Source organism: Aplidium turbinatum, chromosome 6 (genome assembly GCF_918807975.1).
Source record: "Aplidium turbinatum chromosome 6, kaAplTurb1.1, whole genome shotgun sequence".
In the NCBI taxonomy this organism is placed as follows: domain Eukaryota; kingdom Metazoa; phylum Chordata; class Ascidiacea; order Aplousobranchia; family Polyclinidae; genus Aplidium; species Aplidium turbinatum.
The window spans coordinates 26,849,690-26,993,868 of record NC_137477.1 but is presented as its reverse complement, the minus strand read 5'-3'; the positions used below and the strand labels follow the sequence as shown (position 1 = coordinate 26,993,868).

The following is a 144,179-nucleotide window of genomic DNA, read 5'->3' as shown; positions in this document are numbered from 1 at the left end:
GGTTGTCATTGAGTGTTCATCATGACACCCGAAACAAGAACCTGGTAAATCTCCTTCATGCACAAAACTATTGTGTATCGTACAACCGAATCCTGCTTTTGGAAACCTTACTTGCCAATCCTGTTGTGGAGAACACCAGGAAGTTCAATGGGCTGTATGTACCACATTTCCTCAAGAAAGGACAGTTTCTCTTCTTTGCCGTTAACACATACTTTGCGAACGACACAATCAAAGGGAAAGGCACCACACATGAAACAATCACTGCAGTATATCAGAAAGCAAATGTTCCAGGAGAACTAGCCGCACCAAAGCTCGAACTTACTGCAGCTAAGTTATCAATCCTTCCATATCATGTGCCCATTAAGCCATGTGCCAAGCTATAACCAGAACCTGACAACAGAGCTCGGAGGTTTGAGGCCAACACAACAGGTGTTACTCAGTCATATGAACTGACCCAGTTAGGGTGGGTCATAGCATCTACTTTGTCCAGAGCAAGAGAGAATACAATTTGGGTAGAGAGGTAACTCTTTTAAACCATAAACAGACATAACTCAGCAACAACACTACATTTAACATTATAAAAACAAAAAACAAAAAGCGAACGTTTTCGGCTAGTCATATAGCCCTTTTCAAGCCTATAAGAAAATACATTATTAAAAGAAATGCTAAAGAATCATATAGTATCACAGCAAAAATATGGTCAAAGCTAAAACATTTGAGAAACTGCCTCGCTCACACAAAATGATAACTGAAAATTACACAGCACAACGGGTCAAGTATTTCAGAGGTAAAATTAATTGATTGTTCAGACAAGGACTCAGGCAGATACGCAAGAAAGACAGAAGCACAAGAGATAGTGGCACAAAACAAAGTAAATGCGAGAAACACAAGACGTGATAATTCAATCAAAAAACTGCTAAAAAGTAAGAAGCTCCGCAAGCAAATAATTGCCTGTTGAGCCCTGGGTTTAAAGATTTGATGATCAATGCCTCGTGAATCTTGGTGTCGAATTCGGACAAACACTTACGAACAATTTTGAAAGACTGCAAAGACGGTTTATTGTTAGAGCACGATTGGCAGTTTCTAATATGGTCTTTAATTGCACTGTTTTTATTAAAATTAGCTAAATTCAAATGCTCTCCCACTCTCGTCACCAAATGTCGTGTGGTCATACCAACGTATGACGATCTCGCATCATGCGAGCAAGTGAACTTATACACGACGTTAGAACATAAGCGGAAAGGAGTTTTAGACTTCAACTGAAAATAATAACCAGCTTTAAATGTTTTATAAACGGGAAAAATCTTAACGTTAAACTTTAATGCAATAAATCTGGACAAACTTGTGGCAAAACGTTTGGATTCCTTGCCAACAAACGGGATTGTTAGAAAGTTTTTGAAATCAGGTTCCTCAACTGGAGACGTAGTGGAAACCGAATTCAAAAATCCTCTAAGAACCTTGTTAAAAAACCAAGTCGGATAATGATTAGCACCAAAGTATGAGCGTAATTTATTAATTTCATTGTTGAAACAGTCATTGTTCGAGCAAATGTCGCGAGCTCGCGAGATAAGGCACTTGATCAAAGCAGATTTGTAATTAGACGGGCAAACAGCGCTGAAATTAAGGAAAAGATTAGTGTTTGTAGCGATCGATCGCAAGAGAGAATGGTGAACAGAGCAAGATCTCCGGATCGGCAAGATACAAGTCACTCATCTCATCTTGCCAACCACTCACCCAAGTTGGTGCACTGCCTCTGCTACCAGAAGTTGGTCACGAGTGGCCTATTATGCTGACTGTAATTCTACAAGCATCCCGGTTGAAGACGTTAGTCGTTGGTTAGGGGTAACCCAACTGTGATAACCGACATGGTCATCTACGAAAAGGCAGTGCAGTTGCTAGACGCATGGGTCGACCTGAAAAGAAAAATTGTTCCCTGACTGGGTTAACTGCATGGTGTGATGGCTGCACTAAGAGCTCTCGGAAGTTCCGTAGAGAGCTCTGGGATTGATGATGCCTGGATCGAATCTGTTGTGTATGGATTTGCACCACCTATCACCACAAAGATTCTATCTGCACCACAAGCCATCATTCAGCTAGTCCAATGCCAATGTAAAACCAACAACTCAACCCAGATATGTTTGTGTCGAAGGAACAGCTTGACCTGCACCGACTTGTGTTTGGGTGGGACAGACTGCGAAAATGACGTTGACTGTAATGCTGGAAATGAGACTCAAGACTCCGGCTCAAGACAGTGATGACGAAATGTGAAATAACAACTGTTCAGTGTGGTAGTGTTTGTACGCGTGTAGTGACGCACATTGGTAGTGGTATGTTGAAAATGATCCTCGCTATCAGACTATGCGGATATTGTAAATAACAACAGCTGATAGAAAATTGAATTGTTTTTCTTTTGTCTTTAAAATATGACAGTGGTGTGCAGGCTTGCTTTTAATGAATTCCTTAATTAACACAACTTAGCACTAGCTTGTTGAATGAAGTTTATATCTCAACTAGTAAGTAGTAATATAATGAAACATAATTTCGGCGGCCATTTTAAAAACCAATATGGCGGATAATTGGAAATTGGTTAACGCTAGGCATCTAGGTATGCTTATAATGGGTTCCTTGACCCTTAAAACATAGGGTTAGCATGTTTGATAAAGTTTCTAAGTTCATCAAGAGCCGAGATAGAGCAAAATATATACTTTGGGGCGGCCATGCGGACATCTCTGCAAATGTAATCAACGTTTTTCGGACTCCTCATGGTCTATGCTTTCCGAAAATGTATAGGTTTGCTAATCTCCCAAAAATTTGAACAAAACTCTTTATATTGACATAGTGAACCTGACTATAATGCGTTTGTTTTTATTTCTGACCATTACAACGAAAAGCAATGTGTGCCAAACATAGCAGTGTTACGGACAATTTTCAAATCAAACGTCACATAGAACCGTTGTCTACTGAACCTGACGTATACGTCATGGACTGTTGCTAGAAATAAGCAAAGATTGCACCACTTTGTCACACCTGTGAAACATTACATAATTGTTAAATCTTGAATTACGAGATATGGTGTAAGCCAAATTGAACAGGTGTTTGAATAGCTTCATAATGCTTATCATTATTACGTCACAGAAGCTGCTTACGGGCGTTTGAAATATTGCAATCTATTCTCGTCATTTTAAAATTGTTGCTTGAAAAGTTGGTCGCATATTTAACTGTTTTGCTTAGTGCTTGCCAGCTGGACGAAATTTCCGTCTTTATCTCAGTAATTTGTATTGTAGTGACAAGTTTTAGTGGCGTACGGAATTGCATCCCAATTTCGACAGCCTTGAGGTTATTTTTACAGAAATACAATTCTTGAATAGACGTTTTCAGAAGAGTGTTTCTTTCGGTCATTGCATACTTTATAATCGATCGATACTTTATAATCTGTTTATATTATATCGATACTTTATGATCGATATAATCTAACTCACTTTATAATCTCTGCTTGCGACTCAAAAAGTGATTTTCAGCTAGTAAAAAAGATACGATACATAACACGTCAACAAATTAGCAAACCAAAACAATTAATTGTTTTTTGCTTTTGCATATAGTGTCGATCTCTGGTTTAAATTCAGATGTTGACAGACGTAAGCAGGCATCCAGGGTTTCATTCAATTGTATTCCGCCGCCCTCCAGCACATAAAGCCAGGTAAAGCCCCGGGCCCTGACCACCTATGCCCGGAGTTGATACTCCATGCTGCTGCCTCCTTAAAGTCCTGGTTAAAAGACTTCCTTTCCTGCTGTTTGCGCCACCTGAGAATTCCCAGAATCTGGAGAAGAGCCCTTGTGGTTGCAGTCCCTAAGCCGAAGAAGCCCCCAGGGGACCCGAAGAGTTACCGTCCAATCTCACTGCTCTGCATCCCCTTCAAGATCCTCGAGAGACTCATCTACGCCCGTGTCGAACCAATAATAGATCCGCAGCTCCCCCGTGAACAAGCTGGTTTCCGACACGGACGATCAACCGTAGATCAGGTCACACTTATGACCCAAGACATTGAGGACAGCTTCTCGGCTAAGAAGAAGGCTGGCGCCGTGTTTGTTGATCTCACGGCTGCCTATGACACCGTATGGCATAGCGGCCTTACCTGCAAGTTACTCCGTCTGCTCCCTGACAGACACATGGTCCATATGATGATGGAACTTGTGCAAAACCGCAGTTTTACCCTCACAACCGGTAGCGGTCGTCGAAGCAGACTACGCCGACTTAAAAACGGCGTCCCACAGGGCTCAGTTTTGGCTCCTCTCCTGTTCAACATATACACCTACGACTTGCCCCCCACCACCTCCAGGAAGTATGCTTACGCAGACGACCTGGCACTCCTGCACTCAGCAGGAAACTGGCAGTCAGTGGAGAGGAACCTCAGTCAAGACATGCAAACACTATCAGCATACCTCCAGAAATGGAAGCTACAGCTCAGCAAGCCAAAGACAGTGTCGGCGGCCTTCCACCTTAACAACCGGGAGGCACAGCGTGAGATAAACATCAAGATTGATGGGGAACGCCTGCCCTACTGTGCCGAACCTACATACCTCGGCATAACCTTGGACAGGTCACTCACGTACCGCCGGCACTTGAAGTCACTGCGCAAAAAACTATCTACACACGTCGCACTTTTGAGGCGATTGGCGGGTTCCGGCTGGGGAGCTGGTGCTAAAACTCTTCGTACAGCTACCCTAGCCCTTGTTCATTCCACCGCTGAGTACTGCGCGCCGGTCTGGTGTCGTAGTTCTCACACCCACCAGATTGATACCGCCATTAACGACGCACTGCGTACTGTGACTGGATGCCTGCGTCCCACTCCAACGGACTGCCTACCCATCCTAGCAGGCATCCAACCCGCTGAGCTACGCCGTAAAGGAGCCACGATTTCTCTCGCTCGCCGCGCTTTGGACCCCGACCATCTCCTCCATGCAACACTCAAGAGACCACCACCTATAAAGCAGCGCTTGAAATCAAGACGCCCCTTTGTGCCTGCCGCACAACAACTCCTTAAGAACGCAGAAGAACTTAGTTTAAGTGCGGCACACTGGACGAACCACATGTGGAACACGGAGTGGCAAAATCACACCTCCACGCTCCGTGACTTCATACCCAACGCCGATCCCCGTCCACCAGGGATGTCCCTCGCAAGGCTTGCGTGGGTCAGGCTTAACCGCCTGCGAACTGGCGTCGGCCGCTTTCGTTCGGACATGCACAAATGGGGCCTGGCTCCTTCATCAGAATGCGAGTGTGGTGCCACGGAACAGACCGCAGACCATGTCATCCACCACTGCCTAACCCACCGGCCTCCACACGGTGCGCATGGTCTGAGAATCTTGGACGACGAGACTGCCGAGTGGCTGAAGATTTCCTGCCCTCCAATCTAGCCTGGAAAGATCGCTCATACGCCATCATCATCATCATCCATTCTGTTCCGTGTGTCGCTTTTTAATCGCTTCGTGACTTAGAAAGTGCCTTCATAACGGAGAAAGTGCTAGCAACAAAAGCAAAACATCAACGCACGTTTGTGTCGTCACAAACCGACATTGTTCCCTCTTAGTTACCTATTGACCCGATTATGCGCCACTTATTTAGGGTTGTGTTGTGGCGAATGTAATGTATTTATAAAACGTAGGGGTATTTTTAAATCTTGGATTTAGCACAGATAATTCCGGCATGCACAAAGTGTTCGCGGGCCGCATAAAAGCTTCACGCGGGCCGCGTGCCAGGGTTTGGACCATCCTGAGTTAGGGTATTCAACAGGGTTATAGAAAGTGCTAGGCCCTAGGACAGGGGTCACCAAACTTTTTTCTCTGAGGGACGGATTGCTGCGAGCCGGATGCAAATTGCGAAAAGATATACAACTATTTAGAACAGTGGTTCCCAACCTTTTTGTCTTGGTGACCCCCTTTAAACAAATTCGTAGATACCGCGACCCCCACTTATATTCTTTCCTAAATGCAAGTATACTATTAACAAATACCTTTGCTCCTTCTTCAAATGTTGTGTATAAATTTAGTTGTTTGCGTGACGCAAACCAGACATACATTGGTATGTCAACCAGACATTTGTTGGCAAGGGCCGGGGAGCACTCAAATCCAAACCTAACAACTAAAAGTGCAATTAAAGAGCACATCGCCTCTTGTGAAACGTGCACTGACAATGTCTCGATCGACCAATTTAAAATCATCTCTCGAGGCAGATCTGATTTTCAGACTAAGATCATGGAAGCCTTAAGAATCAAACGTAACAATCCATCTCTCAACCGGCAGTTATTCGCCTGTGGCTCATCGTTCCTTTTGTGTGTGTTCTAAATGTTTTGTCCAATGCCTGTAGTCTACACCTCACGTGATCTGTTTCCCACCGCATAATTTACTCGCAATCATTCCCCTATCATTTGTTCAGTTTGTGCTTTCAGTCCAGAGTGTCGTTATAGTTACAGTGCATAGTCAGATTTATCTTACGATTTTTCATTTTATGTATTGCAGATTTAATTCCTGATGAGGACACACGTACGTGTCGAAAACGTTTGAGTTTATTTTATTTAATTGTGTTATATTTTGTTTGAAATAAAGTATGCTAAACCCGCTAAAGTTACTATGTTTTATTTCTCTATTAACAAATAATACAACAAAAGGCAGCACTAAAAACATTTTTCTTGCATTTATTGACAAATCAATGCGATGGATGACCTTGTATGTCTGCAGCTAATCGTGAAATTCGAGGTTGCGCGCTAATATAATGTTGTCTAATATACAAGGCTACTTCGTTAATAGAGTTTCAATTTACACTTTTACTGCGAATAGTCCTACACAGTAGGCTATGCGTCCACTGTGATGTAATAAACGTGACTGTAGGACATACAGTCACGCTTACTACATCACAGTGGACGCATACTGATGCAATAATATTGTGCAACAAGCAATCCGAATAAAATGGCTAGCGGACCGATACCTCGTCCTACTTACATTCACTTTTGTTGTTGCATGAGCAACAGCTTCGTGACCCCCTATAAAATGCTCTGCGACCCCCTTGGGGGTCGCGACCCCCAGGTTGGGAACCACTGATTTAGAATCTCCATTGACTTGAATTCTTCTTCTTCTTCTTTCGTATGAGAGGTTGTTTTTGGACTACACTTCATTGGGGTCAATGTCCGGGCATTCTTCGAGCAGCCACTTGATCGTAGAGTCCTCCAGCGTTGACAGGCCAACTGCCCTTGGAGGAGTAAACGTCGGGCAGTGGTATAGGATGTGATCTGCTGTCTGTTCCTCTGCACCACAGTTGCATGCCGCAGATGTTGATAGGCCCCATTTGTGCATCAAGTAAGCGAAGCGCCCAACACCCGTGCGCAGGCGATTCAACCGTACCCAGGCAGGTCGGCTAAGCTCCTTTCCTGGTGGCATGGGTCCAGTGTCGGGAACAAAGGTGTGGAGTCTGGAGGTGTTGTCTGTCCACTCCTCTTGCCAGGTATTGGCGATCCAGGATAAGGCACTGGTGTTGTGCTCCAGCAAGGATTGTGCTTGAGCGACAAAGGGGCTTCTCGATTTGAGGCGTTTCTTTATTACCGATCTGGTGATGTAGCTGTGGAGCGCGTGGTGTGGCTCCAGTGACCGGCGAGCCAGGGAGAGTGTGGCAGCTTTGCGGCGAAGATCAACAGGGGCGATGCCTGAAAGAACTGGTAAAAATTCAGTAGGTGTAGGTTTCAGGCATCCTGATACAATACGCAAGGCGTCGTTGATGGTTTTGTCGAGCAAGTGAGTATGAGCACTACGACACCATACAGGGGCGCAGTACTCCGCGGTGGAATGGACAAAAGCCAGGGTAGTGGTGCGCCGAGTTGTTGCTTTCGCACCCCAGCTCGTACCTGCCAGTCGACTAATAAGGGCAACGCGTGATGTTACTTTCTTGCGAAGTGATTCCAAGTGGTGTCGGTACGTGAGAGTCCTGTCCAAACTAACACCAAGATAGACTGGAGTGGGGTTGAAGGGCAGAATGTTTCCATCGATGTTGATGGTCAGCTCACGCTTTGCTTCCTTATTGTTTAGATGGAAAGCAGTCGACACTGTTTTAGATTTACTGAGCTTGAGTCTCCACTTGTGGAGGTAGTCGGACATCTTAGCCATATCTTGAGTTAGGGTCCTTTTCAGTGGAGACCATTCCGAAGCGTTATGCACCATAGCCAGGTCGTCAGCATGGGCATACAGCTTAGATGTTGTTGGTGGAAGGTCATGGATGTAAACATTAAAAAGGAGTGGAGCCAGGACAGATCCCTGGGGAACACCGTTCTTGAGGCGTCTTGGCCTGCTTCTTCGTCCGCGTCCGGTGGTGAGGGTGAAACTGCGGTTGTAGACAAGCTCCATAATCATTCTGACCATGTGCCGGTCGGGAAGAAGGTGAAGAAGTTTGCAGGCGAGGCCGCGGTGCCACACTGTGTCATATGCTGCAGTGAGATCAATGAACACGGCACCAGCCTTTTTCTTTTCCTCAAAACAATTCTCTATGTCTTGGCTCATGCGAGTGACCTGTTCTACAGTTGATCGACCACGGCGAAAACCTGCTTGCTCTGGTGGTAAGAGTGGGTCGATGATTGGATCGACTCGGGTGTGGATGAGCCTTTCGAGGATTTTATAGGGGATGCATAGGAGTGAGATAGGACGGTAGCTCCTAGCATCATCCAGGGGCTTGTTGGGCTTTGGAATGGCTATGACGTCAGCTCGTTTCCAAGTTTTGGGCATTTTTAGGTGGTGCAGGCAGGAAGAGAGGAAATCGTGCAGCCAAGATTTTAGTGCTTTGCCGGCGTGGATGATGAACTCTGGGCATATATGGTCTGGGCCCGGTGCTTTACCTGGCTTTAGGAGGTTTAAAGCATGCTGGAATTCTTCGAGGGTGAAGTCTCGGGATATATTTTGCTCAGGTGGTGTTGGAATCTTCCACAGTTCAGACACTTCCTTAGCCACTTGGCGAGCCGTGCTTTTATCCCTTAAGGGGTATACCCCATTATTCACAAGTTGTGATGCAATAGAGTTGGCTGTAATGGGGCGTTCTCCAAGCGGTTGTCTGGACCTGCCAGTTAGCTTGTTTATCGTGGACCATGCTTTACGGCTTGAGTGGGTGAAGTCGATGTTTTGGACCGTCTCTTCCCATCGTTCTCGTCTGTTGTTATCAAGCCTTGTGATCAGCTTGCTGGCCGCTAAGTCTGATGCGTTGCCAGTGGAGGCTTGTGTGGTGAGGAAGAGTGTTTCACATTCATTATCCCAGCACGGTATGTAGAATTTTCTGCAGCCACGAGGAATGCACTTTTTTGCAGCGTAGATGGTTAGGTCGCAGAAGTCCTGGTAGGCTTTGTCCGCGTTAGTAGCGTCTGGAGAAGGAAGCTCCTTAGCAAACTGGTTGGTAATTGTGCCGTATCGCTTCCAGTCAGCCTTGCGAAAGTTCCATCGCTTTACTGGCTTGCTCGTTGTTGGTGTTACATGTCGAGTGGAGGTTATAAGAGAGGGTCGATGTTGTGACCGTGGGAACTTTCCTAGTACTTGTCTGTCAGGGAGTTGGCAGTTATTGTTGGTTCTCGCAAATGCTAAATCTGGGTTGGTACCAGTGTTCCATCGTCCTGAAAGGAAAGTTGGTGAGCCTTTTAGATCTTGAAGGAGGATCAGGTCGTTGTTAGAAGCCCAGGTTGCTAAGCATTCTCCATTCGCACTGGTGTTACTGTACCCCCAGTCAGTATGCTGACAGTTGAAATCTCCAGCATAGATGCAAGGGGCGGGGAACACAGGTAGTGATGTAACAGACATTTGCGAGAGAAGGGGTTTATAGATGTTAATGATGTTGTGCCCCTCTACATTGAGGCAGTGCCACTCTATCTCGGAATTCTCCGGAGAGGAATCTGGTGTTTTCCAAGACATGTTTCTTCTGACAAAAGATGCGAGGCCATGTTTCCTGCTAAGAGTGTATCTGGCTAGCGAAAAGTTGTTGATTGCTAGCTTTCCCACTGTTGTACAGTGAGTTTCCTGTAGGAGAACAGTGGTTGCATTGTGCTCGTGGGCCAGCCGCTCCACAATGTCAAGCTTGCTGGTCGTGAGCCCTTCGACGTTCAGCTGGAGGATTCGGAAAGACCCCTGCCGAATCCTCCTCACTCCGGCCTTTGTCCCAGCTGGGACGACCGTATGCCCTGAAAAGGGCTGTTTTCGCTGTGAAACGTCGTGAATGTAGTCATTTTCTCTGATTTTTTGATGAGCTTCGTTTCGCCTTTTCATTTGTAATTGAACTCGGCTACTCACAGGAGGGACCACGTGAAGGTGCTCATCATCCCATCCCGACTTGAATAGAATTGAGCACGACTTGAATTGAGCACAATAAATAACAAAGTCAGCGGTGGAATAGCAAAGTTGTGATGAAAATCGAAAGGTTGCTGGAAAAGTTATCCCCTGCTGTGATACACTACATCAGGGCATCGTGCTCTTGAAAAAACATCACATCTTTCCAAATTTTGCCTAGGCTGTCCCCATTTGTGGTGGCCTAATGATAAACGGCAACGTCAGTCCTTTACAAAAAGTTTGGTAACTTTTTTCCTTCTCTATGGTTCAACAAAGCGAACTCCCTACCAAAGCTTTTTCCTTAACAGTTGTAGTGCAGCTGTTATTTCCGCAGCACGTGGTGGGCTGGATGAAATCAGTTCGCGGGCCGGTGCCGGCCCGCGGGCCGTAGTTTGGTGACCCCTGCCCTAAGACATCTCAAAATCACTTGAACCGTGTATGCAATGGCTAGGCTAGTCAAAAATAAGCTCAATACTAGTAAAGTTTGTCTCCAAAGCAATACTGTTAGTTTTTTTTTAATACAGCTTAGGAATAACTTACATCAACTTTTCAACAAAGTTTGAATGCATTTTTCAAAATTTGGGATAAAAGCATGCTCAGAACGCATCAAATTTAATGCGATTTTTCAAATTTTCCTGGGAAGAGACCCCCGCGAAATCGTTTGCAGCCCCACTGCTTACAAACAGCACCAGCCGCCACTGAGTAGCGGTAGCAACACTCTTGTTCCTTATTGCAGCAGTAGCGATAAACAGCTACTCTCAAAGCAGCGGATGCCCACTTCTGAATCTGAGTCATTCTAGTTGACGCTGTACACTTTCAATCACTCTACTTCTTTACACATAATAAGAGAGGAATGAAAAATTCCACAATCAGCGAAGGGAGGAATGTATCAAAGCACGTTGGAAACTATTGGGTTAGCATTTACGCTTTCAATTAAAATAGATATTGTCTGTCCTTCTAGTTATTGATTGTAATAGTAAAACCAATAGAGAACGCGTTTCTTTTCATTGCGTGCAATATTTGTAGATTAGATCGCATATATAGTTTACATTGCATTGCCAACTTAATCAACAAATTTACAAAAATATTTAACGAAAAGGGCAATGCAAAACTTACTTTGCCATTTCGTAGCTCTGATAATTAGCACAATTACAAGCCTATCTTTTGTGATTTGTTATAGGTCTATTTTTGTTTTTGCCGTGAAGTAAATGTAAGTCAGGTTACCATAGTTGAACATGGTTCATACAATTGTTTTCTTGACCTCCCATCCCCATGAAAATGTTGATTGATTGATTGATTGATTGAATTTTTATCCTCGGACTGGGAAAGCTTCTTGCAGAGCTTAATCCTGGCAGTTTCACATACTTGTAGAGGCTTTGAATCACTGACGCAGGCCCGATCACCGAGATTGACAGAGTGAAGTTTCCGATTGTTGAAGTCTTTTTGCCGGGGAACTATTCCATCCATTAGATGCCGCTGAATGGAGAACAGTCCTTAACGTGCGTTGCTCAAGCGCACACCCCGAGAGTCGAACCAGCGCCGCTTGATCTTGAAGCTTCTTCGTTCCAGAAGTGACGCGCTAACCAATGAGCTATCGGGGCGGACGGGGCATGTTCTGCGTACGCAACTACTTACAACATGAAGACGCTGATGTTTTGGCATGTTCTGGTGCCTTGCAAATCCGTTCCTTTTTTCTCATTTTTTGTGCACGTGTCGTATAAAAACTGAAAACGCGGTCTGTTTTTCATCAAAGTGGAATTAACCTGAAGATGTTTATAGCAAAAACATTGCAATGAGCTTCAGAACAATAATTTTGCATTATTTATTTTAAAGTATTTTGTTTTAGAAACTTCGGCAACACGATAAAAGATGTAAAAACTTAAAAATGTAGTCTGTGAAGTTATACCATGGAGGCTATTCTAAGATTGGCCAATTGGCCATCAAACAACCGTTTTGAGATAAGTAGGCTAGATGCTCAAATACAATTTACAGTGTACTTCCCTGCTACAGTGAAATAACAAAGTTGAAGTACTTTGAAAGTCCCAGGCTATTTGAAACTAAACGAAGTAGTGTTAGTTTGTGCTACTATTAATTTTGCAATTCTTTGTTCTAACTTTAGTTTCAGTAAACTAAAGCTTAGCGTAAAGTACTAGTGACTTTTGTCAATAACAGTAAAAACGTTAACTCCTAAGAACTACAAATAGACTACTTAAAGCAATATGATTTCAAAAAAGTTTTATCACCAAATCAGTGAATTTACAGACAATTTGCATCGAAATAGTGCGACGCAGACTGGCATGACGAAGCAGCGCGCCAAAGGAGCAAACGGTAAAAGTCGTCTATTTTTCACTTGTTTTTATTGCACAAACAAAATACAAACTGTACTCAAGAAAACAAGACTTCATTAAAACTATTTAAAATTTATTTGGAAAGCAAATCCTCAGTGATTAATTGGCTGTTATTGAAAACATATGGTGTAAGTTATTTCTTGTAGGCCTATTTCCATGTGCTATGCGGTTTCTGCAATCATGTTGTGTGGTTAGTGTTCTGTTTTTATACGTGTACTTCAGCTATAGCCCATCCGCGGCCCATTTAAAGGATTAGACCGGTCCAGCTGATTGCCCGGTACTTTCTCGCAGGAAGTCTTATAACGTTTAAAAATAAATGTTAAAACCGGTAGATTAAATTTTAATAACACTTTCATTATACGCTATTCACGCATTCTGTTGAAACTATCGTAGAGCTTCGTAGTAAAAGATGTAGTTTAAAATCAGTTGGGAGAAAGTTTAGCCTAGCCTCAAAGTCTACATTTTTTTGCGAAAACAAACAAAAGATTTAAAATAATTAGGACCTGTCTTTTTTCAGAACAACGTTTTTTAATTAGCATATCTGTTATTGGCCAGTAGCGTAAAAAAGCTGTTATTGGCCAGTTTTAAATTGACGTCATGAATGTTAGGCCTATGCATTTTTGGATTTGTGCCATGATATTACAATCTTTGCAAGCTCCAATCTGGGGAAGAGAGATACAAAGAAAAGGTTTGAAAAGAAAAAGATGTAAGAAGAATGAAAATCCAGAAACTACGGATTGCTCAAAGAAGAAAACACGTCATCGTCTGAATAACCAGAAGTTTTTTTTCGTTCAACGCAGCAAAGACCAGATTGGTCTTCCCAATGTTTCATCGGCCATTCAAGGAAACAAAAGTAGTTTGGTCTGCCCTCATTGCGACCGTCTCCACTGTCAATTTAATGAAAATAGTCTGAACTGTGCAGGAGGAATTGTCCTTGGTGTTTGTGACTGTTGTCCGTATTGTGCAAAGCAAGCAGGAGAAGACTGCGGCGGAAAAGACAATTATCTTGGAAAGTGTGATAAGAATTTAGTTTGTAAGACTGTATCTTCACCAGTCCACAGACTAATGATTTCGGGAACAGTATTAACTTCAGTGCACAGCGAATCATCTTCTGTTGGTAATTGGAAAGGAAGATGTGAGACAAGTGAGTAAATATCTTACACTTATCTTTGTTCACAACCTTTCAATCAGTTTGATAAATGAAATGGAATTTATAACCTTTTTTACAACCACAAAGGTGTTTGATGTTAAACATTGTTTTGAAAGTTGGGAGAAAACGTTTCTCCCACGTTTCTGTGCAACTTGTAGCAGGCTACATTTATTGTCGATATTTCACGTTTATTTAAGAATTGTGCTGGGGTGAAAGCATTTACTGGTAAAACTTCATGCTGCAAACCTTGCGGTGACTAAAACGTTGATTCAATGCATAAACAAGATATTTTTTTTATCTGTGAAGCACAACCGCAGAGTTATCTATAGGGAGGAAAAACCTTGCAGTAAACTGGCAAACATGTTTGTGGTTAAGAACATCTTGTACTTTTTAATGAACTTGTTTTTTAATCCAGACTATACTATAAGACAAAGAATTTTCTTAATCCAAAACTAATATAATTAATTCCAAACCAGTGCAAATGAATCATTATAACTTCTTTTATCCACAATGCTGTACCCACGCTGCCAATAAATCCCTTAGTTACAGTTTAGTAGCTGCGGTGTAAAGAGGCTTAATTTGAGTCATGACGTTTTATCAGTGATAATGAAGCTTCCGTATTGCGTGTTCTTAAGCGTGGGAAAATGAAAGCTAAAATATAAAACGACAGAGAAAGCATCACCTTAATAACTTCACTTTTATTATAAACTTATCCTTTTAGTCATTTCTTTTGTTGCTTTTTCAACTGTATTCTTCCTTCGATTAATCATTGTGAAAACTATTGAAAATTTTTATGACCTTGTCACTTAAACAAACTTTTTCAAGGCTTCCCTGGCAATGTTTGTCTTTACTTGCTTTGAAATAACAAATCTACCACTACCGACCCAGACTTAGCTAGTTGCTAGTGTGATCATCATTCTCCAAGTACAGTATCTTAAAGTTGAATGGCGAAATTAAAAACGTTTCGTTACATCAGGAGTCACCAACTGGCGGCCCGCGGGCAGCATGCGGCCCGCTACGCTGTATCGCTGCGGCCCGCGAAAGGTATCAGCGTACAAGTATAACCAAAAATACTTTTCTTGAGGAGTTAAAGAGCACGAAGGCAAAAAATACTTTCCGGGAAGCATATTTTCGTTTTGCATACGATTCCACCGACCGACCAATCAGATCCAGTGGTTGATTAAAACGTCTGTTTTTGAATTTCGAATTTGTCTGTGAGCATAGGGTTGCTTATTTTAAGTTTGCAAATGTGATGTAAACACTAGTGTGCGTTTCACCGTTATTGTGTTTTACGAGCAGTGTTCTCTTTATGCAAGTTTTTGTTGGCAAAATAGGTCGGTGTGCCAACTCAATTTATAATAAATTGGCAAAATATTATATATAAATTTAAAGACTTTTTCTGATTGTATTATGAAACTATTTAGGTTAGTAGGCCTACTGCAAAATGTTTTTTTTTTTAAAGAAATATGCAACGCTTCACGATTTAGCGTGTCATCCTTGCGCAGGGGCCGTGCTAATTTTCTCTGTATCGTTCCAATTTTAGTATATGTTCTGCCGAAGCAAGTCCTGCAAAATGTTGTTAATCAACAATTCTTGCCATGCTGATAAGCACCGCAAGTGACAGTTGTCTAATAGTCAAAGAAAGACGGTTTTGTAGACTCTCACAAAAGGAATGAAAAACCAACTCATTGCTTTTTTAGAGGGAAGACTGTTCGTGAATTGATAGAATTACGATTTTTCGGTGATTTCCACAAGCGTTTGTTTCATGGTGCCTGGTTTCTTTTTCCCTGTTATTGGAGCCTATTTTTCGCTGATATGTTTGCAGGTCACTATTGTATGCAGCCTGATGAAACCGCGGCTCGTCTCTCTATAAGTGCGCAAAACAAGTGGCCTCGTTTATTAGGCATTGTTAAAAAGTCAAAAGTGTTGTAAAAGGAGCTTGGCCTGCCAGTAGCGTCGTTCGATTAATTTTGTTCCTGCGGTATTCTAACATATTAAATATGAACAACATGTAACGCTGAATACTGGGTACGAAATGCGTTCTTTTCTAGCATAAGAGTCAACCTACCTAACATTTTATTAGTGCGGCCCGCCACAGCTCTCCTTAGTGCCAAAGTGGCCCGCACGCAAAAAAGGTTGGTGATCCCTGCGTTACATGATGCATAGCCACCTAAAGATCTTCAGGTGGCCATCTTCAGGTGGCCATGCATGATGTAGGCCTAATACAGTAACTATGGTATAATCATGCGCAGAAGATAAAAAATCGGCACTAACTTGCATGACAACATTACTATGCTTTGCAAGCAATATAATTTTATAAGTGTTTATTTAGGCCTGTTACAGAAAAGCCTTTAAAGTTTTGAAATTTTTAATCTTTTGAAAATGTGCCCTTCCAAAAGATGCCGCTTGTGCAGGTCCAAGAGACTATTTCAGCAGAGATGATTTTACTCAATAGCATGTTTGCATTTTTAATCTGAAAAAAAAACGTTAGAAAAAAAAACAAACACTAGAACAGTAATGCTACACTAACACTAAAAGAATTACAACAGAGAAATTTATTTAATTGTACGGTAATTGCCTAAACTAGAACTTAGTGAATTCCCTGCCAAAAATGGATATCCATTAATTTTTATTGATTTTATTTAACACTTTGGAGTTTTGCACTTTGGCCTACTAAAGTTATTTTTAGGTTTTTCTACTCGTCAATTTAAACGTACCTTGTGTCCACACGTTTTTTGCCACTTTTTTGCAGCAAAAAAAATGTAGGTAAATATCACCCGCCTCAAAGAAACAGCCAGAAAAATTTTACCATGAAAAAAATCACCCCGGAAAAAGTCTACCCTGATAAACCCATTTAATAATTTCTTACTCCAGATAAAATCTCTCTGGAAAATATTGTCCCTTTGTAAACAAATTAAAATATTTATTGGAGGATATTTTCAGGGTGGATTTTTTTCTGGTGTTTTTTTTCGAGAGGGTATTTACTGATTGGCGTTGTAACTACGTCATTTTTTTACCTTTCATGCAATGAAAAACCATTCGAAAAAACTTTTGTAATTAATGACAAAAACTAAAAACGCTTAAATTTTCATTTAAATATAAAATGGAAATCGTCTGTGGCCAAAGTTGTGAATGAAAATTTTTAAACGTAGGCTAGTGGCAAGGCACCTACGTTTGTAGGTCAAGTCATTTTTCTACGCATGGTTTGCGACTTTTGCTTTGAACTTGACATTACTGATCTTGAAGCGCAAAATATTGTCACGGCTACATATGCGAAACATGTCGCCCACACCTCTTTGTCATGACCTTGGCATTTTTGAAATTTAACTATTTCTGAAATGGAAACGTTTTTGACCGACCTAGACTTATTTGTCACGTGTCTTTCCTAAACCGGCATGACTGAAGCCTCATACCTCATCAAAGGTTAGCCAAATTTTGGAAAGTCACTGCAAAAAAAAAACTACAATTCAGACAAGGAGAAAATCTTTATTTGAGGCAAGTAAAAGCGAATATCAGTAATAATAGGCTACCGTGTCTTATTTGTGAATTAGCTATAATCGATCACGCTTTGCATTTGCCGTAGCTTTGACAAGAGGGTCCAATCGGGTACTTTTGAACCGAAATCAAAATTGTTTTAGAGACCAGGAAACGAAAAAAACACCGCGTATTTTTTTAATTCCTATTGGTCAGCGAGTCCAAATATGTTCTCAACGTTCTGGCTGATGGCTGTAGGTTATCTGGGTTTCAAATTAGGTTTTAAAACAGTTTTTTTTTTTTGGTATATTTAGACCACTCTATGGCTTGTTAATGAAAAAATTTACTGATTTGGTCTTAAGAATGTAAAAATTTTCAAACATCTAAACTTTTTTTTCAAAACGGGTATGTTTTCGTTGTCTAGGTTGTAGGCCATTTAAGTTAGCTTCGTAAATTTTGTATCTGAAGAACGGCATAGCTTACTTTAATTTTAATAGCGTGTGCTCACACAGATTTGAAAACGGAACATCGTTATTAATATTAATTTGAATATTTTTGGACATGTTTTGTTTTTTGTGACATGCAATACATTTTTAGTGTTTAATTATTATTAGCCTATTAGTTGTGTAATTGTTTACAGAGTAAACTAAAAGTTGTGACTCTGTCAAGCCATTAGTTGTCCGGAATTGATGCTACTGGTTAATGCTACTCTCACTACCCCACTGTTCAAAAGAATGTATTTTTTACAGCGGGGATTGAAGAGCCGGTGGCATGCAAGCCAGATTGCACACCCGAATATTGTTTGCTGCGTAAGTCTGCCATTTGCTCAGCAAGGTAAGCGTCAGGTTGGCAAATCGATGACCCTGGGAAACACTGTGTTTTATTTTTTTTGCTGCATTATCTTTTTTAATTGATTGTTGATAGTTTTTCGCACTGATTCCCAATCTGAAGTCGATTTTTGTTTACATGCTTTCTTTTTATGCAATTTAAAAATTCTGGTTTTCATAAAAACCGATTTGTGATTTGAATGCTTATGAAAGTACGGTACGACAAGCTCATGAACATGAACAATGACGCGTAGCATCAAACTCTCAATACGAAACAACATAATGATGATGATTATATTGTTATAGCCTACGTGGGTAATCTATCCTTGGTCTCGAAGTCACGAATAACGCAGCGCGCCACCTCACAGTCACAAACGGTTAACTAACTTCTGTCCTCTGAACAGATTATAACATATTTTCCAGCAGATTACTCCAGAGTGTCAATATGATGGTATATTTGTAAGGCCGAGCAGCAAACTACGCTGAACAATATCTGAGAAGAGCACTGAGTGTGTAGCCTACGCCTACGGTCTTGCAAAGCTACTGGAATAGCCTACTAAAAAGCCAAAGAAGCGTTCGTTCGGCTGTACCAGTGGGTTGTAGTTCCCATTAGTAAATCTGTGCATTTGAAAGAAACGTATGATGACATAAAGAGGTTATCAATTCAGTCAAAAATCACCAGCACAGCAGCTATATCATTTGTGTAGACCTCACATGGTCAGCTATCTCGTTGGCCAACAGAAATTTTTTCCATAGTATCACTGCAACACTTGAATGTGTGACAACCGAGATCGTCCAAAACACTCGACAAGAAAGGAGTTGGACTATATCCTTGAAACTTTGGAGGCAAGCATGTCAAACATTATGCACTACCCAATTGTAATCCAAAAGAAAATGGTGTTTTCTTCGATTCAGATAAAACTTGGATTGATGAAATAGTTTGCACAGACATTCGAACTACGATTGTTAATGTTTTTAGTAGGCTACATAGGCTACATTCTGCATTTTCTAAGTTGTCGTTTGCCAAAATCAGGGCAGGTGTCTCCGATGATCTTCAGATTTGCACTCTTGTAGGCCTACGTATTGAATGAGGAAAATGTCAAAAACATGAACAGCAAGAAGAAAGCGGCATGTTTTTTTTTTTTGTAGCAGTTACAAAAAAATTAAACAAATTACTACCTTATACCAAGTTCTGATTACTATAATGCTGTTAGCTTTTCGTGACCTTAGCTACAACATGAGCATCAAACTACAAAGCGAGCGATTTCATCAAGACCTCATGACCATGGAGCACCGCTGCCAAGGGTTAGGGTTGATTGAAATTACGAAACTGGCAACTTTAATCGTGACGCCACTCGTTGAATGTAGCCTATTTTAATATCAATTTTTTCATAACGTGTTTTTCAACCCGAAAACAATATCACATCTCCCAGTCCTACTACTCTTCAAAATTTTATAAAAAATTTTTTTCTGCATATCGTAAGTCAACTGTGTTCAAGAGCAAGTGGCATGCAGCACTGTTCCAGCGCATTGAATCTCACACGCGTTTGCTCTGACCATACTTGTCAATCACCGATATTTGAAGTTGAATGAAAGATTTTGTGACACTGTTCACAACACACCCACACCCTGTTGTTTACTAAGCTTGAGTATTTCACTTCGCGTCATTTAACTTATTCACATGGGTCAATTAAAAGAGCTACAACAAAGCTTGGAAAATATCACATTTCTGCAGCTTCAAATACAAATATGGAAGAAATTGTGCTTCTGGACAATGAGAAAAGGTTGGAGTAAAATTATGTCAAGTTGATTGACTGTTTCATGTATTATATTGAGAAAAGGCTTCATTAGTTTACTGACACTATGGTCTATGGAACAACGGATAAGGTTTGTTGAGAGCGGTCGTAAGACTTGTATAACATGAATTCTTTCGTGCGATATTGATAACCCAGCCTCATGGGCGAAACATGCATCTACAACTGTAACTGTCCATTCTTGTTACACTCGACTGCCGACTGTCGAGAAACGACCAGTTGATAATTACGGAACCGAATCATCTGCTCTGTCCCAAGTTCCAGACTTCACTTATTTTTTCTGCAGTTGAATTCAACACTATAAAATCATCTTTACCGCGGCACAACGAAAACTTCTTAATTTCGTTTCTTGTGTGAATGGTCTGATCCTACTAGGCTACATTCAATGTGAAATCAACATGTACCACCATAACAATACACTCAATAAACTGAAAAAAGCGAAATACTATAATAGTCATTGAGTCAGCTGCTTCCTATGCCAATAATTGAGAAATATCCATGGGTGTGGAGTACACTTTGAATTTTGGAATATACACCAGAACTATACCTTGCACGATACATTTTCACTTGTAAAGATAGGGTATATCTACGACATATTTGAAGCACTTGCAGTTGAAAAACAGTTTGACATCGCACGATATTATTATTATTATTTTTTAACAAAGATTAACATTTGCAGAAGCAACTTTGCCACACCCAGGGATTGTCAACAGCCGTGCTACCACACGTCATGCAGAGCGTGTTTTCACGCAGACGTTCCAAGATGTAAGAGTTGCAATAAAGACAATTTTAAGTGCATGAAATCTTATGCAAAATGCGTAAAAAGATCTCGCTATTGCCGGAATGAGAAGCAATGCAAGAAAAAGGTGAGAATAACTTAGAAGCTTTCTTGACTTGCTGTTTCAGTTGAAGTTTTGAGATTAATAATCTCGCTCATGTTGGCAAGCATTTTTTACGCAACAAACCAACTTAAGTTCTTTATAATTTTTAGCGGTAAAAATGTTGAAACACTTGTTTGACACAAATATATTTTAGCTGTTATTGACAATATTATTGAAAGGATAATAAAACATATTGATAAAGTTTTTTAGCGATAAAATTGTTGGTTATATTTCAGCTTTTATTGTTAAAACACAGGGAAATAGGCTATCACGGAATAGACAGCAAAGGATATTATAAATTTCACTAAATTCACTATATTGTAGCAAAACATATAAGCTTCACTATTGTATGGAAATCTATTGCAAACCCAACGTTTCCAATTAAAATAGTTCAAATATATTTCCAGCAGGAATGTTTTGTTTCAGAGAAAAGCTACAAATCGTTTCCGTTGTTGGGTTCCAGAATGTTCACAATGAAGACAACGATTGTCAAGATGTCGCTGCAAAGTTCTTCTTTTGTTGGACATTTGCTCTTATCTGTTCTAGATAAAACATAAAAAAAATCACAGAAGGCCCAAATCGTGGAAGGCAATGGTGAAATCTTAAATGATTAAAACAATAAGCTGACACCAATGGAATACGCCTCCAATTTGGAAATGTTTATTTGAAGATGATGCTACATTACGTTCAGGAAGCTTGCTTTCAATGATGTTGCAAAAAGAAAAATCTAAAGTTTTGAAGAACAAATTGATGGTGGAGTCTTCAAAAACGACAGAGATCATTGCGATGGTATTACCAAGATCAAAGACCATAATCTAAAAAACACTCCAAATTCTATAAGTTCTAACGTTTTTTTTTTAACTTGAAGATGCTTACGGGAAGAATTCTTTACTGAACCATGATAAACGTTAAGTGGTTGCTTCTTATGCTTTTGGCGTTTCAAACGCACTTGTATTCTAAAACGAAAATGACTTTTGAAGATGTGTTTTTTTATTATGTAAAAATTTAATTTATCGCAAAGTTCGAGTGGACCCAAAACAGAAAATTATTGTGGAGTCAGCGAAGCATCAACAAATTTATATTTAAAAAATCAAAATAACATCTTTCAATAAAAGTAAAAATAAAAATAAACAGCAATAATAATAAAAAAAATTGTGTAAATTGTAAGAGTAGTTCGGTATTACATGAAGAGTTTTAACTTTTGTATGCAAACAAAAGCTATACAACAACATGCTACATCTGATTTACTGAGTAAGGTTTTCACGCATCAAGAATGCCGGTTGGTCCTAGCACTGGAGATCCAACGTAGTTTAATTTGAACCCTTCAAACCAGGTAATTGAGCTCAAGATCATGTAGCAGTTACAAAATCAAAACTGAGAAAGCTTTTAACTCATAATTTTCCATCGTAAGTCATTCATTCATAGCTTGTCACTTCAGTGCTCTCATCCGGCCCCGACTTTGGCGTGACAAGCTATGAATGAACGAGTTACGATGGAAAATTATGCAGGCTAAGTAGCCTAATATACCGAAGTACCAAACTAACAAAAAATTTACGAGTTTGATACTTAGGGCGTAGTTTTTGGAAGCCTGAGCGCTTGTATGAAGTAACTCTAAATAATAATATAAACAGAAATGCCGATCTATTTGACAAATGTTTATGAAACAAATTTCTACAAAATTAACACAACTTTAAAAGTCTCCTTGTAAAAACCTTCTGCTACTTTGGCACACCTTAATAATAATACTTGACACTCACAAGCGATGTTCACACTCCATGCTGCATTTTGCATATAAAAACATTTGAAGGAAAACCATTACAATTTTTGCAATTGCTTTGTCGTTTAACCATGCAAAATCTACATAAATGTGAGGCTAAACTTTATCTTGTTTTGATGACATGGAACAACTTATTGAACAGGCTATCACATAAACGTTTTTTAATTTTCAATTCATTGTTTTATGTTGATGAGACACATCGCAAAAAATGGTTTTGTAAAAACATAAACCGTGACTTTTATAAAACTGCGCAGAATAAGTTGCTTTAGTCTCAAGGCCATCAATTACTGTATTTTAAAGTTCTTTCTGAATTGAGACATTTCTGTGTTGACGACAAAACAATTTGTGAAATAATAATTTTTCCGTTAGATGGCAACAGCAATTTATTAAAGTCCACAAACTGGGAACAGGTGAAATTGACTTGAATCTGCTTGACTAACACAACATACGTCACAACAAAATGTTGGTGATTGCGTTTATTTTAAAACAACACTTGAAACAAGTAGGCTACGGTAGTGAACAAATGCGATATTACAGTAGAATTCGCCTATAGTGACTTTGGCTATAGTGACACTTCACCTATAGTGACACCATGGCGGCCAATGGCCATCTAAAGATATGGCCTGACTTGTCACATATTGCAAAAATTTCCAGATTTTTCTAACTTTGGGAGAACGTTTAAATAAATTTTTCTAAAAATTAGATTTTTACGCTTTTTTTATTCTTTTCCCCAGATGACACAATAGGTTTTAACATCCTCACATGTTAAAAAACAAAGAAAATTTGATTTCGAAGATTTTAGTCAGACTGTTAATTTTCAATAACAGTCTGATTTTGCGTTTTTCAACTTACTTTTTCTCATTTGCTACTGCTTCCCCAAGACAACAAAAAAGTTTTATGTCATTAGGAAACCGCAAAAAGTAAAAACATCTCAAAAAATGTCAGTCAAGCACTAGCAGTATCTGTAATCAAAATCTGCAAAATGTGACAAATCAGGCCGCATCTCGAGGTGGCCATGGTGACACCTGTTGCAAAGTCCCGTTTGCATACGCAACAGTTGAGTAGAATTCGGCTATGGTGACACTTTTTCTGCGGTCCCTTCAGGTGTCACTATAGGCGAATTTTACTGTATCTGCAATCAACGCGACATAGCAAATAACTATGTTGCTACTAGAATCAGTTGCTGTGACTTTTTGTGACTAACTTGTAACACCGTAGGTTAATTTGTAATACCGTACCAAACTTTTGCATAAAATCTTTACGCAAATAATTTTCAACCTTTTACAAGAGAGCTTAAAGTTAACTAAATAATTCAATTTGTAAATATGATTATTAGGGTGGCTCATTTTCCTTGATGTTCTTTAAAATTTTTGTCAGTTTGGAATAATGTTCCATTTTGCTCACTGATATTTGTAAACCAAAAATTTTTGTTGGGTTTTGACCTTTGATCCTGGTTCACCCAAGGAGAAATTCTGAATTTTTCTGAAAAATTAGTAAATTTCGAAGTGGTTTAGCAGTATCTGAAGAGGGGATTTCTCAAAATTTGACCACGTAATTTTGACGTCACTTCCTCTGTTAACTTCCACGTGGAACATCTTCACCCTACTCCAAGTCTGAGAGTCACTAATAGTGCATGCTTTTAGTGTCATTTTAGTTGATTTTACAGCCTTTTCGCAGTCAGTGAATTTATAACATAGACCAACAAAAAAAATTTGGCACAGAAGATGAGAGTCATTATAGAGTATTTCAGGGCCCCTGATTCCGAAAATGCACTTAGTTTTTTCGAATTGGCTCTAGTTTTCGAGATATTCGACAATGAAAATATTTTTGAAATCGTTTCTCAAAAGCTTCCATTAGCAAATCACTTATTTTCAGCCCTGTTTACCATTATGATGTCATAATTGCACTTGTCTAGTTCAATTGGTTCATAATGCACAAAAGTTCAAAACGCAAGCAAAGGTTGAAATGAATTGTGTTTAACATAATGGAGACATAAATATTCAATGAAAACAGTTGTGAATCAGTAGGCCTACCTCACAAGAAAAATACCCCGAAAGTCATGTGTTTATGAATGCAGCTTTATATTGAATAGGTAGGCCTACTGAAATGGATACTGTACAAATGAAATTTTATTCTAAGCCTTTGCTAAGGCCAAGTCTTTGCTGCAAGAAGTTTTTTTTTCTGGTCTATAGGCTAAATAAATGGCATATAGGCTAATAAAATATGCCTTTCACAAGTAAGATGCTGTACAAACAACCCAGATATATTTTGCTGCATGAGGCAACGCAGAGGAGCAACGCATTTTGCGATAGATACAGTGCTATATAAAAACAAGCATTATTGTTATTATTACTTTGACATGAAGCTGGGTGATCAAGATAAGTCCTGGGTTCCTCCTATAAAGTATGCAAACATTGCACGCAAACCCGTTTCTGGGCTCATAGCTAAGAAGTTCAGAGTGCCATGGCATAAAGAAAGCCGTGGCATCACCATGAAAATTGATACTTCTGCACGGTTGAGGATGTTCGAAGGAAGTTGGAACATTATGTTTACATGGAGTGTGCAAGGCAGTCATTGCATGGACGTTGCTATTTCTGTTTTTTGTTTGCCCTCTCTAGTTTCAAGTGGTGATTTGCTTGAAACAACAGGAAAACGGGCATGACTGAGAGTAACCTCAATACCTTCAGTAGTGTTTTGGAGCAAGGTCAAGTTTTTTTTCTCAAAACCATTTCTACCACCTACTGTAGTAGGAGATTTAGTTATCAAAAGTGGTAGCTGGAATCTTGGCTCTTCATCTCGATCAACATGGCATTCTTGACTCCAAGGCCAAGATTACGTTCTTCCGCAGCAAGGATAAAATTCTAAGCAGCTACTTTACTGAATAACATAACTTTGTTTTCTGTAATTATATAAATGGCCTTCATACCTTGATGGGGTGTTGCTCAGTAGGCCAATCATAATAAAGAGTTGCGTTTGTTCATCGACAGCTTTGTTTTGCTTATTTGTCTAGTTTGTTAAGCAAAACAATGTATGCATTTTGTTTGTACTTAGTAGCTCACTTAGTAAGTCTGATACTGTTGAAGTCAACAAATATATTAATGCAAAACGCAAGTTATAGGCCTATATTCTACATCTTGTATCCTCAGGCTTACTTCACATCATATTTTGATTGTTACTAGGCCAGTAAACGTTAAATAGCTGTTTGTTTGGGTTGTAATCAACGTGATTGGTTCCAAATAGCGTTTATACAACTCAGAAATGTGTCTAGGATTACTTCCAGTTTTGTCTATGTAGTAAACGACACGACGTTAAATCTATAGGGTCTCAAAAATTGCGAAAAAAATATTATTGTTGTAACTCAAAAACTAGAGCCAATTCGAGAAAATTTAGTGCATTTTCAGAATAAGGGGCCTCGAAATACCTTAAAATGACCTTAAAATAACTGCCTTTATATAAAAAAAAGTTTTGTTGGCCTGTGAAAATCGATAAACATCGTCAAATGATTCAAGAAACTGAAAGCAGTAGATATTTACTACGGTGAAGGGTGCACAAAGAAAATCATGTCTGAAATGTGGTAGAATTCGACATTTTGAGAGTAATAGGCTACACGTGTCAGTGTTCATGGAGTTGCTAATTAAACCACTTTGCTTGCTACAAGTTTGTGTTACTGCCTCTTATTGTGTCCATTAAGATGCTAGAGTGCGTTAGAAGATAGCGGGTGAGCAGTTTCAGGGATAAGCGAAAATTCGATATTTTTAAAAAATTCAAACCAGGTGAACCAGGGTCAAACGTTAGTATTTTTTTGTGAAATTTGGTGTAGGAGATACATTTACCAAAAGGAATAATATTCCAAACTGACGAAAAGTTTAAAAGAAAAAAATTTTTTTTTCGAGATTTTGCGCCAGCCTAGTGCACACCGTTTCGGCCTTCCGGCCTCATCAGTGTAGTAGGTAAGCTACACTGATATGGCCGTGGGTATATAGGCTATACCTCCATATAATATTTTTCCATCTGTGGAACATAAGCTCCAAAAATGGTACTATTGCCAACCTTGCCAAAGTGCTCAAACTGCAAGCAGTGAGCTTTGCGCAATGCATAGCAAGGTGCCTCCAGTAGGCTAAAATGCTCAATCGACGTAAGCCAAGAGTTGCCTTTGTGCTTGGTGCTTCTGAAAGCCTAACCGGCAGGGGACTGGCAGCGTAAAGTTTACTAAAGCGCTGTTTAGCTAGTTGTTAAACTTGTTTATTTTCCGCCCCGTTAGCTCAGTGGTTAAGAGCCTGACTAAAAATCACGCGGCGCTGACTCGACTCTCGGGGTGTGCTCTTGAGCAACACATTTCAGACTGTTCTCCATTCAGCAGCACTTAGTGGATGGAATAATTCCCCGCCAACAACATTTCAACGGCAATCGCAAAAACTTCACTCTGCATCCGGCCCGCGTCAGAAAGCCTCTGATTCAAAAACTAAACCAATTGTCGGTCCGCGAGGCTATTTTCATATCAAAACCGGTCCGTGAGTGAAAAAAGGTCGGGGACCGTTGATCTACACCAGAGGTGACGAACCTGCGGCCCGCGGGCCGCATGTGGCCCGTCAAAGAATTTTGTGCGGCCCGCAAAACAATTTGACAATCGCTCATGCATTAAAGACATCTCAAAGCTGTTTTATGCCTTCACTGGTATACCTTTCCTTTGCTACAGGTCGTTACAGGTCGAGGCTGATAGATGAAAATCTTGGTAGGCACTTTAACGTATTACACTGCCCAAAAAGGTAACTGCAACCATGCGTGACCATCGAAAAACGTACACGCAAATCATCTGACTTCAGTCATGTGACTCAACACGTGATTATCTGGTCGTCTTTATCGAAAGAGTTTGATACAAAGAACTTTAACTGAATGCATCCCCACAACCTGCGTGGCCGAATGGGTTAGGGCAAATACTATTTCTGCTAATACTATTTTTTCTTCTGCAACTGAACTGAGTGCAAGAAGAATCTTAATGACTGCAATCAATGGAGTTAATAAGGAAAATTGTGACTGAAATGTCAGTGATGTCATATAGGTCACGCACGATTGCGTTATGGAATTCGGACAGTGTACTACGTAAAAGTGCCTACCGAAAATCTTAGTGTGCAGTTGAGAGTTGCCACATCGTCTGGTCGACCTAATATTGAACGCTTAGTCAAGCAAAAAACTTTCCAAAAATCCCACTAAGCAAAAAAAATCCAATGCTTCAATGCTGCATTAGATAGCTTCAGCTGTATGATTCGCATGAGTTTTTGTTTGTTGTTTGAAAAAGAAATTGCATTATATGATTTGTTGTTTAGGAGCATAATGGTCGAAGCATTTCGTCAACTTGAGCAAATAGGATAGAGCCAAAAAAAGAAGAAATCATACTCATATGAAAGCAAACGCTTAAACTGGAAAATTAAACTGTCTTCAGTGCAAGTACTGTTGCTCTATCCTTTCTGCTCAAGTTGATTTGTTTTTATTTTTACTGTTGTATGTTTCGATTCTGCGTAAGATAATTTCAACTGTGTGGGTTTTATTACTTTCATTTGCCGTTTGTTACTTTTCATGAATAATATCTTGAGTCGCTTCTAAAACATTTCATAGAAGGTTACGATTAGAAAGTTGTGTGGCCCGATAACTCATGTGTAATCGACAAAGTGGCCCGCGACCGCAAAAAGGTTCGTCACCCCTGATCTACACCAATAGATGATTACTAGGGCAACCAATTTTTTGACCTAAAAACTTGAAATTTTGGCTTTATAATTTACAAATTTTGACCTAATTTTGACCAATAACTTTTTGCGTTTGCAACTCAAATGCGAAATACAAAGCACATTAGAAATCAAACCGTAAGGTACTAAGGATATCTCCTTTTTCTAATGAAATATGAGAAAAATGTGGAAGACTCAACGACACCACAGGTAATGAAAGTCACTTGAAAAACTGCAGAAGATAAATATGGAGTGTCTTTAAATATCCCGAAATTACTGGGAGGGTTCTGCAGTATTATACTTTAACATCAAGTAATGTTTCACATTATCGCCTTTGAAGTTCCTGTCTCTCGCCAAAATTTTTCCTATAATAGAGAAGCTTCTCTCTACTGATACAGAAGTTGCTTGGGAGTTCCTCAGCAGGCTATATAAATGTGGTGAAATATCATCTCGTTCCATTTTCACAATGCACTTGATGTCATTCCTTGAGATTCTTGCTTGAATATATTTTTCAATTTGGCAGCCATCAACACCAAAGTTAAAGGACCTCATTTTCTGGTAAGCTTCTTGAATGATGTAACGGCTGTCTTTCATCTTCTGAATTATATCAAACAGTGCACTGTACTGCTCCACTATTTCTACAAGGTGAGTAGCTACTAGCTAAATTAGTAGTTTGTACAGTATCTTGAGCACGCCGCAGCAAGACACCACCATCATGGAAGCCTTCCACAACATTTCTTACTTCTGGTAGACTTCTTGAATAAATAGTAAGCAGCTTTTAACCAAGTGCCCCATCTAGTTACACTTGGCTGTTGGAGGTTGGCCAATGGAAGTAAAGCTAGCTCTTCTTGACATGTTTTTAATGGTCACTGCTTTAACCTTGACAACCAACTCATTAACAGCAAGGCAGTTGGCTAATGTTTAATCGTCATTAGTGGGCGAAACAAGATTATTATCCCAGAAATTGCAACAAATCAATTATTACGTCAAAATAGCAACAGAAATTGCAACAAAAAATCAGTATTTGTGTAGCTTTAATAAAATATCAAAAGAAAGAAGAAAAACTATGTTAAAAGAAAATTTTGACCTAACCATAAAACTTGACTTTTTCTTACACATTGAAACCTCTCTTCGTGTCAGCCTGAAATTTAGTTTGTGGACGTTTTATAAACTTTGAACAAGGCAGAAAATTTTTGACGTGATTGACTTTTGGTTGCCCTAATGATAACAATCAAAGCAATGTAGCTTTTCAAAGCAAAAGTTAAAAAATGACAAGCAAACTTTTTTTTTATCAGCCAGCAATAAAATTTACGATGCTCTCCAACACTTGACGTTTACGTGTTTACGTTTTAATATTAAACGATGGAATTTCTTAAGTTTGAAAAAAAGGTTTTGTGTCAATACTGCTTTGTGTGCGTTGTGACCTTATCGTATTTGATCTTAATCTTGAGGCTAAGCCACGCAGACCGTGTGGAAAAAGTTTTTGCGGTTTAAAGGCTCTTTGAAACGTTATAGCTCAAAGCAGAGAAAACCAAAAGTTTTAAAAAGTGATTAATGACAATGACGTCTGGTTACGTTGATTCAACAACCCAGTTAGAAAGCGTTTCTAAAAGCAGCCTTGCTTACGAATGGAAGAAAACTGTCTCTAGTCTGGGTCATATTTCGTTGCAACAGAACTTTTTTATGCAGAGCCTTTTTTGTGTTGCAGTCTGACGTGGTCCTCAACTCATTGCTCAGACAAAAGGAATCGAAACTATGGGCAGGTGATTTTCGGGTCAAAGCCAAACAAATATTTTTTGTTAAAAAAGAAAGGATAAAAGTTGGCAGGTGAAGCAGCTGGCTCATTTTTCGCAGAAGTGAAGTAAATTCTCACCAACACAATTGCTGATCTGTTTAGTATTTTGCACTTGCTTGCCTGCGTTTGGTACCATATTAATTCATCTTACTAAGGCTTTCGAAATAGTTTCAATTGTTTTGTTTTTTTGTGAAAAGTGGTAACAATAAGTCAGCGTATGAATGGTACGCATAGCACATATGATATTCTCATGAAAAGGTGCAGACGCTGAAGGAGTTAGCAGTTGCGGAGCGCTAACATTGAGTGAGAATTGAAAATTCAGTCAATCAAAAAAATAAGAGGATTTGTGATTGCATTGGTTTAAAACTTTTAATAATTAATAATTTAAAACAATCATGGTTAACCACTCAAATTCATATATTTAAAAGTAACTTTGCAAACTCTTGTTTGTAGTTACTGCGATGAACCGTTTTGTTTGGTTCAACAACAGACGACTACAAAATAATTGACACGGCTAGAAGGGCACAATAACCATAGCCATGTCAGAGACTGTGATAATTTGTCGAGAACTGTCAGTGGTTATAGTTTTATTCATTAGTATCAGACAAGAATGCTCATATTCGAATCACAAAATAAAGTTGGGAACCGCTTTTGTGAATCAGTCGATATACCACAAAATCTATGTAAAAAGCTACAAAATTATTAAGGCAAGTAGCCTAATAAGCTATGGAATGTGCTATTGTGCTCTATTAGAGCAAGGTACTACCTTTAACAATGCGCTGTAGGTTTCGCATTGAACTTCAAAAAATATTTATTGTTTCGTTAAATAAAGTTTTGTAAAGCAACAAAACTACCAAATTTTTAACGTTATTTTTTAGTTTCTTAACGTCTAACGACGATTTTTCACGAAAATATCCGGTGCGATGTGATTGCCTGAAAAGAAGCGTTGGTTTCCAGATCGCAGTGGATGTTGTTTTTCGTTGAGTAAATGCCGAGAGGCGAGGATTAACTTTAGCTTAAGTCGACTAGACTGAAGTATGTTTTCAAGCTATTTTACCGATTCTAAAAGCTGTACCAAACGAGGCAAAAGCGTGTTTAAATATGGCAGCTATGATGCAACAATTTATCCAAGTCTCAAAAATTGTTTAGTTTAAGATTTTTGTTTAGCTTAACTTATTGTACAGTGGTTTTAGACATTTTTGTCCAAACAAGGGTCACAGGGTGTTGAGGTTGCATCTGAATTCTGATTAAGTTAAAGGTTTTAAATCTAGACAAGCTTTTGTGTACTTCGGTTACTTTATGACGCTATGCAGTCCAGATTGGCGCGTGAATTAATAGCACTGCATCATGACATTCGACATAATAACCATGTGCTCTTTTTCTATGGCCTAGTGCTGTATCCATCGCAGATATGCTTTGCTTTCAACGCTTTACAGGGCAGGCAGTTTCAGTACAGTTGAAGAGTAGGCCTGCCTTGTTACTATAAATTTATTCCTTCAGTGCAGAGTGCAAACGGTAAGAAAAATTTGGTTAAGAAAAACATTTTTGTAAATTTTGTTTGACCCAACTGGTTACCGAACCCACGTCTACCGATCCAGTGGCGGACGTTCTGTACACAAAGTCATTAAGCCAATAAGAAGCTGACAAATATTTCTAAATTGCAAACGATAAAGTGTCGAGCCGAATCACAAGAAACAATTCTCACAGTTAAATATAAGAAACATACAAACTGTGGTTCAGTTTGTTGCGATTTTGACTATCACAAAGAAAGCAATAGCCAACAGCAGCCTACTTATCCTATAGTAATAACAAAGTAGAAGCTAACACATAAATGTAATTAATACTGCTTTAAAATTGTTTAAAAGCACGTGAATAATGGTTTATCTCACGGTTTCTATACTATTAAAACGCCTTGTTAGGGCTGCGTGGGCTACAAGTTAAGCCTATACTGGACAACTGTCATTTACAATCAGTTAACCTAACTTTTCCTAGGTATCATACACTATATGTGCTTTTTCAACTTGTTTAGTATCAACAGCAAAAACTAATTTTTAACCTTAAATTAACCACTGTAGAAAATCTGCTACAGACTTTTTCAGTTAGTTTGTGACTGCGTACCAGCATTGAATACTTTTCCTTATTACTTAATGCAACTGATATGTCACACATTGGAGTGGGGAGTCAATCACCCATCAACGAAATTAACTGGTGGAAATTGCTCATTGTGTAGCCTACCTATTGCTAAACTTTTCTTAAGGAAAATATTTCTTATTGAAATATAAATTTATCTGGTTAATAGAGCGCAGAAAATATTAATATACCACCGTAAAATCATTAACTCAGTTGTATCTTACGTTGTAGCGAAGACTTTCATTTCATAGTAAACTATGTGGTTAGAAGATTTTTAAACTTGAAGATTTGCTGAGAAGAGTAGTTACATTTTATCCAATTCATATGATGATGAAACTTTCAACTTACAAACTTTGAAGTAAATTCTTTGATATTGGAGAATCTGCTATAGGCTAAGCTGATCAACAATGTTGGCCATACCTCTCGCTGGTTGTATCGTGTATTTGTTGACTAGTGCCGGAGTAAGTAAAACTATTGTATTTCAAATAATTTCTTTTTAGTTCGACCGAGTTTATCAAAGCACCTTTATACGAAAAAATATAACTTAGCCTAAGCAACTATGTGATTTTTCGTGAGTATAGGCCTATACTTGTGTTGTGTGAATGGTGCATCCCTGGAATAGTGTAGAAGACCAGAAGTCATTAAGGTTTAGGAATACCTCATAGCCATATTGAGTATTAAATATGCATTTCTTTTTAAGGCGAGCCAAAAGAGTAAATTAATAGTAGTTATATCAATTCATTTATTAATATTAAAAATAGATGCAGTTTACAGAGAATCGTTTAGAACTTTATGCTGTTTGAGTTTTGGGTACCTTATGTCTGGTTTGGCAGAGACAGGGCTGTGTGACGTTTGGGCTAAAAATTGCAATAACAAAAGTATTTATATGAAAATACACTGATGAGACCATAAGGTAGAAACAGTGACGTCCTGTCTGCAGTTATATGAAAATATATTTACTTTACTAAATTACCATTGGAATGTTTCGAGATTTACTTTACAACCATGTAGGTCTAATTGGATATTGTATAGCAATGTTTTTAATAATGTTAATATTTTTTCTCTCAGTTTTTGGTGAAACCTATGCTGGTTTTTAGCGCGTGGAATTATCACTATGCCAATTGCCAACACTGCAAAAGCTCTTTTAAGCTAAACATTTTACTGATAAGTTTATTCTTTGTTTTGTATGAAGGCGCAATTCCAAAAATATTCCTACAATGCAGACTTTGACGTCAATACTGATCGAAACGGTTTCGATCCATACATTGCCAGACCTTTACAAGTTGATCAACGTTTACGGATCTTTGGTGTTAATCCCAATGGCAGAAATTTTGACGGAGGTGTGTGGTATGTTGGATGAAGTCTTTTTGAAAGAGATGTATTTGTTCCCATTAAACATAGTTTTAACGAAACAACAAAATGACCCAATTAAACAAACCAGTCTTGGACAGTAAAGTTATTTGTTGGTCAATGGTCACTCAATTGGTCAATCGTTCGACTTTGCGGACGCAGAGGCGGAAAGCATAAGGAAAATACTAGTCGGTTAAAGTGTGAGATTCACTCAGGTGCGTGGTACTTCGCTTTGTTTTTATCAATTGCAAAATGTTGTAGCCGCAATCGCCAACATTCTCTGCCAAAATCATACAGCATAATGTATTACATCAAAAGCCTATTAGGTCTATACAGTATACCATCGTTTGAGATGAACGTTAAAGTAGGCTACACTGTGTTGTGTAAAATTGGACTAAACTACTAGACAATTATAAAAAAAAAAATCGGTATCCCAATAAAAAAGACGACTTTGATCACTTATATGATATGAGGAAAAGTAATTTTGCAGCCTATAAATTTTTTTTGTTTTTCAGCAAAAAATGGATGGTTACTTTGGACAGAATGGTCGTTTTGTTCACGTCCGTGTGGAGGCGGTGTCGCTATGAGGACTAGAAGATGCAAATCAAGGTATCAAGAAACAACTTTTTTCATTGTTTCTTTATTATTTTATATTTCAGTGATCAAACAATATTTTTTGGCAACCAAGCAGAATGGTGGTAACATTTAAAAACGACATTCCATCAGCGATTTCAGCTAAACTGAGTGACAACCTATATAGAGAGGCTGTGGTTACGCTAATTATTGAGATTTTCTTAGTTTATACTACTTCAAGTGTACTGTATGTGAAGCAAAAATCTTTCTGACAGTATTCTTTCTTTCACTCAAAAATACTTTTCATTGAAAAAGCACTTAACCGTATAAACATTATTATATACTCTTGTATTTCCAGACGTTTAATATAAAATAAACAATAATAATTGTAGCGATAGCCAACCAAGTGAGAAAACCATTTACCTCTTGTACTTACTAATAATAATGTTATGGTTTTATTTATTGTCGCTCTACAACAGCTAAGGTCTTTTAGCGACAGGGCTCATTTTTAATTTATATCAGGTTTACGATGTTATCACATTATTACCCGACTCATTCTCACTGCGCTATGCAGGATAGAACACAATCGGTACCGTTTTTAAAGTCTTCGGTTTGACCCGACCTGGAATCGATCTCAGATCTACCAGCACCAGAGCCGAAGGCGAAACCACTCGGCCACTGAGCTGGTTCTTGTACTTACTAATAATAATAATGTTATGGTTTTATTTATTGTCGCTCTACAACAGCTAAGGTCTTTTAGCGACAGGGCTCATTTTTAATTTATAGCAGGTTTACGATGTTATCACATTATTACCCGACTCATTCTCACTGCGCTATGCAGGATAGAACACAATCGGTACCGTTTTTAAAGTCTTCGGTTTGACCCGACCTGGAATCGATCTCAGATCTACCAGCACCAGAGCCGAAGGCGAAACCACTCGGCCACTGAGCTGGTCCTTGTACTTACTAATAATAATAATAATAATGTTATGGTTTTATTTATTGTCGCTCTACAACAGCTAAGGTCTTTTAGCGACAGGGCTCATTTTTAATTTGTATCAGTTTTACGATGTTATCACATTATTACCCGACTCATTCTCACTGCGCTATGCAGGATAGAACACAATCGGTACCGTTTTTAAAGTCTTCGGTTTGACCCGACCTGGAATCGATCTCAGATCTACCAGCACCAGAGCCGAAGGCGAAACCACTCGGCCACTGAGCTGGTTTACTTACTGATTCAGTGTATAAAAGCAACGCAATATATATCAAGAAAGAAGCGCAAAACAATCAACTAAGGAACGTGGTACAGAACGCTTAATTGATTACACGCGCAGTGCGGTGGTAATCAATTCCAACGTCTGTACCAGAAAACGCTGAACGGTGATTATGTAGTGACGCTGGTCACGAGTTACATATATTCAACGTAGATGACGACTATAACACTGAGTGATAATAACCTATATAGAGAGGCTGTGGTTACGCTAATTATTGAGTTTTTCTTAGTTTATACTACTTCAAGTGTACTGTATGTGATGCAAAAATAAAAACTAAACTCTACACGGTATATGAACCAAATAAAAAAATTTATGAATTTTTTATTCGAGTGCAACAAACAAAATTTAGTAATTGGCAAACATTGTTACGTTTCATTTTGATGATACCAATAAAAAAAAGGTTAGATGATAATGGTTATTTTTATAAGGCCTAGGCCTATTGTAGCGGCTACATAGTATATAAAAATAACCATGATCATCTAACAGTATAGCGCTGTATGGCAATTCAATTTTACTTTTCTTCGTCAGAACGCGAATAATCACTTGATGTTTACTTGATGTCACTTTGATAATTACAGAAACAAAGCCAACAGAAGGGTAGAGTGAATATAATCGATTATAGCCTAATATGAATAGTACGGTTTCAGATATTTAAGAAATACCAAGAAGGACTGCACTGGAAGAGATACACAGCACAAAATTTGCAACGTTGAAGTAAGAAATGTTTAATGATATTATTCAAGAATTTGTTAAAATGTTTGAAAAACGGTTTAATTTCATTTTTAAAATTTATTGTGTTCAATTCAAAAGTTCGAAAATAAGCTGCTTGTCATTCTGAACGTGAATGATTTGTGATCAAAATGTCAAGAATCGCAAGTACAGTCAGTTACTTATAACGTTGTCAAATGGCTTGTGGTGAGAAAGTTGATGATACACATTCCAAGTGCTTGAGTGGTTACAATTTTACAAATATCGGTTTTCTTTCAAGCCGCAGCTTTTTCTACTCTATGTTCTGCAATCAGCATGAATCACTGCCAGCTTAAGTCATGCAGTGCATGCTGCAACATCGAACACATACTACATCTTCTGGTCTTAGGATGATGAAAAGAAAAATTATTCTGATACGTTAATTTTATCGTGGTGGCAGCCTGCCTTGCATGCATTATCGAAATCCAGTTTGTCTTCTTTTCACGCTTCATTGCCTGCCAGGTGTCAAGGACACGCATCAGTGCGTACGTAAAGAAAGATAAAATAAAATTGGGATTATCTAACTTTAAAGCACTATGAGTGGGTTCATTTTATCCAAATATAGATTCAAAAATCATGCTAAAGCAACTTATGAAGGCTAACTTTTCTGTATCTCCTTCCTTGATAATACCTGCCTTCGCAAACAAAGAAATATAATGGTCAAGCAAAAGTGATATTGCTGTGTGTGCTGTGGAACAGCTCTTTGAAAGAACAACAAAAGAAGCATAGAAACGACGGAAGATGGACATTGTTGTTGAAACAGTTTTTAGAAAACAGAAAGAAAAACACTGCACAGTCAAACTTGGTGGCCAGGTCTGCATGAATGATTCAAAATCGGCAAGAATACGAAGCAGCTCGAACTTAGTGGCAGAAAAGCTTCTTTCAACACAACGATTACTATTTCTTTATCAATCAAACATAACATTGATTACATTCTACAGTGTCCTTAGCGTTCTGTATAAATCTACTTAAAATTATTTTCAAATTTCAATAGGACGAAACAAATAGAGCAACCACCATGCCGAAGTCGATACAATATTTCCACATCAAATAAACGTTGAATAACAATGTTAAAAAAAGTGTAATGTCTGGTAACGTTTTACTGTTTAGCCATGCTTCGGTGAGGAACCCGAAGACTTCAGAGCATCTCAATGTTTCCAATTCAACAATAGACCCGTGTTTGGATCATTGAAATTTCGGTGGATACCATATTATGGTCGGTTGACGCAAACCAACTGTCAAAATCCCACCTGTTTACATTGATTTAATGTATGCAGATGTTATATCAATGTAAAAAGAACGGATTTTGCTGCGTTGAAAGTATGTGTTGACATAAATTTTAAGTTGTAGTTTTTTATTTTTAAAATGCTTTAAAGTTTGTAGCACTGTAGGCTATAATGTTGTTTGTCAGATGTCATAAATAATTTGACAAAAATTCCTTTCTGTGCCGCTTAAACTTTTGTAAAATGAATGCCGGAGTAAATTTAAATAAACAGAAAGACCTTGCGAATCACAAGATTTTTTCAAAAATTTTATTAGCTACTGTTGTTTTGATGTATATTTTTTTCACGTGCTTTATAAAAAAAGTATCCTCTTTAACAATCTATAAATTTTGTTCATGCATGATTCCCAAATGTAACTTTCTTTTGGCTAGGAAATGAAGTTGAAGTCTGCACGCTAAGCTGCATGGCGGAAGGATATAACTTTTACAAAAACTTTGGACCAGTCCAGGACGGAACGCGATGCTCGAGACATCACCACGACATTTGCGTGGATGGACAATGCTTGGTGAGCACATCCCGGTCAACAAATCAGTCCTTTTTGCATTGATTTCACGTTAACAGACCAAAAGGACATAGTTGACGGTTGGAATATTGTGTTCATAACCTTAATTGGTAAAAATAGCTACTCGCCACAGAAGTTAATCAATCAATCAATCAATCAATGGTTTATTTGGTTTGGTTTTGAATTTTTATCCTCGGGCTGCCAAAGCCTTGATAGGTTATTCCTGGTAGTTTTGCATACTTGTAGAGGCTTTGACGCAGGGTCGGTTACCGAGATTGGCAGAGTGAAGTTTTCCGATTGTTGAAGTGTTGTTGCCGGGGAATTATTCCATTCAGTAGGTGGCGCTGAGTGGAGTGCAGTCTTGAAATGCGTTGCTCAAATACACACCCCAAGAGTCGAACCAGAGCCGCGTTATCTAGAGCCGGACGCGTAACCACTGAGCTAACGAGACGGACTATTTGTCAGTAACAGGAACTTAGTACATGTTTGGAATATGGGAGTAATATACACAATGCAAAAGTTACACCAGTTTCCATGCCAATGTGGAAGTCCTAGCACAATAAACCAAAGTGATGATGTTGAGTGTGATTAATACTAGTTGATTCAGTTCTTTTGATTCAATTAGACAATTGATCTTTTTGATCAAGTTATGTTTGATATTAAGCTTTAAATTTTTTTAAGCTTTAATCTTGGCCAATTATTGTAAAAGCTCTGAACAGTCGCGTATGCTTCAAAACTACCTCTTGTACGACGCTATCTTGTCTTGGGCATGACGTTAAAAACTGCAACCGGTGGGAAAGGCTCCAGTGTGGGAACTCTGGAGTTATGGGGAATATGGAGTTACCCCTTAGTTTTCCATTACTCCCAGGTCTGCTCTGGCCCGTAGCAGTAGCACCTGTCAGGGCCCCAGCTATGGGTCAAATAACACCACTCCGGCTTGTCACCTTATTCAAACCTGGATGTGTGGCAGACTGTGCGGAAGAAGCTCATCACTGGACATAGCTCAACGGACAGGAAGGCACCATCCAGTATCACAGTTGCAGGACGTGCCCAAGAGCATGACGTGACACGTAGACGTTATGGTCATCCTGCTGCATCTCATGCTTCACCCAATCGTCTTGACCATGTCTTGCCATTGGACCCTGAAACCTGAGACAAGAGAGTGAGGTTGGAGTCCCGCGCAGCCCTTCCTCACTTTAAACAAAATCACGCGCAAGTCATGATCCTGGATCAAGAAGCCCTGTGGCGATGGAGGAACGGCGAACCAGATGGTGCGGATACACCCAAGCTGTAGCCATGATCCCACACACAGGCGGCTCAGGCCATATGGTCGTTCTCCACTGAATCCGAGCAGCAGTGGAATCCGGCAGCCCCCTGAGCGACCGAGCAGCCCTATCTAGGAATGCTCTGCTCGCCTCCGTAGTCTGAGGACAGGGCTAGAAAAGGTGCCCTAAAAATAGCCTGCTCCATCGTACCCTGGCCAGCCTGCCGCAGCTGGTGGGGATCCCTTCACGCGGTCACATCATCTTGTCTTGGGAAACTAGAACATGTCCTTCATTCTATAGTAGCTTACAGTGGTTTACAGTTTTCATAAAAAAATCCATGATCAAAATAAAGCTCTGAGGAATTGTTTTATTTTGTTGTCGTTTAGTTAGAATATCGTTCTTTTTTATTCTTTCCATCGCTGTAATATTTTGCATATTGTGACCGACATTGACATTTTAATTTTGCAATAGTAATGTCGCAGAAGACAAGCACATATTGTAGATGTTCATTGTCCACAAATGCTTTTGCCCAAGTCACATCTGGAAATTATTTGGTAACACTCTCAGCAGGTGTTGTTGTCAAATTGAAGCGTTTTGCGTTATTTTAACGTCGGAAAAGATTTAAAACGATTTCACAAGTCACTTTTCCCGGAGGCATTTGAAGCCCTATTCATCATATCTAATAAGGCGATGTGAAAATCAAAAAATTTTGAAAAATCAAAAATCGAATTATCACACAGGGTGACTATTGCTATGTAGAGTATTTCTGTAAAATATCACGCAAAAATATTCAGTAACCTTAAACATGTAGTCGATTTTGTCCTTGGCATTTGTTGCCAGCACAGAGTTGCCAGGTACGAATTTTTTGAAGAAAAAACTTTGTTTATTTTTTTTAAATTGTAAAAATTTCCAACTTTAACAACCACAACAACAATTACATATGATGCGACTGCTAGTTGCCCTTTTAGGTAAAGGCTGGCGGTGTACGGTAAGATATTAAACAATCACCTGGCAACCCTATTTTTGCTTGGTCAGCAAAAACTGATGATATTAAAGCCTTTTTCACTTCTATGGCAAGAGTAGGAATGCACTGTGCATAAGATGACACTTTGGTTTTGTTGTAGTAATATGTATTACATAATCACACAACGCACTGCATTAATATTCGATTGTTTTCGCCGATTTACATTTGTTTTTTGACAGATATAGTAACTGCAACTCTCCAATGGTAGCTTACACATCAACCAACCAACTTTATATGTGCTTGTAAAATGTGCACAAACGAATGAAGAATACAGCCAATGAACAAGAAACAATGGTGAATATCAAAACATTATACTGCAGCCAATGAAAGAAAGTCAGATTTTGTGTCTGCTTTCGGCAAGACCCTACGCGAAGCAATTCTCGCCCGAATGAAACCATCCTGTCGTAGATGGCCAGCAACACTTCCACAGTCGTTAGTGACTTCCCAAATGAGACGCTGCACAGCCTGAGTATGGGCAGGAAAATGAGGGCATTCAAATTTTGTGTTTATCAAACCCTTTAGTTCATCTATGGTCAAGTGTGAAGCAAGGCTAGACTCAGTAAGCGTGGCATGGTCCCAATCAAAGAGCACAGTGAGTTGGCATCCAAATTTAATTTTGGTTGGGTAAAAATGCGGACAGAAACATCACAAGAGTTACTGCCTTTGCGAATATTTTCTAACATGTTCACAGAAAAAGATCGCAGAGCAGGATCATCACTGGATACCGGGGCATTGTCACATTCAGATGTACCAGGTGCAGCTGGTTCGAAAGGAGAGTCAATTTCTTCATCAATTGCTGCAGAAAACTGCTGTTTTTCTCCAGTTCTCTTCCTCTATCACTTGTGACTTCTTTGCTGCAGCGAAATCATCTCCTCGCTGTTGTTTGAGGCTCTTGAAAAACAAGTTTTTGTGTGAATGATAAATGTAAAGAACACAAAATAATCCATGTAAATCAGTTCAATTTGTTTTTATTTCTGACTGTCACAACGAAAAACAATATATGCCAAACATAACAAATAATACTCTTTCGGACAAATGGCAGTAAAAAACAGTGACACGGTAGTCAAGAAAAATCTTCTCGCCATAGCACGACTAGCTTTAGTGAAAGCACAAGCCTGCCTTTACAGACATAGAAATCAGAACATCTGAATCACTTTCCCACGAGGAAATGCTTTAGGAAAATGAAAAATCCTTAAACCACCTACTATCTAGAGTTGGTTGCACTACATCTGCAATGGTGAAGTGGGGTTGTAGAATTGGCAATAACCCATTCTCCTTCTCATATGGCTCCATTCAACAAATGTTGTTAGAAGAGCCATGTCAATGACAACAACTAACCAACCCCAGTACACAACATGGGACATGTCTATGCATGACCCTGTTATCAAAGAATATACTTATAAAGCCTTAGCCTACATTTCATAGAAAATTACTAGCCAAAAAAGTTTGTAAAGATACCGTATGTAAGAACTTACCTTTTTGTTAACTCTCTTTTGAAGCGTTTTCGTTGTCCTTTTGTCAAGAAGCCCAATTTGGTATAACGGTGCTTCTACTCCACGATAACGTTGGGAGAGGAGAAACCTCAATTGTTTTAGGAATGCGATCTTCATTTGAAAAGAGAATAGTTAGCTTTTTTCCAGCTTCCTGAAAAAATAATTCCTTGTGAGTGCTCTGTCTCTGTAAACGTGCAATTAATTATTTCAACACATTAAAGTTTTGAAAAGTGTCTGCTAGTTGGTTATTGTAGCCTACGTGTACTGTTCATTCATGCAAGCTACGGTATATGTTAGTATTTTTAACAACTACCCTTCATCCATACAAAAATATACGAGTTGGTCTATGTTTTATGTCACTACCAAGCTTAGTTAAAACCTGTCAGAGAAAAAGTTGCAGTAATAAAGTACTTGAGTATCACCTTTAAAAAGTAGGCTGCAGAATGCAAGAACATATCGTAGTGTTGGTAAATCAGCAGTGGGAAGCTCCTTGGAGGGTCCAATGACAGAAGAGCTTTCCAAGCTTCTTACTCCCTTTTTAGAACTTTTAGGCATGATTTAACAGTTAGCAATGCTACTCACAACAAGGTTAGCTTTATGAACTAAAGATAATATGTGAAGAGATTATTGTATTTTTTGAAAAAAAACATAGCCCACTTACAGTACACAGAACTAAGAATTTAAGTGCTGAAAACTTAGTTGTCTGAGCCTTCCGTAATATTATGAACTTTATTAGTGTCATTCTCAAAGCTACATATAAAAAATGCAGAACCACAAACAGCAACTTCACCTGAATAAGCAGTTCTTATTCCAGAAGAGCTGATAATTACAGACACTGCCTCTTAGGCGTACTTTACACAATTTGGAAAACCTAGCCTAAACTAACTTTGAACCGAAGCCTGAATGATTTAACAACCAAGCATAAAATCATAGCAAACATTTCGGCTGAACACAACTTCTTATCTGAATTTTGCAGCCTTGTCTTCAATAATATATAATCAGCAATTCAGCATCTCAATTCTCAAGTTATAAATCTCTCAGCAGCAGACAGCAATCGCTCGCGCGCGCGTGTGTGCGGCACACAACGCGTTTTCCCTAACTGGCCATTCAGAGCGCGCCATCTGGATCACGTGGATTGATGCGTTGTGATAGTATTTTTTGTGGAATCACCTTGCAAGAATTAGAAAATACTAACCTTAAAACGCTTACATGTTTACGGATACTGGATTTTATTGCATAAAACTTTACAAAAATACTCTACACAACAGTAGTCACCCTGTGTGATAATTCGATTTTGTCCATTCAAATTTCACATCGCCTTAATATCTAAGCAGGTGCTAAAAATCATTCAAATTGTCATCATTTTAAAAAACCACATCGTAAAGTAATGTTAACACTTCGTGTGTGGTGTTTACACAATTAAACACATAAAACTTCTACAAGTTCTACGTCGTATTAACGTCTTTGTTATGACAGGGAAAATATGAACATTTCCTAAATGAGTAAATATGCCAGACTCATTTTTGCTATTTTAAAACAACTTGTATTTAATTAGCAGGCTAATACTAATGTACAGTATATCTGTCGCCTTGTAGCGTAAAGTCTTCCATTTTATCTTTGCAGTCAAATTAATTGTTTGTTTCACTTGAGACGAAAGTAACAAGTTACTGTACGCCATGAGAACAACATGCTAAACAACTGGTGCAAATTTTAATTGAAATAACGTTAGATTTTACCATTATCTACATGCAATGTTTAAATGAATAGAGATGACTTTCGTTTGGCAAATTAAAAATCATAGCACTAGAACTAGGTGAACGTCAAAACTTGAGTTTTGAACGTCAAAGTTCCCGTGCAGCAAAAGTTGCCAGTTTTACATCATTTCAAGGTCAAACGTTAACAGACAAATAATAACATTTGCTAAGCACTGTAGGTTTACATGCGACGGATTTCTTGTGAAAGTCTTTGAAACAATTTTTTGCTTTTGAAAAAAAGAGTTTGTTTTGTTTCTGTTGCACCTTCACTTGGTGATTTTATAGGCACTTTCGTTTTCATCTCAGCATCCACGTTATTAAGAATTGTTCTCTGATTCTCTGTAGGCCTACGACCGTCGACGGTAGGCTATACATTCCAAGAAAACTTTCTGGAAGTAGGCTAACGCTATGAATATTCATCTCTTGTACACAGTTCAGTTGTGTACAAAGAGATGAATACTCACAGCGTTACTTCCAGTTCCAGACGTTTACACATTACACAATCTTAATTGTAACATAATTTACACTAAACTCATCCGAATATGTTAAAACACTTTACATTAGACTTTTTTTAAAGAAAATTAAGCTGACTGCGAATCGTATTACCTGTAGTCACAGCCAAATGATTACGCTTTTCCTTGTAAGCGCTCAAAGTTTGTGATGCAGGTGTAAGCAATGTGGTCACGGTTAAATGCCTGCAAGTAACAAAGAGCAAACCAGACAGGTGATTTCATGAACAAAGGCTCATTGTTGCTGTCATATTTCTTAATCTCAATACTTTTGGCTTCACACTGTTTGTTGTTCACTTCATCTCAGCGTAAAAAATGTCATTTCGATCTAGCGAGTGCTTTTGGATAACTCTGGCGTGCATTACAGTAGCAGTTTATAGAGATTTGACCATGTTTGGTTAGCTGTAACGTTTGACAATTTTTTTTACTGTTTTTGACTGCTGGTTTATGAACTGAATGGTAAAGGTGAAGTTTAAAAACCTTTTTCAATTTGGCTTGGGCGACATTGTCGTTTGTTGCAATAAAATGCAAAAATGGCGAAATGCATTGTGTTGAAGTTAGCCTATATAGCCTATATAAAATGTAGTACGGTACCATGTATCATAATATTGACAAATAATTATTTCTCTCAAATCACTGCTATCACAGAATAAAATTAAATGTCTACCAAAGGATGTATGCCACATTTTAAACTGATTGTCCTGTTTTAGTATCATGCACTTTATAGCGTCCGCCTTTTGTCCTTTCTGCCTTTTTCTAGACCTCTGCTATGTTTGTTATATATTGTTTTTTCGTTGTGATGGTCAGAAATAAAATCAAACTGATCTAAACTGAAATATGAGTTTAACATGAAGTTGTCACCGCTAAAATTTATCCCGGTCGACATGCTGAGACAACAGGTTTCTAAAACAGAAAAATTCAACTGGAGTGTTGTCAAGTTGTCAAACAATTTTTGTGCGGCATTTTTCTGGTTCGGATTTTAGTTTCAAGGGAAGTTATACATTTGAGATCAAGCCAACAACTAGTGGTCAACAAGATCAGATGTTCTCAATGTTTATGTTTGGTTTTTGTTTTCTGTTAAAACAAAATGCGGAAAAATGGTGAAATATGTTAATTACGAGCGTCGACTGAACTGTTTATTGATTATGATTTGCTACTGCGAAGCCGAGGGCGAAAGGTGCGAGCATCCAAGCAACCCTTCAATGGTCTCAAGGTCTTATAATTGATACACAGATTGTGTTGACGTAATTATTTTGACCATATATGTCACCAATTGGGCTAAAAAGTAGCCTAGTTTTTAATAGATAGTGCATTAATGTTTTATACCAATGCAAATGGTATTAACATAAAACTGAAATAATTTTGCTTTTTTTTAGTTGCAGCCTTGTTTGGTGTTATTTATTTTAACTTGTTTGAGTACAATCGAAACTTAAACTATCACCACTAAGCCATTTAAGCAAGATATCTCTTGATTACTTTGAAAACTTTATTAGCATTTCTTGTAGAAAGTCGGGTGTGATGAGATTTTGGGTTCGAATCTCACGGAGGATACTTGTGGGCGATGCGGTGGGGACAACAGTACTTGTTTGCATTATTCAAACGTTTACGATCAGCTAGACACCAACTCAGGTGCGCATGTTGAAATTGGTTGCTTGTATCTTGCTTATTAGTAAGTAACAAATCTTTTTTATCCAACATTATAATATAAATTATAACTACTAATCATTAGAATTAATAATTTTATTAATTATTGTGTACATTTAATTATGTTTTTATAGAAAAATTGATTAAATTACAAACTTGTTTGTGTATAGCTAACTAATGTGTAGTGCGTATATAATAGCTAATCGTGTATAGTAAATGTAATATACAACAAACAAGTCATAAAAAGATATCAAAAGTATATAGGCCTAATGCAATAAATTCTATAAATACAATAAATGCAATAGAATCTATTTGAATAAGGACCTTCTGATGCTCCTCTTTATGGTGAAACAAGCTGTAGAGGTTTTAAAAAGGAATAACTATTTTTGATGTAATACAATAAATATTATTAATATTAGTTATTATTAAATATATAGTTACTAATACTACACTTTCTAAAAGACATTATCTGTTTATCTGTTTACCCTTTGGCGGGATTTTCAAAATTCTCCCATCCTAAAGAATATAATGTTACAGAATAATGGTGTTATACTGTAATACTCAAATATTCTATTTCAATATGAACTTTCTGACAATTCAACTGAAAGTGAAACAAATTGCTAAAGTTTTAGGAGAATATAGAAATTGTAATTGCCTTCAAAGTAACCTACATATTATCCCAGATGTCAAAAATCGTCAGATTTGTTTTGCATAAAAAAGAACAATAACAAAAGTATTAACAAAAACCGCTTCATTTTCAGCGATGCCTTTTGAATACCACGAAGTTGCCTTCATACCAGCGGGTGCTACGCACATCAAAATTAAAGAGGGAACGAGCAATTATTTGGGTAACTGTCTCGTTGGTCTAACCCTAAAGATTCTGTCCTTACCCTTGGTGATTTAGTTTTAGATTTTACGTTCAAATTTAATAACAACAAAGTTCACTACGGATAATTTTCTGCTTTTTGTTTACTTCGTTAAGACCCCGATTGAACGAAAATGGAAGACGCCATACTCTAGTGCAGTGGTTCTCAACCTTTTTGTCTTGGTGGACCCCTTTTGGTGTTTTCGAAGCGGTCGCGGACCCCTAAAAGTTTCAATTTGAAATTTTGGTATATCGCGTTTTCTTATGGAATCATATGTTACATAAGTTTCAAAGCAACACACTTAAAAGAATTTGCTGAATTCGCAACGCACTTGACGATTGATGAGATTGACGAAATTATGTTATATATGACTTATGAGCTATATGTTGGCACACAGGATCAAACATCGGTAAGCTATATGCTCATTTGATGTTTTTCTATAACTTTTATCAAAAGTTAATAGAATACTTGCGACTGTTACAAAGAATTTCTCCCTTTTTTCATTTGAAATCAATATTAATTCGTTATGATCACAGTCATTGCAAACCTGTGAGTGGTGACAGACTGCTGACTAACGTTTGTATTTCTAAATTAATCATTGATCAACAATCTGCTGTCTCAAAAGAATTAAGTTGAACATAGCCAACATAGCCTTATTAAAGAGTTTAAGTAATTTATATGATATTTTAGTTAAGAAACCAAACCTTTGTACAATGTCCTTTGCAATTTCAAACGACGCGCCAGTGCGTTGCGACTTACAGTTTAAAAATCACTGTAGGCTAATACATAAACAAAGCACAAACAAATTTTAAATTTCTTAATTTATCCGTCATGTTGAAAACTCGGAAACTTTCGCGGACCCCTGGAAATCGCTTCACGGACCCCTTGGGGTCCGCGGACCCCCGGTTGAGAACCACTGCTCTAGTGTCACCCTTGCTGGTGATCATCAAAAAAGTTAATGATCTCAAGCAAGGTTGAAACGCAATGGCGTCTTCCATTTTCGTTCGATCGAGCCTTAATAACTTTACAAATCCCCACATCCGCTTGATGCGTTTACTTATATTTTGAGGATATTTGTCACAGCTGCTGTAGTGAACGCTTTCAAAGTTTTGTCTTTCACAGCTTTGATTTGATTGAAAATCACAGCCACCCATCGTCTGATATTCAAATGATTATTATGTCATAAAAAATCATTTGAATATCAGCAGTCGCTTGCATATAATACGAATCCAGGCTAATGCTCGGGTAATTGTGGAATTCTGTGCAATTAAAAAAGGAGCGTGACCTTTAGAAATACAATGCTTTCAAAACTGACTTCCTCCGTCGTCGCTCCAAGTTTCAAGGGATTTACTGATACGATTGATGCATCATGCTCTACTTTCTCCATCTCTATCCTTTCAACTGTTGCCTGCGTTTTTGTGGTTGCAGTCTGTTCATCATTATATCTTTGTCTCTTATATATTTTGCTGTTTCAGAATAAACATCTTTTCGATATTTTCCTTGCCAGCTTTGATGGAAAATAATGGCCAGTCAGCAACGTACGTTCTCAATAGCAACCGAATGATAAGTTGGCCTGGTGACTTCATGGTGGCTGGTACAGTGATACTATACGACAGGATAGCTAAAGAAGAGATGTTGACAGCAGCTGGGCCTACTACAATGGATCTTCATATTATGGTGAGAAGGTTTATTGAATACTGTAGGTAACTTTATTTACAGTATATAGATATGGTAAAAGTTATATGGATCTTTTCAATGTCGTATAATAATTGAATTTATTGTAACGGCTGCACAACCGAGTTGTAAGAGCCCTGGCACGGCAATCGAGAGGGCGCTGGTTCGACATAGGAATGCTTGAAGGTAGACACGAAAATTGGCTTTCCTGTCTTTCGGACCACTTAATCTAAAACTTCATCCACGGATACGACTGGATACGAGGACACGACGAAACCTGGCCAGGATACAGCCTGGATACGACAAACAAGTATTGATTTCAAATGACGTAGCCATTATAAGCTTTTTTATTTCTATTATTGGTTTTTGGTTGGTATAACAACAAAAACTTACAAATATGAAATGACAACTTTAACCCTAACACTGCTGAACCAGGGCAAACGTGACACGTTGAATCCATGACATATTGACATATACTGTACATATTATTTTTTTAATAGCTGCTGTATCTTGGTGACAACGTAAAAGTCGAGTACGAATATTGGATACCGATGAGTCAACAATCAGACGAGTTGGATGAATTCGACATTGGACAAGACATATCATTAGCAAGTAAATTTAATATTGATTTTGAAGTAATTAAAGTCACTGATTATCACAGCAGACCTCAATATTCTGTTTTATCTAAAAACCTTCAAAAAGTTTTTCTTCCCTTAAACAAACGATAAGTAGCCTAAATACAGTATTTCAAAATTCGGAAAGCCTAATTCTGTATTTTGATGACTGTTCATACGCTACACAGTTGATGGTTTATGACTCAGTTTATACTCTAAAGAAGTCTATATATATATTTGTACTTTTAAATATTGTCCTTAATGTATTGAGTTATTTGACGATCTCAACCAAGGGTCACCAACTATGGCTTGCTGGCCTGATCCGGCACGCGGGTGTGTCTGACCGGCCCGCCGAGCTGTGCAAAGAATATCATTTAGCATTGAAGAAAAACCCCATCTAAAGTTAACGTTGCGATGAAGTGTTTAAGTATTAATTTGCACTTTTATGTTCTTATACGGTATTCCATTTTTTTTTTAAAACAGCTTTTTCTGAAATAAGCATGCGTGAATTTGACAGTTTGTAATAAAATTATGAGTTTTTTCTTCGCAATCCATTTGCCAGTAACAAACTTGTCATTTGTTGTATAAATCCAAGGCCGTTCAAATGATAATTTGGGGCCGGTACCAATGAGTCCATCGGGCTCCAAATTAAGACACTTTTAAGAAAAAATGCACAATATTCAAGGAATACGCGTTGGTTTCGTCAAGCTTCTGTGCACTTTGAAATGGTTAGGCTACGGGCTTTTAAAATCACCCCGGCCTCAGGTCCAAAGGCCCCTGGCCCCTTCTGCCAACGCTAGGCCTACTGCATAAATCGCATTTACCCTGTTGGATTACCACTACAAGTTGCAGTCTGTTGAAAAAAAAATCTGGCCCACGAGCATCTCTTTTTGCAGTCACCTGGCCTTTTCCCAAAAAAGTTTGTTGACATCTTACATAAACGACTATCAAAGCTTTTTGCATACCCGGTTGCGGCATTTACCAATTAACCACACAGCCTACTTAGTCGTAGATTTGAAATCAAATATCCTGACTTCGTGACTTGTATTTTTGTTCATATCAATGCACTGCAGTGACATTCTTCATGGCAGCTGATAAAATGTAAAAAAAAGTTATAGGCTACTGTATCTGTCAAGTCATTGCAGTTAGCAAAGTACTGGGTATAGTGACAGTCTATTATCCTGACTACTTTTGATATGTGAAATATGTTTAATGTTTACCCTTGTATTTACTTTTTGTGCAGATTACTATGAAAACTTTTACCAAGACCTGAAAGCTGTCAAACCTGTGCGTGATCTAACTACAACGACTACAGCGGCTACAACTACCACAATCACTACGACCACTGCTTTGCCTACAACAACTACAACAGTTGCAGCTACGACTAACCACAGATTAAAGAAAACTGTAAGTATTGGAATTACGTTAATGTTACAACGTAATCCCTGCACTTACTCGATTAAATTAGCTGTCAGGCAGTAGCTTGAAACCCTCAACGCAATATCCACCACTAGCGAGATTGCAATTGATTTCATACGTAAAGGTTACAAGATGGAATACTACTTTTAATTTGACTGCTTTTTGCGAGAACAAGCGTCTACTACAATTTTTAGCAAAGCGATAGAATACAAGAACATTCACAGAAACTAAGAACGTGGTTAAATGCCGATACATCCAATGCTGGTTTTGACGGTTTAGTGAAGTAAACTTACTGTAACATAAGTGGATTGTGGATCAGCCACATCAGATTTATTACGCATTTACGTCTGTGATCAAATAAAAGCTTGCTGGTGGATATCCCTATGCAGGGTCTTGCGTAACTGGTAGCCTACCAGCCTACATTGCTTTGAGAAGTGATATTATTCAGTTGCATACGCTTGAGTCAATGGATTTCTCAATTGTTTACAGGACCTATCTTACAACCTGCTTTGGCTTGTTCTCAAATTTTAATTCGGTGAGGCAATAAAACATGTTTTACAAATATAGAGTAAGCTCAGAAACCGCAGACCAGCACATTGTTCACCATGCAAGAAACTACACAGCCGAAAGAAGCATTTTTGCCAAAGCGACTTCGGTGAGCAACATTTTATCATGTCTTTTTGGTTGACTTTCGTGTATGTAACGTTTTTACGGTAGGCCTATAGCCTACGTAAAAATCAAAAAGACTCGTAAAAATCAAAATAGTGTAATTCTCGCATCATTTCATGCAAACGTTGATTTCAAATTACACTAATTTCTGAACAAAGCGTCTATTTTAAATCATTGTTTTCCAACATTCTCTTTGTAACTTATCTAATTTGTTCCTCATTAAACTGTCTCAAAAAATTTTGTCCCTTTATTAACCATCATGAAAGTAGGCAAAATGCAACTATCCTGCCTCGCTAAGTGGGAATAGAGAATGTAAGCTTTTAGACATTTGCAATACCACTGATTACCGATTGCTGTTTAAACAATTTTTTTTTTTTTTATTGAACAAAGTTTTTTTAATGACGCTGTCAAATGGACCATTTTATCAAAAGGTTCGGTCTTGATTGTCAACTAATCTGAGGTTAATACTCGAATAATGTGAAAATCTACTGGCGAAAATTTATGTTGTAGACCTATGTGCCGCAACAATATTAATTTCAAAGTGTAATTCAAACCATTCAGCGAAAAGGATTTTCTGGTTGAGTGATTTTGTGCACCTGCGGTGGGATTAAAATTGTGTTTGATGGATATTGCCCTAACGTGAGACAACACTTCAAGTATCCTATTCATTGGATTAACAGATATGATAATTCAGGAGATTTTGTTGTAGAGATTTGCTTGCATCAATTTCGCACTGAGAACTGACAAATCTATTTTTGTGTTTATTTTGAAATTGATGATAGGGCAGCCACTGAGTTTAGCCAACTCTGAAGAATAACCTGGCGTGCATATTTTTAAGCAATGCGCAGTGGCGTAGCTAGAGGGGGGCGGACCGCCCCGGGCGGCACGTCTGGGAGGCGGCACTTTTAGACAGGACGTTTTGTTTTTTTGTTGATAATGCAAAAGTACACGGAAAATAAAAGCAAACAGAATGGCAACGTTCAAGACAGTGGCGTAGCCAAGGGGGAGGAGGGGTTTGAGGGTTACAACCCCCCCTTTGGCACGCATGTGACGTCACGATATTGAGAATGATGCTTTCAGTCTCTATGTCTCTAAAACAAAGTTTGCCTAATTTTAAACGAAACTCCATTAAAAGAGCGAGTTTTGCCAATACCAAACATTCAAATATCTCAGCCAGGAATTAGCAACAAGAAAACATAGAGACTTAGCTTTATTAAGTTACCGAAAAATTCCCAAGAAAACATGATCTTATCCTTTTGCTATGCCACCGGACAGCACTATTTTACAGGAATATTTATACCCACATTTTTGTTGAAAATGCTCTCAGAATGCACCAAATCCAAAGTAATTTTTCAAAATTTTCTGGGGGAGACCCCCCAGACCCCCCGCCGCTGGGTGTCGTCTTTGGCGAGGACGCCGTCGGGCTTCGCCCGCCGGCCCTTAAAACCCCTCCTTTCAAAATTACTGGCGACGCTACTGGTTCAAAACATACAATAATTCCACTTTAAGTCAATTAAAAAAATTTCATTTTCACATGCTTTTTCTTGAAGGGGCGGCAAAATCTGAATCCGCCCCGGGCGGCACATTCGCCACTGGCAATGCGTTAATAATATAATCATAACAATGTTAATCTAAAGTTAGAGAAAAAATTCCAGGTTTGTGCCAGAAGGACAAAAGTAGCTGCTGGGACTCACTTTCCGAATTTCTATCTAAATTGCGTATTTTTCGGCTATGTAGCCTACAAGCACATAGCTCAACGCAACCAACTGCGCCGGTTGGATGTTTACACAAAATGCATGACCACTGACCAGCTCAGTGGCCGAGTAGTTTCGCTTTCGGCTCTATTGTTGGTAGACCGGAGATCGATTCCCGATCGGGTCAAACTGAAGACCTTGAAGACGGTACGGATTGTGTTTTGGTGTAACGCAGTGAGAATAACTCGGCTAATAATGTGATGACATCGTAAGCCTGATGTTTATTTACATTTTTTTTTTTATTGTTTATTTAGTAAATTTATTGTTTATTTAGGCTACAATTAACTTATAGGCTATCACCTCACATCTAAATATTGACAGCTATTCTACCACACCAACAGCTTTTCAGAGATTTACCCTACTTTTTACGTGGCTTATTGCAATGATTAAAGTTAACGCAGAATAACATTAAGAAATTTGCCTTTTTTTGGTACATGGTTGCTAATGTAAGGGAAATGTTGGACCTATGAGCCACTTTTTGATTTTTTTTGCCATATTTTCTTTATCTTTGAAGCGTCAACGCTCTAAACTTGCAGGAACATTCCTTGATCATTGAGGTCTACAATGATTAAGTTTGAAGTGTAGCTGGATTCTGAAAAGAAAACTGTTGCGTCGTAAATGAACCTTTCCGAAGTGGTTCATAGGTCAAACAGTGTGTGGTCCTATGAACCACCATGACAAGACCTGCGAGCCACCCTGCTGACCTATGAACCACTATACAAGGAACAAGCAGAAACCACATATAAAAAAACATTTAAACACAGCACGAAGTGAAGGTGTTTGAAAAAAGAGAAAATACAGAACACAGCAAAACGTTTTACCGTAAAACCAGATGAATAAGTTCATTAATCTTGTTGTTTTTCGCTCGGTTCCAAGCTTGTCCGCTTAGCTTCTTTACATATTTTTTGACAAAGTTGTTCTGTCCACATTGTTTTGTTTGGCTCCAGTGCGAACAGATAAATTGTTGTGCAAGACATGCTGCACGGCCATTTGCATTTCAACATCAGTGAAAGACCCTCTTGTCTTAACAACTTTATTTGACATATTTTTCGATTCGAGTATAGTCTACAACGTAAATTCTACAAATGAATAGATTATGTTATGCCTTAATTTGACAGCCCAGCATGTTGTTTTTACTTTAATTCATCACCTTTTATTCATTGTAATATACTAATCATATTGCCAAAATGGATGTAGCATATAAACCAAATATATGCTGCACCTATCTGCTATGAACCATGGCTCACAGGTCATTGTTAAGAGTGGCTCATAGGTCATTTACCCTAATGTAAGCACATTTGTGGATCTGAACAAAAAAGTTGAGACAGTGACCTGCTCTATGCTAGCTAAAATATAACACGAATCTAACTTGCTTTAAATGGTACCTCATGCAAATTTAATTGAATTATACTTAATCCATCAAAATAAAACATTTACCTGCCACAAAATTTACTTATAGTTGTATAAAATACTATGTGATGCCTAAAACTGACTGGTCTTTCACCACGTTTATGAAACTTTCCGAGAAACGTTCTTTGTCTTGAAGTCACGTGACACTGAGGAATGTGAACGCTAAAGACTTCTAGAAAAAAAAAATAGCGGAGGTGGCTCATAGGATAACTATGGTCATAGGTCCAACATTTCCCCTACAATCATTTCAAAGTTGAAAGTATAATTACTGTTACCATTTCTTATGCTAACTTCCACACCCCTGTGGCCAGTGGCGTATGCAGGATTTTCTCAAGGGGGGAGGCATTGACAGTAACGTAGCCAGTAATTTTGAAAGGGGGGGGGGTTTGACGACTGTCGGGCAAAGCCCGACGGCGTTTTCGCCTAAGACGACACCCAGCGGCGGCGGGTCTGGGGGGCCTCCCCCAGAAAATTTTGAAAAATTACTTTGAATTTGGTGCATTCTGAGAGCATTTTCAACAAAAATGTGAGTATAAATATTCCTGTAAAATGGTGCTTTCAGATGGCATAGCAAAAGGATAAGATCATGTTTTCTTCGGCATTTTTCGGAAATAAAGCTAAGTCTCTATGTTTTCTTGTTGCTAATTCCTGGCTGAGATGTTTGAATGTTTAGTATTGGCAAAACTCGCTCTTTTAATGCAGTTTTGTTTAAAATTAGGCAAGTTTCTTTTAGACTGAAAGCATCATTCCCAAGCATAAAGAGACTGAAAGCATCATTCTCAATATCGTGACGTCACACGCGTGCCAAAGGTGGGTTGTAACCCCCAAACCCTCCCTGGCTACGTCACTGGCCATTGATATCCCAGACGTCTTCATGATATCCCAGTATGGTTTTAGTTTAGACTTTATCCATTTCTTTCTTACTATAATAGGCTTACAGAACACTATGCTACATTGGCATACCTGGGGTGGGGTAGGTGGATTGGGCTATGTATTTCGTATTGGCTTAGTCTATAGAACAACATTGTTAATTGCTTTGACAGTGCAATCCAAAACATATTAAATGCTTTAATCTACGTCGTTAACTAGTAAAATATTTTTAAGAGGGGGGGGGCATGGCCCAATGGCCCCCCCTGCGTACGCTAGTGCCTGCACCTACAGTATACGCAGGGTAACCTAATAATAATCCACACAAGAAAAGCATTTATCATAAGATTACAACTGGTTATCCTACATATTCCAATTCCACTAACTTGTTGATGTTTTGTGTTTTAGTGATTCACGCTCGTATTTCATCCAAAAAGAAGGTGGAAAAAAGAAGATACAAACACGACATAACCATCTTAAGTGTTTACAAATCTGCGTTGAAACTTATGAAGCGAGAATACCTGTGGATTTATAGTGACTGTTGCCCGAAATTAAGACCTTTCCGACAATATTTATTGATGGGGCGAAAAAGGAATGTGGAAATCGGTGCAAGCGGGCGAGGAGAATGGAAAAGCTCTAAAAATGAGACAGTTGTTCAAGGAGCGAGAAAAAAGCGTTATGAAACAAGACTAGTTGTTGATTACATGGACTACTGGCACATCTGGAGACAAAGATATGAACGAGGATTGAACAGAATGGCTAATAAACCAAAGTGCAGAAGCTCTGACATAACTCGACCACCTCTGTCGCTCCGTGACCCTGAACGAAAGCCAAAGACAAGACGAAACCACAAAAGAAATCGGCATTAACCATACATTAAAAGACATGAACAAAAATGAAGCTATACCTTGCGGCGAGACAAGAGCCGACGAAGTTGATTAAAAATAGATTTTTTTGCTGTGTGGTATCTGCAACTGGAAGCAGTGAACAAAACAGCCACCTCGTTTGTGAAACATGCGACGACAATTTTTTATAAAACGCATTTAAGGTTCAGCCCCAAGCAGAATTTATTTCGTCTGGAATGATTTTGAAGCTTTTTACGTATGTGACCAAATACTGACATCAAACATGTAAACACGTTTTTAAAACGATTATAATGGGCAGCGCATTTAGCGTAACAATTGTTATGAAAGTCAAAATAAAGCTAAAAAGTGTGAAAAAAACAAATATGTCAGAACATATGGACATGAATATGCTTAAAAATAAACAATATCCAGAGAAATTCAATGTCACAGTAAAGAATAAATTTTAACTTTACCACCAGCTTTCTGATGGTAAAATAACCACTTCAGCCACCAAACAGTAAAATAAGAATTTAGTCTAGTATAGTGATTTCCTTAACCACGAATATTACTCGAAACACGAATAAAACAAGGGGTCACCATGTGATTTAAATTGTACAATGCAGAGTTTGATGATTGCAAAATAGCAGTACAATACAGAGTTAGTCATAAAGCAAACATTTGATGAAAAGCATCTTCTCTACGGACAAACAACTACCCGGCCAGGCCAGAATGAAATCAAAAAAATGCTTCCCAACGAATATCCAGCTTTCAGCTTCAAGAAAAAATTAAGCAAGACTTAAACAATGCAAAGAACAACTGCAAAATGACATTTATAACCCATAATGAAATGTAAGCAGCAGGAGACCTAAGGGGTTGCATCTCTCGGGGTGTGCGCTTGAGCAACACACTGTCAAGACTGCTCCCTATTCAGCGACACCCAGTGGATGAGTTTAAATAATGTGCTGCACGATTATTAAAACAAAATTTCTTTAAGCGAAATAACAGAAAGCAACTGTTTACACATAGGCTATTCACAGACAGTAACACTTCGACTTCAACTCAACTCTACCAATCTCAGTGACCCGGTCTGCGTCCACCATAGTTCGAAGCCTTTACAATTACCGTGGCCTAGGCCTATAGCTATGCCAGGCGCGGATCTAAGCATTTTTTTCGGGAGGGGTGGCCAGAAAATTAGAAAATCAATTAAAAAGAAAGAAAACAGATATGAACAATGATACTACGACATATACGATATGCTATAAAATAGACATTAAAACAGCCAGTTTCATCAATTGTGAATGTTTGAAAATAAATTTTGCTTGAATAAAAATTGCTAAGCATGCAAAGTAAACTTGAAATCTGGTTTAAAACCCTGTAGGCTATGACCAATTGGATATTTGTATGTTTGCAGGCATATGCAATAATTGATTGAAATTATAAAGAAGACTAAAAACTATAAAACAGCCATTCAAGGTTTCAGATTGTTTCAACTGACGTCATTTGGTTCAGCGTTGGTTTCAGTTGAGTCAGCTATAACAAATGTTGCTATTGAAATGTATTTGAAGTTGTATGAAATAAAACAACGGAGTCTGATCGATGGATAATTTCAATCATATTAATAACGAAAAATTATCCCCCACCACGGGATAAGTTAAGTCCTCCGTGGGACCATGGCCACCTGGAGATGCGGCCTGATTTGTCACATTTTGCAGATTATGATTACCGTACCTCTACTGCTAGTGTTTGGCTGATATTTATTGTACTTATTACTGTCTCCAAATGATATAAAAACTTGTTTTTGGCTTGGGGAAGCAGTAGCAAATGAGAAAAAGTAAGTTGAAAAACGTTGACTGTTATTGAAAAATTAAGTCTGACTAAAATCTTCGAAATTAAATCGTGTTTGTTTTTACCATCTGAGGATGTTAAAACTTAGCCTACTGTCTCATCTGGGGAAAACAGGTAAAGAAAGCGTAAAAATTTATTTAAACATTCGCCCAAAGTTCGCAAAATCTGGAAATTTCTGCAAAATGTGACAATAATCAGGCCGTATCTTTAGGTAGCCATGATGGGACTAATATCAGCTGTTTAGAAGCATATCAAACCATTTATGTGGAAAAATACAATTTCAACAATTCCTCACAAACTTTCAGGGGGAGCCCGGGCCCCCTGCCCCCCATAAATCCGCACCTGCTGTGCAAAACCCGATAGTCTGGTATCCCTGAGTGAAACTTTCAGGAATACTTTCAGAGATTTATTTTAGTCCGAAGCATCCGAGGATGTAATAATTATGCTCTTTTTGTGTTGCGCCCATTGTGACAACATGGAAAACTGCGATCATAGATACAACAGACAACAGCGAAGGGTCATGCTGTTGGGTAGGCTATATATAGTCTTCGAGTCAGATGCTTCCGTTATTGGAGCATGCTATTAACTATCTTTGCCAAGACAAACCGCGTGTTCTGGAGCGGAGTTGAACCAACTTTATTTCGAAGTTCGTGCAGACCTTTTTACCACTCGGTCATGAAGCGGACAAAAAGGTTCCACACAAAAAAAATAAGTACCGTAAAGATTTAAAACCAACCAAAAGAAAAAATAAATTGAATTGTTATTTGTTAGGTAACGTATTCGATAACTTACTTATGTCCACCCCGTTAGCTCAGTGGTTACGCACCCGGCTCAAGGTGACGCGGTGCAAGTTCGACTCTCGGGGTGTGCACTTGAGCAACGCATTTCAGGGCTGCTCTCCATTCAGCGGCACCTAGTGAATAGAATAATTCCCCGGCAACAACACTTCAACAATCGGAAAAATTCACTCTGCCAATCTCGTTAACCGGCCCTGTGTCAAAGAGCCTCTAGAAGTATGCGAAACTACCAGGAATAACCTATCAAGGCTTTGTCAGTCAGAGGATAAAGATTCAAGAACAAACCAACCAACCTATGCATAAGAAAACTCAAAAGCACAAGATACGAGAAATGGCTATGAACGTGAGAAAATCAATAATAACATATGTAAAGAAAAACACATTAAACGAATCTCAGAGTTTTTGATAGGGTTTTTGATTTTTATTAGGGTCGATATAGGGACTGACTAATTTTCTCTAATTTTGTTGTGTCTTGTGGCAAAAAACGCGTTTATCAACCTGGCAACTCTGACGTAGTAGGTCTACCAATGACGTAATTTGGCGTTGGATGATTGGTCGGGTTTGGTTTGCATATTGCGTTTTGCAAGTTTGGTACGGTATGTGAGCTTGATGCTTGATTGATTTGATTTATTGAATGTTTATCCTCGGACTTGGAAAGCTTCTTGCAGAGCTTAATCCTGGCAGTTTTGCGTACTTGTAGATGAAGGTGCTTTGAATCACTGACGCAGGCCCGGTTACTGATTTTGACAGATTGAAGTTTATGATTGTTGAAGTCTTGTTGCTCGCTAGTTACCCGTCAACCGGGGTGACTTTGATCAGACATTGTTTTAGCTTTATAATCGCCAATTTGAGTAACTGGACTTCGCTCAAATTCCAAGGATGTGGTCTGAAGTACTTGAGCGAAGTCCTAATACTCAAATTGGCGATTACAAAGCCAAAACAGAGTCTGATCAAAGTCACCCCGGTGAACAAAGTCACCCCGGTTGACGTATTTCATCCATTAGAATGCCCTGATTGGATGCTTTTCGGTTCAATTAAATTTATATTTATTTAATTTTGCTGTTTAACAGCAAAACTTAGGTGGCAATTCGGTGAACTGTTTAATGCTCATGCGAAAACAAGCATTGTAGCTAACCGGTAATTAGGCCTAAGAGATTATATAAGTTAGATTAGTAATCTGCATTCGTTTGGTTTGACAGCATCGTTGCTTTACTGGGATTTAGTTTATTAAGTGCATCTTGTAGTAGTTATTTGGTGTCCATGGCTTGCCCTAAGATTGATCTCATTGTTGGACCTGCTATTCTTATATACTTGGCTACTGCAATCACAGAGTTGGTTTCTTCTGTACCTGTTGGCTTGGTGCAGGTATGAGTATGTTGAAACTTATTGTAATCCACTTATAAAACAACTGCATTCATTACTGGATCTTGTATGCTGCCATATTTTTGAGAAAGCCTTTTTGTGACATGACTGATGAGAAGGTTAAAATTCAATTTCTATACCAGTCTAAGCAAGCAAAAAAGAACATGAAAAAATAGAACCCCTTTTGCCAAAGAAGTCCAGAAAAGGCAGCAATTCAGGCAACATCTCCCAATTGCTGCAACAAGTACAATGTCTTCATATCACTGGGGTCTACTCTATGAGATCCACGTGCTCTGCGTATCGAAACACTGGACTGTGATTTATGAGAAACTGTGCTGTTAGAGGTTTGCTGCAAACACAGGCTGGTGAGTCACACAAACCCCTGGAAAACATTTTGTGTTTGAAGCGACCAACATGAGTATGTACAAAGGCAATTTAAAGTCACTCATTCTTGGCAAGTTTGAGCCAGGTGGTACTTTAGTGCCTGGTGTGACTTGGGGCTGGTTGGGCTACCATGACTCTTTCCATTGAGCTTTTTTGAGAGCTAGAAAAGTCATGCTTTCTGAATTATAAAGTACTTCTCTTCAACAGATTGATCAGGTGTGATCTTCCATATGAACTGCCTCCATTTTGTTCTGTCTTTTGTTTTTATTCATGCTTCCAGCATGCTTTTTATTTCTGCAACTTGTTGATATTGTCAAAATATTTCATTTTTTGTCGTCTTTTTGTTCGTTTGCCCCGCACCATCCCAGTCAACATTGAACTTTTCCAACGATTTGCTTCTTGCTATCTGTCCGAAGTATCTCAATTTTCTGAGGTTATAAGTTGTTAATCAGACTCCGTTTATCGTCTATTTGTTAGAAACTACAAATTCATTTGTTTTTCTTTCCATTACTTGCAAATCCATGAAAAGCATGGTATGGTCATTTTTTTTAATCATGTAAATTTCTATCATGAAGCAGTTTTTGACATGTCATGCAACAAGGCTACATGGTCATTTTGGAAAAGAAAATCACTAAAATCATTTCAGTTTATTGCACTTGTGTGTCATCATGTGCACAATCATATACATAACTTTACAGTGTTTACTGCTCTATGCAAGCTGTTGTCACATATTTTTAATATGATTATTATCATTTTCAGCCCATGGTAACCCCCACTGCTTTGCGAAGGCTTTCCACTTTTCTTGCCAATATCCAGTTTTGTATAGCCTACCAGTTGGTTGTTTCACATTCTTTGTAAATTTCATCTCTCCATCTCTTTTTTGGCGCTCTACACAGTCTACACTTGCGTTTGTTTTCCCAAGGTGTTTAAGTTGTTAATTTGTTAGCCATCACTATATGACCTGCTAGTGTTGGGCGATATTGAAAAAAACAAAACGATACGATATTTGAAAATATACTCGATATTTCGATACTTTTCGATATTTTGTACTATTTTTGTACTCTTTTCTTAAAGAGTTTCTCAGTTTTCGAAATTAGTGTCGGCAATTGCCGAGGTGATTGCCGACGCAGATGCATGAATGGCGCATTAGCGTCGGCAATAAAAATGCCGAGGCCACAAGAGCGCTTGTAAGGTTAGGGTTAGACATTTCTCCCAGTCGTTATTCCACAGCCATAGATTTGCTCCTTAGTCAACACCCTGATGGAGCTCTGCGAAAGAGGCGTGTGGATGGGTATCAAAGCACGAAAGCGGCAAAACGTGGACGCTTCATTGCGAACGGCGAAGGCAGTGTAGATTTACAGCCAAGCGATGAGCCTCTTGATGTGTCCGATTCCAGTGATGACACGACAACCTCATCCTCCGATACAGCATCTGATGATTCCGATTCTGACATCTAGTTCTTCATCAAACAGACTTTGTGTTGCTCGCAGTATCCCAACTGTGCCAAAATTATGTTAGTGCATACCTAAATCGAAGCAATCTTCTCGCAGGGAGCGATTAATTTGTTACCGGTACTTGGTTGAGCAATTAACGTTATTTTATGATAATTCAACTTCGCTAGATGTCGAATTAATGTAAAACAAATGTAAATTTCTTATTGGGCATTGTTGTTACGCCATAAAACCACGAGACCAGCCGGGAAAATTAAATCGATTTGTGCTGACTCGAACGTTGAATCAACCCAAAATTAACTTACTTTTCCTCCCCGTGAGTTATTCAACGTGAATTATTATCTTAACAGCGTGCGTATCGCGTTGCTCGCTTTATCGCTACATTTGGTATTATTACATCACAACAAATCAAACAGTGCGGTCGTGACTCGTGATAGACTACTCTAGCATATTTTTCGCTTCTCGTTTTCCATGTTTGGTACAATTTTTTTCGTAATAAACGTTCACAGCAATTGCCGAGGCAATATCAACTTTTGCCGTTTGGCTTCGGCAACGTTTTTGTAGGGGTTTGCAGTTACGAGTTATCGAACGATATTGAAATAAATATCGATATTGAAAAGATATCGTATCGTATCGAAAATTCGATATGTCGCCCAACACTATGACCTGCCCATGACCACTTTAGTTTTTTGATAGTTTATAGTTTGATACTGTACCACAGTTAGTTACTGTACCAAGATACATGTATATATATGTTATGTATACATATAATAAAGGTGAAAAAATAATATAAAGGTGAAACAATTTGTAAAGGCTTCAGATAGTAATAACTATATTTGATTTTATGTTATGTATACTATACATGTATTGTATATATAGTTTGATACTGTACCAAGATACATGGTCAGGTCAATATCAAAAAGAGCTTAACGATTCAGTACTTTATTGAGTTGTAGGGTAATTCAATTGAGTAGTTTTCAAGAACGATTTATGTTACACTGTTAAGTATTGGGTAAAGGTTGTGTTGCAGACTTACAGGTATATAAATATATATACTGTTGACAAATAACAAATAAGAATGTGCTATTTTCAAGTTTCCTACCAGTTTCCATATAATATATTATACTTACAAATTGTAGAGCTATTGCATGATTTTAAAGCAGAGGTTCTAAACATTTTACTTTACCCCTTACTGAAGAATCAAGAATAAATTTACTCCTACCAACTATTTCGTTTCAAAATGTAGGTATTGCTCAGGCTTCAGAATATGACAGATGAAATTTTCCTATGGGGTGAATTTATTTGGAACCCTTGTTTTAAGCATTTCATGACTGTTCAGGTTCATTTGATAATTGACTCTAAGCATTAAGAAAAATATGTAGCCTATATGTACCGTATCTAAATAAAATCGACCACATTGATTGTTTAATTCATTGGCTTTCAATCTTATTTGCACTTCAGCAAGAGCAATCAATGTAGCCTCGCGACTATTCAATAAAAGCATATTGAATGAAAAATTTGCCCAAATTTTGTTTCATATGCCGACATCCAGTTTATGTCTCGTTTCTCTGTTTTAATGTCACAAGCTAAACTTCTAAAATTAAAAACGTGTTTTCTTGATTTCGTTTGGCTACTGCTTTTATTACATTTCGCCCAATGTATTGCTTACATTTCCTGTCAAGCTTGGCTAGATTAAGAGAAAAAATATTGGATAAAAGCTACATTTTTGCTGCTTGACTTTATAGCAATCTTCAATGGATTTATTGGAATCGGTTTCAATGAGATGGTTGTTGCAATGTTGCTGCATCTTTTTAACAAGCTTGTCAATGCATGGAACTGTTGCTAAAAGAACTATCATGCAAAGCACATATTAAGGTTTTTTAGTACCGTTGGAAACGATACTGGCAATTAAAATCCTAGGATTCTAAATAACCTCGCTTTTTTGCTATAACATGGTTGCTGGTTAACTTTAGTCTGCACAAAGAAACATACAACTACTTGGTGAAATTATCAAATGCTTTCCTATTGTTAAAGCCTTTGTAACCTCTGAGAGCCGGGTCAGGGAATGTTTGATTGCTGAAAACAGAGTTTTTATTCTTTTCTCGAAAACAACAATTGAAAAAGATAGGCACTAGATTTTCAGGTGTCTTGTAACCCCCCAAAAATAGCTCGCTACCCCCAGGTTGAAAACCATTGATTTTAATCGGTATAATATATATAAATAATACTTTCATAGCCTACACTATTAACATTTAAGGACAAATTAATATCTTTTTCGGGCAATATTGTAGTGGCTATTTTGCAAATGATTGAATGCAGAATGTTTATGAAATTTTTGCAGAATGATTTTGGAGGCCAATGTATTTTATCAGCGAAAGTAGAATCCTTCCCCAACAACACCATTAAAGTCAACACATTTGGCAGTAAAAGCATGTGCGAGTTTTGCACTTACTTAACAATTTTTACCATTTTATTTCCTCTGGCGTATGGAAGCTACTCAGCATATGCATTGTACAAATCAATTGATAACGCGTAAGTAGTGTATGTTATAGAAGATTTGTAGTGCAGTAATTCCTTGAAATGTTTTCTTTGTCTTGCAAAATGTCCGCTTTAATATCATACTTAGTGACATGAAAATGTATATATACACTATATACAGATACAGGCCTCGAAATTCGTTTTTGTTGACGGCGGACAAACGTGTCCGGTCTGAGCAGCTATCTCGGCGGACAAATTAAGTTTCACGGCGTACACGCCAGTTTTAGCGTCAAACGTCATGCTTAATCAGTATAATCACTTTATCTTGATAGTTCTTCGCCATTTGATAGGCTAACTATAGGTACGGTTTAAAAGGCTTTTTAAAATTTCAAAGAAGTCAATCTGAAAGGCTTTCATCAGACCAACGACGTGCGGTTGAAGAGTCAAAGCGCTGCGTAGCTGCTTAATACGCTGCATAACTGATTAACTTCCACCGAACGAGGTTGTGTGGCTTCTTGCGTCACAATGCTCTGGGCACGAGTCGGAAAACTTCTACACCAACGCTACTATTTTTTAATGGGCAAAGTTTCACTAGGCTTTTTTCTTTAGGTTTATTTTTGCGTATCATTTAACGAAAGTGAATTTTCTCTGGCCTTTTCTTTCTCACAGTAATACCACGGAATGGCCCCTATTCGGCGAGTCCGATTCGGCGAGTCCGATTCGACTAGTCCGATTCGGCGATTCGCAACATAAAGTTTAGCAACGAACTAGATTTATTAGCATGAAACAAGAGACGAAAAGGTTTACTAAAAGGTATACTGTAAATGGAATGAAAATACTAACTTGATCATATGCTTGAAAATATACCTGTTGAAAGCAAAATCATTCATTTCGACTCCAGCCACCCGCACTTGCTGTTGTTTCTCTGGGCAAGAAACTTAACGATAATTGCCTCTACCTAGTGATCGATTTCGAGTAATGGGTAGTACCAAATTTAAGTCATAAGTAAAGTAGACAACCGGAAAACAGACATTGCCGTCGGCTGCAGCGTGGGTCAGGTGTATGTCGGAAGGCGTACACCGATGCATAGCGCTCAAGTCCGCTTTCCCGCAATGCAGGATAAAGATAAACAAACAAACAAATGTTTACATCAATTCAACAGCACGTCACCTTTAATAAATTTAAAAGTTGCTGACATCCGTAAACAGCCCTTGAAAAATAGTTACAGAGAGACGTTTGATTAAGTTTTCGACTTGACATTGCTCCCTTTTCACTACAATGTCGCAACTTATCGCTGACCAGCTTTCAAGTTCCAATTCGCTGCGATACGCCCGTTTTCGTGTTGCAGATGAAACAAAAGATGCGCATATTCCCCGTCTTTGATCGGGTTTCTATGGCAACGGACGTGTGTGCGCCATGCAGTTTGGGCGAGTCCGTTGTTGTGTTGATTATGCCGCTTGTGCGACTGTGGGCAGTGCGGTTTGTACCAGCCCTTGTTACGTTGGTTAGTGGTAACCTCGGGCCGAGACTTCAAGTTCATTTTCACAGCAACCGATTCACTGCCGCGACAATTCTCTGCAGAGGTTTCGACTTTCGAAAGCGACAGGAGGCTGTTTGCAAGCGCATTAAGTTAAACGCACGCTGCGTCAACATAGCAAATTATGTTGTTTTTGGGTGCATTCAACATCTGATGACATTGAATCGACGCAAAATGGTAGATTTTTGCTATGTTACAGGCAGCAAAATCAGTCATTTTTACATTGATTCAACGTCTGCAGACGTTAAATCAACGTAAAAATGACAGATTTTTTTGTCTGCGGTGGGATTGTAGCATCGCTACTCGTTCTAGTGATTATTTACTGCGAAGCTGTTGCGGTTTGTATTTAAAAATGTTTTCCTGCTGCCGATCGCTAGTTCATCTATTGTTTTATGTATCAATGCAGCATAAAAAGTTGCTCCCACGCGGAAATATGCGTGGGAGCCTGGCCCCCACGGCTTAGGCGCCTATGGTTAAAATGATTAGTTTGGATCAACAAATGTGTGACCTACACTCCTACAGCTTAGATTGAAAGGAAATTATCGGGTAGGCTACCGTAGCCTAGTTATACCGACCAGCAAAATTTTGTTCCAAGAACCCAGTTAGCCTAACAGTTCATTTTTACATTGTAGTAACAGAATGAAAAGGCTAACCAAATGTGTGGCCTATCGTTTTAACGTCGCTAAACGTTGAAATCGTGTAGAAAAGGGTGCTTTTGCTGACTAGGATACGTTGAAACTGAGAAACATTTACAGAAGCCCTACGATACGTTGCATTTTTAAGATAATGTATTCAGACGTTGAATCAATGTACAAATGAAATGTTATGCTAAATGGGTTCTTGGAACAAATCGTAGGGCTTCTGTGAATGTTTCTCAGTTTCAAAGTATCCTAGTCAGAAAAAGCTCCCTTTTCTACACGATTTCAACGTTTAGCGACGTTAACACGATAGGCCACACATTTGTTTAGCCTTTTCATTCTGTTACTACAATGTAAAAATGAACTGCGTTCTTGGAACAATTTTTTGCTGGTCGGGATAACTAGGCTACGGTACCCGATAATTTCCTTTCAATCCAAGCTGTAGGCCACACATTTGTTGGTCCAAACCAGTGGTTCTTAACCTGGGCGCTACCGCCCCCTAGTGGGCGCTGTTAACTTTTAGAGGGGCGGAAATATTCAGGGGGCGTTATAGGGGGCGCTACATTCAGAAGGTGTAACGATATTTTCCTCACTGCAAATTTGCTTTAGTAGTTCTGCTGGGGGTACGAGAATCCACAGAGGATGAGGAGCTATATACAGTATAGAGATTGTGTTTAACAAGGGAAGTAGTGATTCTCTCTCAGAGCATTCTATGTTGGCCTATACAGCACAATGCACAACACCATCCGACAAGCGTGGACGTCGGATGGTGTTGTGCATGGCCTTTGTTGTTGATAATGGGCATTGTTTCCCTTTCCTTGTAGTAAGTAAATGGCATTTTGTGGTCAGCTTTTGGCAGGGACAGCGGGCAGGCAGTGCAAGCAAACCATAAGGACTGGTCATAATAATAGTCAGTCAATAATGGTTATTAGTGTAACTCTTACTAACTACTAAAAAATCAGCAGAGATGTGCCTTAAGACTTTTAAGTTAAGAGCCTTAAGGCACATCTGTGCTGATTTTTTAGTATTAAAACTAACATCGGCTTAAACTAGTTTTTTCTTACTAACTAATAACTAATTACTACTGGCTGTAGGCTAGCCTTATAGTCTTGGAAGAAAATGTCATTAGTAGGCTACAGCCCTTATATTATGGTGGGCGCCAGACTATGGAAATCTCTGAAAAGGGGCGCTGGGGAAAAAAAGGTTAAGAACCACTGGTCCAAACTAATCATTTTAACTATTCAAAAGTACTAACTTATAGACATAAACATGATTTATTTTATTTTTTTTTTGTAACATTTTCTTTGTTTTATTTTTCCTTCATATCTTAAATTTTTCTGAAAGTGTTGCGACCGTGCCAAATTTCTTTCAACTGAATAACTTACTTCGGTCACAAGCACGTTTTAACGTTCGCGTTTTGTCGCTTCTACTTTTGCTATGTTGACGTGTATTGTTTTTCATATGATGGTCAGAAATAAAAACAACTGAACTGACATGACGAATTTTAATTTAATAGTTCAAACATTTTCTTTTTATTCCTTTCTGCACGATTTCAACGTTTAGCGACGTTAAAACGATGTAAAAACGGCAATTGCAATTAGGCTACGATACCCGATAATTTCCTTTCAAAAATTTCAAAAACTCGCCGAATAGGGCACTCGCCGAAAAAGGCTCTCGCCGAATAGGGAACTCGCCGAATCGGACTAGTTGTATCGGACTCGCCGAATCGGACTCGCCGAATAGTAGCAGACCCGTAATACCAAAACTTAACAATTTTTGCTGTAGTAGCCTACTCGTAGAATCTAATTTTGTAACCAACCTTGCCTTATCAATATTACTGGAGGTCAAAGCCAGACATTGTCACGTAAGACTTAAACTAAGTTGCGCGTGATTAATGTAGAAATACCGGTACTCCCATCGATTCTTAGCGAAGAATTCACCTTTGTTACGCTGATTCGATGTCGTCAATCGTTGAAGCAACGTAGAAATCGAAAGTTTTCCTGCTTGAATGGAAGCTAAGGGATACAGTATTCACATTTTTTAGATGCGCGGGAAATTATATTCTCGCAACAGTTGTTTGTGCTATACAATGACGATTAGTATCGCTGGTTCCTGTGTTAATTCTCGGCGGACAAATATGACCGATCTAGATGGTACTTTCCGCGGACATCACATGCTGTGACGGCGGACATGAACGCCGTGTCCGCCGTGAATTTCGAGGCCTGCAGATGTAATACAGTTTGTAATTCTTGTTTGAGTGATCTGTGCAGTATTTGTTGTGGGAATCTTCCAAACATTTTCTAACAGTTATTGTGATAATAGAACTTTTGTTGAATCTTCAACAGAAGAGGTTTTATCTCAGCAATTATATCATTTTATTTGCTCTTGTGTCTTCTATGACCAAGGTTTTTCAACAGAACACCATTTCTTTGATTATTTATATTTGAACAAGATAAAGCTTTGAAAGTTTTATTAAATAATATACTTACTGAATAATAGAATATGGCTTATTTTATTTACTGTTTAGAAACTAATTGTCTATTATTGGAGATATTTGCTTTTGAGAATTATCTGATGTTGGAAAAAAACTTACGGATAAATGTTTGAATGTTTTATTTTTTCATTTAAATAGTTCATCCTCGTATTAATGCTAACTTTATTTTGTAGTTCCCAAATGTGGGTTTTGCCTGCTATGATGGCGAACGTGTTGCTGCTCGTTCTCAAATTCATCAGTTCCTGTATTTTGAGCGTTGGAGTGTCACAACTCTGCAAGTCCGTTACTCACTCAAAGTCAGATGACATCAAGTAGGTCAATGCATTCGTTTGTGATGATATTATTGTATGCAATAGATTATTTAAAGTTGATGACTGACCAATTACCGCATATTGTAACCATGTATTGTTTTATGTGTTAATCCCGTCTGCTGCTTTACAGAACATGCGCAGATGGTCAGTCACATGACTGGTACACTGGAGCCAATAATCCACTCAATGGACATCACTACCACACTTACCTGACAACTGCCCAGGTGAATATATGGTGTTGTACTTGGTCATGGTACTTCAAGAACGAAATGTGAAATCCTTGAACTAAAGTTTGCATTTTGTTGAAAATTATTTTGTTTTCTTTTTCGGCAACTAGTTGAAGGTTGCTACATTCTCATTGCACACACTATTACATGAAATTCAAATAATAACAACTAAAGTATATTATACAGTAGGTTTTTTTTTTGTATTTCAATTACTGAAAAGGACTTTAAAAAGGAAAGTAGCCTGCCAAACGCATTAAAATCAAATTTCTTGAATTTATCATTAAAAATGTCAATGTGGAAACTAGAGATGTATATACGATACCAATATTTAAGCCAGGGTTGTCGGTATTTTACCCGACCCAAAAAAACCCGGGTGGGTTTTTAAAAAAAAAAAAAAAAAACCCATAAAAAAACCCAGAGCATCATATTTGTCCAATTTTTATCAGAAAATTAAAAAAATGAACCAAAGTACTACAAGGTACTTAAAACAAACTTCAAATTAGGACTTGAGAATGTGATTGTGAAGGAAATTTCCAAGGATAAGTTGAAAACACAATGGATATTTCTGTACACAAAAATCAAGTAATGCAACTTTGTACTACACTAAAACTCATTTATGCAAGAAGGCCTCATACTTAAACAGCCCTAGTGCATTACTTTATTGAGTTATGCCAGCATGTACTGTGAGTGAGAGGCACTTTAGGGTCTGCTACTATTCGGCGAGTCCAATTCGGCGAGTCCGATTCGACTAGTCCGATTCGGCGAGTTCCCTATTCGGCGAGAGCCCTTTTCGGCGAGTGCCCTATTCGGCGAGTTTTTGAAATTTTTGAAAGGAAATTATCGGGTACGTAGCCTAATTATAATTGCCGTTTTTACATCGTTTTAACGTCGCTAAACGTTGAAATCGTGCAGAAAGGAATAAAAAGAAAATGTTTGAACTATTAAATTAAAATTCGTCATGTCAGTTCAGTTGTTTTTATTTCTGACCATCATATGAAAAACAATACACGTCAACATAGCAAAGGTAGAAGCGACAAAACGCGAACGTTAAAACGTGCTTGAATTCGTCATGTCAGTTCAGTTGTTTTTCTTTCTGATCATGATATCAAAAACAATACACGTCAACATAGCAAAGGTGTAGAAAAAGGTAAAAGCGACAAAACACGAACGTTAAAACGTGCTTGTGACCGAAGTAAGTTATTCAGTTGAAAGAAATTTGGCACGGTCGCAACACTTTCAGAAAAAATTAAGATATGAAGGAAAAATAAAACAAAGAAAATGTTACAAAAAAAAAAATAGATCATGTTTATGTCTATAACTAAGTTAGTACTTTTGAATAGTTAAAATGATTAGTTTGGACGGTTGGACCAACAAATGTGTGGCCTACAGCTTGGATTGAAAGGAAATTATCGGGTACCGTAGCCTAGTTATCCCAACCAGCAAAAAATTGTTCCAAGAACACAGTTCATTTTTACATTGTAGTAACAGAATGAAAAGGCTAAACAAATGTGTGGCCTATCGTGTTAACGTCGCTAAACGTTGAAATCGTGTAGAAAAGGGAGCTTTTGCTGACTAGGATACTTTGAAACTGAGAAACATTCACAGAAGCCCTACGATTTGTTCCAAGAACCCATTTAGCATAACATTTCATTTGTACATTGATTCAACGTCTGAATACATTATCTTAAAAATGCAACGTATCGTAGGGCTTCTGTGAATGTTTCTCAGTTTCAAAGTATCCTAGTCAGCAAAAGCACCCTTTTCTACACGATTTCAACGTTTAGCGACGTTAAAACGATAGGCCACACATTTGGTTAGCCTTTTCATTCTGTTACTACAATGTAAAAATGAACTGTTAGGCTAACTGGGTTCTTGGAACAAATTTTTGCTGGTCGGGATAACTAGGCTACGGTAGCCTACCCGATAATTTCCTTTCAATCTAAGCTGTAGGAGTGTAGGTCACACATTTGTTGATCCAAACTAATCATTTTACCCATAGGCGCCTAAGCCGTGGGGGCCAGGCCCCCACGCACATTTCCGCGTGGGAGCAACTTTTTATGCTGCATTGATACATAAAACAATAGATGAACTAGCGATCGGCAGCAGGAAAACATTTTTAAATGCAAACCGCAACAGCTTCGCAGTACATAATCACTAGAACGAGTAGCGATGCTACAATCCCACTCCAGACAAAAAAAATCTGTCATTTTTACGTTGATTTAACGTCTGCAGACGTTGAATCAATGTAAAAATGACTAATTTTGCTGCCTGTGACATAGCAAAAATCTACCATTTTGCGTCGATTCAATGTCATCAGATGTTGAATGCACCCAAAAACAACATAATTTGCTACGTTGACGCAGCGTGCGTTTAACTTAATGCGCTTGCAAACAGCCTCCTGTCGCTTTCGAAAGTCGAAACCTCTGCAGAGAATTGTCGCGGCAGTGAATCGGTTGCTGTGAAAATGAACTTGAAGTCTCGGCCCGAGGTTACCACTAACCAACGTTACAAGGGCTGGTACAAACCGCACTGCCCACAGTCGCACAAGCGGCATAATCAACACAACAACGGACTCGCCCAAACTGCATGGCGCACACACGTCCGTTGCCATAGAAACCCGATCAAAGACGGGGAATATGCGCATCTTTTGTTTCATTTGCAACACGGAAACGGGCGTATCGCAGCGAATTGGAACTTGAAAGCTGGTCAGCCATAAGTTGCGATATTGTAGTGAAAAGGGAGCAATGTCAAGTCAAAAACTTAATCAAACGTCTCTCTGTAACTATTTTTCAAGGGCTGTTTACGGATGTCAGCAACTTTTAAATTTATTAAAGGTGACGTGCTGTTGAATTGCTGTAAACATGAATGATTTTGCTTTCAACAGGTATATTTTCAAGCATATGATCAAGTTAGTATTTTCATTCCATTTACAGTATACCTTTTCGTCTCTTGTTTCATGCTAATAAATCTAGTTTGTTGCTAAACTTTATGTTGCGCTTAGCTTAAAGAGTCGCAGTCCATCAACCGCTAGCCAACGCAGACGCATAGCATGTGTTTTGGTCGAGCTTTGTTTATAATAATTAACGGTAGGTCGAACGTAGCGATAACTCCGAGTGTGGCAATAAAAGCAATCCTAGTGTGGCGACATAATTACGTCATCCATCTGCGTGACATTTCGCTGAATTTACGTTGCTGCTGATGAAACACGCTTTCGCCCCCACGGCCAAAAAAATAGTTAGGCGCCTATGATTTTAACTATTCAAAAGTACTAACTTATAGACATATATAAACATTATTTTTTTTGTAACATTTTCTATGTTTTATTTTTCCTTCATATCTTAAATTTTTCTGAAGGTGATGCAACCTTGCCAAATTTCTTTCAACTCAATAACTTACTTCGGTCACAAGCACGTTTTAACGTTCGCGTTTTGTCGCTTTTACCTTTTTCTACACCTTTGCTATGTTGACGTGAATTGTTTTTGATATCATGATCAGAAAGATAAACAACTGAACTGACATGACGAATTCAAGCACGTTTTAACGTTCGCGTTTTGTCGCTTCTACCTTTGCTATGTTGACGTGTATTGTTTTTGATATGATGGTCAAAAATAAAAATAACTGAACTGACATGACGAATTCAAGCACGTTTTAACGTTCGCGTTTTGTCGCTTCTACCTTTGCTATGTTGACGTCACAAATGACGTGTATTGTTTTTCATATGATGGTCAAAAATAAAAATAACTGAACTGATATGACGAATTTTAATTTAATAGTTCAAACATTTTATTTTTATTCCTTTCTGCACGATTTCAACGTTTAGCGACGTTAAAACGATGTAAAAACGGCAATTGCAATTAGGCTACGATACCCGATAATTTCCTTTTAAAAATTTCAAAAACTCGCCGAATAGGGCACTCGCCGAAAAGGGCTCTCGCCGAATAGGGAACTCGCCGAATCGGACTAGTCGAATCGGACTCGCCGAATCGGACTCGCCGAAACGGGCCATTCCGCCTGATTTAAGCCGATGCCAATCCTGATATTTTTGCCGATACTTTAGTGTCGCAAAAAGAAGCAGTTTTGATGTTTGCAAAGAGTAAAATTGAATGCTAAGTTTGACCTTATTTGCATAAAACCAGTATCATTAACAGGGAGGTCCAGGAGATGCTTTTGGATTCTGGTCCGGGATGATTTTAGGGGGTCGAGAAGTTGACAAAACCACTGGGTATTCTTTGGATATATTGCAGGTTTCTTAAAAATGTTTTGATTTGGGGCTCGAGTATCTCATTGATATCGGCCCAAATTATCTTCACAGCGGCCCTGCATAAAACTATTAAATTTATTTGTAAAGATTCAGTATCCCTTTTTAAAGATTCAATCTATCCAATCTCAACAGTGTCGTAATAGTATTAGTAGTGTCTAGTTATAAAAGGTCACCATGATTGGGGCTGGGGTATAAAGGAAAGAAACAGACATCATAATTGGGGTTTCTGAAAATTAACCAAGGGTTTGCGCAAACTCTCCAATAGGCTATTATAGTTTGTATAAGGTATAAAATTTAAACAAATTTTTATCTGTAGTCACACACAAATTATTCGGCAAGCAGTGCTCGAAGCTTTTGCCAGGCTTGATGAGGCTACCCAGGCAGCAAAAATGTATAATCTTGCATCGTTTCTACATCGCAAGACGTTAAAAAAACATGAAATTTGATCATTTTTCATATGCTGGTTCTATCAGTTTGTAATTTAACGTTAACCTTTATAGTTATACCGTACTGGACTTTCTTCTGTCCTATCAGATTTTTGAGATGATCAGAAAAATAATTTTTTAATAATTTTTAAAAAAATAACTTTTGCCAAAAGTGGAAGATTATACGTTGTTTATCACCAACATATGCAGTGCCATAGCGAAAGGTTAGTGTTAGATAGGCCAAAATACCGTTAATAAGGTTACCGGCCCAGCATTGCCATACGCTTGCTTCAATCTTGGTGATGAAAAGCTTAACATTGACAGAGGATGCTTGGTTATGGTTATACTTTCAGCTTGTAATAATTTTTTTGTTAATAATTTTGCATCAAAACAAATTGGTATCAAAATTGTAGTTGGGTGTATTTCAGACCCTATGGCACGGATTACTGGATATAGCACAGTGTGTATGTATGATAAACGCAATGTCAAATCTTTCACTTTTGGTAAAAGTAACAATTTGTTGTTTTATCTCAAAAACCTGAGGTCGGATTCGGCACCCCAAAATTACTCTAAATCAGTTTTCTAAGTTCAAACCGTAAAAATCGTGTAGATCAGTGTAATTGTTCTTTGCTATTTCCGTTGCGTTACTAGTTTGCGTCAATGCAATGAAATGTTGGTCTGCGAATAACTTCAGCAATTTAAAAGTTTATAAAAGATCTCACGTACGCAGACGTTGAATCAATGTAAAAATCCACTGATTTGCTGACTGGGAAGTAGCAATGGCATGGAAAGTGTCGGACTGTCGGGTATCAAAAATTTAAACAGGTTGTCATTGTTTTACATCAGTATGACGTTAGTTACTACTTCAAAAAAATCACTATATTTTCACTGCAAAAACTTTGCAGTGAATGCGTTTTATTTTATATTTTTAGTGTCGCCCAAATTTTGCTGACACTGATACTCAAAAATAGCCGATATCGATATATTGGTACATCTCTAATGGTAACTCTGGCTTTGTCCTCGGGTTGCTCTCAAGTATTGGTTTTATGTATCACCTTAAGTGAACACGGAGCTTCATCTGAACTGCAACTACGTGGAAATTGAAGTAGTAGTGAGCTTGCTGTTTTAGAACGGAAAACCCGTGGAGGCTATAATCACTCTATAGATTATAGCAAACCCGATTGCACAGTTGACAGTTTCCGTTTTGTATTAAAGGCATACTAAATGGAACATTCAAGAATACATTTCAAAAAAACATTACCGAAAAAAAAAAATGTTTTCAATGGCGCTGGCAAGGCCCAAAGTCCAATGTTTCATTTATTTTCATTTTTTTTCAAAATGACCAAAAAGTGCAAACACAGCTCGAGAATACGTCACAAAAGACAGCAATAACAAAAGCCACGTTACAACATCTGATGTTTTAACATCAGATCTGAGGTTTTGAGCAAACTGTCTGATGTTTTGACGTTGAAATCTGATGTTTTGATGTACATACATATATAGCCTACAGTTAAATCGCCGGCAGTAACAACTGTTGCGTGATCAGCTGATTGCTCGTCTTTTGTTACGTAGACTGTACAGTCTCACGCTTCGCTGCTCAGGCCCATTCTGGGTTTGAAAGCTCTGACAAAAGTACGCGCGCAATGATGATCAGACCGCAATGGGGCAAAATTTTATTGAAAATCGTTTTATGGTAGCATGTTAAACACAAAGAACGTGGAAAATCGCCAAGTCAGGTTTTTCCTTTACTATCCCTTTAAGATTTAGCATTGTTTGTGATTAGTGTTTGGTCCTTTGCTTATCGAAACATAATAATGCGTTGGTGGTAAGTCCCAGGCCTACAATACAAACACCATGTGCTGCTGTATTCTTGTGAAGGGAATGAGAACTTTTGCAAATATTGTAGGTCTTACAACGCTTTGGAAGAGCGAGTGTCTGAAAACCTTCATGAATGAGAGTGAAAAAAGGCAAAAACTTGGTGTCTGTTAAATTGCCAGTTGCTCGGTCTGGTGTCGGTTACAGTACGAATGAGTTGGCTCTGTGTGACAACCAGCAAATGAAGCTGTAAAAATATCTGGACACCCTTAGGAGATAAGTGACAGAACCAGTCTACGATATATCGGTGCGGACGTACTCAAAAGTCCGGTTTTAGTGCTATGGAGGTTTATAAAAGTAATTATCATTCTAACGATTTGTTTTTAAGTTGTAACTTTGTCAAACAACGTTAGTTGATGAAATTACGACTGATTAAATAATGTACATTCACCTCACTGTGACGCAGTTCGGACTGTCCGCCTACCTGATCCATGCAATTTTTCTAATTAACAAGAACGTCCGCACCGAAACGGGCATCTCCAAATCAACTGCATCTGAATGACTGACCGCATTGAAATGAACCATTCTGTGTCAACTGTCGTATGGGTGGACGCATATTCACGTATTGAGTGTCATGTAAGCCTACGGGGTTAAGCAATAAAATGGATTTAAATGAGTTTTGAACAGTTCGTAGGGCATTAAAACATTACCATGGTGACTAGCAGATCTCACACTGTTGTACATGTATATCTCAAACATATTCACGTAGTTAGATGCATGACATTTCATATACACAAGCCATGTACAACTGAAATCGAAAATATGAAACACCTCAAAAAATATGCTGAGGAATTTAACTTCTGATGTGCATATTCTAACTTTATCTCCAATCAGCGAAGTCTTTGGTTAATTAAATTTGTACCGGGTGTCATGGAGCAGTGCCGGTCTTTGGGGTGTGCAAACCGTGCGATCGCACAGGGCCCGCAAATTAGGGGGCCCGCAATTTACTCAGAAAATTCATTAATTTTGTCATTTCCAACTGAAAAACTCAACATGTGAATTCAACAAAGGAATTAGCAACAAGAAAACATAGAAACTCAACGGTTGCAACCTATTTCGTTCCCTGAACATTTCGTACCCTGAAAAGATCGAGAAAAAAAACAACATAGCTAGCCGAAGTTGCTGATCGGAGTTGCCGCAAACATTTCAAATTTCTCTCGATCTTTTTAGGGGACGAAATAGGTCGAAATTTGATTTTGTTACTCCGATTTCAGGGTACGAAATCGGGGTACGAATTTTTCAGGGGACGAAATAGGTTGCATCCAGACTCAACATAGCTTTATTTTCGAAAAATGCCAAAGAATGCATGATTTTATCCTTTTGCTATGCCACCGGACAGCACCATTTTACAGTAATATTCATACCCAAATTTTGAACATGCTCTCAGAATGCCCCAAATTCAAAGTGATTTTTTAAAATTTTCTGGGGGAGGTCCCCCAGACCCCCTGCCGCTGGGTGTCGCCTTCGGCGATCACGCCATCAGGCTTCGTCTTCGGCGATCACGCCATCAGGCTTCGTCTGCCGACGGTCAAACCACCCCTTCCCCTTTCAAAGTACCTAGCTATGCTACTGAATTGGATCATTGTCATTGGGGCCCACAAAGCATATTCCGCACAGAGCCCGAAATACCCTAAGACCGGCACTGCATGGAGGATATTTACCAATGTAAAATAATTCACTCTGGAGTGGTATGTTTAAAGAATATTACATTTGAAAACTTTTTGATTACGGTGTTTAGTTAATCTTTAAATGCTATAACGGTAGCAAATGGAACAATCGAATCACTTTGCTTAATTGTCAAAGTTCTTTGCAGTCGGCGTCTTGGTTTTGTGCTTTCGAGTGGTTTCTGCTCTCTGTGTTGGCCGTCCTGCATTACCGGAGGAACATCGCTTTACGCTCGGGCGGGATAAGCATCCAAGCTGACCAAGGGGGATCATCTGACACAGCGGGAGTTGTTGCAAACGAGTTTCTTCCAGGGACATCCGTTGTCAATCCAAACTACAAAGACGGAGATGTACCGCCGTTGCCTTTTGGAAATTAAGTTCCCAAGCACAACAATGTGTTTGCCATTTCATTTTATACGCCAAATCATGAACCGTGTCGTATGAGAAATTCTTGGTAAAGCGTGCAAGACTTACAAAGATATTTTCAAGCTCTTGAAAATTACATGTAATTTAGATTGATTTCTGACTGATATTGCAGTACTGGTAGTAAAAGTTTGATTTCATATCGTTGTGCAATGCCTTTGTGAATTTTCAAAGTTTATCAAGTGTGTGTACACTGACTACAATTGCCTTGAATACCGTATACCTACCGTCCTACAGCCATCATCAGCTTTATGTATTATATTTTATCACTTTACTTTGTAATTTCAGTTCACTGATTGCATGTCACGATTTTTGTCCTTCGTTTATTGGACACTGTACTTATATTTCCATGAAAATATATTATATCATCATACGCGGCCATTTATTGCTTCAACCAGACGTGAAAAAGGTTTTTGAAGGTAGGCTATACCTGTTGCGTATCGTAATATCTGTAATATCAATGATCAATAATATCAATATCGTAATATCAATGACTGATACCTTGTGTATTACACGTAGCCTACGTTTTTTTTTTTTTATATAAGTTAATAACCATATATCAAGTAGACTAGTTTCGTTATAATTCTGAAACAAGTTTATTGTGTTTCCACGTCAACATCAAATAAAATTTAAAAGTACGACTAGTACAAAGCATAACATCAACCTGGCTGTAATCACATGCATAAAACAAAGTGAGTGAGCAGTTGACGTCTTGACGACCTCACCGAACCTATCCCAAATGTGGAACACTGCACTTACTTCAACGACGATAATTTAACGTTAGGCCAGGAATTTTTAGAACCACGTTTCACTGTATTTGATGAATATATCTTAAGAAACCCCTGAGATTTTCAAAGAGTCGGACATAACGTGATAATGGGGCGTGAACACTTGCAAGTGATTCAATCGCGAGAGCTTCACACGCTCGGATACTTCGTTTGATATTTAATACACTGTTGTAACTTTTTCTAATGAAATGAGGAAACCAACACTTCATTTCTAACCGTCAGCTGTGAAAGATTTTTCTTTCTGTCGTGGTTTGGAACGTAGGCTATTTTTGTGCCTCCAAAAAACAAACCGACAATTTTTATTTTCCACGAAATCTCACGAATGCCTGCATAATAGGTCAGAAAGTGCTAATGGAGCAGTGCACATTGCTGGTGTATGTAACTCTATAGGACGTCCGCAGAGAGCATTGCAAATAGAGCATTCTTCTTTGATACAATGCGGAGATATTGCGGACACGAGGAAGGGGGGGGGGGGGTCATTTTGCGATTTTCTGAGAACGTTTTTTATGGACAGCCCCTCAGCTATCGATGTCGAATTAGCAAACAGAAGTTTTATTGGAAAAAAACAAAGGCGACAAGTTGCGCAAAATAGAAGAATCAGAAAGTACACAAAAAAACTTTTTCGAGTTCAGCTGTTGGTTGCGATTATTTGGTACAGGGAAAAAAAGCAGCATCACATCTTGAAATTGATTTTTACGATTTTGCACCATAATTACGAAAATCAAATTTGACGTATTCGTTGAATTTTCGTAAAAGCATCACGAAGGCAAATGATGAAGACCTGCTTACGAGTGGCACATTCTTCTGACTGCATGTCAACAGTGGATTTGTTCCGATGGAATGACTCGTAGTCAGTGCTGTGTTAAACCCTTTGTGGGCCCCGGGGCCAGAATAATTTTGGGCCCTCTATCGTCTAGCAGACCTATAGTGTTATGTATACTTTCACTGCACCTATATGGAAATGTGGTTCACTTCAATAGACTTTCTCACCAGTTTAGAAAACAACACAAGTGTAAGTAAACGCAAACACAGGTCTATCATTTCTTAGCTACACCTTTGCTCGGATTGAAAGCTAAAAGTGTTAACAATTTCTAATAAAAAAAAATTCTGCCAATGGAGTACGGTCACAACGCAATAATACCACCATACCACGCGGAATTTTAACTGTTTGAACTTTGCCGTGCGGTAGAGCGTAGATAAAATCTGAGGATGAAAGCAAAACTGTAGAAATTATTAATGTTGATTCAGATTTGGTCATCTCGTAACATTATTGTTGTTCACCATTTTTATGGTTTATCTGGCAACACTACTTGTTCTGTCAACCAAGATAAAAACATTGTAATTTGTAAAAAAAAGCAGTGTAAAGCGTTTTGAGGATCAGGTGTTCGATTATTTTTATTCAACATAATTTCATTCCAAGGCAAAGCTTTCATTATTTTTATGCAGGCATTCAAATTAATTAAGGCTTTTAAGAATGGCAGCCTAGGTTAGCGGCAAGAATAAACAGGTCACTTGTGATAAGAATGATTTTTGTTTGGATCAAAGCAATTTCAGTAGGCTACTGTACAACATGTGATATGCCAGGCCTATAAGGTATTTGAAGATAAGAGCAATTTCATGTGCTAATATTCAGAAAAAAGTAAATACAGAAGAACGTTTCTGCTAAAAGTACCCAGCATTCAATAAAAGGCAACTCAGATGAGCTATCAAAGGTGGATAATAAGTGCTGCAAGTTACTCAATTGCCTAAATAGGCCCTAAATTTTTTCCAAAATTTGCTTTCATTTAATAGATTTCCTTGCATTTGATCTGCACTTGCGCCAGTGCACTCTTATTTTTTGTGGTGCAGGGACAGTGTGACATTTTGAGATGCTTTGCGTTGCAGTGTACTGGAAGACATTGCCGTGCGGCAGCGGACAGGTTTTTCCTGCTCGTGACATCAATAGTCAAGGATATTTATAATTATGGTTATTGTATATATAAAAATGAAATGATACGGTAATTAAACTATCAGAAATGCTATTTTGGCTACACCGAACAATTTTTTAAAACAAAACACTTTTATTACCGGTAACGAAAATAAATTGAATAGCCTATGTGAATTCACAAAGGGCCCAACTCCACTTTTTTTCATTTCACTTTTTGTGCATTCCAATTTCTTTCAATGAAAAGAAGTTTAATGTGTGAATTCAAAAGGGCCCTCCAGTTTTTTTTTCATTTCACTATTTGTGCTTTCCGATTTCTTTCAATATCTTCTGAATGATATGCTTCTTACCAGTATGTTTAAGAATATAATCATTATCGAAGTTTCATCACAAAAGTAAATGACCAAAATAATGAAAACAGTTGTGAAAAAATACTTTGTGGCAATTGGGCCCTTCTATAATTCATATATTCAATTGCATCCAACCTGTTATATGTTAAATACATTTCTGCAGATCATGTTACTAACGTTATCACATTTTAACTTTCTTTTAAAGTAATTTTAAGTTTTTAGAGATGTTTCAGTGTAGTGAGGGCCCAAGTTTGAGATGTTTTAGTTTAATAAGACCTAAATCATCTTTTTAATGGACAAGTACACGCAGTGAACTTTAGCAACTCAAAAAAAACTTTACTGAAACGCAAAAGTCTATTATTAGTGGGCCCCCTGAGATGGTGGGGCCGGGCCCTCCTGGCCCTCCCCTTAACACAGCACTGCTCGTAGTTCACAAGAGAAAAAAAAATCATAAAAAAACACCCAAACAAAAAGTCAAAGAAATGATAATGCCATTGTATGAGTTATTGGAAAATTTGTAATAAGGTAAATCGAACGTTTAAATCTAAGTTTATGAAGGCAGCATATGCAACAGAAAAAACTCAACTGCAATAATCGTATTGATTTTCTAATTGTAGAAACGGACAAAATTTTACTCATACATGACACCAGTAAAAATAACACGGTCTGTTGCTTTTTTCCTCCTTTCTTTCGCAAAGTGTTTAAAAATGTGGATGCATCTCTTTGTTTTCGCATCAAACAATGACGCAACGATAGGAGACAATTCGCAGGAACAAACTACTTTCTCGACTTGACCTTACTGAGGTTGGGGGTGGTCTGCGTTGATGCGTTGGTTTTTTGAACATTAACTTTTCTACGCCTCACGAAAACTGAAAAGCAATGAACAAAATATCATGTCTAGTAAGATAGCAAAAATATTGTTACAAAAAACCAGCAGAAAGAATTTGCACCATTTGTACATCGCGACAAGTAAATCCATCGTAGCAAATAAACATAAGGCACTGTAAACCTAAACAGAAGTCGTGTGAGAACCGAATTTTCGTAGTTAAGTCTCATGTAGTTTCTTAAAAGCAACACCAGTCACTGTGAACTTACCGGGATGTTTGCCACGGTATTCTCCTGTCAACTGGTCGTTCTTCGTTAATATCGGATCCGTGTGCAAAGGCGCCATTGAGTAACGGGAACTTTTAGCTGCTGGCCTACAATTGTGCAATAATTAACGAAATTACATTCGATCCCCTGGTGGGCGGCCATGTTTTGTAGCGGTATGAGTATGACCATGACGTAAACCCTTTCAAGAGCATGGTACAGGCTGCAGAGCGTTGGAAAGTTGAAGACAGTGACAAACTAGTGACGAAAATCCAAATTGAGGTCATTTTCACAATATCGGTTTGATCAAATGGCTTTATCATCTTTCGATTTAAACGAGAAATGGGGAAATTGAAGTAATGTTAAAATCATGGCATGGAAATTAAAAAGAACACATGAATCAAGCGATGTTGAGCAACAAGACATATTCCTTTCGTAGTTTGAGGAAAAAAACTATTTAGAGCCATGAAAAAAATTGAAACTTTTTGCAAAATGAAACAGAATTTAAAGTCAAATAACTTGATCACCTTGGTGCTTCCACTTTCTTTGGTGAAGATTTAGTTTTTGAGAGTGTATTCACATTTGTATTCAGTGAATCGTCACTTCCACTTTCATAACCAAGCTCTGTGTTTGATTTCTTCGCAGTGCCTTGCTTTTCGACTTTGGGACTAAGAGAAAATATAAAGTTGAAATTCATAATACGCGGCCGTAAAAGCAAGCAAGCAATTTTCGGATTTAAACATGGCTAATAATTGGCTAAGTATCTTATTAATTATTATACAGCCACTGGCGTTAAAAAATCACAAAAGCAGTACCTCCTTATCCGTAACTTTCTCCCTGAGTTTGGAAGAGGAGCAGATGACTTGGATCTTTGTGCCGAGTGATTGTCAAGATCGCTTTCCGATGTCGTTGAAGATTTCGATGATCGCAGATTCACTCCTTGTTTCCTAATACTGTTGATTCCCTTGACCACTTTCTTTTGTCGCTTATGAGAAGGAGAGTAATCGGCATCACTTGCCTCCGATACATCACTGAGGGATCCCTCACTATCGGTTTCAAGTTGTGGGGAGCTGCGAAGCTTTTTGTTCCGGGTTGAGCTGCTTTGGCCATTTAAGGCCTTGGGCAATTTTCTTCGAGAAACGTTTTTCACACCATCTCCATCCAGAGATGACAAATCCGTTGAGGAGCTTGGCTTGGGAGTGGAATGTTTGCTAGCTGGGGTCGCCGTGGTGCGCTTCTGCAGAAAGTAGATTGCCTCTTGTAATATTAAGACTAGTCAACGCGAAAGACAAAACACAACCTATCTTGAACACAAAATGGTCGACATTTCTGTGATAAACTTATAAGTTCTGAGAGAAATAACGGCTAAATTGTTTAAGCTGAAGTAAGATCTATTAAACAACGTGGAAATGAGATAAGAATATCGATTTATTTACCTTAACGATATTTTTTACTTTTTTGGCTTTCTTTGGAGAAGGTTTTTCAAAACAAACATCATTTTCTGCGCTGGAAAAATCCAGCGGCGAGTTTACATTTGACTTTAAGGATTGCAACAAACTTCTGAAAACTTTCCTTAAGTTATTGTAGTCGGGCGCTTCATTGTATTCCAGCTCAGATGCAGCTTGTAGAGTCTTTACAATCTCTGTACAATTAAAACTGAAAATTTCGAACACTTGCAGTGTACAAACTTCTTCAAGAAGTTCCCAAGCCTTCTTTTGAAGCAAACTGAATTCAACTCGAAAGCCAAGAAACGGTAGAAAATGCAGATACAGTCTGTGATCTAATTCTAGGTCATTTTGCAAGTTGCAAAGCAAGCTATATATAAATATAAATGCAGTGCCAGTGGTGGTTAGCACTCAACAAAAGCAGCTCGTCACCAAAGCTTACAGTGTGAAACAATCGCTTATATGCTAATCTCAAGTTGTTCGTGTGAAGCTTGAGCTGCTATCCAAGGCAAAAAGTTTCAGTGTAATAGACACAAATGCACATTCTCAACAAATGATGTGTCTGCTTGTCATACAATTTAGATTATAGTATCATTGATTGAAGTTTTCGATCATTGATACAAGTGTTCATTGTTCATGCTTTGAGGAAATAACAAAAATGAGAATAAAATTTGCAATGTGTCCAGACTTAGAAAGACCATCCAATCTTGAAATACTATAACATTTCATAATAGCAAGAGCGGAATGGCCCGTTTCGGTGAGTCCGATTCGGTGAGTCCGATCCCTTAACGGGGGATTTAAAAAAAAATTTTTTTAAATTATTGGGTACCGTAGCCTAATTATCATTGCCGTTTTAGGGTTAGGGGTTAAGGTTAGGGGTTAGAAGTTAGGAACTCACCGAATCAGACTCACCGAATCGGACTCACCGAATCGGACTCAAGGAATAGTAGCAGACCCTAGCAAGAGATAGACGAACTACACAGTCACACCAAGCAACACACAAAGATAAAAATACATATCCTGTAGCGACGAAAGTTACAACATTAACTATCCAACAGACAAAGTAATTTTGTAAAAAATCTAGCATTTTAGGCAACTGTAAATATCTTCTCTAAATCCAGCAACGCACCTGGGAGCAATTCGCCACTCGTCTTCTTAACAAACGCTCCAACATCACTCATGTTACTGATCTTCTGGTCACGGACGTAATTACAATCCGATAACTTGTCTTCCCAAGGAAGTCTTCCGGATATAAAATGAAGCAAAACGTATCCAAGAATTTCAATGTCACCACGCCGCGAAGGATCTACATTGCAGAGAAAGTCAGCCAGACCACTTACCTACATGTGAACAAGCATTCTTAGTAAATCATGGCGCTACGATCATTATCAACCAGAGCGAAACTACACAGGAAAAAGGCGTCAGAAAAATATGAGATAAAAGGGTTCGAAAAGAGCTGTCATACTTGTCATAAAACAGTTTATAATTATTTCATACCAAACTTAAAGCAAAACAGACGTGGTGTGGCGTAGCGGACAAAGCGCTCACTCTGCAATCTTGGCTCGACTCCCGGCGAAAGCTGGCAGTTGAATTACACCGCTCACCTCAACCATGAGTATAATAAAGTGAGCGTGGTTGTTGAAGGAAAGGCGGCCGAGAGGGAGCTGGCTACTGTACCCCCGTTAGTGCCAAAGGTTCAGTATAGTGAGAACTATACCTTCTCATCTACCAATGCTTGGAATCAAGTGCCTTTATAAAACTTAGTTCTTCCTTTACCTTTACAAAGACGTTAACACGACAAAACGTCCTCAAGTGTTTGACACAGATAGAAGTCGCTGAAATTTAAAAAAAATCATTTTCGATCAACCCACTCACTTGCTCCCTTGTGCGCATCTATGCTTGTGTATTCAATAGTTCCGTTGTGTGCTTTTCTGGGGTCAGGTTCGTATTTTCTGTGCTCTTTGTCAACCACATAGCGGTAAGCTAATCCAAAATCCACCAAACAAACCTGAAAAAAGACGATCTTTTCTTTGTAATTAGATGAGAACAACTTCGGTGTTTCAATAATGCTTCATATTAAAGCAATTGGTTTAGTACGTGTTGTCGTGTAATTCACCTTCTTGTGATACTAGCAGCATAACAGGATTATGATTTGTTTTAAAATACACTATATATTATATTGACGGAATGAGGTCGGAAACGTTCTCAGGCCATGAGAACATCTGGACAACGCTCGGAAGGACGATAGCTAGACACTTGTCTAAAAATGCTGTGTCTGAGCCGGAGGTAAAGTGCAACTGCACAATCGAATTAACATTGGCTAGAATCCATTGCCAAGACATCCGGTACCAGTTGAAAAACTCTTTTCCTCACAACTGAAGCCCACAGCGAAGAAACCGACCTTTTTCCCACGCTCTCTAGAGCTTCTCTCTCACGCTCTAGAACTTGTCTAAAAATGCGGCTGTGCCTAAGCCGGACTTAATGATATGACGAAAGGTGAGAGCAAACTATGACTTTCTTGCTTTTTAGTCCACTTTATCTAAACTTCCAAACACCAAACATTTGCCAAAAAGTTTTGTTGCACGTGTAGCTATCATTGTTGGAGTTTTACTGTCTTAACTACAATGTTTACAAAGTAAAATATGTTCAAGCTAAATTTTGCTTAACTAGGGAAAATACGAACGATGGCTTCACCTGTTTCGGATCTTTGTAGCCACAAAGTATGTTAGCTCCTTTGATGTCGCCATGTACGTACTCATGATCATGCATGTATTCCAGCGCATCTATCTAATACAGTATAAAAATTCAAAGAAACAGACCAAGAACGATTAACAAAAGTGACAAGAGTGAAGAGAATTTCTTACATTAAAGGATCGAACAACTTGAAAGTAAACGAGGGTCATGTAAACGTCAACAGGATGATCAGTTGATCACATATTGAATGTCATTGCATAGAATGTTGAACACCACGTAAAATGATTGCATGTTAAAATATTCGCTTGTAGCCGGTACCTTAAAGTAAGCAGGGTTCCCACACATTTTTTATAAACAAATTTCCTACTTTTTCAATACTAAGTTCTAAAAATTCCCTACTTTTTCAATACTAAATTAAAAAAATTTCCGACTTGATTTTGATCTAAATTGCGCATTAACAGTGCTTAATCAATGAAAATTTCTGTGCTGTAATATTTCCACACACGATCATGCACAGTATGAAAAATAATAATAATGTACAGTAGAAGATTCCTGTTTGAAAAAAAAACTCTTTTTCTTCAAAAGACCCGAACTGAAATCAGTTTGGATAAACTGTCACATTTATACTAAAATTGCAATTCAAAGCCTCATTCCATCGGACATGGCAACCTGCCATAAGCCAAACCAAAGCAATTAAAAATCACACTACTGACAAAATGAAGTAAGTGAAAAGAACACTGAACAGTAGAACACTGTCTTTGTGATTCTGAACACTGAATCACAAAGACAGTGTACAGTAAATAAGATTTATGAATGGTATTGTCTTTGTTGTTGTGTCATAATAGCCTAGTAGGTTTTACATGAAAAGCCACCGTGATTGAGGACTGAGGTGTTGTGGTCTTGGTCACAGATATTGCCTGCATTAACGATGTCTCTTACCGCTATTATCACCTAGCCAACCTGACATCATTGTTATATGCGGCCGCTAATCGACTTCAACGATCATGGAATGTTACGTAATAAGAACGATTATACTCGCAAAAATAAAAATAAATTGATTGCTTAAATCAGCTCTTTTGTCTCGTGAGCTTTGCGTATTGCTCAACAAGTGTATACGATGCAGTTTAGAATTGACAAAAATCATTAAATTTGAAACTAAAGTTTGAATCACGGCAAATAAACGTATTCAAAACTTTTACTTCAGCCGACGCTGTTTCACACTCAGTAATCTAGGTCGCAATAATTTTGCCGCAGAAAAAATGCGTTAATTTTGAAGGCTGCCGAGCTGGGAACAGCTTGTCCCGTGCATAAGTCAAACCTGGCTTTTTGAGGTGAAAACAACTTGCGAAAATCTCGAACTACACTCGAGTATATACGGTAATAAGTAAAATTTTGAATGTTAGGCTACAGAACAAAAATCTCCCGAGGCTAAATTTCCATGTCAAGTTAAATATTTCTGCTTCTGGAGTGCCCCACAATTAAATAAGTCATGCCATGGTTACGCTACGCCACTGTTTGTACAGTATAACTCCTGTTGCAAGTAGGCTAACCACAGTTCACCTAAACTGCTTAGTGGATGAACAACGGAAAATGACCGGTATTTAAAGCGCAGATGAACAAGAAAAAAACAGTTACCGAACTTCATTGAAAAGCTGCATGTTGCGCCACAACATTGTTCTTTGTAATACCGCTTTGAAGGAGGATTACGAGTATGAACGAAAGATAACTTTTAAAATTCATTTTGAATTGAAAAGACATGACTGACGTAATGTCTTCCATCCTTAGTTATCATATATTTTTTCATTACGTAACCGTAATGTCTTGTAGGAATAAATTGAAAGTCAGTATGATCACTCAAAATGAAAGCAATGGGATTTAGGTGATGTCACGTCATTACGCCGATTTGAGATATAATTTCATTCATGACGTCGTATGGAAGAAAAACTTTTACAAGTTTTATACTCTGCTGAGAGTAAAAAAGAAACACAAATGATAAATATTGGAGAAATTGAGTCTCCTTCACAACTTAAGAATCGAACAACGCAAAACTGCTGAAACAAAACGTTTTGTTTGAGTGAAAGAATCAATGCAAGTAACCAAAGCCAAAATGCGCGCGCAAGAAGTCATGGGAGTGTGAGATATCAAAAATTTAACAGGTTGTTATTTTTCTACATCAATGTGACGTTAGTTACTACTTTAAAAAAATTGTATCTTTGCTTCTGTAGAAAATCCGCAGCAAGCGCCTTTTTTACAAGTTTAGTATCGGCCAAATTTTGCCAATACCGATACTCAAACAATGGCCGATATCACCGATATCGAAGTTTTTATCTACAATTTAGTCATCAAGGTTTTCCATACTTTTTCAATACCACGAGGGAGGTTTCACAAAATTCCCGACCTTTTCCCGGTCTGGAAAACGGGTTTTCAAACTCCCTACTTTTTCCCTACTTTCCCGACTGCGTGGGAACCCTGAGTAAGAATAACTTTATATCAGAATGGACATATTTAAACCTTTAAAGAAAACAATGATAGCCTATATAATAAATTTTCTTTCTACTTCGCCCTCACCAGCTATTTTAAATCAAAGTTTAGGCAATAATAGTGTCGCATGTTTCTATTTGCAACAATGATCATGTTCCGATTAAGTAATAAAAAATCCAAGTATCGATATGATCTGCAGTTCTGCACATGAAACCTTCCACTACAGATGTCATGTTATAGTGCTAAAGTCCTAGCTAGAGCAACAGAGTGTAACAAAATATGATATATACATAAACAGGTAATCTTTCAAAATAGATTTTATTCAACATTCATACCATCATAAGAGCAATTCTTGCCACAGTTTCTCTTTTAAACTTCTTGTTAGCTTTTAACCACAAATTGTGCAAATCAGTACCAAATCTTGGCATGACGAGAAAGCGAAGTGGGTCACCATTGTGGTCATGCAAGCCGTGTGCTATGTATGGGGGGACACCAAGAAATGAAATTTTGTTCTTTTTCTTCCATTGTTGAACTTGAATAAAAAAAATCATGTAAGGTCAGCCACATATTGATGTGAGAAAAACTGCCGTGGAGACATTAGGAGACACATGCTCTGTCAAAAATCATAAAACTTAATCAAGCGAAACCACACGGAGATTAATCCAAATACAAAGTATTTATCACAATATAAAAAATGCAAACTTTTCGATATATGCAGCTAGCCCTTAAGCATGCCTACAAAAAACTAATCCACATTGTACTGAAAGAAATTCTATAGAATAGATGGGGTAATCAAATGCATTTAACATACAAAAGATAACTTTTAATTGAGCCTTGCAGTTCAAGTCATGATAAGTACAGGGTTCATGATAATCAGAGCTTGATGCATGCAACTGTAACCTACACCCTTAGTCCCTTATTTGGCAAATGAAAAACAAGTGACAACTTACTTTGTTCTTGTTTTGCCGCCCGTTGGTAAAATGCAATTTCGCTGAAAAGAGGGCCATTTCCTTGAGGTTCCTATATGGAATAAACAGGGTTGATCGGTTTAAACCGCCCGGTTAAAACCTGGTTTAAACCGGGCAGTTTTGACCACCTATTGCTGGTCAAAACCCCTTAAATAGTGTATGAATCAAGTTGCTTTTCAATTGAATTAAAAATATTACCCTCCATGTTTAGTAATGATGTTCAACTATATTTTGTTTTGATCAACAATAACCTAAATGCTGGATTTGGAACAAAAAATATTCTATTTCTCTGTTTATTTTTGATATTTCAATCAGTTGGTTACTTTAATTATTGAGCAAATTCAAATTCTAAAAATAAGTTTCTGATGAACCAAGAAATGCTTGGTAGAACGATGAACAATTTGCACAGCCAACTGAAGTACAAGAATTTATTCCAACAAATTTTTTTTTTATGAAAAACATTTGCCATCAAATTTTATCCAGTTAAAATAAAACAATGCAAATGCATATTCTAAGATGCCTTAAAAATTAAAGACAGGCTAGTTTATGATTCGTTCTTTGAAGCAAGGTACACGTCAAGCCAAGAAAAGATTATCGGAAAAGGAACAAGTTATGATGCCTCATGCCTATCTACTTTATGTAGAACACCTCAATTGAACAATTGGAATTAACAAGTCTTTGTCTTATTCTTAGTCTATTGTCAAGTCGTATTAACAAGTTTTATATTTCCTAAATAGTAGCCTATAGCCCAGGTAGCCGACCAAGGCGACCATTCACCACATAAAAATATTTTTCTGGGTTTTGACCGGTTTAAACCTAGTTTTCACCGGTTAAAACCAGGTTTAAACCGCTTAGTGGTCAACCCTGGGAATATACCAGTGCTAACGAAAATCAGGTAATTTATTATCAGTAAAACTATAAACTACAAGTACAGTAGTACTATCTACCAATTATAAAGTAAATCTAATGAATTTTGAAACTTAGGGTTGAATGTAGAAACTAAACTTAAGCTGTCCTTAGCCATAAGAACTACTTAAGTACTAATCATGTCTTAAAACTGTATGCAGAAACTAAACTTTTGACTAAGCAATACTTAAGTTCTTATCAAAATGTTCAAAAGTTAAGACTGCTACTGACCAGTCTTAAGTTGTGATTATTTCTGGCAATGCCTAAAGTTATGGTACACGTTAGGCTGATACGAGGTGATGGGGGGATTGCTTTTATACTGGTAGAGTTGCTCCGTTCGCTTTTGGTTGATTTTCTTTGGAATTTTTATGGTTTTGAGAAAACGAGGGAATCCTTTCCTTTTATGTCAAATTGACACTGATTAGCTGGTGTGAAATAATCACTCATGGTGCTACTGAGTACTGTTTGGTGAGTGCTTGTAAAGTTTTCAACAAAAACGTTATATACTTGCACAGTTTACAAGGTTTTACAAAGGTACCGTAGCAAGATAATTGGAAAATGGTTCTGTGAATGGTAATCAGGTGATTGTTTATTTCTGTGTGACTTCTGTTAGCTTTTGGATACATAAAACGCATTAATTGAATAGGTAATCAGTTTATAACATCATTTGTAATTTTTTCTCTAATGTACAATACTTGTATCTGTGTATGTAGGTCTTGGAACTATAGCTATATACTGTACAGTATTATGCAGTTAAACGTGGACAACCACTTCCAGAAGATGTTGTTGAACAAGATGACCACAATCAAGGACCAGAAGTAGATGATGCTGCTCCTTTATCTTCCTCAGCAACAAGCTTACAAGGACGTGCGGTTCGCTTGCAGTTAATAAACCAATACTTTCAGTTAATAGACCCTTTGGCAAGAGTTTATGCGACTATGCAATATGCATGCTTGAAAAAACTCAGATTCATGGTAATAAAAAACTGGTATCAGGGAATTGAAGTGGTTTATTATCATCGTTACCTTTAGAGGTTACAATGATGGTTCAGCAAAGTTGACCACATTTAATAATGAGGCATGTAAATTCACTGCAGGGGGTAACTACAATTTGCAAAAATGCACAAGTATTGTAGACTTCAGTTATGTAAATACAAGAGGAAAATACTTCACCGCAGTAAATTTTAGCGCGCTAATCATTTCACATTGGGGCCTCGAAAACGCGTAAATCAAAATGGGGGGCCCTAAGCAACTGCCCAATTTGCCCATTCTTATATCCACCACTGCAAACGGCTGTCGCTCCCAGTGACCAGTATGTAATTTGCAGTACTATGTCAAAACTGGATCGCTTTGTACATTATTTTTAATTCTTGTTATTAGAAAGGGTTATTACAGCAATACAAATGACCAGAATTAGAAGTTTCGTATGCGCAGGTGCTGCTTTGCAAGTCTAGTGTCGGTGATGTATCAGCGACGACGTAAGAAATTCTTACGCAATGCGTCACGTACGTAGACTTAAGTCATTGACTGAAAACTTAAACAGAACTTAACTAAGAAGAGATTAAGAATACTTTCTGCAACAGGAAATCGACCAGGACTTAAACAATGCTTAGCTAAGTTCTTCTTAGCGTTAAGCAGTTCTTTAGTTAAGTTTAGTTTCTACATTCAACCCTTAAACTTACATAGTATCAAATTTTGCATAGATCTATCAAATAGTTCTGCTAGTTTGATATGTACATACTTAATGAAAAAAGTATATATAATACAGTACTTACTATTTTAATGACATATTGAGCACTTGCTTTGTCTACACTTTTTTGACTTTCATCAGCTACAAACAATGTTAAACGTCAACATGGTGCTATCTTTTTACTGTTTGTCAGCATGGCTAACATATCTTTACAAAAACATGATAATTAAAAAAATATATATACACTGTATAATCAAATGTAGTTATTACTATCTGAAGCCTTTACAAATTGTTTCACCTAACGGATCATCAGAAGGTCTTATTCAAATAGAATCTGATGATCCGTTAGGTGAAACAATTTGTAAAGGCTTCAGATAGTAATAACTACATTTGATTTAATTCGCTCTGCTTTGCCTTTTTGCTTGGCATTGAGCACTTTTTGTAGTATTAATAGTTTTCATTGTTTTATACACTGTATATATATAAAATCATTTAGGTATTGTCATATCCAGCCAAATGTAGTCATTTTTCCAAATTTTTCTTCACAAATTTAACCACGTGACACAATTATCAACATTCTTTATAAATGGATGACAATAATAGCCTGGGATGAATGGAATATATATGTGATTACTGGTTAATTGCAGGCGCGGATTTATGGGGGGGGGCCCAGGGGGCCCGCCCCCCCCCCGAAATTTTGTGAAAAATTGTAGAAATTGTATGTTTTCGCATCATATGGTTTGATATGCTTCTAAACAGCTGATATTAGTCCCTCGGCATCACAATTGATGAAAGAAAATGGTCGTTTCAATGTCTATTTTATAGCGTATCGTATATGTCGTAGTATCATTGTTCATATCTGTTTAGCTTTTTCTTTATTTTTAATTGATTTTCAAATTTTCTGGCCCCCCCCCCGAAAAAAACTCTTAGATTCACGCCTGGTTAATTGGTTATACACAATACACATAGCGGCTGGGTTTTTTTTTTCTCGCTGAGACTTTTCGGTCATTTGTCCGAAATGACTTGAAAAAATTCGGTTATTTTTTATTTATTTCAGTCATTTTTTCTGATGAAATTAGTTCCTTTCAAGTAGCTGATACAACATATATAATTATATATATATATATATTTTTTTTCACACATTTTAACCGAATTGACTATCTATTTTTTCGGACATTTTGACCAAATTAACTATCTTTTTTTCGAACATTTTGCTAAAAAATCGGTCAATGACCAATAATTAACCAAAAAAAAAAACTAGCATAGCGGCAGCTGGATTCATGTGTAGTGTGTACAAATAAAAATTATTTCACAACATTATATGACGTCATGCCTGAGTAAGCAGTTCCTCAAATATCATTAAACAGCAAGTCATACCCATGTAAATGAGACCAAAACCTCCAGAACCAATCGATTCTCCAATCTTCCATGATTTCTTAGCCAAGTCTTTGACCACTTCACCATTGGGGAGAGGTGCACATAACTTATGGCTTTTAGCAGCTTTTGCACGACCTTTGCCTTTGGCAGCAGGCATTGTAGAAACTTTAGAAAAACTAATCAGTATTTTTCATATACCATATCTTCTATACCAGTGATACTCTTACTGCAAGTCAAAACCACATGTCAAGATCAAGCAAAATACACAGAATTGTTACTAAAACATGAAATATTGTCTTTTAAGTTTCCAGTTGATAACGTGAAGGAAGAAATAAAAAATTCAAAAATTTGCAATCTAGAAAAGCCTAATTTCGTCAATGAAAAAGTTTATTTAATGCAGACTACAAGACATTTCAAATTTGTATACAATAATTATAATGCAACTCGTCAATTTTATGGGTGAAACTCAGAAGCAATGGACAGTTTCAACAAAAAAACCAAACCTAAATACACACATGAAATTAATAAGTAGCCTATAGGAATTACTGCTGTTTCTTCTTTGTTCTTCTATTAAAAGAAAGTAAAACAATGAAAGTGTTCAGATCTAGGAAACAAATATGCAGTTACAGTTACAATAAACAAAAAGTTTGGTATCTAAGCCAACTTAAAAGGTGTAGCGTACAACAAAGTATCAAAAAGTTTCATACTTTTTAGCTGCTAATCAATGTCTAATTGTGAGAAACTATGCTTCTATATGAAAGCCAAATCCATTTTAAAGAAACACACTAAACTTAAGAAAACATACATCACAGGGTTACATACTGTTTGCAACCATAAAGAAATTATGTGCGTAATCAATGACCATGGCAACACCACAACACTAACTCTGCTGCACCATTGATGACAAGAATATATTGTGGAACCCAGCACATTGAAATGAGAGTTCACTGCAAGTTACTGTTGACTGAAAACTACTTGGCACAAATATCCAATAAAAATCTACGATAATTGTGAAGAAAACTTGATGCAATTGTGGCATTTGCAGTAAATTTATAACAATATGAAATGAAATGATCACACTGTTGTATATCATAGTAACATTTTACTAAAGCTGAGAAGAAGGTTGAAATAAAACATGCAGTTGATGAATGCCACTACTAAGCAACATTGTTTGCAGGACACAACTTTTTCTCCAACACATAAGCATCAGATGGTTCAATTCTTTTGTAATAATGTTCTTTTGTTTCAACGATTTCAAAACCAAAATATTTGTAGAAGTTAATAGCAGAGTCATTGTTTACTTGGACATGCAAGAAGATGCTGTGAAAATTGCCATTATTTTCACATATTTTGAAGACGTGATTTAAGAGAACAGTTCCAATTCCATGTCTTCGATATGGTGCAAGACAACCAAGGGTCATAATATACAACCTTCGTATTCCGTCATGAATATCAACTCTACAACATACGGCTCCCACAACGACATCATTGAAAAACGCCAGTTTTGCAAGATCACCAACTTCCAGAACATCCTTGTAAAACTTGTCATTATAAGAAACCGGAAAGATGTATTGGTTCAGTCGCTTCAACTGCTTAATGTTATGCTGAGTAATACCACCTAGTTCAATTCGAACTCCTTTCATTTGTCCCATGATTACAAGTTGTAAATAATATATTAAAAATCTGCAACAAATCATGTGAGTAAAAAATTTGAGCTTTAAATAAATATGATACATATGAATTTGGATTTAAAAACAAAAATATTTTTCCATCCAGAAAGTCTACCATCATAAAAAGGCAATATATTTGCTCGGTGGCAGCAGACTTTGGTGACCTTTTGGTCATCCACTGCCATCCTTGTTGTGCGTATTATATATTGGTGTTCATTATTTTTTGTATATTTTTGTTTATTTGCCAGCTGAAAAAAATAAACTGAGCTGCATAGCGTAATACTGTTTTGTAATACACAACATTGTAATTATAACATTGTATTGTACACAACATTGTACTATAACATTGTAAAAAGTGGAGAAAAATGTTTTGAATAGGGCTCCAGACCTTCACTTTTAAGCAACTGGGTGGTAACAGCAAGTGCTGATCACGCTTTAAACTGGCAACCCTGACAATACTCGAAAATACCTGACAATGAGCAGAGGTGGGCAGTAGCACGCTACTTTTTTGGTAAAAGTAGCGGCGCTACTTTTTAGTTGGAGTAGCGGCTGCAGTAGCGGCGCTATTTTTTCCAAAGTAGCGGCAGCGGGAGAGGCGCTACTTTTTTTCAGTCGCACTCCCGCTACCCGCTAGGCTACTTTTTAATTATAAGTAAAAAAAATACTCGTTTTTTGGCAACACTAGCGTGGTCAAGCAGCTATATAATCGGTTTGGTTGCAAAGTTTCGGTCTTTTGGGTGTTCATATATTTTAGAAAGTTTTAAAACAAATGCTTTATTTGCGCAAAGACTCTTTACATCATATCACATCAGTTTATCTTGATATGATCTGAACAGCCATTCAGAAAACTGCAAACGTAGTGTATGTTTAAAGCCTGCTGAAGTTGACCGAGATCAGTGATCTTGTGACTGGGAGCAAGTCTTTTAGGCGCAGACAGTTAGGCGCCGGTCAAATAGGTGCGCTCACTGTGGCGTCTGGATATTTAGGTGAGGAGCACTGTGGCGCCCGTTCATTTAGGTGCTATCCCTAGTAAAGTCTGCAGATTGTATCAGCTTGGCAGGTAGGGCAATGCTTTTCACACAAAATGTTATATTGAACAGAAAAATATGTCATGGCTTCCGTTAGTGAAGCTGCTTAAACCGGCAATGCTTTTCACACAAAATGTTATATTGAACAAAAAAATATATTGTATTGTAATGCGCGTGTTCGACTGTTCGGCATTTATTTGTTGTTAGTCCAGGTTTATCAATAAATTATTCAAGTTTCTGAACATGACTGAGATCACTTGTAGTGAGTCAAATAATAACTACACTAAACATCAGTAAAAAATATACCGTAGCCTATATTCAAGCGGGTGGTAGGCTAGAGTGAAGAGTAACTTAGTTTTCCGTCAAAACCCAGAAGAAAATTTCTTGGATTTCTTGGGTTTTGGAATGGGTCAGAATTTTGCATATAATAAGACATGAGGGTTGAAAGAAGACTCATAGTTTCTGGATGAACTTTGTGTAAGGTGAAATCTTCTGATTGGAACAAGAGATTTAAAGAATTGACTTTTTTTAACACATATGCCATGAAATGCAATCTTTTTTTTGTATCAGAGTTTAAGGCAGCACATAAATTTCTAGTTTTGTTAGCCAAACACTTGTCAACTAATGAGGTGCTTTCCATCTTAGATATCCCTGCTTTAGACGAGTTAATATACGGAAAAAAGGCACCTAACCCCAAAAAAATTGATACAAAAGGTTTCTCAACGGATTCTGTTACCAATAGGCCTACTAAATAACTTACTAAAAGTCTACCAAAATCGGACGCCCAGAAAGGGGTCATTTTCAAGGAAATATACGGCTTGTTTCTACATAATTTTGCGTATTGGGTAGATGGTGGTATTCAACTTGTTATTGTTCTTGTGTTTGTGACATCATAATCACATGAATGCGTGCATAGTCGCATCACAATGCAAGCGAAGTTATCGTTGTTAAAGTCAAAAAGATTTATTCAGGCAAAGTCACTCAGGACTGCCAGAGCTTGTTTTTTAATGCACTTCTGTGGTTTTATTTTTGAGTCTGGGGTTTTTGGACCATAATTTATAGGCTTTCATTTTGCTATTTTTAGGATATTTTAAGTGCTAAAACGCTAATAGTGTTAAGAAAGTTAGTTATAAAAAAAAAGCAACATTTTTTCGCGCCATCGACGCGATACTTCTATATCCAACAGACGGGACAGCTTCACATTAACCACCCAGACGTATTCAGGAAGTTTGAAAAGGGTTTTCATGTAAACATGTTATCCGTCGCAGCAGCCAGTTCTGGGCAGGCCTCAGCTCAGATCTCGTCATCGAGACGACATTGATGAGGTCGTTGAAAACCACTGGGAGTTTGACGCACGGAAGTGGAATGGATGAAAAGTAGATAACCCTTTGGACCATGTCCAGGTCCATAACATCAGAGTACAACATCGCTATGCAGGAGTTTACAAACTTGTCATTCATGACATCTGAACAGCACAAGGATTCAACAAAGGCAAGGATGAAAAGGGACGCTGCTGACCTGGAGAAGATCAGTTTGTATGTCGTACTTGTCGTATGTTCACCTTTCTTGCAAGATGCTTCATTAAGGAACGTTGTCACTGGTGTTGTAGCCGCTGATAGTGTGAACGTGCACGAATATGAGACTGTTGGACAAAAAATCTTACAAAAAATGACAGGACAACCTGCATTCGCATACTCATTCAGTAGAAAGGATAAAGCCAGGACCCTTGGGCAAAATTCTGCTAGGTCGCTCCTGATCGAACCATTGATACTGCACTTCTTTTTCAACGCTTCATGGTGGTCTCCCAAGCTAGACATCTATCACTGGAGGAAGTAATGTGTTACGAGCTTAGTCCTTTCCCTCTTGCTCTCTTTGAATCGAAACATGTATTCCGAAAAGCTGATAAGCCACAGTTAGCACACGCGATCTGTGATCACGCAAGTAATGCAATCCTACATTCTGTGCCAAAAACGGAGTGCCACGTACTTGATGGCGGTTCACTCCTTCACCGCATACCATGGCAGCGTGGACAAAGCTATGGTGAAATAGCACGGTCATATGCTGATTTCACCACCCGGCAATATGGATCCGGTACGACCATTGTGTTTGACGGCTATGAAGAAATGCCGACCATTAAAGACAACATGCATCAAAGAAGAGGACGAAATATTCATTCCGTTGTCAACTTTACAGCTGAGACTATATTCACAGGCAAGAAGGAGGAGTTCCTTTTACAAGATGCCAATAAACAAAATTTGATTTGGATGATAAGTGGTAAACTTCGGGAACAAAATTGCACCGTGGTAAATGCATCTGGGGATGCTGATGTAGAAATTGTGAAGGCCGCAGTGGACAGTGTTGTAGCCTACGCGTCAATGAAATAAATTGACGGCGTCAGCGCGAATTGCCTAAAAACTTTACTGCGTAAGCTCGTAAAGAAATTGACGGCGTCAGCGCTATTTTAACCAGGGTCTATAAATAAAGAGCTATAAATAAAGAGCAGGTTTAATGTTTCGAGACTGTATTGTAACTAGCTGCTTTAGCTTATTAGTTATTTCCTTGTAGAAACACAAGCATTTCAAAACGTTTGTCTGACAATCTGCTGCGTTTGGGACGCATAATGTCCTTTCCAAGTGAAAACATGCGTTCCACAGCAGCGCTGAATGGTATTGGTGTGTTGTATTTCAAAAAGAAGTCTTGAAAACGTTTACTCGGAAAGGTATCACTGTTCCAAGCGTGCTGTGATGGCTTAGCTGCTTAGCATATACGAGGTCCGCTGCACCAACATCGCTCTTTTCAAAGACATAGAGCTCTTGAAATAAAGTACCTTCAATCACCGCGATAACATTCATTGATTTTTCGCTTTCTCTCTGATCCCTTGTTCACGATATCAGTGATCACCATTTGGCGAACTTCTTCCGCTTGTATTCCAGGTAGCTATTCCAACCAACGCGAAATCGGGTAATTCGAATGAGTCGCGCTGGCCAGAATACATTGTGAAACTCTTATTGTGAAACGAGATTTTCCATGAAAACAAAAAATGACGCATAGCGCTTGACGCTTAAAATCGGCAAAATAATTGACGGCGCTATCACTTCCGTCAACTAAAAAATAAACTGCCGGCGCTAGCCTCAGCGTCAACAAAAAGTTGACGCCGTCAAATTGACGGCGGAGACATCTCTTCTCCAGACAACAACGCTGATTGGAGAAGATACTGATCTCCTTGTGTTAATTGTTTACTATGTACAAGAAGATAGTAAGGGCCTTTATTTCAGGTCAGACAAGTCCAAAGCTGATGGCAGTACCAAAGTATACAACATCAACCGTTTGAAAAAAATCTTTGGACATGACATGTGTTCTGAGTTGATATTTATCCATGCCATGACTGGTTGTGACACTACGTCTCGGATATTCGGTGTTGGCAAGAAGACTGCTTTTCGGAAACTTGTGCATGGAGATCCTGTTCTTCGGTCTTGTGCTAAAGCATTCACTGCCCCAAACCAGACCACAGAGATAATCGATGACCTTGGGTGCTAAATAATGGCTGTCTTCTTTGATGGCCAGAGCACAGATTCCCTTGCGACAATGCGGTACAACACCTTCAGCAAGAAAGTTGTCTCTCCTTCATCATTTGTAATGCCCGAGCGTCTACCACCAACTGAATCTGCTACCCAATTTTACTATCGTCGAGTTTACTACCAGATAATGGTCTGGATGGGAAAAGCAGAGAGTATGGATGTCATGAATTGGGGGTGGAACCTGCAAAAGAGTCAGCTCATCCCACTTATGTCAAAAACGAAGGCTGCTCCATACAGTCTCTTGAAGGTCATTCATTGCAACTGCTCCGCTGCCTGTAAGACACTCCGCTGCTCCTGTAGAGGATACGGAATACCATGTACCGCTGCAAGTGGACCATGCCAACTGCAAGACTGTGACAATCCACATAACAAGTTTCTTCTAGACGAGTTGGAAGATGATGAATAGAAACAGCCGTAGGCAGTAAGACAACAAACGGGCCGATCACTCCGGTTTACGATTTACCTTTGTAGCCACTGTTGTAATTCCGATGATTTTCTGAATGCGTCTGTGTCCAGATTTTAATGGTACGCCATTCTTTAGAACAGATTAATCTCCTGTATTCATCTACTGTAGGATGCCAAGTATGAGCCTCCTGTTGGTTGCAGTTTTTCTGAGATGCCTGTATTGATAGTACCTGTTATGCCACATGTAATATGCTGTTATGATAATTCCATCTTATTAGGGGAGATTGGGGATACTACGGACGGATTTTCGAGTGTTTTGTTTTTGAAAAAATGTTTTATTTTAAAGTGTACTGGAAACCGTTTTGCACCAATACATATGGAATTTATTCAGATGAAAAGTGAGGCGTTGACTCTGAAAATTTTACCACTATTCGGCTTATCAAGCTGCCAAAAGTATAGAAACTGAAATGTTGGAAAATCACTTTTCTCAAGCTCGTGTTACATAATGGAAGTCAAGATGATTTTGTTTGCGGTTTATCTCAAACCTCAAGTGAATTTGCTAACATCGTGCTCTGCTCTGTCTGATGTTGGTCTATCACTGCGTCCGAAATGTCCCCGGGCTCCCCCAGGTCGTATATTATATAAAAATCATACGTATCTCAGTAGATAATCAGCCTATCGTAATTTAACCTATTTAATTCGATTCATTGACCCCAAAAACCTAGGGATAGACACCTAAACCGCCTTTCTAGCTTGAATAGCAATTGAGATATAGGCAATATAACATTCCGGCGGCCATCTTGGACGCCATCTTGAAAATGACCCCTTTCTGGAGGTCCGATTTTGGTAGACTTTTAGTATGTTATTTAGTAGGCCTATAGGTAACAGAATCCGTTGAAAAACCTTTTGTATCAATTTTTTGGGGTTCAACCTTATATTGACTCGTCTACTTTCCATTTCAAAAAATTTCTTTAATGCTTCCCATTGCTCAATGTTCTGCAATGAAACCAGCCAACTGTAATTCAGCACAAGCAACTTGAGCATTGTAATGCAATCCCTGTTCACTTTGTTTCTTAAAAAGGCTTGCAACCTTGCAGGATTTCTTCATTGCAGAAACATTCTTTGCATGTGCTTTGCTGTCCTTGTGACGTAAAAGATCTCCCTTTTTTTGGTGTCTTGAACATAAGGTTGCAGAAGCGACAAGAAGCCTTGAGTGGATCATTAGTTTTTCTCAACCAATCCTTTAGGTCTTCATTTTCAAGCCAGCGCTCATTAATACTCTGTGAATATTCCAATTTCTTCTTTTTAATAATTGGTTCACCAGCACTTTCTAAATAACTAGGACTAGACATCCGAATAGTTCCTTAGAAATAGCCTGTGGGGTGTAGACACATAAAGCCTAAGACTAGTTACAGCATTTTTCATTTTATTTCATATCTATCTTTATCCTGCATTGCGGGAAACCGGACTTGAGCGCTATGCATCGGTGTACGCTTTTCGACGTACACTAGGGTGGTTCAAAAAAAGTGAAATTTTGAAATTTTAAAGTCTCACCCTTTCAAAAGTTTCCATTTACTACAAAAACACCTTGTGTAAAATATTTTTGAAAAATTTTATTGTTTAGGGGTAGCTCAAGGCTTTCAAAATTTGGGGGGTTTTGACAAAATGGGTCAAACTTTAAATACCTGTATTTCGTAAACCCTTGAAGAAAACATACATCTGTTTGGGTTCATTTTCATCAGGTTGGAGAGTACTATAATTTGGTAAAGTCAAACAATGGTAAATATGTACTTTTGGAATTTTTTGATTTTAAAAATTTTACAACATGAATACAAAAATACTTAATGTGAAGATTTATACATTTTTTTAAACAATTAGTGGTAGCTGAAACATGTTGAAATTTCAGTAAAATCTGGAAATTTTTGCAATTGATGTATGTGATACCCAGCACAATGCACATATACAAAGTCAAGTGCCAAACAATTGGTAGCCATGAACCATTCAGACTTTCCCAGTGAGTGTCTTTTTGTTGCTGTCAGGCAAAGCTATGTGTTCGACTGTTCGTGCATAACCTGTAACAGATGCTGAACTTGTTCCTCATTACGTGTTAGTAGGCCACTGAACTCCTGAATTAGAGCTACTCCTTGTTCTGCGTGGTTGTTGACAACTTTTATGGCCTGCACAATGTCACACGCTGCTTGAAAATGTTCTCGCACTTTCCATGTCTCTGGATTTGCTTTGAGAAAACCATCAGGAAGGTTCATTCTCTCAAAAAGCACTTGGGATCTTTGTTTGACAAAGTCGTCTAAACAACTTCCTTAAATTTTTTCTAGATTAACATGAATTCGCTTCAGAGGATCTGCATGTCCCTCGTTTGCCAATGCGAGAACCATTTTTCGCTTCACTGCTGGAGGCACATCCTTGTCAAACAAGGCCAGTCCAATCAACTGTTCTGATAAACACCACAGGTGGCCAACGAACTTCACTGCTGCTGTATTAGAAATGGCTAGATTGACGTGTTTGTACTGTACCAGAGACTGCAAGAGCAGGAGATCATTTTTGGGGCACATGCTGCGAGTGGAACTGTCATCCAGTCTTTGAGATAAATCCGAATGGTAAAGAAGGTTATACAGGCCTCGAAATTCGTTTTTGTTGACGGCGGACAAACGTGTCCGGTCTGAGCAGCTATCTCGGCGGACACGCCAGTTTTAGCGTCAAACGTCATGCTTAATCAGTATAATCACTTTATCTTGATAGTTCTTCGCCATTTGATAACTATAGGAACGGTTTAAAAGGTTTTTTAAAATTTCAAAGAAGTCAATCTGAAAGGCTTTCATCAGACCAACGACGTGCGGTTGAAGAGTCAAAGCGCTGCGTAGCTGCTTAATACGCTGCATAACTGACTAACTTCCACCGAACGAGGTTGTGTGGGTTCTTGCGTCACAATGCTCTGGGCACGAGTCGGAAAACTTCTACACCAACGCTACTATTTTCTAATGTGCAAAGTTTCACTAGGCTTTTTTCTTTAGGTTTATTTTTGCGTATCATTTAACGAAAGTGAATTTTCTCTGGCCTTTTCTTTCTCACAGTAATACCAAAACTTAACAAATTTTGCTGTAGTAGCCTACTCGTAGAATCTAATTTTGTAACCAACCTTGCCTTATCAATATTACTGGAGGTCAAAGCCAGACATTGTCACGTAAGACTTAAACTAAGTTGCGCGTGATTAATGTAGAAGTACCGGTACTCCCATCGATTCTTAGCGAAGAATTCACCTTTGTTACGCTGATTCGATGTCGTCAATCGTTGAAGCAACGTAGAAATCGAAAGTTTTCCTGCTTGAATGGAAGCTAAGGGATACAGTATTCACATTTTTTAGATGCGCGGGAAATTATATTCTCGCAACAGTTGTTTGTGCTATACAATGACGATTAGTATCACTGGTTCCTGTGTTAATTCTCGGCGGACAAATATGACCGATCTAGATGGTACTTCCCGCGGACATCACATGCTGTGACGGCGGACATGACCGCCGTGTCCGCCGTGAATTTCGAGGCCTGTTATATCTTGTAACCCTTTCTGTTCTTTGGTAGTGAGCTTGAACTGGCTTCTGAACAGCCACAGTGCCACACCTTTAACTAGGCAAGCACAAGCAGATGTTGTGATCAATGCCTTAAAGCAGGGGTGTGCAACCTTTATTACAGGAGGGCCAGATATGAATAACTGGGTGAAACCGCGGGCGGCACGTTTATTTAACATATGATTTTTAGTAGTTGCAGGCACAAAAGAGTATTTTTTTTTGTTATTCATATTATTCTTATATTAGGGGTTATCTCCTTCCAGAAATAATAAGTTAGGACGCATACATTTCTGAAGAAAACTACTATTCAAATTTCAGGGTTCCCACACATTTTTTATAAACAAATTCCCTACTTTTTCAATACTAAGTTCTAAAAATTCCCTACTTTTTCAATACTAAATTAAAAAAATTTCCGACTTGATTTTGATCTAAATTGCGCATTAACAGTGCTTAATCAATGAAAATTTCTGTGCTGTAATATTTCCACACACGATCATGCACAGTATGAAAAATAATAATAATGTACAGTAGAAGATTCCTGTTTGAAAAAAAAACTCTTTTTCTTCAAAAGACCCGAACTGAAATCAGTTTGGATAAACTGTCACATTTATACTAAAATTGCAATTCAAAGCCTCATTCCATCGGACATGGCAACCTGCCATAAGCCAAACCAAAGCAATTAAAAATCACACTACTGACAAAATGAAGTAAGTGAAAAGAACACTGAACAGTAGAACACTGTCTTTGTGATTCTGAACACTGAATCACAAAGACATTGTACAGTAAATAAGATTTATGAATGGTATTGTCTTTGTTGTTGTGTCATAATAGCCTAGTAGGTTTTACATGAAAAGCCACCGTGATTGAGGACTGAGGTGTTGTGGTCTTGGTCACAGATATTGCCTGCATTAACGATGTCTCTTACCGCTATTATCACCTAGCCAACCTGACATCATTGTTATATGCGGCCGCTAATCGACTTCAACGATCATGGAATGTTACGTAATAAGAACGATTATACTCGCAAAAATAAAAATAAATTGATTGCTTAAATCAGCTCTTTTGTCTCGTGAGCTTTGCGTACTGCTCAACAAGTGTATACGATGCAGTTTAGAATTGACAAAAATCATTAAATTTGAAACTAAAGTTTGAATCACGGCAAATAAACGTATTCAAAACTTTTACTTCAGCCGACGCTGTTTCACACTCAGTAATCTAGGTCGCAATAATTTTGCCGCAGAAAAAATGCGTTAATTTTGAAGGCTGCCGAGCTGGGAACAGCTTGTCCCGTGCATAAGTCAAACCTGGCTTTTTGAGGTGAAAACAACTTGCGAAAATCTCGAACTACACTCGAGTATATACGGTAATAAGTAAAATTTTGAATGTTAGGCTACAGAACAAAAATCTCCCGAGGCTAAATTTCCATGTCAAGTTAAATATTTCTGCTTCTGGAGTGCCCCACAATTAAATAAGTCATGCCATGGTTACGCTACGCCACTGTTTGTACAGTATAACTCCTGTTGCAAGTAGGCTAACCACAGTTCACCTAAACTGCTTAGTGGATGAACAACGGAAAATGACCGGTATTTAAAGCGCAGATGAACAAGAAAAAAACAGTTACCGAACTTCATTGAAAAGCTGCATGTTGCGCCACAACATTGTTCTTTGTAATACCGCTTTGAAGGAGGATTACGAGTATGAACGAAAGATAACTTTTAAAATTCATTTTGAATTGAAAAGACATGACTGACGTAATGTCTTCCATCCTTAGTTATCATATATTTTTTCATTACGTAATCGTAATGTCTTGTAGGAATAAATTGAAAGTCAGTATGATCACTCAAAATGAAAGCAATGGGATTTAGGTGATGTCACGTCATTACGCCGATTTGAGATATAATTTCATTCATGACGTCGTATGGAAGAAAAACTTTTACAAGTTTTATACTCTGCTGAGAGTAAAAAAGAAACACAAATGATAAATATTGGAGAAATTGAGTCTCCTTCACAACTTAAGAATCGAACAACGCAAAACTGCTGAAACAAAACGTTTTGTTTGAGTGAAAGAATCAATGCAAGTAACCAAAGCCAAAATGCGCGCGCAAGAAGTCATGGGAGTGTGAGATATCAAAAATTTAACAGGTTGTTATTTTTCTACATCAATGTGACGTTAGTTACTACTTTAAAAAAATTGTATCTTTGCTTCTGTAGAAAATCCGCAGCAAGCGCCTTTTTTACATGTTTAGTATCGGCCAAATTTTGCCAATACCGATACTCAAACAATGGCCGATATCACCGATATCGAAGTTTTTATCTACAATTTAGTCATCAAGGTTTTCCATACTTTTTCAATACCACGAGGGAGGTTTCACAAAATTCCCGACCTTTTCCCGGTCTGGAAAACGGGTTTTCAAATTCCCTACTTTTTCCCTACTTTCCCGACTGCGTGGGAACCCTGAAATTTATTGTCACACAGTCTTTAAACGAGCTCAGTGAGAAGTTTGCAGCTGGCTTCTTTTCCCGACGGCTTTTTCCAAATTTACTTTAATGGATACTATACTTTACTTTGATACTTTACTTTAATGATCGCAATTCGAAGTCCATTTTCCAAGTGTTCGTCTGTCAGAACCGATCAATAGGGAGATTTCATGACGCCCGTTTTAGAAAAAAATGTTCGCACAAATACGTTGAGCCAAAAAGTGCCATTTTTCAAATGTGGAAAGTCATCTTAGTTGAAATGCTTTCGGTAAAAATCGCCAAGATTCATTTCCAAATACTTTGCTTTCAAATCCGTTTTCTCTTGAAGATCAATCAGTTCAAGTTATATCTTCTGGTGCTTTGTTAATGTCTGTGTTGAATGGCGAAGCGAATATACCAAACAAATGTTCATGAGATTTGAAGTCCTTGAAACGAGCCAAAAATTCATACAACAATTTTTCAAGTTGGTCAGCAAATTCAGTTTTCTTCTCAGGATGCATTCCATAGTCTCTTAAAGTTGGAAAGTGGAAAAGATTTCCTGTCTGTACGTGAGCTTTCCAAAGTCGTACTTTGTTCATAATGCCTTTTATGTGACCATACATTTTTACGTTCCAAATAATTAAATACAATGGATTAGCGGTGGCCGGTGGGAGACTTCTAAAATGGTTAACAGAAGGTGCGAAATCTACAATAATCCACTCCATAATGAATTGTTCACACGTACCAGACTAAACTAAATTATAAACACGTTTTGCGGGCCGCACACAATTCAAAATTGGCACATCTTCGCAGGCCACATAATTTTTCTTCGCGGGCCGCATTTGGCCCGCGGGCCGCACGTTGCACACCCCTGCTTTAAAGGAATGGGGTATTGATGAGTGTTCTAGCATTGTGTTTTGACACAACAAGTGGCATGGTACAACAAGTGGCAGAAGGCATGGTTACAAAAAGCAATGTTGGCCCATGTGCAATGCATGGTAAGTGAGTGATGAAAAGTTTGATGTATTGAAAGAAGTGTATGTAGTAAGTGAATACACGCAAGATGTGTCAACTCAAGGAGAGCTACAACAAGATTGACAACCTGTTTTGTCTACGGAAAATGTGATAAACGATGAGATTTAATGAGAATCACAATGAGGATTTCTGTCATGGAATTAAAACACTTAAAACAGTGACAGATTTCTCTTATTCAGATCAGGGTGATCAGATAACTAGAGAAGAGGTGGGTGGGAAGCAGCTGAGGCAAGAAGGGCCAGATTGGGTTTGGCAAAATTCAGGGAATGTGAGGAAATCTTGTATGGAAGGTTTCGTTAAAATTAAATGGAAAAGTCCATCAGAGTTCTGTGTGGCCTGATTCGGGTTTATCTCAAAGCCTGGATGACAGTTCTTCTCTCAGCATGTGCCCCAAACAATGACCTCCTGCTCTTGCAGTCTCTGGTACAGTACAAACACATTAACCTAGCCATTACTAACACCACAGCAGTGAAGCTCGTTGGCCAACTGTGGTATTTATCAGAAAAGTTGATTGGACTGGCCTTGTTTGACAAGAATGTGCCTTGGAAAACAAGGGACATTCTTTCAATGGTTCATGGCTACCAATTGTTTGACACTTGACTTTGTATGTGCATTGTGCTTGTGCTGTGTACCACATACAATCAGACATCAATTGCAACAATTTCCAGATTTTACTGAAATTTCAACACGTTTCAGCTACCACTAAATATTCAAAAAAAATGTATATATAGAACTTCACCTTAAGTAATTAAGTTTTTTTGTATTCATTTTGTAAAAAATTAAAAATTGAAAAATTCCAAAAGTACATATTTACCATTGTTTGACTTTACCAAGTTATAGTACTCTCCAACCTGATGAAAATGAACCCAAACAGATGCACGTTTTCTTTAAGGGTTTACAAAATACAGGTATTTAAAATTTGACCTATTTCGTCAAAACTCCCCAAATTTCAAAAGTCTTGAGCTACCCCTAAACATTGACATTTTTCAAAAATATTTTACACAAGGTGTTTTTGTAGTAAATGGAAACTTTGAAAGGGTGAGACTTTAAAATTTCACTTTTTTTGAACCACCCTAACATACACCTGACCCACGCTGCAGCCGACAGCAATGTCTGTTTCCGTTGTCTACTCAACTTATGACTTAAATTTGGTACTACTCATTACTCGAAATCGATCACTGGGTAGAGGCAATTGTCGTAAAGTTTCTTGCCCAGAGAAACAACAGCAAGTGCGGGCAGTGCCGGATTAACAAAGTGCGGGGCCTGTAGCAGATTGATTTGATGTACAGATAATGACTGGAAATTAATTGAATATTTTATAGATTTGATATTTTTTGATTATAGTGTAGCCGCTCTTGCCCCATGGTGTTTCGCAGATAGGATGGTTTTTAATCAACTTCAATTTTGAAAATGATCTCTCTCCAGTACAATTAGTTACCATCATACATAGATAAATGCGTAACAAAATGTCAATGCTAGGAAACGTGGTGTCAATATTATTTTCTTTAATCAAAGTGAAATAGTTGAGTTCTGGAGAGGAGCAATCAATAGCAATGTGCTTTACAAATTGGTGTATGCCTTGCGACGTTGCTCCAACCAGATTGTTGGCTGTCCAATACTGCAAGGAAAACTTCCAGGGTTGGAAAAAATCATGATTTTTTTAAAAAAATCAAAAAAATCGGATTTTTTTGATTTAAATCAGATTTTTTTGATTTTTTTTATATAAAAAAGCGTTGAGTCTACTTGGGGGAAGAGATCATTTTAGTAAGATAGCAGAATTATTTTTAACCCCTTGATTGATTGAAAGGCTTTGCTTTGCAAGTGTTTAATCATTTTTATTATCATATTGTAGGCTAGCCTGTCTAGTGTCTATTGCACATATTTTTAAGTAGGTGTGATATGTTGCTTTTTCTAAATCATAATGTGCATATCGAGATTGAGGTACGTCTCAGACTGTCATCTCACTACACTAAGATTTTTCCTAACGTTTGAGCACACGTTACTTTGCTTTTTTGCTCAACTGATGCATAGCCTACAACCAAACTTTTTACAAAGAAAGTTTAACTGTGTAATATAATTATGTTACCGACGTACCATACCAAAACAATAAAAGTTCAGATGACACAAAATTGCAGTTGATTTTGCATTGAGAAGTTTGTACATAAATACAAGCTCGCCAGCTTTTGCAGTGCCCAATCGATTTCAAACTTCTGATTGAAGCAGACCAAAAGTGGAAAAAACTTGCTCAAAAACTATGTTTAGTGAACAACACTGTTTGTGAACTGCCAAGTAAACAAAGTTGCCTTTCAAAACAGGCATAGCCTATAGCCTTAAGTATTTAAATATAACTTTTGTATTACAGAGAAGCAGTGAAACGTTTGTTGATGTATTTATTTTTATTTTAGCAAATAAAAAATCATTTGATTTTTTTAATTGATTTTTTTGATTTTTATTGTTTGATTTAAATCATGATTTAAATCAATGATTTAAATCATTTGATTTAAATCAACCAACCCTGAAAACTTCCACCAGGAATCTGTCTTTAGTTGATATCCATTGCATCTGAAACTGAACGGCCACTGCCTACATTCTCATCGTGCGTTCGATTTTGGACAATTCTTCTTGTGCTTGTTGGTCGGTAATCCGGCACTTGAGTCAGCTTCTGCGCCTCTGACTCAAACTTAGCAAATTGTTTTCTGAAAGTCTGTAGGGATCCTGCCAAAGAGGCACACAATGCTAAAGCAATGTTGAGATTTTGCCACTTTGCTTGAAGAGAGGCTTGACTTGCCTGAAAGCGATTGGGTAAGCTATTTCAAAAAACCACTAAGATTCCAATTTCGAGCAACTCCATTTTCTCGAGGAGTCGATTTGCCTGCAGTCGACATTCTGCCTTTTGCACTTGGTCATTTGCAAGTTTCTCCAGTGCCTCCTTTTTGAAAAAAAAAACGTTCTTTAATTACCTTAATGGCATCAGCTCTTCCGGACCATCATGTTTCAGACAGCTTCTTTAGCACTCCACCACCTGAACACTCCAGAACGGACCACCGGTGTGTTGAAGCTGCAAAGAATAGCCTTCATAGATATTTTCAACAAAGTCGAAGAACTGAACTGTTTCTGGACACAATTGTGCAGTGCATACACCAACTAAATTCAATGAATGAGCAATTGAGCATAGCATGGAACATATTCTGCAACAGCACCAATTTTTTTTTGAAAAGTGCCTGTAGGCTTACTCTGTTATATTTCCCGCTCATGTTGGACGCATTGTAATAACTCTGTCCAAGGCAATCGGCAAGATTGATACTCTTCTCACTGGCGTACAGTCGAATAATCTTTCAAACAACTACCGTAGTATCGTACCGTAGCACTCGATTAGGCAGTTGCCTCCAGCAGAAATTACCGGTTTTTAAAGTTTACAATAACTTAATTATGAAGGGATAAGACGTTGGGGCTAAGTAATTTAATCCTACAACTATAATGTTCTCCAATGCCATTCTAGTTTGCAAGCCAAAAATTACTTACCAACTATGTTCGACAGTTTTTTGCAAAAAAATGTTTTGCTCACCAAGCGCGGGGCCTTGTGAAGCGTGGGGCCCGTAGCAGCTGCTACATCTGCTACTATAGTTAATCCGGCGCTGAGTGCGGGTGGCTGGAGTCGAACATGCAGGCTCTCGACTGCAGCCTACATTAATGAGAACACAAACCTACAGAATTCATATATATAGAAGTACTCTGCCTAGAAAAAAAATCAAACATCAAAACATCAGACATCAAACAGTTTGCTCAAAACATCAGATCTGATGTTAAAACACCACCGTCATTCTGGCAGAATAATTCTGCGCGATCCGCCTAAAAAAATGATCCGTAAAAATTTGCGCGATAAACAATGCGATGAAAGTAGCAACACTCGGAAGCTGATAAAATCACTTCTCGTTACCACATCAAAGAAAATCTTATATTTTTTCCATAGCCAAATGAACAGTGAACACAGAAATTTAAATAAAAAACTCGACTTGTCAAAGATAAAGCAACTGCAATTGCGAAAAGTTAGACAAAAAATCGTATCTATTAAGACTGCTATATGTGATATGGCAAGAAAAGTAAGCATCACAAAAACGACTATAAAAATACTTTCCCGAAATATTTTTCGGAATTTTATTTTTGAATCGTGTTCAGAATTAAATTTCCTTTCCAGGGCTGGCAAGCTCGTGGTGGGGCAGACGAAGGAAACGCGAGCAGAATGGTTTAAAAATGGAAGAAATGTCTTGCGTAATTAAAAACAAATAGAGATTTTAACGTTGATAAACGCCTTCAATTAGGCGTCTATAAAAATATTTTCCCGATATATTTTTCGGAATTTTATTTTTGAATCGTGTTCAGAATTAAATTTCCTTTCCAGGGCTGGCAAGCTCGTGGTGGGGCAGACGAAGGAAACGCGAGCAGAATGGTTTAAAAATGGGGTAAATGTCTTACGTATTTAAAAACAAATAGAGATTTCAACGTTAAAAGACGCCTTCAATTAGGCGTCTATAAAAAAACTTTCCCGAAATATTTTTCGGAATTTTATTTTTGAATCGTGTTCAGAATTAAATTTCCTTTCCAGGGTGGCAAGCTCGTGGTGGGACAGACGAAGGAAACGCGAGCAGAATGGTTTAAAAATGGGGGAAATGTCTTACGTATTTAAAAATAGAGATTTTAACGTTTATAGACGCCTTCAATCAAGCGCCTATAAAAATATTTTCCCGATATATTTTTCGGAATTTTATTTTTGAATCGTGTTCAGAATTAAATTTCCTTTCCAGGGATGGCAAGCTCGTGGTGGGGCAGACGAAGGAAACGCGAGCAGAATGGTTTAAAAATGGGGGAAATGTCTTACGTATTTAAAAATAAATAGAGATTTTAACGTTTATAGACGCCTTCAATCAAGCGTCTATAAAAATATTTTCCCGAAATATTTTTCGGAATTTTATTTTTGAATCGTGTTCAGAATTAAATTTTCTTTCCAGGGATGGCAAGCTCGTGGTGGGGCAGATGAAGGAAACGCGAGCAGAATGGTTTAAAAATGGAAGAAATGTCTTACGTATTTAAAAATAAATAGAGATTTTAACGTTTATAGACGCCTTCAATTAAGCGTCTATAAAAATATTTTCCCGAAATATTTTTCGGAATTTTATTTTTGAATCGTGTTCAGAATTAAATTTTCTTTCCAGGGGTGGCAAGCTCGTGGTGGGGCAGACGAAGGAAACGCAAGCAGAATGGTTTAAAAATGGGGTAAATGTCTTACGTATTTAAAAATAAATAGAGTTTTTAACGTATATAGACGCCTTCAATTAGGCGCCTATAAAAATATTTTCCCGATATATTTTTCGGAATTTTATTTTTGAATCGTGTTCAGAATTAAATTTCCTTTCCAGGGGTAGCAAGCTCGTGGTGGGGCAGACGAAGGAAACGCGAGCAGAATAGTTTAAAAATGGGGGAAATGTCTTACGTATTTAAAAATAGAGATTTTAGCGTTTATAGACGCCTTCAATTAGGCGCCTATAAAAATATTTTCCCGAAATATTTTTTGGAATTTTATTTTTGAATCGTGTTCAGAATTAAATTTCCTTTCCAGGGGTGGCAAGCTCGTGGTGGGGCAGACGAAGGAAACGCGAGCAGAATGGTTTAAAAATGGAAGAAATGTCTTACGTATTTAAAAATAAATAGAGATTTTAACGTTTATAGACGCCTTCAATTAAGCGTCTATAAAAATATTTTCCCGAAATATTTTTCGGAATTTTATTTTTGAATCGTGTTCAGAATTAAATTTCCTTTCCAGGGGTGGCAAGCTCGTGGTGGGGCAGACGAAGGAAACACAAGCAGAATGGTTTAAAAATGGGGTAAATGTCTTACGTATTTAAAAATAAATAGAGTTTTTAACGTTTATAGACGCCTTCAATTAGGCGCCTATAAAAATATTTTCCCGATATATTTTTCGGAATTTTATTTTTGAATCGTGTTCAGAATTAAATTTCCTTTCCAGGGATGGCAAGCTCGTGGTGGGGCAGACGAAGGAAACGCGAGCAGAATGGTTTAAAAATGGAAGAAATGTCTTACGTATTTAAAAATAAATAGAGATTTTAACGTTTATAGACGCCTTCAATTAGGCGCCTATAAAAATATTTTCCCGATATATTTTTCGGAATTTTATTTTTGAATCGTGTTCAGAATTAAATTTCCTTTCCAGGGGTGGCAAGCTCGTGGTGGAGCAGACGAAGGAAACGCGAGCAGAATGGTTTAAAAATGGGGTAAATGTCTTACGTATTTAAAAATAAATAGAGATTTTAACGTTTATAGACGCCTTCAATTAGGCGCCTATAAAAATATTTTCCCGAAATATTTTATTTTTGAATCGTGTTCAGAATTAAATTTCCTTTCCAGGGGTGGCAAGCTCGTGGTGGGGCAGACGAAGGAAACGCGAGCAGAATAGTTTAAAAATGGGGTAAATGTCTTACGTATTTAAAAATAAATAGAGATTTTAACGTATATAGACGCCTTCAATTAGGCGCCTATAAAAATATTTTCCCGATATATTTTTCGGAATTTTATTTTTGAATCGTGTTCAGAATTAAATTTCCTTTCCAGGGGTGGCAAGCTCGTGGTGGGGCAGACGAAGGAAACGCGAGCAGAATGGTTTAAAAATGGGGGAAATGTCTTACGTATTTAAAAATAAATAGAGATTTTAACGTTTATAGACGCCTTCAATTAGGCGCCTATAAAAATATTTTCCCGAAATATTTTTCGGAATTTTATTTTTGAATCGTGTTCAGAATTAAATTTCCTTTCCAGGGGTGGCAAGCTTGTGGTGGGGCAGACGAAGGAAACGCGAGCAGATTGGTTTAAAAATGGGGTAAATGTCTTACGTATTTAAAAATAAATAGAGATTTTAACGTTTATAGACGCCTTCAATCAAGCGCCTATAAAAATATTTTTATAGGCGCTTCCTTCGTCTGCCTCACCACGAGCTTGCCACCCCTGGAAAGGAAATTTAATTCTGAACACGATTCAAAAATAAAATTCCGAAAAATATTTCGGGAAAATATTCTTATAGGCGCTTGATTGAAGGCGTCTATAAACGTTAAAATCTCTATTTATTTTTAAATACGTAAGACATTTCCCCCATTTTTAAACCATTCTGCTCGCGTTTCCTTCGTCTGCCCCACCACGAGATTACCATCTCTGGAAATCAAATTTAATTCTGAACACGATTCAAAAATAAAATTCCGAAAAATATTTCGGGAAAATATTTTTATAGACGGTCAATTGAAGGCGTCTATAAACGTTAAAATCTCTATTTATTTTTAAATACGCAAGACATTTCTTCCATTTTTAAACTATTCTGCTCGCGTTTCCTTCGTCTGCCCCACCACGAGCTTGCCACCCCTGGAAAGGAAATTTAATTCTGAACACGATTCAAAAATAAAATTCCGAAAAATATTTCGGGAAAGTATTTTTATAGACGCTTAAGTGAAGGCGTCTATAAACGTTAAAATCTCTATTTATTTTTAAATACGTAAGACATTTCCCCCATTTTTAAACCATTCTGCTCGCGTTTCCTTCGTCTGCCCCACCACGAGATTACCATCTCTGGAAATCAAATTTAATTCTGAACACGATTCAAAAATAAAATTCCGAAAAATATTTCGGGAAAATATTTTTATAGGCGCCTAATTGAAGGCGTCTATAAACGTTGAAATCTCTATTTGTTTTTAAATACGTAAGACATTTCCCCCATTTTTAAACCATTCTGCTCGCGTTTCCTTCGTCTGCCCCACCACGAGCTTGCCAGCCCTGGAAAGGAAATTTAATTCTGAACACGATTCAAAAATAAAATTCCGAAAAATATATCGGGAAAATATTTTTATAGACGCCTAATTGAAGGCGTTTATCAACGTTAAAATCTCTATTTGTTTTTAAATACGCAAGACATTTCTTCCATTTTTAAACCATTCTGCTCGCGTTTCCTTCGTCTGCCCCACCACGAGCTTGCCATCCCTGGAAAGGAAATTTAATTCTGAACACGATTCAAAAATAAAATTCCGAAAAATATTTCGGGAAAGTATTTTTATAGTCGTTTTTGTGATGCTTACTTTTCTTGCCATATCACATATAGCAGTCTTAATAGATACGATTTTTTGTCTAACTTTTCGCAATTGCAGTTGCTTTATCTTTGACAAGTCGAGTTTTTTATTTAAATTTCTGTGTTCACTGTTCATTTGGCTATGGAAAAAATATAAGATTTGCTTTGATGTGGTAACGAGAAGTGATTTTATCAGCTTCCGAGTGTTGCTACTTTCATCGCATTGTTTATCGCGCAAATTGTTACGGATCATTTTTTTAGGCGGATCGCGCAGAATTATTCTTCCAGAATGACGGTGGTGTTAAAACATAACATCAGATCTGGTAAGTGGTAAGTAACGCTGGCTGAAGCCATTGCAAATTTCAATAAGGTAAGGCAGAAAGTGTTGCCAAAGACAATTAAAAAGTATTAAAAAGTAACATTTTTTGAGAAATTACCAGAGCCAATTTTATTTTTTGACGTTGGCGCAAACATGTAGCCAACTGAACGACAAAGTAAACATACGAATTTGACACCAACAAACGGAAAAGCTGGCAAAATCCAAAAGCTTAAAACATAGATCGATAAATTTGGATATGGTTTGTTTTTTTGGATATGGTTTGGTTTGGATGATATGATATGGATATGATATGGTTTGGATATGGATATGGTTTGTATAAAGCTATAGCCTAAATATATGTTGTTTAATTGTTTTTTGTTTTTTTGTAACTTTTTCTTTTTTTATTTTCCCTTTATATCTTAAATTTTTCTGAAGGTGTTGCGACCGTGCCAAATTTCTTTCAAATCAATAACTTACTTCGGTCTCAAGCACGTTTGAACGTTTGCGTTTTGTCGCTTCTACCTTTTTTTGACCTTTGCTATGTTGACGTGTATTGTTTTGATATGATGGTCAGAAATAAAAACAACTGAACTGAACTGAACTTAATAGATTTATTTAGAATTTATTGAATTTATATTATATTTTTTATTTATTTATTATTATATAGAATTTTTTGGATAGAAAGATTTATTTATTTATTAGATTGGATATGGATAGATTTTGTTTTGGATATGGACAGCTTTGTCTGACGCAAATAAATAACAATAATAAATAATAATTAAACAGTGTTTAAAGCTTTTTTTGTGAAGGTAGTCCTACAAATGACACTTGCAAGTGCAAAGGCAATTTAAATTTTATTAGACAAAAAAGAAATTCAAAAGTCACAAGTTACCTGAAGTTTTGTTTTGAGAGTCTTCACAGGCATCTTAAACAAATTAAACGTGATGTCATCAGACTCAGCAAGGCAAAAATTACAAGAAACCGGCTCAGTGTGACCACACAAATTTGGAAAAAAAGTAATTAAAAGCAAAGATACCATAAAACCAAAATAAAAACGTACATAGGCCTTCATACTACTCTTTGTTTAGATACACTCTGTTTATTCAATGTTAGTTTAATTTTTCAAAACATTTACAAACATCAAAAATGAAATGAGTTTTTGGCGATTTTAATGCATTGGTGATTATACTAAACAAAATTTTTTATGCCAAATCAGCTCCTAAAAATAGCTAAAAAAACAAATTTTTCAACCACAAATGTGTAGGAGTGTAGCCAAACACCTTTGAAAATCGCCTGGTTTCTGAAATTTGTCAATCAAATCGCTATAATGGCAACTCTGGTCTGGTGTCGATTTTGAGGGATTGGCGGTAAAAATTGAAATGATCTATTAAAAAATAGAAGCTGTATGCTACATTCAATTCAATTTATTTTTCTTTGTCGGAAAACAACAGCAATGACAAAGTTACAAATACTCAGTGTTGTACGTTGACGCCGTCAAATTGGCGGCGTCAACTTTTTGTTGACGCTGAGGCTAGCGCCGTCAGTTCATTTTTTAGTTGACGGAAGTATTTTGCCGATTTTAAGCGTCACGCGCTATGCGTCATTTTTTGTGTTCATGGAAAGTCTCGTTTCACAATGTAGCCTATTCTGGCCAGCGCGACACATCCGAATTACGGCTTTCGTGTTGGTTGGCACTTGGAATAGCTCACTGGAATACAAGCGGAAGAAGTTCGCCAAATGGTGATCACTAGGGCCCGCAAAAGTCAATAAAGTCAAAATTTTTTAAGGACCTCGTTTATCCACGAATCAAAGAGTAAAGTTGTTTTCAGCACCTAGGGGACTGTTTCTAAGAAGTTTATAGGTCAAAATAAAGTCAAAATTGACAATAAAGTTAACATTTTCAATAAAGTCAAAATTTGTCAAATTAGCCTATGGCTTTTGACAAACTTTTTGTGTTTCTTGAGAGTAATTTTTGTCGAAATCCTCGTGGAAGCATTGTAAATCAAGAACTGCGACACAATTAAACAATATTAACCCATAAAAGCAGGAAATATGTCACAATGCTTACTTAGATCAGCAGTAGGCCTAACTTTTATCGCAAATTGTCCCTTGTTTATTCATTGTTACATACGGTATTTAAATATTTTTTATCAAACACTCCCTCTTCACAAACGTGGTCTTTTCGAAGATCAACAGTTTGGATTTTAGGAATAGCCTAATGACATTTTGTAATACAAAAATGCCTAAGCAAGCTATATCATCTTCAGCGAAAGTTAGACAGATTTGTCGAGATTTTCCTATCGCCAAAAAATAAGACGCACTTTTTATAATCCATAAAACCAGTGCTGTATTCGAGGGTATACGGCGGCATACGCAGTATACTCTCTGCTTTTTCGAACAACTATTAGTATACCCTCTGGTTTTCCAAAAATAGTGCCTATGCTATCCTTATTGATTTCTAGTGTATGATGTTCTGCGAGAATTTTCCATGTTATCCATTAAACTTCAGTCTCGAAGTAGGCTACAACTTTACCTAGAGCCAAACTTTTAATAAAAAGAACAATACGAATTATTGAGAGTTTCAAGAAAAATCTGGGAGAAAAAACACAGTTGGCTATAGCAGCAAAGGATTATTTAATGTTCGGAAATATTCATCATGGAATGTCATCATGGAGGTTGAAATTACTTTGTCTCAAGAGTTCTATGCCCCTGAAAAGAGCGATGTTGGTGCAGTGGACCTCGTTAAAAGATTTATATTATGCTGAACCATCACAGCACGCTTGGAACAGTGATACCTTTGCGAGTTAACGTTTTCAAGACTTGTTTTTGAAATACAATTTGGCAGATTTAGCCTAACTGCCAAATTCGAGAAAATATGGGATCAATTTTCTTAGCATTCCAGTGGTGGTGAAACAGTTTTCATGCTCCATCCCTTCTGAACCCTTTCTTGAAAAAATACAACATCTTGAAAATCTTCCCTCCAACGATAGAGAGTAACATAACAGTGATGTCTGTGTCGTCGGCTACAACAATAGGATTTCGTCTGCTTGCAGAAAGATTGATCGCTGTTTCCACAATTTCAGTGTCAGCATCACCATCACAGTTAGTTACTTGCTGTCCATCTTTTTTCAAACTCTCAGAAATCAGATCAATAAATTGAGCTTTGTTGTGTTCATTCGAAAGAAAACGATCCTGTGTAGCTGCTACAGAATTGATAGACGCCACTTAATGATAAAACATGCGTTTTCGTTAGAATTTGAATTTTAACGTATATGGCAGTTCGATGAATCATAACATCAAAAGTGGGCACTTTTGGACCACAGTTTTTTTGTGAAAGTGATTCAGCATAAAATTATCTTTCTAATGAGGTATAAAACACCAATTTTAGGCGATTTCGAATTTTTGGCTTATGGGGGCTGCTGCCATTATGGAAAATGGCCTAAACTCACTATTCCCAAGGAGGAATTATATGGTTTTTTTTTGGTGACTCCACATCATCAATAGAACCACCTAGCAAAGTTTCAGCTTAATATCATTTTTTCCGGGTTTGGCCATTTGTTTAAGTTCAGCGGCTGCACTAATTTATTTGGTCATTATGCGTTATATTTAATGTGCCGGCGTTATTTCATCATATACTTCACCACATATTTCTTCGATTTTGCAATTGTTTTTAACAAAGTATCTGAAGAATACAGTAGATAAGTTACAAGTCGTTTACACATGCAAAACGTTGGAAATAAAAGCGCAAAACGTTAATCATCATTGTGTTACGGACAATCGATCCCCAAATGAAACGTCACATAAAACCGTTAAGGTCTCTTACGTAATGGAATATTACTAAAAAATGAGCAGAGATTGCACAATCTTTTGCAACACCTGTAAAACATTGCACAAATCGTTTCAACACCTGTGGGAGTTGCTTTTCAATGTTTATCACTGTTACGTCACAGAAGCTGGCTACGTGCGTTTGAAATATCCCAAGTCAGTTTCGTCATTTTAGAATTGTCGTTTGAAAGGTTGGTCGAATATTAAAACTGTTTTGCTTGTGCTTACCAACTAGACGAAATCTCCGTCTTTTATCCTAGTAATTTGTATTGTGGTGACAAGTTTTAGTGGCGTACCGCGTTGCCCCTCTTTTTCGACAGCCCGTGGCTATTTTTACTTAAAATACAATTCGTGAAAAGACGTTTTCAGAAGAGTATTTTATCGGTGTCATCGCATCCAGACGAAAGGATCCGGGAATTTTATGTTACAACTTTTCCACGAAGATATTGTGGTTTTCCGCTGTGACCACATTGTGCTTATATTATGGTAACTGCAGACTTTGTAAAGCTTTGAAAACAGCTTAGAAAAGCAATGCTTTTACCGCGACAACGTCGTTCCTTCAGTCGGCGCCTCGTATTAGTAGTTTCGCATCTCCGACTAGTTTAGGTATATCCCTGCCTTTGCTATATGTTGACGTGTATTTTTTTGTTGTGATGGTCAGAAATAAAAACAACTGAACTATTTCAACTACAATTCCGTTGCAATCAAAGGCTTTGTGGACAAACTTTAATTTCTTCGCATAGCCAATGGTTTGGGAACGACCGCTTCATTCATAACTTACATAACATTTTAATCGCTCCAGCACATCTCCCTCGATAACTCAAGAAGTTAGTGCCCAAAGCAATCTTAAAGGGCGGGGAAACCCAAATTAACTTTGCGAGTTTTTTGTTTCAGCGTGATTTCATTGTGTACAACATGCGTTTTAGCAATAAAAAAATCCAAATTTTGTTGCCCTCGTCTCGCTAAGGCCGCTTTTGTTTGATACCCGTTTGCGAGGTCTCGTTGCGCATCAAGCTGTGATGCTGTTCGCTGTGACGTCACAAGGTACATATACTTGTGGCCAAAAGTTTAAGACCAGACTTGATTTATGACCATTTTTGCATTACTTCAAAATACTGCATCAGATATAAGATGATGCAACTGAAACAATATATGATGCAGTATTTTGAAGTAATGCTGCTGCGCTGGCTTTACTCGGCAAAGATAGAGGACTCATCGTTGACGAAATGATGCTCCCTACAAGTGCCCCAGTATTTGCCTCACTTTTCTATGCTGAAAATTTTCACGACGTTTAATAATGACAGTTTGGAAATGTTACCAGGAGCTTGGCCTATTTAAAAATTATGTTTTTGTGTTCAAAATTATTATAAAAAATCATGGAAATTTAGGATCCGAATTCGATTCCGATCTGGCTTCTATCAAAAAATCGAGATTTAAATTCTTTGAAAAACAATAAGATCCGGATCCTGTACACATCTGCTATATGCTAGTTTGAGCTTAAACATTAGCAGACATCATAACATACGCATGATGAATTTATTGTTCTTATACATTATTTAATATGAAAATGAGCTCTTCTTTAAACGAGCTGTGATGGTAGCGTAGGCTATATGATGATAACTGATTATATCAACAACCTACGGAGATGACAATAACATTCGGCCTAAGGTGAAAAATACACAATGCTCACAAATACGGTAACTGAACTGAATTAATATCTTGTGCCTATGTACAAAACTAAAAAGTTGTACCATCCGTCAGTAAACATTAACAACTAGGCAAAAATTAGTACCTATAAGTTACCTACTGTATATCCAAACAAAAAATTATGTTATTAAAAGTCTGACAAACTTTTGCAATTACTTAAAATTCAACAACCTTGTGTGGTTTAAAATACAATAAACTATAGCCTATATGTCGCAACTGCCATCAGACGACCTTGCAACGATAGCCTAAATAATTTTTTCTGTTTGCAAAGTAGTCTACTGGGCCATTTTCACAAACGTTCACACAAAAGCAATAGACTACAGTGAGTTTGAAATTCTGCTTTCATCAAATTATGTCAAGCAGAAGCATTTGCAAGTAATGACCTCGCAGTCGCAGGATACAACAGAAACATTCACAATCGTTAGTCACTACACCGAGCTACAGTTTAAGATATAAACAAAATAGGCTTAACAAAATTAAAAAAGTACATCCAATGTTTTCAGTTGGATGTCTGCGCAAGCATTTTGAGATATAAGACATTTAAGTCTGGTCGGGTTTTGAAAAATCAACAAAATTGCAGGCTTGAAGTTTGTAGATTCCGTAGGGCTTTATGGGCCATCTTATCTTTGTCAGTTAATTGCATTCGAAAAATTAACCCTTCTTCAAGCCTACATTGGGTTCGGGCTGGGGTACAACCCTGGAACCTTCAACGGTTCTGATTGCAGGAAGTATGAAAACTATAAATCACGTTTAAAAAAACACACCGCAGAATTCTAGTAACTCTATGGTGCTAGTTGAAAAAATAGTTTCTTATACAAAGTTAAAACTCAGTGTTTTTTTGGTGGGTCTTCCACCAAGCAAAATCCGTCATTCTATTTACACTGATTCAACACCTGCATACGTTGAATCAATGTCATAAGCCGGATTTTTGTTGGCTGGGATATTAGCCCATCACGCGATCATAAAAGTAAAAGGCTATACAATGTGGGGAGCTAAACTATTCAAGAAAAAGCAGGCGGTGCGTTTGTTGGGCTGTCAAGAAGTAAACAAAGTAAAGTAGGCTGAAGTTGCAATGTGAGATAAACAATTAAACTAAAATCAAAAATCAAACCTTATCTCATTTCAATAAGAACAACAGCTTTTAAATATGCATCATAAAATATCCAATTAAACGGCGTTACTTTCAATAGAAGTAACGACGTGAAACTGAAGTCTTCAAACGGAAAACATTAGGCCCAATAGTGTTTGAGTTATGTCATTGAAGCCACAAGCATAAATCTTTTCTTCAAAAGGTCAAAATTGTTGTCTATAAACTACAGAAGAGCATAACAAATTTTTGCAACTGAGAAATTCTTGAAGCAGTGAATAACTTTGTAGCAAAGTTTTGACCCATAGAGAGTTTATTTTTCATTTTTTCAATATTAAGCAGCAATGTTTATAGGAGTGGCTTTCGGCGATAAGCCCCTTGGTCCACTTCTTGATAACAATCCCTGCCTTTGCCAGATATCCTGTTGAGTTTTCATCCAGTCTGGAGTTGGGTATCTTTCAACGTTTTTCATTGACTTTGGTATGTAGCTTATCTTGTAAATGGTTTTATCGTCAAGCAGAGAATCACTCTGGAAAGCTTTACCGTCAGGCTTGCATGACTGGGCTGGATGCACGCCATTGTATGAAACATAATGCTGCCGAGTGGTGGAAAGTCCATCAAAGGCACCTACACATAAACAAAACATTTTTACACAACAGATGCTTTAATGCAAGTTATGCGGAACAGTATTTAACATGTACTGCATTATTACCGGCCATGATTGAAATGAAATGAATTGTTGTTAAACACATGCATCAAGCAATTGCTTAGTGGTTAAGCGCTCGACTCAAGAACAAGTGGCGCTGGTTCGGCTTTTGGGGTGTACGCTTGAGCAACGCATTTTACGACTGCTCTCGATACTCCAGCACCGAGGCTAATTCTCGGCAACAAGACTTCAACAATCGGAAGTTTCACTGTTCTAATCTCGGCAACCGGCCCTGCGTCAAAAGTCTCTACAAGTATGCGAAACAACCAGAAATAGTCTATCAGAGGCTTTGTCATCATCACCGGGTTTTGCTTTTTATAGTGCAGGTTTTGTGGAGCACTTCTACACTCGTAAGCCCCATTGTACATGATTGGCTAGCTGCACGAATGGCAGACTGCACATCGGCTCTCCATTTCTCACGGTCGCAAAAGTCGAATCCAAATAAATTCCATTTTCTACGATGTTTTAGTGTTAGGCCTACAGCTTCCCAAGTTAATGTTGGAGACGAGCTGCGTTAACGCTGATCTACCTCCCATGGAGAAAGTGACGAGATGTTTCAGGCGAGCAGCATTCACACTTTGCAAAAAAAATCTAGTTATGTCAACTACAATAGTTTAACTTGAAAAATTTAATTAGCTTCACTTATATGAACTATTTAACTATTTAACTAGCTTAGGCCTGCCATTCTCTGAAGATATTTGCAGAATACTTACCTCCACCGTGCATCGATTCTTTTCTTAGTTGTGGCATTGTTCGCTCCACCTTCCACTTCTTGAAGTCCTTGCTGTAGTTTGTCGTCCCTTCAAAGGGCTTCATCTCAGCTCTTCGAGCAACTGGCTTCTTGGCTGTTGCTGGCCTGGCATTCATAGTCCGGAAATCTAACCTTTGGGTGGTTTTCATATCCATATCACCTTGTGGGCCCATGTATTTAAGTGGTTCTCTCCTGTAAGGTCGTGTGACGGGCCACACTACGTAACTATCACGAAATTCAGATGACGAAGAGAGAGGATCCTTGGAGGCCAAAGATGTTTGTGCCGGCTTCATGCTTTCTGCCGGCAACGCTCTCGGACCAGTGTAGTCCAGCTGGAACGTTGTTGTCCCATCCATAGGAACAGTGGGAGGAGCATATGGCTCTTTTTCTCTTTGTAATCTTGCTTCAAGTTGATGAGGCACGTAGCTAATGTTATGGACCGTGTGGCTATCCAAGGGAGTGTCTGATCGGAAAGCAACGTTCGGGGGGCGAGCTGACTCTCTGGGAGGAGCATATCGATGCACAAAGTCCTTAAAATTAAAATAAACAAATGAATTAAATGCCATACACTTTTAATTGTTTTAGTAGGAAGCAGTTATAAAGACCAATTAACATACTACCGGAAAGTTACATTAGATGAGTAACGGTAGCAGTACTTTATGCCTTTTTGTACTCAAGCATGAGCTAAATCAAAGTTTATAGGAAGTGTATTTATGGACGGTAGCCTATAAGCCTGCTGTGTGAGGTCCAGCTTATACATTAAATTAACGTAAAATCAAATAGACACTTAAAACAAATTAAAAATAGCAAGTAATTCTCTCTAAATCTTAAACATATACAGTAGTACTTTAGATCACTTCATCATGTTTTAGATTTAACGAGAATCACAGATATGCTATATTTAAAGATATGATTATTACCTGTTGAAACGTCGATGTCCCTTCCATCTTAACCTCAGGTTTTGTATATGATTGTTCTGGACCGAATTTAACACGAGGTGGCATACTCCAACGCTTGAAATCGCCTGGGAAAAAATGTTTAGAGAGATTTCAAAAGTCCTAGAAGATGTTTGTCACGCATAGTTTTTCCTGCTTTCCTAATACCTTTAACTTACAAAAGCTGTGTGCCTTCTCGGCTGCCTACACAATTAGAACCTACAAGGCTTTTTTTTTATAAATTAACTATTCCAGAAATAATAAGAAAAGAGCAACAGTCTATATCAGATATAACAAGTTGTCACGGAGCAAAAAACTGTGTTCATAGAGATGTGAGATTACTTCGTATTTCGCCCTAAACCCCGACAATTAGGCTATTGTTGTGAGAAATTAGTGCCAAATTTAAGATTCACAAACGAAACCAAAACAAAACACTTAGAACGCGGATTTCCACACAAGAAAAATCTCAGCACCGAAAACAAGTTTCCTTTGTCAAGAAATTGAAATATCTTCTGACAGGTGCCATACCAACAAGGTCGTCGGACCACTCGGCATGTGACAACTCAGCAAGGGCTTTAACTCAGCAAGGACATTTCAGCTACTGCCAAGTCAGCAAATGAGAATTGCGTTCTCACGTAGGACTAGCTTGGTCATCGCTTGTCAAACTTATTTTGCTGACTTGTTGTGACAAGTTTTGGCTTGCTCAGTTTCATCATTTACTGACTTTAGCCGTTAGCTCAAATGTTGCTAGCTCAGTTAATTGGAACTTGCTCAGTTGTCTCTGCTCAGTTCACAACCGCTGACTTACAGTAGGAGACTCTACCAACAACAATGCTTGATATGAACGACTCGGTTGCATGTCTTGTAATACAAACAAATTTATTTTCATACGAGTCAGTTTAAGCTTATTAAAATAGAATAAGAATTTGAATAAAGAATAAAAATTCTATTTGAATAAGTTTAATAGAAGATGATCAAGCTGCTAGCTCATCGAAATTGATTTTTATATGTTTATGACTAAACTGATTCGTGTGAAAATAAACTCGTTTGTATTACAAATTTCCTTTGACAATGTTTCAAGTGACTATATGCACCACACATCGCTCTGTACTCAACACTTAAACTTAAATGTTCTACTTGTTGAAGTTCTACCGTTTCCAGGTGCAGATGGATAAGCATCAGTGATTGTCGTACTAACACTGCTATTGCGCTTTGCATATGGTGGATAAACACAAATCCACATACCGTACAGCCTAAAATTCATTTTTCAAAGTTGCCTATCCCTGATGAATCAACATGCAAATGAAGAAAATGGGAGCTACAGCCCTACATACCGTACGTTCAGTTATTTACAATAGTGTTTCCTCTAACTTCTGATTAAATTCTTAAAAGTTTCTTTAAGATGAAGAGAACACTTCCTTGATGATATTTTATCGTCTTTTTATATAAAACTAATGAAATCATCGTGCTTACTCGAGTAAGTAGGATTGGCCTCAAACTTTCCACCAGTCATGCTTCGTCCTTCTTTTCCTTTCGCCAGTTGAATAGGACCGCCTTTGTGACCAGGGTAGTCCTGTCTATACATGCTCACACCTTCCATAGCTTCTCCAGGAGGATTATAAGCCTCTTTTGGATGAGGAGGATGAACCTCAAGAGGATGAGGGACATAATCAATCCTGTGACAAAACAATTGCTTTGAAATCTCTGAAGAAAAAAGTTGATAGGACCGAAATCTTGTTTTTGGTGCTCTCCAGCTACATGGTTTAGTTTGTTTTCTCTTTATTGAAGTAAAGCTGTAAAAACTATCTTACAAAATTTGTAGTAAGTATTGCACAATGGTTGATGACAAACGAATACTAACGAGATAAGTTGAAAAATACTCACTGGCAGGGAGTAAGTCCAATACAAGGTAAGTCAATTGATTAGTGTCTTCTGATTTGTTGATTGCCTATATGTAGCTATATGTAGGCTACCTACATCAAATTCAGTTACTATTTTCTAAGAACCTTTACAACCTGCTTCACCTTTACTGGGGATTATCAGAAGGTCCTTATTCAAATAGAACCTATGTAGCACCTATTGTTTGGCAAAACAAAATTTTAATAAAAAATCAGTTTAAAAAAAATTGTGCAGTCGGCCAGCCTTCAGTTTTACATCGAAAATCGCAAACTATTGCCCTACTGATGCATCATTACAAGAACTTAAATAAGCTACCTGAATGTGGTTCTGTCCGAAACTTTAGCGTCAGACTTTCGCATTTCTTCAGCGGGCTTAAACGATTCTGTTGGTGGTATACGATGCCGAGTGTATGTATCTACGTATTCCGTTGCTCCAGCGTCTTTGTGGCCAAAATTAAGAAGTCCTGTGGGTCGAGGTCTGTGCCACCTTTGAATATTTCAAGCTTTCAGTAAGTTTTCAGGTAGAAAGGATTACAACGGACAATAAACGTAAATCCGGGAATTATGCAACGTACGAAATCAAAAACGTCATAATGTAATAGGAGTCTACGTAACAGTTGAACTACTGTCCTTAGCAAAACCAACATTCAGTTTGTTTTTGTAGCGCAATTGGAATGTAAGAGCAAAACAGTTGGAATGCTTGGTAACTTGGTACGGTAAGTCTGAGGAAAACGTAGGCTATCAGAGCCCAAAAAACAAAACTATAAGGCAATGCTGCCAAACGTTCCAACAACTAAACCGTTTTCATTATCACTGCTACAAATCGAATTCGCTAGAAAAATAATTTGTTTTGTTTCGCTGTGAATTTGAATAGATTTATCAAATTATTGTTGCTAAAATATTATAATTAATTATTTAATATACAATATTGTTAACAAAAGCAGTTACAATTCATGCCTAACAGTGTTCAGTACGAAGAAATTCGTTTTAACACAAAATTTGTTGTCTTGATTATGTTTCATTTCGATTTTTTTCTGAAAAATGACGTTTCGTCTCGCTAAAATAAGAATCGTTGGGAACAACCTTAAAATTTAAATCCAAAGGATAAAGTCATCAGCGAATGAGTAGCCTACCCCAGGCAGAAAGCCATAAACAACTACCGTAGGCTACTTATCGCAAATCAGTAGGCCTAGCTTTCGCTACGAATCATAAGATAAAAGTTGAATTACAAACTGGAGTTTGTTTTTGAGAACAGATAAGCAATTTATAACACTAATTTTCATTTTTAAACAATAATTTAATACTAGGCTACAATTTTTTTTCATGCAGATTTTTATAAAATGGTGTGAGCGAAAAATTCGACATTTGCAGCAGGTGAAAAGCTGCTGATTTATGAGGAAATCTTAGAATAGTAGTAGTAGCCTATTGATAAACACTGTTCGTTTCCCAAAAAAATACAGTTTTGACCATGTAGAAATGTAACATTCCCATTTATTATCAGTTGTCATAAAAAGGAGATTGACTTTTCTAAAAATAAACAAGTTTCAAAATACCTAAAAATAATCCTGTTTAAGAAGTTTTTATTAAACTGTGAACATTTTTCAAGTAGCCTAGCCCTAGGGCTAGGCTATATTTCATTAAATTTATTATTTTTTCTTGCCAAACGGCGTAAAATGACTGCTAGATGTTTCAAATTTGGTAGGAGAATTGTTAACTACCACGCAGTCTTTGACGAGTGCAGTGAATCTTAAACCCATTTCCAATCGTAACCTAAAACCATCCAAGCAATGGCTTTGAAGTCATATTAGCTTTAACAATAATAATTACTATAAATGAGCTCAGCGATTTCCAACCGTTGTGTTCAGCAAACTCTTAACTCTCTTTTGGTGCACCGCATGCCCTAATATTACACTGAGAAACTGCAAATTGGTAAGCTGTCAATGTGATGAGTTTATCATTTGTTACATGACAAAAATATCATAGAACTTCATTTTAGGATCGATGCGCAAGATATTTTCAATACCGACGCGCTGTAGCTCACCCAGCATGGGGCTAAGGGGGCTCAAGCCACCCAAATCCGCCACCAAAAATGAAGTTTTTGTATGTTCCCCATTTATAGCCTACCTTTTGCTTACAGCCTTACAGGTTAGATAAGAATAAGACCCAACAATGCAAAAGGGCTGAGCATTATAACAATATGATTTACATATTTACAATATAGTTTTAATAGTCGAACTTTATAAAAATCCAATAAATTTCAACTTCTTGAAGGTAAAATTACATTAGAAAAAGGCAACTACATAAATAATTACAAAAAAATTTGCACCACAGGGAACGTGATACATCAAGTAAACGTTGAGGAGAATGGACGCGCCTCCAGTAAATAATTGTTTGCTTTAATTTGGGTTGTAGCGTTTGATTAACACTACGGTACTTTCTGAATTTTTGTGTCAAATTGGGATTTGCCTTTGCGTAAAAGTTTGAATGAGCCAGCAGAGAATTTTTGATCTGTACAAAAAGAACACTCCATGATATGGTCTTTGATGGCCAGTGACGTTCGGTGGCTTAAACCGTTGGGAAAGCAACTTGGAAATATGCTGCAGCAAGGTAGTAGGCACGAAGGGCGTAACCGTCGGGCGAAGCCCGAAGGCATGTTGCCGAAGACAACACTTCCAGCGGGGGGGTCTTGGGGGCCTCCCCCAGAAATTTTTGAAAAACACTTCCAATTTGGTGCGCTCTGAGAGCATTTCCAAAACAAATCAAAAATCAAAATCTGTCAAATTGTGCTTCGCCTATGTCGTGATCATACGTCCATTTAATGTTTAGAAGTCATGAACAATCTTAATTTTAACGTTGCAGGACCAAAATCCAGTGTTAGACATGGAATAATAGTTGTCTAAATATTTAATTCGTCATGAATGTTCATTCTCAGATATTCAGTTAGGCCTACACTACAAAAACTAACACTTAGGCTTAAACATTACAACTGCAAGCAATTTGTACAAAAAGCTGGATGAGTTTGCCTCCTGCGTATAGAAGCTTAACGAACTTAATATTGTATCTGCACCTGAACATTCATTGGCGAAGTAACGTTATATCAACGCTGTAAAAAGGCCAAAGGCATGACTATGAAAGCTAGTAGGCTAAAGTACATGGCGAGGAGACATCAAAAAACAGCAACAATCTTTTCGCCTTTATGATGCTGTGCTATGTACCGTGACGAGAGACCATTCTGTGCATATGACCTTAGTCTAGCGATTGAACGCATTGACGTCACTGGGAAAGCAACTCTAACCATAACACATCTGATTGGCTAAGCAGCTGGTGACGTTTTGCAAAACGATTGAGGATTGGATAAAACGAAGGCGTTTTTTGATGTTTTTGGACGTGGGGAAAGCAACTTTGCAAGTTGATTTCCCTGAAGCCTCAGTGGTTGTTTCTGACATGAGCGTTTGCGTTAATTGGCATTTATAGGCAAGACATGCGGTTTGGTGAGGACTTAGACTACTCACAAGCGTTACGAGTAATTCTAGTCACGAACACAGTAATTTTCAAGTTAAAATAGACGTGATAAAAATAATAAGAAGTTAAACCTAGAATTCAGTCATTAAATTATATTTTGCATAGTTTTCGCTCAGGTAAGCACTGCTTTCCTTGCTTTCCCTCACCGATCGTCACTGTTGATGGCACATTTGTTTAACTCCCTAAAGTTTAGATGCTCCCGTACTCTCGTGGTCAAATGTCTGGTGGACATACCGATGTAGCCTACCGTGCATCAATGCCAAATCACACGGACATGTAAAACTGCATACGACATTTGAGCAGAGAGACGAAGGAGTCTGGGACTTTAGTTGAAAATACGAACTAATTTTGCATGTCTTGTAAGTAGGAAAAACGTCCACATCAAATTTACTGTTTACAAAATTAGTGTTTTGTTTCAAGCTGTTTTTGTACTAGTTGTTGTTTTCGCACTTATTTGTGTTGATAAACAGAAAGCCAATTCTATTTTGTCATAGGCCTACATGACAAAAAAGTCGAGATCTATAGAAGATTACGAGAGTGGACGTAGGGATGAGGATGCTGATGGTGCTAGTAGCATGGGGTTTACTAGGTCAACTTCTAATCTGATTGAGAGAACGAATCTTGGTGTATCGGGAACAGGTGGGTTGTGGGCCGTGATTGCCTTTAAATATTAATCAAAGAGATGGGCATTGGCCTATTGCCACTGTCACTATTGTCGCAAATCACTCGGCCGACATTTCTGAATTAGCCCCCCCCTAACTTTTTTGTGGGTGCGCTACAGCCGTCGCGAAAGTGTTTAGTAACACTAAAATATTTAGTGTGTTACCAGGGTTTCCATCACCTCCATGCTAAAAAAAAACCTAGGCTCAACAACAGCCAAATGTGAAAATTTGCACTGGGATAACTTACCATTTTTGAGAATTCATGATGAACTTTTGAGGGCAGTATTTAGGCCTACTACAACAAAAATTTCGTAAGTTAGCTCTAAAAATAAAAGAATACTTAACAATCGAAAGTAGTTGAGTAATGTAGCTGTAGTCTTAATGTAGTCTCGGCACAGATAGTAGCCTAAATTTCAAAATTGATTTACGACCGTAATGGATACTCAAGTAGCCAGCTGTAGTCTAAAAGTAATTCGCTACTCTGCTGATAACAAGTGAAGGGTAGGCCTACTAACTGTTTGTACCTGACTATCTGGGACAAACGTGGGAAAAATAGATACAACTGGCACATTTCGATAATGCAAATGCAGTAACCTAATTTTTACACAAATTATAAGCAAAAGGTTTATAGTTTTTTTTTGCAAGGAGGCGCGTAGGTACTGTATGCTACGTTCCTGCTCTCTCTCTCTCAGTTGCAGCACTTCTGGTAGGTTAAACCTCATGTAAAACTGATACAGTTAATAACATGGTAGCCTATCCGTAGGCTAAATATTCTTATCTATGATGTTGTCACTACACTTTTATGGTGCTTTAAAAAACAAACTCTAAATAAAAACGCTTTACTGCACATAATGACAGACAGTGGCGTAGCCAGGAATTTTGAAAGGGGGGGGTTGACGGCTGGCGGGCGAAGCCCGACGACGTGTTTGCCTGAGACAACACCCAAATTGAAAAATTACTTTGAATTTGGTTCATTCTGAGAGCATTTTCAACAAAAACGTGGGTATAAATATTCTTGTAAAATGGTGACGTTCGGTGGCATAGCAAAAGGACAAGATCATGTTTTCTTCGGCATTTTTCGGAAATAAAGCTAAGTCTCTATGTTTTCTTGTTGCTAATCCCTGGCTGAGTTATTTAAATGTTTGGTATTGGCAAAACTCGCTCTTGTAATGCAATTTCGTTTAAAATTAGGCAAACTTTGTTTTAGAGACGTAAAGAGACTGAAAGCATCATTCTCAATATCGTGACGTCACATGCGTGCCAAAGGTGGGGTTAACCCCCCCCCCTTCCCTTGGCTACGCCACTGATGACAGAACGCTATAGCCTATAGCTCTACGCACACTACGTAAGTCCAAAGATGTAACGAGCAAAAAAAGTTTTGCTCAAGGCTGACTGCCAACTTCTCACTCTTGCAGCTACAACCTTTATACTTTAACATAGAACTAGGTGACCACTGACCATAAATTGCAAGGTCTTATATAGGCTTCAGGCAATATTGAGTCTATTGTCTATTCCCTTTGCGATGGTTTCATAAATATTTAAACGTTTGTCCTAAAAGAAATCTGCGGTTGCATTGCTCGTAAAGCGTTTATCAGGCTCCAGCTGTGAAGCAAGGTCTAACACAAGGCGTTTCTTTCCCATTGTTCTTCAACAGAGTAGCCTACTGTGTACCTGCTTAGTACCGCAGTGCTCGTTGCTACAATATTGCAAAGAAGTCACTCTATCAATAGCCGGGCTTTGAAGCCAAACCACCTATTCCATCCGAAGATTTCTGCTCGTTCAAAGGATACTCTCGTCGACTAAATCAACACACATTAGGGCCATATGCTCAACTTCCACCTAATGAAGCTGACGAACAAAACCTTTGTGAGGATATAAATTAACCATAAATTAAAATCGGAATGGAGTTCAAATACAACAAATCTCTGTTTCTTCTTCCGCGATGCCCAAACCCAATGTCGTACGGAGGATTTTTCAGAAGGAGAGTCATTTCAATTTTTTAAAAGAAAAATGTCCATTTATTAATTTTATCCAGCACATGATTTCCTTACCTATAGGCTACTACATTGTGGATATTACTTTTTGAGTTTAAAAGAGCTATAGCCTACCACTGTGAATAAATGTTGCACTGAAAAAGAATATTGGGGTAGCAAAAAGGTATCGAAGGCGGAAAATGATGTCACTGGTAGGCCTACATCAAGGCACGTTTTAAGTGAGCTATCGTTCGTTGATGGTGCAAAAAGAATCCCGGTGAATGAGTTCTGAAGAAGTATCTCAGCTTTCACAAACATGTGACTTGATATTAGTTGATCAGTGGTGGGCAGGGCCTCCGAAAGAAATAATGACTGGTCTGGAAACAATACGAAAAGTGGACCCCTCCCCAAAAAAACTATTTTTCAGCAAAAATACAAGTGACGAATGGCACCTGCATACAAAGATCGAAAAATACTTGCTACTACGCATTTCATTTAAAAATTTGTTTATTTTTAAGTTGGTAAATTTTTATTTTAATAGTAAAATTGTCCCCCTTAAAAGTGACAAATCGAAAAATTACTCGTTTTTCTTTACAGTGAGTGTTATGCTAGGGGGGGGGGGGGGGAGTTGCCTGACCCCTTCTCTCGGAGCCTCTGGTTGTGGGAAGGCTTAATGGGATGGTTAGCCTAATTAAGGTGGATGCATGCACTGCCGGACCCCAATGTAATTGCAGTCAAGTAGAAAGTGGTTGCAGATGACGTATGACTGATCTGTCCCATGTCAAATCAAGATTAGTGGGGACTTGGTAGACAACAAATGCTTATCGTTTGCTATTACATTAATCTGATGCTGTACTTTCCTGTTTCATTGATGGCGTCGTTTCAACGAGGTCGTAATGCCTTGGCTAAGTTGCATTTATGTTTTTTCTCTTTTTTACTTATTTGTTTTAGGTAGGCTACGGTACAATATTAGTGTTAATCCGGGGTAGCCATATTTTTTTGCACAGTGTAAACCCAAAACGTTTCTAGTTTGACCAGCTCATTGCAAATTAACTCCCATCCTTGAGAGAAGAGAGTGGTGCTGCCTAAATAGAGCCCGCTGCGGAGTCGGGAGAAATAAAAGCAACCTTTTCCGATGGAAGATGACTCCTGACCCAACGTGTGATTGCGCCTAGACAATCAGACGACGATGAAGCACATCCTCACCAACTGCCCCCTTAGCCCTTCATGTGATGACAACGACCTCAAAAACATCACAAACAATGCTCTTACCTGGCTCCGACACTGGCGTGACAAGCTATGAATGAATAAATTGCAAATTAATGTTGACCGACGTTTTCATCTAGTGTCTTGCAGTAGCCCATGCTTCACTGTAGAATCTACAGGGTAGATCTTAAATTGATGGCTATTGTGCATCACAAGATTTTTTTACTCATCGCGTAGTCTACTTTATGAAATTTTATAAGCTCTTCCTCTTCCTCTTCCTCATCACATATGACTGATCTAAATAAATTGTAAAATGTCTTGAAATGATAAAAAGTGTCATGTGGTCAGAATTCTTTTTCCTTCGAGTGTAGTGCCAAGGGATAGATCTCATCAACGATCAGTAATTTCAGTGCAGCCTTACCATTCTCCGGATACGAAAAGGAAGCGAAAGGATAGCATGTTTTACGATTAAAAAGGACCACAAAGCCCTTTCATAGTCGCCTTTCAATGAAGTCCGATAAACGCAGATTGTCGGCCTCCAAAAGTGCTGTCTGAACTAGACCTCTCCTACCAACGTTGGGGGTTACGAAATCTCAGTCGAGAATCACTAATCTATTATCTAATTTTAACCAATGCTAGGCTACAAGGTTTGTAGCCTCGGCCAAAAGTAGTTTGGAGTAGGCCATAGTCCTTGTTGCAAAAGATGTTAACCTACAATATACCGTAATTAATTCATTGAGCAATATTTTTAACAAACGCAACGCAATCCAGTTAACTTTTAACGAGAGAAACAATAAAGACCAAAATGGCCTCACTCCTGCAAGAGAGATAAAGGTAGCTTACCTACTATAAATAACCCGGTTGGTCCTTCCTACATTGATTCAGCGTTTACAGGCGTTAAACTAATGCAAAAAGAACCAATTTGGCTAGCTTGTACAACTCTGCTGCGATAATGGGTGACAGAATGACTGACCAAGTCTTTATCCGACCTTACAAATAGCCTATAGGAAAAATACAGTCACTTTTTAATTTGGGGAGGAGAGCTTTTTTTCTAAATTCGCCATATGTAGTTGATGGGCGGTAGCCTATTGATTGGGCCATATAATATTATAAAGAAGCTATTATTTATAGGAATTGCATTCGGTTTCGTTTTTTTCCATTAATTTCTTCTTAATGTAGCCTTCGATCGCTTAAAATTCTCACAATCATGAATTTCTGAAATGTAATTTGTAACCTTTTGTGCATAACTTGTTGTTACATTCTACAGTAGGCTTGGCCCAACTTTTGGTCATCGTGGTAGACAACATGGGATAACTGCTAGAACATCAACCTGGGCTGTTTGAAATGAAATTCTTGACAAAATAATGCGACGAAAAGCAATGTTGTCGAACACGATCCTAGCTCCAGCTTGCCCTAGCTAACATTGAGCTGAATAAAGCTTGTTTCATTTTTTTTTCTGGAAAACTGAATGTACAGTAGATACTGAAAAACGATTAGAAACAGTCTATCGACTCAGAACCCATTTTATAATAGGGCCCACATTTGGCTTACGACCTGCGATAGTGCAAGATATTACTTGATTTACGTTTTCTGTATCATTTTTCTTCGCATTGTTGCAGAATATTGCGTGAACTAACATCCAACTATTTCAATTCTTTGCCTTCGCGCGGCTGTAACTATGAAGCTTCAGCGGTTGTCAAGCGCTCAGAGCTGGAATGGTTGTTGGTAAATACTCCTTTTTCTTTATTCAGTTATGACGTCACAATTTCTCTTCAAACAATCGAGAGATTTTTCTTTCACTGGGCGCTGTATAGGTGTTTAAAGAGACGCTTGTATGCCATCCCCCCATTGTTCTGAATATCCATGCACAACACAAGAATAGGTTTAAAGCTCGGCGTCTTTGATAAGAAGCTGATTAAATATCATTTTTGTGGCACATTATGTTAGTAGGCGAAAAGTTGAAAGCATTCGGTCAGGATCATCAACCTTTCCACAATCACGGCCAGGGGCGTAAGCAGGATTTTCTCAAAGGGAAGAGGAGCATTCGAAACGCTTTTGGAAAAGAATTAAAAAAACGCCTATTTGCTAATTATAACCCGTGAATTATATTATATAAGATTAGTCTACCATAGGCCTAATCAGCTGGTATTGACGGTCGATAACTTTTTAGTTTGCAGCAACTAGTTTACCCATTTGAATAGATTTTGTGTTGAAAACAAACAATGTGATATAACACTCTTGACGACCCTTCCATACGCAGCAACGTAGTTGGCTTACTCAACTCAATGAACGTTTTAACGTGTTTTTTTCTCTTGTATTTTAAATGGCAAAATCGTCATTTCCAGTAGGGTGGCAATTGACTAGTCACTAGTAGACCGTATATCAGGGGTTCCCAACCTGGGGGCCATGGCCCCTTAGTGGGCTACTAGCCTTTTTCAAGGGGGCCATGAAAAAATTTGAAAAAGAATAATTTTTTTAATTTATCATCTCTAAGTCCACTCCAACACTATATAACAAAAGAAATAAACTAAATTTAATAAAAATACTAGTACATTTTGCCCAAATCTTCATGAAATGGTCTTTACTGGTTACTGCTCTAAAAGTTTTTTAATTAAAATGACGTTTCTTAATTTTTTCAAAAGGTTGAAAAAAAAGGGGGAGGGCATTGAGTTTTCAAAATTTTCAAAGGGGGCCACGGTATCAAAAAGGTTGGGAACCCCTGCCGTATAAGGTCGTTTCGTTGTCTCCCTGTCGGTATGGGAACTTGTGTAACTTTTGCATTGTGTATATTACTTGCATATTTCAAACATGTACTATGTTCCTGACAAATAAACCATTGATTGATTAATGAAACACGCCTATTGAGGGTAGCCTACGTTCAGTGGCGTAGCCTACGAAAGATTTTGTTACTGGGAAAGAGGAACATTCGATTTAATTTGACATTTTTTAGTGTACTGGCCTAGTGCTACTTTATAGTCTGACCAAGGTTTAAGGTAGCCGAGGCTGTCTGTTGGTGAAATATAAACTTTCACGGTCTTTGAGTACGGTATGTTCCTGTATTTACGGATAGAATTATGGGATATGTGAATATGAAAAGCATGATAGTAACCCTAGGCGGATAAGTAAAACTGTAAAAAATTAAAGCATAAATCAAACTTCTCTGTGAATGTTTAAACATGGAATGCAATTTATTACGGTACTTTAAACAAAATAACCGCACTCTGAACATAACCTATATATAGACAAAGAAGGCCGCCGACCCTGCAAGGCCACATGAGCACCACCTTGCCCCCAAAAAACAAGTCCACTAATGGGCCCCTGTTTTTTAGTTACGGTACCTAAAATGTTTTTCAAACCTTATAAATTCGGATCAAAATCATCAGACTGACTCCACAATCTGTTGTGGAAGTCTTCATCTTTGACAGCATAACAAGGTAAAGAGCTATGGAGTTTAACTAAAATACGCTAACTAGAAGATTTTACAAGGCAGAGGATAATTTGGCAATGCAGAAAGCGTCTCTAAAACTTGCGATTGCATCACTTTTAAAATACAATAGCTGAAAACAGGGAAAATAAAGCAGTGATAAGACGCTTCGTTGAATGCAAAATATTTCAACAAGGTGGCTCTAAAAAATTTGGCGCTGTGGAGTTAGGCTACCTTCCGTATGCAAGCCCTCCTCTCCCCCTCTTAAATAGTTTTTCAATTAATAAACTAGGCTATACCGTACGCAAAATAATCCCTTCAGCGCTTCTGGCTGCCAATATCGAACATCTTTGTCGTTTTATGAGCATTTAATTTTGGCCAAGTCTTATGCTATCAAGGCAATTTCCAAAGCATTTTTCCAAAAAAGCGAGAGCGTATAGTAGGCCTATTATTTCTGCTATAAACTCTAACAAAATAGCATAGATTTACTGATTTCGCATATTTAAAATGGTCATTACATCATTGCAAAAGATGATCAACAATGTAAAATCGGTTTTGCTACCCAAAGACTACTCTCGAACAATAACATGTTTGCATTACACAATCATAACAACGCTGAATAAACAACGACCATGGCCCAATGGCCCTCCTCTGGGTACGCTGGTGAAAATTCCAAAAGAAAATTCCACAAAGCCCGGAGGGATGTAGGCTATCAATTTGCTACAATTAAATAAATTGTGCAACTTTTTTCCTCCGACATAGTCTTGCACTCTCACAGAGTCATACTTAAGATTGTTGAGAGGATAATTTGGGCCCGGTAGCAGTGAGATTTTCGGACCCCAAAACAAACTACACCCAATGTAGGCTACTACGTGTGTCATAGCAAAGAATACATGGTGTTTTAAGAATTTTTGGACCCAGGGTTTTATTCCTGAGGGGGGGGGCAAGCCCCTGAAATAGGAAAAAATAGATAAAGGCGGCTCGTCTGGGCTTTCATTTTTTAGTTAACTTGGTTGAACAACAACTTTTTGATTGTGCAATGAACACTATGAACAGCTTTCTCATAACAAAACTACAACAATAACCACTATAAGATTGGTGACAAGCTCTATTTTTAATGGTAAGCTTAATCTTAAACGTAATCTACATTCTACATGATTTCATAATGGACAGTAAATCAAGATTTTTGCATATAGGGTAAAAAGGAATGCTCACTACTTTCTCAGCATTTGCCCGGAAGGCTTTCCCCGTTAATAGAACGCTGAGAGGATAATTTGGGCCCGGTACCAATGAGATCCTTGGAGCCCAAAATCAAGACACATCTAAGAAACGCATACTATTTCGAAAGAATACGCGTTGGTTTCTTCAAGTTCCCAGGCCTCTTGGAAAGGTTCCAGGTGCCTGAAATTATCCAGGATCCGGGTCCAAAAGTACCCCCTGGACCCTTCTGTCAACAATATTTTCACCACTGAATGACGTATTCTTAGAATGTCACTGCTATTTCTTGTCTTGCATTCGAAGTTTCAAAACCTACTCCTGATATTTCATAATGCAGAAACCAACCATACGATTTTTTTTCAATAAAAGTTTTTATGATGGCGGGAGCACGTGCCCTCCCCGTGCCCCTCAGACGCTACGCCACTGCGCTGATCAAAATATTTAGAGGGTCCATGGTAAGATCCAGCAGTCTATTGCATTAGTGATTGGTTTAAACATGACAGAATCGATAAATTTTCGTTTTGGTCAAGCTGCTTGAAAATGAATAATCAATGCAATGCAGCAAAACCGTTACAGCTTTGGACACATTTCTTAAAATACTTTATATGGAGCAGGGGTTTTTAACCTTTTTCCGTTAAGCCTACGCCTGAGTCGTAAAACAATCAACCCGAACCCCCATAAGCTGACACAAAATTAATGGTCCTTTGTTTAAATTAAAACTTCATTATTAATGAAGATGGTGTTTTTTGAAACATTGTTTCCAGCCAAGTATTTACAAACGCATTTATGAGACATCATCATCATCTTTTGATTATCTTTTAGTTGTCAGCTGAAGTCAACGAGATCAAAATTATTAGTGGAGTAGAGGTTTGTTGTGCTGCTACGTTCACACTTCACTAATTTTAAGGAAAAAAGTTACGCGTTTCTGCATTGATAAAATCTTTATCCTCATTAGTAGCCTACGAGGCCAACCGCAACCATTGAGCGAGATACCTGAACTTTGTCGTTTCATTGCCATGATGGCTTTCTTACATGAAGTATTGTTGCTGAAAATTTGTGTGTGGGCTGCGCCAATGATTTAAAATAGTTTTTTCCAAGGTTGATGGCATAGATAAGCCTACTGACGGGTGGAGTACTATAGTCTACTCCATCTTAGTTTGGTTACATTGACACGGTGAAGTTTCCGATTGTTGTTGAAGTATCTGATCTTTCAAAACCTGTTTGCCGAATTCAAGAAAATCAAGAAACCCTGGCCGAATTTTACATGTGCCTTCATTTTTCTAAGTTATGATTTTTTTCGTGTTGTGTGTATCTTATTATTATTATCGCAAAATTGCATATAACCCATTATTGCAAATAGACTAAATCAGAAAAGGGAAAATGGCCAGGGTTTATTACCAATGCGTTGATTGGATAAAGACTAAAATTTAGAAGATAATCAAAAAATGGCTATTAAGGCTAAAGTTTCATTCCGAGTGAAATGTTGGTGCTTCTGGAGTGAAATTTTTCAAGAACACAACACTTCGAGTGGCAAGAGATTCAAAATACTTTTTATTCAGTGGAGTAAATATAACAATACCAACACAATAGGCTGCAAAGAAATCAATTCAATAAGTGGAATCCAATAAACTTTTAAGCTGTCGATGACATGTTTGAAAACACGACATGAACTGGACTTGCCATGAGCTTTAAGTATATTTTACGTCGCAGAAGAATATGAATTATGAAAAGAAAAAAGTACCAAAGAACAAAAATTGACCAACGTCCAACTGTTGCGGTGTGAATAAACAAACGAGAAAAAATCACACACAAAAACAGGCTTGCCAGTAGAGACAAAATGTTACTAAGGCCGTAAGTCAGACACAAAAAGGAAAATAAATTGCCACACATGGAAACCATCTGCAACTGCATCAAGTAACAAAATGAATAAAGTATGGTCTCCCTTTCCAAAAAATTGTTCGTCGCTTCTCTATGCCTAAAAAAACATACAGTTGGAATTGAGGTAACTACTATTATATCAGCCATTCCAAACAGGTGCTTATCGTATGGAAAAAATCCAAAGAGGTTCTCCATCTCAACCGCAATACCCACGACATAAATCGACAGCAGCCACCATAAGAAGTGCACAATCATACGCGTGGAAAGACAAAGTCTTGAACCTGAAAAGGAACAGCTGATAACTCAAGGGCCGGAATTGCTGTAAACCTACTGTACAACGGCCAACAGCGGTCATTTTGACCGCCTTTTCTAAAACGTGTTTTTGCTAGCTAATGCGTACCGAAGAGCAGTTTAGTTGTTGAACAAAAGCTTAGATCAAGTAGTTCAATCAATCTAACCACAAACATCTAACACATTCGGAAGCTCCTTGGCGGTACACTTGCTACATACTCTTTTGTTGCTTACAATTGAAACAGATTTTCTTGATTTTGTTCATAGGAAAATCGAAAAACAATGCTTAAAAATGAGTCACACTCGTCACAGAGACCATACGGTTTTGTAAAGTACAGCAAGACGGTTAGATTCAGACTTGGACAACTAGAATTTTTGTAGTCTTTCGAAATTAAATTAGAATTAGAGTAATTTAAGCTTTTACAAATTAGACTAGGGTTAGAATTAGAGCTTTATCCAAGTTTTCACAAATTAGAGTAGAATAACTAGATTAGAATTAGTTGGACGCAGTTGTCAAATATCTTTGTTCGTTGAATAAAAACGCCAATGTGGCAACTCGGGATCAAATTATCATTCCACCATCACAGCGCCAAAACCCCTTACGTCATAATATACATTGTAACGTCAGTGAATTGATGAATTAATCGAATTTTTCATGACTTTGCTGCTCAAGGGAAAAAATGACACTTTGATCTTGATCGTTTTATTGCGCTTTCTTTGTATAACGTTGACAAGAGCGCAGTATCATTCCATTTGCCAAAAAATACTGTTGGAAAAACTAAAATTTTTAGCAAAACTGGAGTTTGAAAAAGAACTACAATTAGAGAAAACAAGTTTTTGCCGAATTACAATTACCGACATTTCGCCTTAATTTATCGAATAAGACAACTAGAATTATCTAGTTGTCCAAGTCTGGTTAGATTTAGTTGTTTTTTGAACAGCGGTCATAATGACCGTTGGAGATAAACCTACCTCTAAAATGTTTACAAAAGAAGTTATCGGCTTGATATAATCAGCATGATAGCCTTAAGAAGCTTAACAATAGGAAAACTTAAAAACTGTCACACCAAGGCAACTTTTGCAACAAACATTATTGCACTTTTAATTTGCAAAAGGTCTAAGTAACCGCATCAGCCATTCTAGTGTTAAAACTAGAAATAACAAATAACCAAACATTGGATATAAAAAATGTGTGAATTAAGCATGGTCAGAAAAGTTAAATTCATCAAACCAGCAGACGCAGACATTAATTTGAAGCAGAAGAAAAAAAGCTTAATTGTGGCAAACTAACGCTTCGAATGTAAAGCATTTGGGTTTAAATAATTAGTGATCGGTACCAAGCTAGTTCGTGGAAAAATTTGCAAAAAACTGTGCTGTTAATGCAACGGCATTGTTTATATGCTGTTTCAATTAACTAATCTTCTCTGGCCATCGCTTGGTGTGCAGACCGAGGCTACATTTTATAATCACCAATCGTTTTAACTAAAAGCAAATAAGGGTTAAATCATAATTCATAACTCACTCAAGTTCCTCATGACATATTCATTTATAATGCATCCAATTATCAAAGTCTGAATGACAAGCAAGAAAGGATACTTGCCGCCTCGCGTGCGGGCAGTAATTTCCAGAATCATTTGTATGAAAACAATAAACTGCAAACAAAAAGTTTCTTAAAAGCTTTCTCAAACAGGTCCCTGAAAAAAGAGACAGTTCAATTTTCTGATTACGCCAAAGAAGATTATAACGCCCAAGATGTTACGTTTCATATGTTGATGACCAAAAAATCATCGTGTTTCAACAACCGTCAAGGTTTGAATAATACTTGTGTCTACAAGTCCGCGAAACTTAATGGAATAAACATGTTTTTGAGTTACCGTACTGGGTTCATATCCAAAATTGTCTTGATTGTGCAGTCAAAGCGTTACAATAAAATGTGAAATTTCGTATTTATGCTGTTTGTCTATTCATCAGATTTCAAGGCATTAAGTAACCTACGCTTTGCATTAGTGATGCTAAAAATGATTAAATGTCCCCGACCCGAAGAGACTACCTGTAGCTAAAACCTACCCATCTATTCTGGCATCCAATCTGCTAAGCTTTGCAGAATATGGACCTCAATGATCATGGCTCACCAGATTAAGGAGATGAAACATACTGTAGGTCTTATTAGGCTGTCCTTGTCTTTTGTCCTTGACTTGTTTAAATTTGGTACCTGTGCAAATTGAAGATAGTGATTTACAAACACTGGTTCGTCGATGCATAATTTATGAACCTTTTGGTTTTGACATCTTTTTTTATGTTGATGCCAAATTGGGAACTTTACTAGTCCCGGATTTCAGTGTAACGAGTAGGCCTATGCATCTATTAAGTTAGTCCTAGTAGTGTTTTTGTAGAAAAACATAATCAAAAAGCTTTTAAATCTTCGTTAAATTAAAAAAAATAATTTTGTGACCTCTCAATATATAATTATTACATACAGCCTATTACAATTTTATTGCAGACAAAACTTTGTCCATATAGTTACCACACAAAAACGACAAAACAAGCAAACCAGACAGTATGATCAATTAATGAACAAGACAAAGAACCTGCTGATGCTGTTTAAAGTCAGTTAGTCTGATTTGTAAAAACAGTCAGAATTCATCACATTATCAGACGGATGCCGGAGTTAATGCTCGCTATAAGCTACTGTACTATAGTGATTATAAACAAGCTATCCAAAAAAATACCGTTTGTTCTCCTTAAAAATAGTTTAAGAAAGTCACCTTTTTACCAAAATTGTATTAAAAATAGTTATCAGTCTCAAAATTTTCTGAAAAACCTTACGCACGTTATCGCTTAGGACTTAAGTTAATTATAGAGTAACACTGCAGCTGTCGCTCTCAAATGGAAACTATTTTCAGCAACTTCTGTGTACACTTGCTAAAACACAAGCTCAACTTGCGTTTGCTAACCAAGTTTCCAGCAACTGCCTTCAGAAAATTCAAGGTGCGCTTGCACTTTGTTTTTAATCCAAACAATTAAATGCTCACAAGAAACAAGGCATGATTGGAAAACATCCTTTCCATGTTATGGCTTTATTATTGTCGCTCTACACCTGCTAAGGTCTTTTAACGACAAGTCTCATTTTTCATTTAAAATCAGGTTTACGATGTCATCACATTATTTCCCGACTTATTCTAACTGCATAAACAGACATAACTCAGCAACAACACTACATTTAACA

The 144,179-nt window shown here is 37.9% G+C and overlaps 6 protein-coding genes and 1 non-coding gene across 7 annotated transcripts; 3 read left to right on the top strand and 4 right to left on the bottom strand.

The window, feature by feature from the left end:
* The first annotated feature begins 13,322 nt into the window (after positions 1 to 13,322).
* Positions 13,323 to 21,401, top strand: LOC145772557 (uncharacterized). The gene is made up of 4 exons (XM_082584420.1): positions 13,323 to 13,833; positions 18,063 to 18,147; positions 20,634 to 20,820; positions 21,262 to 21,401. Exons 1-4 carry the CDS (start codon positions 13,323 to 13,325, stop codon positions 21,310 to 21,312), a joined length of 834 nt encoding a protein of 277 aa, XP_082440546.1. The 3' UTR covers positions 21,313 to 21,401.
* Positions 15,300 to 15,404, bottom strand: LOC145773057 (U6 spliceosomal RNA). The gene has a single exon (XR_014289475.1). It is a non-coding gene; the product is annotated as a U6 spliceosomal RNA (small nuclear RNA).
* Positions 21,402 to 32,498: 11,097 nt separating the features above from the next.
* Positions 32,499 to 57,257, top strand: LOC145771920 (ADAMTS-like protein 5). Its single transcript, XM_082583684.1, has 13 exons — positions 32,499 to 32,718; positions 33,450 to 33,597; positions 34,123 to 34,216; positions 36,105 to 36,171; positions 37,315 to 37,420; positions 37,859 to 37,992; positions 45,540 to 45,663; positions 46,440 to 46,526; positions 48,052 to 48,221; positions 48,719 to 48,830; positions 50,076 to 50,239; positions 50,819 to 50,906; positions 55,360 to 57,257. The coding sequence occupies exons 1-13, from the start codon at positions 32,665 to 32,667 to the stop codon at positions 55,818 to 55,820; spliced, it is 1,809 nt and encodes a 602-aa protein (XP_082439810.1). The 5' UTR covers positions 32,499 to 32,664; the 3' UTR covers positions 55,821 to 57,257.
* Positions 57,258 to 59,641: 2,384 nt separating this feature from the next.
* LOC145772864 (transmembrane protein 179B-like) lies at positions 59,642 to 78,341 on the top strand. Its single transcript, XM_082584745.1, has 5 exons — positions 59,642 to 59,803; positions 63,977 to 64,167; positions 68,956 to 69,093; positions 69,224 to 69,317; positions 77,695 to 78,341. Exons 1-5 carry the CDS (start codon positions 59,699 to 59,701, stop codon positions 77,920 to 77,922), a joined length of 756 nt encoding a protein of 251 aa, XP_082440871.1. The 5' UTR covers positions 59,642 to 59,698; the 3' UTR covers positions 77,923 to 78,341.
* Positions 78,342 to 78,441: 100 nt separating this feature from the next.
* Positions 78,442 to 93,890, bottom strand: LOC145772863 (serine/threonine-protein kinase VRK1-like). The gene is made up of 12 exons (XM_082584744.1): positions 93,680 to 93,890; positions 92,388 to 92,443; positions 89,690 to 89,759; positions 89,075 to 89,271; positions 86,259 to 86,351; positions 85,440 to 85,572; positions 84,694 to 84,870; positions 83,556 to 83,761; positions 82,935 to 83,356; positions 82,647 to 82,787; positions 82,126 to 82,229; positions 78,442 to 81,899 (listed from the first exon to the last, which is right to left on the bottom strand). Exons 1-12 carry the CDS (start codon positions 93,834 to 93,836, stop codon positions 81,808 to 81,810), a joined length of 1,848 nt encoding a protein of 615 aa, XP_082440870.1. The 5' UTR covers positions 93,837 to 93,890; the 3' UTR covers positions 78,442 to 81,807.
* Positions 93,891 to 93,902: 12 nt separating this feature from the next.
* Positions 93,903 to 110,973, bottom strand: LOC145772862 (N-alpha-acetyltransferase 50-like). The gene is made up of 3 exons (XM_082584743.1): positions 110,955 to 110,973; positions 110,393 to 110,490; positions 93,903 to 95,362 (listed from the first exon to the last, which is right to left on the bottom strand). Exons 2-3 carry the CDS (start codon positions 110,401 to 110,403, stop codon positions 94,837 to 94,839), a joined length of 537 nt encoding a protein of 178 aa, XP_082440869.1. The 5' UTR covers positions 110,404 to 110,490; positions 110,955 to 110,973; the 3' UTR covers positions 93,903 to 94,836.
* A 10,239-nt stretch (positions 110,974 to 121,212) lies between these two features.
* On the bottom strand, positions 121,213 to 131,281 carry LOC145772650 (stabilizer of axonemal microtubules 2-like). Its single transcript, XM_082584517.1, has 6 exons — positions 131,211 to 131,281; positions 127,096 to 127,266; positions 126,355 to 126,557; positions 124,867 to 124,970; positions 123,909 to 124,476; positions 121,213 to 123,116 (listed from the first exon to the last, which is right to left on the bottom strand). The coding sequence occupies exons 1-6, from the start codon at positions 131,225 to 131,227 to the stop codon at positions 122,824 to 122,826; spliced, it is 1,356 nt and encodes a 451-aa protein (XP_082440643.1). The 5' UTR covers positions 131,228 to 131,281; the 3' UTR covers positions 121,213 to 122,823.
* Positions 131,282 to 144,179: the final 12,898 nt, after the last annotated feature.

Coding starts and splice junctions, on each gene's coding strand:
- LOC145772557 (XM_082584420.1), top strand. CDS start 13,323: ATGATATTACAATCTTTGCAAGCTCCAATCTGGGGAAGAGAGATACAA. Junction 13,834..18,062: donor GAAAGGAAGATGTGAGACAA/GTGAGTAAATAT, acceptor TATTTTTTACAG/CGGGGATTGAAGAGCCGGTG. Junction 20,821..21,261: donor AGAAGCAATGCAAGAAAAAG/GTGAGAATAACT, acceptor GTTTTGTTTCAG/AGAAAAGCTACAAATCGTTT.
- LOC145771920 (XM_082583684.1), top strand. CDS start 32,665: ATGTTGGCCATACCTCTCGCTGGTTGTATCGTGTATTTGTTGACTAGT. Junction 33,598..34,122: donor TGGCAGAAATTTTGACGGAG/GTGTGTGGTATG, acceptor TTTGTTTTTCAG/CAAAAAATGGATGGTTACTT. Junction 45,664..46,439: donor TCAGCTAGACACCAACTCAG/GTGCGCATGTTG, acceptor CTTCATTTTCAG/CGATGCCTTTTGAATACCAC.
- LOC145772864 (XM_082584745.1), top strand. CDS start 59,699: ATGGCTTGCCCTAAGATTGATCTCATTGTTGGACCTGCTATTCTTATA. Junction 69,094..69,223: donor TCAAAGTCAGATGACATCAA/GTAGGTCAATGC, acceptor GCTGCTTTACAG/AACATGCGCAGATGGTCAGT. Junction 69,318..77,694: donor CTTACCTGACAACTGCCCAG/GTGAATATATGG, acceptor AGTTCTTTGCAG/TCGGCGTCTTGGTTTTGTGC.
- LOC145772863 (XM_082584744.1), bottom strand. CDS start 93,836: ATGCCTGCTGCCAAAGGCAAAGGTCGTGCAAAAGCTGCTAAAAGCCAT. Junction 89,760..92,387: donor CTCAATATGTCATTAAAATA/GTAAGTACTGTA, acceptor TATTCCATATAG/GAACCTCAAGGAAATGGCCC. Junction 83,762..84,693: donor GAGTGGCGAATTGCTCCCAG/GTGCGTTGCTGG, acceptor TTAATTGTACAG/AGATTGTAAAGACTCTACAA.
- LOC145772650 (XM_082584517.1), bottom strand. Junction 124,477..124,866: donor GGACATCGACGTTTCAACAG/GTAATAATCATA, acceptor TTTAATTTTAAG/GACTTTGTGCATCGATATGC. Junction 123,117..123,908: donor AGAATCGATGCACGGTGGAG/GTAAGTATTCTG, acceptor GTTTATGTGTAG/GTGCCTTTGATGGACTTTCC.